The 140,663-nt window shown below is 45.5% G+C and overlaps 4 protein-coding genes and 1 long non-coding RNA gene across 11 annotated transcripts in view; 4 read left to right on the plus strand and 1 right to left on the minus strand.

The window, feature by feature from the left end:
- The first annotated feature begins 671 nt into the window (after nucleotides 1-671).
- LOC138821453 (regulation of nuclear pre-mRNA domain-containing protein 2) lies at nucleotides 672-71,671 on the plus strand. Of its 4 annotated transcripts, XM_070013680.1 has the most exons (13): nucleotides 673-857; nucleotides 1,423-1,939; nucleotides 31,700-31,829; nucleotides 39,988-40,088; nucleotides 41,022-41,099; nucleotides 42,343-42,395; nucleotides 45,007-45,133; nucleotides 47,524-47,699; nucleotides 55,482-55,764; nucleotides 57,499-57,756; nucleotides 60,818-61,018; nucleotides 65,174-66,355; nucleotides 66,496-66,686. In XM_070013680.1, the coding sequence occupies exons 2-13, from the start codon at nucleotides 1,735-1,737 to the stop codon at nucleotides 66,582-66,584; spliced, it is 2,883 nt and encodes a 960-aa protein (XP_069869781.1). In that variant the 5' UTR covers nucleotides 673-857; nucleotides 1,423-1,734; the 3' UTR covers nucleotides 66,585-66,686. The 4 variants fall into 4 exon arrangements, with proteins under 4 accessions (XP_069869782.1, XP_069869781.1, XP_069869780.1 ...); XM_070013681.1 differs by lacking the exon at nucleotides 41,022-41,099 and having other exon boundaries at nucleotides 672-857; XM_070013678.1 differs by having other exon boundaries at nucleotides 675-857; nucleotides 65,174-71,671.
- A 6,986-nt stretch (nucleotides 71,672-78,657) lies between these two features.
- On the plus strand, nucleotides 78,658-95,737 carry LOC138821454 (threonine--tRNA ligase, mitochondrial). 2 transcript variants are annotated; one of them, XM_070013683.1, is made up of 18 exons: nucleotides 78,658-78,763; nucleotides 79,031-79,227; nucleotides 79,576-79,699; nucleotides 81,399-81,523; nucleotides 83,600-83,717; nucleotides 83,824-83,888; nucleotides 84,105-84,183; nucleotides 86,373-86,519; nucleotides 86,697-86,795; nucleotides 87,200-87,417; nucleotides 88,313-88,475; nucleotides 88,709-88,846; nucleotides 88,979-89,056; nucleotides 92,742-92,842; nucleotides 93,036-93,137; nucleotides 93,310-93,382; nucleotides 93,840-93,954; nucleotides 95,306-95,737. In XM_070013683.1, exons 1-18 carry the CDS (start codon nucleotides 78,683-78,685, stop codon nucleotides 95,452-95,454), a joined length of 2,172 nt encoding a protein of 723 aa, XP_069869784.1. In that variant the 5' UTR covers nucleotides 78,658-78,682; the 3' UTR covers nucleotides 95,455-95,737. The 2 variants fall into 2 exon arrangements, with proteins under 2 accessions (XP_069869784.1, XP_069869785.1); XM_070013684.1 differs by having other exon boundaries at nucleotides 78,658-78,754.
- LOC138821455 (uncharacterized) lies at nucleotides 83,712-86,474 on the minus strand. The gene is made up of 3 exons (XR_011370158.1): nucleotides 86,336-86,474; nucleotides 84,018-84,216; nucleotides 83,712-83,896 (listed from the first exon to the last, which is right to left on the minus strand). It is a non-coding gene; the product is annotated as an uncharacterized lncRNA (long non-coding RNA).
- Nucleotides 95,738-96,617: 880 nt separating the features above from the next.
- On the plus strand, nucleotides 96,618-102,503 carry LOC138821612 (extracellular matrix protein 1-like). Its single transcript, XM_070014044.1, has 10 exons — nucleotides 96,618-96,820; nucleotides 98,142-98,204; nucleotides 98,293-98,394; nucleotides 98,531-98,611; nucleotides 98,706-98,786; nucleotides 99,565-99,893; nucleotides 100,077-100,451; nucleotides 101,019-101,239; nucleotides 101,423-101,510; nucleotides 102,178-102,503. Exons 1-10 carry the CDS (start codon nucleotides 96,751-96,753, stop codon nucleotides 102,406-102,408), a joined length of 1,641 nt encoding a protein of 546 aa, XP_069870145.1. The 5' UTR covers nucleotides 96,618-96,750; the 3' UTR covers nucleotides 102,409-102,503.
- A 35,952-nt stretch (nucleotides 102,504-138,455) lies between these two features.
- LOC138821610 (ADAMTS-like protein 4) overlaps nucleotides 138,456-140,663 on the plus strand; it is a 13,232-nt gene continuing 11,024 nt past the window's right edge. The window contains exons 1-2 of one of the 3 annotated variants that reach the window (XM_070014041.1): nucleotides 138,456-138,540; nucleotides 138,971-139,078. The gene's annotated coding sequence lies outside the window, so the exon portion shown is untranslated. Of the gene's footprint in view, nucleotides 138,541-138,616; nucleotides 139,079-140,663 lie in introns of those variants that run through there. The other 2 variants (XM_070014042.1, XM_070014040.1) reach the window with 2 other exon arrangements.

A 140,663-nucleotide genomic window follows, 5' to 3' on the forward strand; every position in this document is an offset into this window, starting at 1 on the left:
CTCATGATGGGAACATGTCCTAATATTTGGAAATATTGTAAATTGAAAATAAATTGAATACACTGCTATCCTCAGATCTGTCTCCTGAGTAGCTAGGATTACTGGCAGGAGAACCAGAGCCTGTCACATTTATTTTTTTGGGGGGGAGGGGGGGTAGTGTTGCTGAATGGAACACAGGGCCTTCTGCTCTTCAAGTATGGTATTTTTTTTTTTCCTTTCCAGTTCTGGGGCCTGAACTCTGGGCCTGGGCACTGTCCCTTAGCTCTTCAGCTCAAGGCTAGCGCTCTACCACTTGAGTCACAGCACCACTTCCGGCTTTTTTCCTTTTTGCTTATGCGGTGCTGAGGAATCGAACCTAGGGCCTCATGCATGCAAGGCAAGCGCTCTACCACGGAGCCACCTTCCCAGCCCCCCCTGAAGTCCAATCTTAAGTGGCAAAAATGGCCACATCCTACTATCCTTTCCTCGCTTGGAAAATTTCACAAGGAAGTTTTTCCGCTTCATTTCCTCATCTGCTTCCCCATCCTATCACCCAGATGGCCGAGTGGCTGGCTGTGAATGCTATCCATCCCAGGATCCTGCGGTACCGCTTAGGGCTCGGCTTAGCGCATGCGCACTTTCTGCGACGCGGCAAGATGGCTGCCGACCATTTTGTACTCTGTCGGTACTCGAGTCGGCGTCGGCAGCGGATGCAGCCACTGGAACTAGCAGGACCCTCTGAGCCAGTGGACAACTGCTGGTGGTAATTTCTTGGCTCAGCTGTGTGAACTGGACCGCTCCCAGACCAGCGACACCCTTGGGAAGCAAAAAGCGGGCGAAACGCTGGAGCCCCACCCGCTAACTCTGCTAACCTGCCTGTACGCCCTCCCATTCCCTGTTGAGTGGTTTTTTTTTTGGGGGGGGGGGGGAGGATCTGCTGCGCAGGCGCATAAATAAAACGCAGTGCCTCCTGGGCCCTCGGGGCTAGAGGACTGCTGCGCGCGCTTCCCAGATCCTCCCGATTGGTCGAACGGCCCGCAATCACGCCTCCTCGGCTCCCAAGGTTGAGGAGGAAGCGGAGGGGCAGGGCTGGTCCACGCGTGCGCAGAATCCTGCTGCTCCTCTTCTATTGCGTTGCAAAAAAATCTTGCTTAGGTCGCCTTGGGCCTGTTCTGTGTTGGGGAATCTAAAAAGGCGAGGGAACGATTCCTGCCACGGAAGGGGCAGTCGGGGGAGTGATAAAAACTTTTTAAGGATATTCACGCCCGCCTTGGCTCCCGCGAGTTGGAGGCTTCGCGGGGGTGAGGAAAGGGCCTTCAGCGTTGAGAGCCGTGTAGAGTATCAAACCCATTTGTTTCGGCGCCAGTAGGTTTTGCAGGTCCTGGGTTGTGTGTGTGTGTGTGTGGTTTTTTTTTTTTTTTTTTAATTTTGTTTTCTGCGCAGATTCTCTCCTGATTACTGACTGGTTTAAACACGACCCCTTCACCATACCGATACACCTCGGGAGCCCGCGCGGCGCCCCTCTTAGGACGTCCGTGCGCCCGCCCGCCCGCGCGCGGAGCCGCCGCCAGCGTGCCGGGCAGCTCGTCTTCCCGAGCGTGCCTCCGGACGAGCCCGGCGCGCGCCCTGTCCCCACCCCCCTGGCCTCCCTCCCCACCGGCGGCTTTCACGCACTCGCACTGATTGTTTTGCCCGCTCCCGCCGCCGCGGCCGCGGCCGCCAGAGGAGCCAGCAGCGCTTGTGCAAACCGGGAAGATGGCGGCCGGCGGTGGCGGAGGCAGCAGTAAGGCCTCCTCCTCGTCGGCCTCTTCGGCTGGGGCTCTGGAGTCCTCGTTGGATCGAAAATTCCAGTCGGTAACCAACACTATGGAATCCATTCAAGGCCTGTCGTCTTGGTGTATCGAAAACAAGAAACACCACAGTACTATCGTCTACCATTGGATGAAGTGGCTCCGGAGATGTGAGTGTGTGTGTGGGGAGGGGGGGGGAGGGTCGGCGGCGGTGTGAGGACTAGAAAGGGGAAACTGAGGAAATGTGGCCCGAAACGTCTGGAGAGGGCCGGGGGCGGGGGGGTTCCCTGACGGATCTCTGTGTTCGGTTGGCGTTGTTCACGTTACCCGAGTGGACCCAAACCCAGGCTCCATTCCTAGCCAGGCTTATTCCCAACTGCAGGGAGCTCATTTCTTGGGTGTTTTTTTTTTTTTAAGCCATTGACTTGGTGTGACCTTGGGCCGTTGGGCCCAGATCCATAGAGCTTTACGGATTTTTTTTTTTTTTCCCAGAGCTTTGTAAGGTTGTGTTGTTGATTTTAATGAATCTCCATGGAAATGGTCGCGTCCGTTTATTTCTTACAGGCCTTGACGTGTTAATGATGTCTGGTTTTTCTGATGGTAGATGAGCCGGAATATGTTGGGCCAGTCTGTGGTTTATTTTTTCCCTGATCTGAAACTTGTGATAATGTAATATAACGAGGGTTTATGTGACTGAATGTCCCTAAAAGTTGTGATGTGTTATTAAAGAGAGACTTAGCTGGATATGAGGTGTGCGTGGATCGGAGGTGACCACCTGCTTTCTCTTTACCTGTGTTTACTACAGTAAAATAGAGGTGTTGATACTAGACATGACTGCAGTAGTGTAGTCAGTATCATGATCAGTACCTTAAAGTGTAAAACGTATGGGACTACGTTTTAGTCCCCTGTAGACACATTTTACAGAACTGAGTTTGAGTTAATAGAGTTTCTTGTGTATCTATCTATCTATCTATCTATCTATCTATCTATCTATCTATCTATCTATCTATCTGTTTTTTGTCTTTATCCTGTGTTAGCCTCCTCCCTGTTAGCCTCCCCTCCCCTTTGCTGCTTTATATGTAGATAAGAAATTCGCTAAAGTATGGTAGTTTGCAAAAGATGTCAAATCGCCGGCCCGGGTGGCTCACACCTGTAATCCTAGCTACTCAGGAGGCTGGGATCTGAGGATGGAGGTTCAAAGTCAGCCTCAGCAGGAAAGTCTGTGAGACTGTTATCTCCAATAAACCACCAGAAAACCGGAAGTGGCGCTGTTATTCAAGTGGTAGAGTGCTAGCCTTGAGCTGTGAAGAGCTGAGGGACAGCGTCCAGGCCTAGAGTTCAAGCCCCATGACCGACAAAAGAAAACCAAAAAAGATGTGAAGTCTAGGAGGAAACATGGAGAAGTCACTGTTGCTTCCTGCTGAGAAGATTCTCTGTGTATTCCCTAACTCCATATATATTATTTGTTTTAGTTTGCTTCCTGTCTGTGGCATGTCATTAGAAAGATCCATCAGCTAGTTATTTCTAGGAAACAGATGGATTAAACTTGCAAAATGATAGGCCCAAATCTTAAAACCATTTGTGTTTAAAGTTAACCTTTGGAGAGTAGTTCTTTGGATCGTTGATTCCTAATGCTAAGAAATACTAAAAAAGACAAGATCTGTATTTGTATTTGCCAGTAAGAGCTCTAATAGTTACTTTCTTATCAAGAGGTAAAATTAGAACTTGTAATATCAAATATGCTAACTAACGGTTATCATTAGACTCTTACATATCATATATCTGTGATGAGCCCAGCCATTACATTATCATAATCTACTAAAAAGTAGAGTTTTAAATCACTGATTAACATTTGGAAACTAGTGCTTAGAAATGACAAGTTGCTAAAGGTAACATAGTAAAATGGTGGGGGAGGGGGACTGTGGCCTGGCTGAAGTGATAGAGCAGCTACTTAGCCCTGAGTCAAAGAAATCCCAGTGTCAAAAAACAAGGTATAGGTAGGATTTGACTTCATCATTAATTTTGTAAGTAATATTGAATGTATACCAGTGGTAGTAAGTAGAGCTAATGCAAGTATAAAAACATATTCTTCATCCTGTTTAAAAAACATTTTTACCAAATTATGCAAGCAGTTTACAATCTCTACCTTTGCACTTGGGTGTTTTAACTCTGTCATTACATAATTTGCAAGAATAAGTTGGTCTCCATATCCTTGCCTACTCATAAGTAACAACCATATATTTTTTTCCACTCAGCCAGAATTTTTATGCCTCTCTTTAGTCAATATATGAAGGTGGTAATATTCCATTTGAAGCTCCTTTTTTTTTTTTTAAGCGTTACTGGGGTATAAATATAAAATAAGGCCTTGCTTGCTAGTCTGCAATTCTACTACTGGGCCACACCCCCAAACCATTGAAATACATTCTATATAGTTTATATAGTTAAATGCTTTTGGCTTTGTAAAACCTGACACCATTTTCCTTGAGGGATGAAATTAAACTTTTGTCATCTAAGGGTAATTTCACTTACATTCAGTGAACACTTGGGGTAAAGTATTTTGAGAAATATCTAGCTGAATGGTGAAGATAGAATAATAGCTCATAGGGGCTGGGAAGATGGTTCAGTGGTAGAGCGCTGGCCTTGCATGCCTGAAGCCCTGGGTTCGATTCCTCAGCACCACATAAGCAAAAAGAAAAAAGCCAGAAGTGGCGCTGTGGCTCAAGTGGTAGAGTTCTAGCCTTGAGCTGAAGAACTGAGGGACAGCACGCAGGCCTAGAGTTCAGGCCCCATGACTGGACCCCCCCCCCAAAAAAAAAGAATAATAGCTCATATATTAGGCTCCTTTTAATTTTATATTTGTATATGATTAGACTTGGTTTGAATTCACTTGCTGAATCTGCTTTAGTTAAAACTGAAGCAGATGTCTTTGACATTACTAACTAGTCTTTCTGTCCATTTATTTTTCTGATTTTGCTTCTTACATTCATTTAGTAATATAGATCTCTATAAATTTAACTAACTGTAGTGGCTATTCTTTTTCTTTCTTTCTTTCTTTTTTTTTTTTTGGTCGGTTGTGGGGCCTGAACTCCGTCTGGGCTCTGTCCCTCAGCTCTTCAGCTCAAAGCTAGCACTCTATCACTTGACCCACAGTGCCACTTCTAGGTTTTTCTTTTTATACTGTACTGAGGAATCGAACCCAGGGCCTCATGCATACAAGGCAACAACTCTACCAGTAAGCTACCTTCATAGCCCTGTGTCTATTCTTTTATCATATGTTGTCTCGGTTGCTTTTTGTTTGTTTGTTTTCTTATTTATCTGTCTGCCCACATGCTTCCTAAGTATTCTCTACTGCTGAGCTGTATTCTTAGTCCTCAGATTTTTTTCATTTTATCATTCAATTTCATAATTGCAATAAAAGGCTCATTCATAGTAAATAATGGAAATGGGTTATAGTTAGTTTATTCAGACTTCTTTTAATTTGCTTGAGTATAGTATTCATTATATTTTGAATTTTTTATTAGCTTCTATTGTGCAAAGGGATTTCATTTTCACATATCCATATATGTGTACAACCTTGATCAAGTTCATTCTCTGTCACTCTCCCTCATCACTCTCCCCTTGATTACTATTGCTTTTTAAAATGATCTTCCTGTAATATAAGCATATCATTTCTTTGCTTTATATCTGATGATACAGTGTTGCAACAGGGTTAATTTGTGAACTTCTTTTACTATGGTTTAGAAAAGCATATGTCATCTGCTTTGCCTCTCTTAGACTTTTTAAAGATCCTGTTGCCTTCTCATCTTTTTTTTTTTGCCAGTCCTGAGGCTTGGACTCAGGGTCTGGGCGCTGTCCCTCAGTTTCTTTTGCTGAAGGCTAGTGCTCTACCACTTGAGCCACAGTGCCACTTCTGGCGTTTACTGTGTGTGGTATTGAGGAATCCCCCAGGGCTTCATGCATGGTAGGCAAGCACTCTACCACTAAGCACATTCCCAGTCCTCATCATTTATTTTTATTTATTTATTTTTTATTTTTATTTTTTTGCTGGTCCTGGGGCTTGAACTATCAGTGTGGGCACTGTCCCTGAGCCTCTTTGTGCTCAGGCTATCAGTCTACCACTTGAGCCACAGTGTTACTTCTGGCTTTTTCTGAGTAGTTTATTAGCGAAAAGAATGTCTCGTACGTTTCTGTCCAGGTTGGCTTTGAACCATGATCCTCAGCTCTGAACCTCCTCTATAGCTAGGATTATAGACATGAGCCACTGGTACCTGGCTCTTCTCATCATTTAGATGTAAGCTCAGATATTACTCCCTCAGAAGGGCTTCCCTCATCACCTTCCAGGCTGTATAATCTTTTTTTTTTTTTTGCTGGATGTGGGGCCTGAACTCTGGGCCTGGGCTCTGTCCCTCAGCTCTTCAGCTAGAGGCTAGCGCTCTACCACTTGAGCCACAGCGCCACTTCCAGCTTTTTCTGCTTATATGGTGCTGAGGAATCGAACCCAGGGCCTCATGCATGCAAAGCATGCACTCTGCCACTGAGCCACCTTCCCAGCCCAAGGCTGTATAATCTTATTTTCATTATGTAAAATTACTTTATTTATTTGCTACATCTTTATTTGATAACAGCAATGTTTTGTTTGCTGTTGTATCCCCAAGCAACTAGAACGGCACTTGCGATATAACAAGCTATTAGTAAATATTTGCCAACACAATGTTGTGAAATAGTTAATCAAAAACCTTAAAAGCCTAGCCCCGGTGGCTCACGCCTGTAATCCTAGCTACTCAGGAGGCTGAGATCTGAGGATCTCTGTTCAAAGCCAGCCTGGGCAGGAAAGTCTGAGAGACTCTTATCTCCAATAAACCACTAGAAAACCAGAAGTGGCACTGAAGCTCAAGCAGTAGAGCGTTCGATTTGAGCTGAAGAGCTGAGGCACAGCTCACAGGCCCAGAGTTCAAGCCCCACAACCAACAAAAACAAAAAACCTTGAGCCCAGTTTAGTCACACATGCCTGTAGCCCTATCACTTAGGAGGCTGAGGTAGGAAGATAGTGAGTTAGAAGCTGGCCTGGGCTACACAGTGAGACATTTTCAAGAAAGCAATGGGCTGGCCAGGCCCAGGTGGCTCATACCTTTAATCCTAGAAACTCAGCAGGCTGAGATCTGAGGATTGCAGTATAAAGCTAGCCCTGGCAGGAAAGCTGGTGAGACACTTATCTCTAATTATCCAGCAAAAAGGTGGAAGTGAAGGGTTAGAGCACTAGCCTTGAGCAAAAGAGCTCAGTGATAGGACCCAGGGATAAGCCCCATGATTGATTTAAAAAACAAAAGAAACCCTGAAGATAATGTTTATATTTTAGCACAGGACCTCAAACAAAACAAAACATTCAAATTATCTACTGTTCGTGTAAAAGATAGTCTTAAGATCCTGAATAGTAACACATAAACAAAAAGTTAATCAAAAATAATTACACCAAAATTTTGTTCCGAGTACAGTGGTGAAAATTACATTCTAGTAAGTGAAAGATGAACTAGACCTGCCTTTGTAGTGTAATTAACAGGTGCTCTATAGAAGGATAAAATAGAAAATGCTGGGGCTAGGAAGGTGGCTCAGTGGTAAAGTGCTTGCCTCGAGTGCATGAGGCCCTAGGTTCAGTTCCTCAGCACCACATAAGCAGAAAAGGCCAGAAGTGGCGCTGTGGCTCAAGTGGTAGAGCGCTCGCCTTGAGCTGAAGAGCTGAGGGACAGCGCCCAGGCCCAGAGTTCAGGTCCCACAACCAACCAAAAAAAAAAAAAATGCTGTGTGTTTGATGTTTCATTCTGGCTTCCTCCTTCCCTCTTTTCCCTCTTCTTTTCTCCCTCACTCTTTCGTTCTACTAGAACTAGAACCCAAGAGCCTTGTGCCTTTGCTTAGCTTTCTTGCTTATACATGGCATTCTACTACTTAAGTTATGCCTTCAATCTGCCACTTAAATTTCTTTAGGAAAGGTAGAAGGGTAACTGACAACCAATTGTAGAGCACAAAAATATATTCATATTTTCCTATTTTTGAAACTAATTTTGTGTTCAAAAATAGAAAAGTAAGGTTGGGTGCCAGTAGCTCACGCTTGTAATCCTAGCAACTCAGGAGGCTGAGATATGAGGATCTTGGTTCAAAGCCAGCCCAGGCAGGAAAGTCCACGAGACTCTTATCTCCAGTAAACCACCAGAAAATCGGAAGTGGCGCAGAGGCTCAAGTGGTAGAGTGTTAGCCTTGAGCTGAAAAGTTGAGACAGCGCCCAGGCCCAGAGTTCAAGCACCACGACCAACAAAAATAAATAAATAAATAAATAAAGTAGTGGGTAAGGAGGCACTTGCCTGTAATTCCAGCAATCAGGATCCTGAGGCAGGAGGATCTAGTTTAAGACTAGTAAGTTTGAGGCCAGCAAAAAACCCAAAACAGCCAGGCATTGGGAAAATAAAGTCCATGGACAGCACCCATATCCTGAGGTTCAAGCCCCAGGACACAAACATACACACATTCACACACACACAAAATGGGTGGGTGCTAGTGGTTTAAGCTTGTAATCCTAGCAACTTGGAAGTCTAAGATCTGTACAATTATAGTTTGAAACCAGACTGGGCTTACCAGACCCCATTTCAATCAATAGTTGGTTCTGATGGTGCACTTTTGTCATCCCAGCTACATGGGAAGCTGAGATTGAGGAAGATTATGGTTCCAGGCTAACTTGTATAGAAGAGCCTCTGGGACTCCATCCAACTCGATATAGAGTTTAATGGTGTGTATCTGTCATCTTGGTTATGATGTAAAATAGTTGGATCTCAGTACAGGCATGAGCCAGGGCAAAAAGTGAGACTACCTCAAAAATAACCTGGGGGTGGGGGCATGGCCTAACTAGCAGGAGAGCTTTTAGTTCAAACTCCCGGTATTGGGGGGCTGGGAATGTGGCTTAGTGGTAGAGTGCTTGCGTAGTATTCATGAAGCCCTGGGTTCAGTTCCTCATACCACATAAACAAAAAGCTGGAAGTGGTGCTGTGGATCAAGTGGTAGAGTGCTAGCCTTGAGCAAAAGAAGCTTAGATTCAGTGCCCAGGCCCAGAGTTCAAGCCCCAGGACTAGCAAAAGAAAGAAACAAACAAACAAAAACAGTACTGGGGGGGGGATTATGTAAAAGTAAAAGTAATGATATTACCTTCTACTTTTCCTTTCTACTCATCACACTTTTTCTTCTCTCTCTCTCTCTTTTTTTTTGGTCGGTTGTGCGGACTTGAACTCTGGGCACTGTCCCTCAGCTCTTCAGCTCAAGACTAGCATTCTACCACTTGAGCCACAGCACCGCTTCTGGCTTTTTCTGTTTATGTGGTGCTGAGGAATTGAACCCAGGGCCTCATTCATGCTAGGCAAGCGCTCTACCACCGAGCCACCTTCTCAGCCCCTCTCTCCCTCCCCTCGCTTTTTCTTGGGTGCTAGTCCATCCTGGAGCTTGACTACAGGGTGTAGGCGCTGTCCCTGAGCTTCCTTTTTTCTGGGCTAATGTTCTGCCCCTTGGCTGGTGGTGGTGGTGGTGGTGGTGGTGGTGGTGGTGGTGGTGGTGGTGGTGGTGGTGGTGGTGGTGGTGTGTGTGTGTGTGTGCACGCACATGCTTAATTGGAGATAAGAGTCTCACAGATTTTCTTCTCTGGCTGGCTTTGAACTGTGATCCTAGATTCAACTTCCTGAATAGCTAAAGTTACAAGAAAAGCCTCAGTGCTTGCCTACTCTTTCCTTTTTTTTTTTTTTGGTCAGTCGTGGGGCTTGCACCCTGGGTCTGGGCGCTGTCCCTGAGCTCTTCAGCTCAAGGCAAGCTCTCTACCACTTGAGCTACAGTACCACTTCTGGTTTTCTGGAGGTTTATTGGAGATAAGAGTCTCCTGGAGTTTCCTGCCCAGGCTGGCTTTGAGCGGTGATCCTCAGATCCCAGCCTCCTGAGTAGCCAGTATTATAGGTGTGAGCCACCAGCGCCCCGCTCTTTCCTTTTCTTTTTCATTCTTTTCTTTCTTTTTTGGTGCCAGTACTGGGGCTTGAACTTTGCACCTCATACTTTTACTTGGCTGCTTTGTTCAGGGCTGGTTCTTTGTCACTTTAGACACATCTCTACTTGCAGTTTTTTGCTGGTTAATTAAAGATGAGTCTCTCACAGACTTTACTCCTGGGACTGGCTTTGAACCATGATCTTCAGATCTCAGCGTCCTAAGTAACTAGGATTACAGGCTAAGTCACTAGCACCTGACTCCTCATCATTCTTCTTCAGCAGTTATCAACTCAGTTTTTCCATTTATCCTCCCTATTTCTTCTCTTATTAGTTTGAAGTTAAGTTGTACTTTTTTGATCAATAGTAATGGTTTTGCAGTTTGGATCTCAAGATCCTTAAGTAGATCATAAAATGTATATATATATTTTTTTAGTCGCTTGTGGGGCTTGAACTCTGGGCCTGGGCATTGCCCCTCTTGAGCCATAGCACCACTTCTAGTTTTCTGGTGGTTTATTGGATATAAGCGTCTCACGGACTTTCCTGCCCAGGTTGGCTTTGAACCTCGATCCTCGGATCTCAGCCTCTTTAGTAGCTAGGATTACAGGCATGAGCCACGGGTGCCCAGCAAAACAGTATTTTATAGCTAATTTATTTTCAGTGCTTATTTTGGGCCAAATACTATCCTAAGCAAATTTATACATATTAATTAAATCCTCAGAATGACTCTTTAAATCAGAATTATTGACTTCCATTTTACATATGAGAACATAGAAGCACCCAGAAGTTAAATAACTTATGGTTAAAAAAATAACATAGTTATAATGCCAACAAATAGTGTAGCCAGGATGCCAAGGTTTTTTTTTTTTTTTTTTTTTTTTTCCAGTTGTGGGGCACTGTAACAGTTGAGCCACAGCTCCATTTGGTTTTTGGGTAGTTAATTGGAGATAAGAGTTTCACAGGGACTTTTCTGCCTGGGCTGGCTTCTAACCACAATCCTCAGATCTCAGCTTCCTGAGTAACTAGGTGTGAGGCACCTGGTTAGGATGCCAAGATTTAAACCCAGTTATTGCTTTTTTTTTTTTTTTTTTTTTTTTTTTTTTTTTTGGTGCTAGACAGGGCCCGGGCACTGTCCCTGAGCTTCTTTTGCTCAAAGCTAGCACTCTACTGCTTGAGCCACAGGGCTACTTCCAGCGTTTTATGTATATGCAGTATGAAGAATCAAACCCAGGGCTTTGTGCATGCTGGGCAAGCACTCTACCACTAAGCCACATTCCCAGCCCATGGACTTTTTTTTTTTTTTTTTTTTGGTCAAGGGGCTTGAACTCATAGCCTGGGTGTTGCCCTTGAGCTCTTTGGCTCAAGGTGGTTTAAGCCATAATGTCACTTCCCATTTTCTGGTGGTTAACTGAAGATAAGAATCTCCCAGACTTTCCTATCTGGGCCAGCTTTGAACTGGGATATTCAGATCTCAGCCTCCTGAGTAGCTAGGATTGATTACAGGTGTGAACCACCAGTACCTGGCTTACAATGCAGAAACTTTTAATAACTTGCATATTTAGTCATGCTAAAGCTACACAGAGGGCTGGGAAAGTGGCTCAATGGTAGAGTGCTTGCCTTGCATGCATGAGGCCCTGGGTTCAATTCCTCAGCACAAGCCAGAAGTGGCGCTGTGGCTCAAGTGGTAGAGAGCTAACCTTGAACTGAAGAGCTGAGGGACAGTGCTCAGGCCCAGAGTTCATGCCCACAACCGACAAAAAAAAAAAAAAAAAAAAAGTTCATTTAAAAAACAAAAGCTACACAGAGTAACTAGAATGTTGATTTAAATATTTCCAGTGTTTTTTTTTGGGGGGGGTCCGGTTGTGGGGCCTGAACTCTGGGCCTGGGTGCTGTCCCTCAGCTCTTCAGCTCAAGGCTAGCACTCTACCACTTGAGCCACAGTGCCACTTCCAGCTTTTTCCTTTTGGGTTATGTGGTGCTGAGGAATCGAACCCAGGGCCTCATGCATGCAAGGCAAGCGCTCTACCACTGAGCCACCTTCCCAGCCCTATTTCTAGTGTTTTAAATTGGCATATAAAATTATACATATTTATGGTATGTTGTGTGTGTGTGTATGTGTATACGTATGTGTGGTGGTGGGGTGCCCATGCACCAGTACTGGTACTTAATACTGGTACTTGCACTAAGGTTCGCACTTGGCTTTTTTGCTCAAAGTCTGTGCTCTTATAATTTCACCCACACCTCTGCATAGGCCTGAGCTTCCAGGCCCTCAGCCTATGCGATTTTTTGTTGTTGTTGTTGTTGATCAGTGGGGCCTGAACTCTGGGCCTGGGCGCTGTCCCTCAGCTCTTCAGCTCAAGGCTAGCGCTCTACCACTTGAGCCACAGCGCCACTTCTGGCCTTTTCTGCTTATGTGGTGTTGAGGAATCAAACCCAGGGTTTCATGCATGTAAGGCAAGCACTCTACCACTGAGCCATCTTCCCAGCCCCGTGTGATGTTTTGATACATACATACATTGTATAAAGTTTAAATCAAATATTTAACCTTTCTCTATAGGGAGTAATGAAATTTAAAATCTTTTGTGGCTTTTATATTTTTCCCCCAGTGTGCTAATTTGATATTCTGATAGGCATTTGTTTGGTTTTGCTTAATAAAAGAGAAAGCAATTTGAGAAAATTTAAGCTGACTACTAGAAGAAAACTCTAAATGTGAAGCTAACTTAGGCTAAAAATATACAATTTTGGCCGGGTGCTGGCATGAGCCACTAGCGCTCAGCTCTTTTAACGGTTTCTTTGTAATCTATCCTGTTTAGTAGATCTGTTGGGTTAGACTTGGAGTATATGAATACTACCATAGACACAAACTATTTGATGGAACTAGGATTTGAACCCATTCCAGTCTTGGTTGGCTTACTTGGCTCTAGCCCTACTTTTGGCTCTTTATTTTGGAGATGAAATGCATGGACTTTTCTACCCTAGCTGGCTTCAGACTGCAATCCTATGTACTTCAGCCTCCTGAATAGCTAGAATTATAGGAATGAACCACCAGGGCCTATCTTTTGGCATAAAGCTTTCCAACAAAGCTTTCATATAACATCTGTACAAATGAGCCACAGATATGCTAGAGTCAGATAATGACTTTTGAGTGTTGATGATTGTGCTGTAGTTTGGAGATGGGATTTTGCTATGCTGCCCATGCTGACTTTACACCACTCCTGAACTATATTTCGGCCTCTCCAGTAGCTGGGATTATGAGCATATACCATTGTGCTAATTCCCAAGATGAATTGCACTTTTAAGTACTTAGTTTGCGTTTAGTTGTTTCAGCAAATATTTGTTTTCAATTTTTAAGATGTTTATAAAGCTTATATTGGTAAAAGCAACACATAGTTTGTTTGTTTTTTTTTTTTTTCCTGGTTATGGGTCTTGAACTCTGGGCCTGGGCATTGCCCCTCAGCTCCTCAGCTCGCATTCTACTACTTTGAGCTACAGCTCCACTTTCAATTTTCTGGTGGCTATTTGGAGATAAGAGTCTCACAGACTTTCCTGCCCAGGCTGATTTTGAACCACAATCCTCAGATCTCAGCCTCCTTAGGAGTAAAGATTATAGGTGTGAGCCACCAGCACTCAGCTTTAACTGCAGGCTTTTTTGTTTGTTTTTTTTTTTTATTTTTATTTTAAACATTAGTTTTGTTGTTATTGTTGCTGTTGGTCATGGGGCTCGAACTCTGGGCTTGGGCGCTGTCCCTGCGCTCTTCAGCTCAAGGCGGAGTGCTCTACCGCTTGAGCCACAGTGCCACTTCTGGTTTTCTGGTGGTAGTTAATTGGAAATGAGAGTCGCATGGACTTTCCTGCCCGGGCTGGGTTTGATGATCCTCAGATCTCAGCCTCCTGAGTAGCTAGGATTATAGGTGTGAGCCACAGCGCCCGGCTTAACATTAGTTGTTTTTAAAATTTCAGGTATCTGCCAGGTGCTGGTGCTTCAAGACTATAATCCTAGCAGCTACTCAGGAGGTTGAGACCTGAGGATTGTGGTTTGAAGGTAGCCAGGACAGAAAAGTCTGTTAGACTTTAATCTCCAATTAATCACCAAAAAAAGCTTAAGTGGAACTTTAGCTCAAGTAATAGAGTGCTAGTCTTGACCAAAAAAGTACAGGGACAGGGCTGGGAAAGTAGCTCAGTGGTAGAGCACTTGCCTTGCATGCCAGAGGCCCTGGGTTCGATTCCTCAGCACCACATAAGCAAAAAGAAAAAAGCCGGAAGTCGTGCTGTGGCTCAAGTGGTAGAGTGCTAGCCTTGAGCTGAAGAGCTGAGGGACAGCGCCCAGGCCCAGAGTTCAGGCCCTGCAAGCGGACCCAAAAAAAAAAAAAAAAAAAAAAAGTACAGGGACAGCACTGAGACCTTGAGTTCAAACTTGACAACTGGCTGAAAAAAAAAAAAATCAAGTGTAAATCTGGCTCTAGCGGCTCACGCCTGTAATCCTAGCTGCTCAGGAAGCTGAGATCTGAGGATTGCAGTTCAAAGCCAGCCCAGGCAGGAAAGGCCATGAAACGCTTATCTCTAATAAACCACGAGAAAACAGGAAGTGGTGCTGTGGCTCAAGTGGTAAGGGCTAGCCTTGAGCTGAAGAGCTGAGGTTAGTGCCCAAGCCCAGAGTTCAAGCCCTGCAACCGACCAAAAAAAAAAAAAAATCATGTCTCAGAACTAAGGGTATATGAAATTTTTAATTCATAGGAGCTCAAAGACCCTAGTAGCCCAAGAACTTAATACTGTGCGCAAACTAGCTGCACTTTCACATCTCTTAAGGAAACAAAAAGTGGTTGTTTGGAATAATGTTTTCACCCTACAGATTTTAATGATAGTGCAGTTAGGAAATGCACATCTTGTACAGAACGTAGTAGAATTTAGCTATTCCTTTTGTGAGAAAGGCAACAATTCCATCTTTTGTTTTAAACATTAAAGCTTTTCTAGATAAGATAAACACAGGTTTTAAAAATATCTCATTTTGCTGAGTGCTGGGTTTATGCCTGTAATCCAAGCTGTTCAGAAGATTGATATCTGGGGTTCTGACTCAAATGTTAAAGTACCATCCTTGAGTGAAAAAGCTAAGGGATATTGCCCAGGCCCCTGTATTGGCACAAAACAAACAATGTTCTGTTTTTTGGAGAAGGTTTAATTCTGGGGTGTAAACTCGGGATGTCATACTTGCTAGACTGGAATTATACCACTGAGCTTCTTCTGGCTTGAACTCAGGGCTTCATGCTCTTGCTTGGCTTTTTTCTGCTCCTTCCTTCCTTCCTTTTTTTTTGCAAGGTCTCCTAGATGGCTTTGCTTTTTTTTTTTTTTTTTTGTCATGGGGCTTGAACTCAGGGCCTGGGTGCTGTTTCAGACTCTTCAGCTCAAGGCAAGCATTCTACCACTTGAGCCTCAGTGCCACTTCTGGTTTTCTGGTGGTTTATTGGAGATAAGAGTCTCACAGACTTGCCGGGTGCTGGTGGCTCACACCTGTAATCCTAGCTACTCAGGAGGCTGAAATCTGAGGATCGCAGTTCAAAGCCAGCCCGGGCAGGAGAGACCGTGAGACTTCTATCTCCAATAAACCACCAGAAAACCGGAAGTGGCGCTGTAGCTCAAGTGGTAGAGCACTCGCTTTGAGCTGAAGAGCTGAGGGACAGCGCCCAGGCCCAGAGTTCAAGCCCCACGACCGACCAAAAAAAAAAAAAAAGAGTCTCACAGACTTTCCTACCTGGGCTGGCTTTGAATCGTGATCTCAGCCTCTTGAGTAGCTAGGATTACAAGTGTGAGCCACCAGCCCCTGGTACCTTTGCTTGATAATATAGAATTATTAAGTTTCTATCCTGCACATATCCAGTTGTTACTTAACAGTGCATATTGTTCAGAGGTTTCTGTGCAATTTTTTTTTTTTGGCTAGCCCTGAGGCTTGACCTCAGGGCCTGAGCACCATCCCTGAGCTTCTTTTTGCTCAAGACTAGCACTCTACCACTTGAGCCACAGGGCCACTTTCAGCTTTTTCTGTTTATGTGGAGCTGAGGAATTGAGCCCAGGGCTTTGTATATGCTAGGCAAGCACTCTACAACTAAGCCATATTCCCAGCTTCCATGCAATTTTATTAACCAATCTTGACTATGTAGACCAGGCTGAGCTTGAACTCATAATCTTCCTGCCTTAACTGCTTGAGTGCTGTGCTATGATTGTAGGTGTGAACCACCATACGCAATATAACCATTAGATGTTTCTTATTTGTGAAGTCATAAGCCTACAAGTTGTGTTTTTTCAAAATACTGCCGTTAATATAATCACAATCATTTTATAAACTACATGTTATAAAGCTTAGATTTTGTTAAGATAGTATCTCAATGAAGATGAACCTTCAAACTATATGAATCTAGTTATGTGAAAACTTTCCCTGATATCTCTCTCTTTAACATCTTGTCATCTCCTAAAATGCTGTTCCCCTCTCTGATAATCCTTACTAAGAATCAACTCTTCCCCCCCCCCCCCCTTCCCATATCATTCTTTTTTTTTTTTTCTTTTGGTCTGGGCTGGAACTGGGGCTTGAACTTGGCTTGGGCCCTGTCCCTGAGCTCTTCAGCTCAAGGCGAGCACTCTGCCACTTGAGCCACAGCGCCACTTCTGGTTTTCTGGTAGCTTATTGGAGATAAGAGTCTCATGGACTTTCCTGCCTAACTGGCTTTGAACCATGATCCTCAGATCTCAGCCTCCTCCTCCTCCTCCTCTTCCTCTTCTTCCTTTTCTTCCTCTTCTTCCTCTTCTTCCTCCTCCTCTTTCTCCTCCTCCTCCTCCTCCTCCAAGCCTCCTAGGATTGCAGGCGTGAGCCACTGGGACCTGGCTCATTCTTTTATTATATACCCTATTCTATTCTATTCTATCTTATTTTGTTTATTTTATTTTATTTATTTATTTTTATTTTTTGCCAGTCCTGGGGTTTGAACTCAGGGCCTGGGCACTGTCCTTGAGCCTCTTTGTGCTCAAGGCTAGCATTCTACCACTTGAGCCGCAGCGCCACTTCTGGCCTTTTCTGATTATGTGGTACTGGGGAATCGAACCCAGAGATTCATGCATGCTAGCCAAGCACTAGTGCTACCACTAAGCCACATTCCCAGCCCCTATTTTGTTTATTTTAATTTAATTTTATGTATACTAGGATTTGAACTCAGGGCTTAATGTTTGCTAGGCAGAAGCTCTACTACTTGAGCCATGCCTCAGCCCTTTTTTGTTTTAATTATTTTTCTGGATAGGAATTCTTGCATTTCACCTGAGATGAGGCCTAACTCTGTGCCTCTGACTGCACCTTATCTATGCTTTCTGTGTGGCTGGGATTCAGGCATGGGTAACCACACTTGGTTACTGTTATATCATTTTAAATGCAACGTCAATATAAATTTTATACTATTTCATGTAGGTCTGTTTGCTTAAACTTTAAATTCTTCTGATTAGTCCTGCATATCCTCCATAAAAAGCACAAGTGGTTCACACTTGTAATTCTAGCTGAGATCTGAGGATCACAGTTTGAAGCTAGCCCAGGCAAGAAAGTCCATGACAGCTCGGTGACACTCTTATCTCCAGTTAACCACCAACAAAAAAGCTGGAAGTGGAGCTGTGGAAGTGACAGAGCTCTTATCTTAGCAAAAAAGTTCAGAGACAGGACCCAGGCCCCTGAGTTGAAGCCCCAGGACGGCCCCCCCAAAAAAAAGGTTAATTCAAAACAGTGAATATGAATTTCGTTTAGCCTTATTAAACAGAGACCATAATTTGGAAACTATTTTGACATTTCCAGTACCTGTTGATATAGCAACATCTTATGGTTTCAGAAATTCTGAAATTTAAAAATCTCTTATGGTGAGGCTGGGAAGGTGGCTCAGTGGTAGAGTGCTTGCCTTATATGCATGAGGCCCTGGGTTTGATTCCTTTGTACTACATAAGCAGAAAAAGTCGGAAGTAGTGCTGTGGCACAAGTGGTAGAGCACTAGGCTTGAGCTGAAGAGCTGAGGGACAGCGCCCAGGCCCAGAGTTCAAGCCCCACAACTGACACAACAAACAAACAAACAAACCTCTTATGGTTGGGTTATTGTGCTAATATGAAAATGCATCTCAAGGGATTTAAAAGAGATAGCAATATCTGTGTTACTGTATTAAAAAAAAAAAGGAAACAAATTTTTGAAATTTGAAATTGTAAGTTCTGCACGGGGACACCTCCTCCCTTTTGCCTAAGTTTCCACCGGTATCTGTTACCTAGGTAACTCGCTGCCCTGGAAGCAGTCACCTTCCCCTCCTACTAGGTCACTCCCTGGGCCACCTCTGGTCACATGCCTCCCATCTGACCTTAGGAGGGTCCCTGACCCTGAGGTCACATCCAGATCTAGTGTGGCCACACCTTTCCCCCCCACCTGCCCACACCTCTTCCTGTCCCTGGCCTAGAGAAGTTCTGGCCCAGAGGTGGGTCACCCCTCTTCCTCCCCCCTGCCTTTCCTTTTTCAGCCATGCTTCTCCACCATGCATGGCAGGGGCAGCAGTTCGGTAAATTAACTTCTTTTCCTGCCTGAATAGCTGGTGGTGTTCTCTTCATCGGCTACCTAATGAAACAGACCTACCAATTTAATATACCTTACAGAAATTGGATCAATACCAAATTATCTTGTTGGGGGGAGGGGAGGAGAAAATTGTGAGTTTGAGAACATCCTAGGTTACATAGTGAGACTTATGTCTCCAAAGAAAACAGTTTTATTTAAATTCCTAATAACTTGTTTCAGTCTTTTTTGTATATGTGTGTGTGTGTGTGTGTGTGTAGGCGTGTGCTCGCGCACACGAGTGCACACATACATGTGCATTTGGGTACTGGGGCTTGAACTCAGGGCCTAGGGGTTGTCCCTGAGTATTTTATTTTTTATTGTGAAAATACTGTACTGAGGGGTTACAATTACATGGGTAAGATAATGAGTATATTTTTATCAAGCATTGTAGCCTCTTCCTTTGTTTCCCCTACCCATCCCTTCCCATCCTCTTCCCCCCCCTCCCCCACCCTGAGTATTTTTGCTTAAGGCTAGTACTCTACCTCTGAACCACAGCTTCATTTCTGGATTAATTGGAGATAAGAAGCTAACAGACTTTACTGCTGAAGCTGCCTTTGAATGTGGATTCTCAGATTAGCCACCTGATGAGATAGTTTTGTGCTGGTTCTGGGGCTTGAACTCAGAGCCTCTGTTCTTGCTTGGCTTTTTGCCTTATGGCTGGTATTCTACCACTTGAGCCATATCTTTCCTTTTGGCTTTATGCTGATTTAATTGGAGATAAGAGTCTTCATAACTTTTCTGCCCAGGTTGACTTACAACCTCCATTCTCAGACCTTTGGTTCCCAAGTAGCTAAGATTACAGGCCTGAGCCACCAGCAAAATTTAAAGAAATTTTTTGTATTTCATATTGGAAGATCATTTTCAATGTTTAAAAATATTCAAAGGGATGGGAATGTGGCTTAGTGTTAGAGTGCTTGCCTCGCATGCATGAAGCCCTGGGTTTGATTCCTTTGTAACACATACACAGAAAAAGCCAAAAGTGATGCTGTGGCTTAAGTGGTAGAGTGCTAACCTTGTGCAAAAACAAGCTCAGGGACAGTGCCTGGGCCCAGAGTTCAAGCCGAGAACTGGAAAACAAACAAACAAACAAACAAACTTGATAATAAATGAACAGCTACTTGGGAGGTTGAAATGGAAAGATCATTTGAGCCCAGGAGTTTGAATGCAATCTAGCAATATGCTGAGATCTTACAAAAAAACTAAACTGTGCATGGTAGCACACATATCTCTAATTCTAGCACTTGGAAGCTGAGGCAGGAGAATTTCAAGTTTGAGGCCAACTTGAACTGCAAAAGGAATTCCAGGCCAGGAACTGAGTGCATCATAGCTCAAGTGGTAGATCAAAAAAGTAAAGTGATTTAACAAAATGAATAATAGGATGCTGAAATATGTTGGGGCTGGGGGGGAGGGGGATGGGCAGTGAGAAAAGGAGCACACAAATGGAAGGAAGAAAACAAATATATGATATTCAATGTACATTATATTCAGGGTACATTATAAAAATAGAGCTATGTAACTTGAGGGTAAGGATGGGATGGGGAAAGAACGGGGAGAAAGATGGAAGGGGTGACATTGACCAAGAAGCATTGCATCAAATAAAAACAAATACTACACATAAATATTATTTCAGTATAAATCATTAGCTGCCACTGGCTTGGCTGCTTCTTTGGCTTTGGTCCTTATGCACCAGACATCCTTACAGTTGTGTGTAATGTAGCTAGTTGGGTTGGATTTGGATTTAATATCTTTTTGCTGTTTTTAACCATCTCAAGGGCTGGGAAGGTGGCTTTGTGGTAGAGTGTTTGCTTTACATGCATGAGACCCTGGGCTCAATTGCTTAGTACCACATAAACAGAAAAGGCTGGGAGTGGTACTGTGGCTCAAGTGGTAGAGCACTAGTCTTGAGCTGATGAGTCAGGGACAGCGCCCAGGCCCAGAGTTCAAGCCTCATGACCTACCAAAAAAAATTTTTTTTTCAAGTGCTTTTTTTTTTTTTTTTCCTCCAAGACTGGGACTCAAACTCAGTATCTGACACTTTTGCTCATTGCTGGTTCTCTACCACTTGAGCCACACCTCCAACCCCTTCAAATGCTTTTCTGTTCAATTCAAGATTGTATTCTTTTCTTGGCTAATTTAGGAAAGATGTTCCTAATTGGAGGCTTAGTCTTCTGTTTCCCCCAGGGGTTCTAAAATGTTTGTTCCTGGAGTGCATATTCTTGTCATTTTTTTTCCTTTTTCCCTTTTTCTTTCTCCTCTTTTCCCTTTTTTGTAAGCATGGGGTGGGAGGGCAGTGTATCTTTGAACACCAGGCTTTGTAAGCTATGTCTCCCAGCCCTCTCAGTCTTTTAGCTAAGAGGTGACAGTAGCTTACCTGTAATCCTAGCTGCTCAGGAGGCTGAGACCTGCAAGATTGTACTTTGAAGCCAGCCTGAGCAGAAGAAAGCCTTGCTGGAGGCGTGGCTCAAGTGGTAGAACACAGTGGTCCAAAATAGAAGTAAGTGCCAGACCCCTGAGTTCAAGCCACAGTAGAAACATAAGAAAGGAGAAGTTGGGCTGGGAAGTTGGCTCAGTGGTAGAGCGCTTGCCTTGCATGCATGAGGCCCTGGGTTCGATTCCTCAGCACCACATAAGCAGAAAAAAAAAAAAAAAGCTGGAAGTGGTGCTGTGGCTCAAGTAGTAGAGTACTAGCCTTGAGCTGAGGAAAGTGCCCAGGCCCAGAGTTCAGGCCCCACGACCGGACAAAAAAATAAAAAAAAGAAAGGAGAGGTTATAAAGTGGCACCTGGCATGTGGTAGACACTCATTATCACAGAATGGAATGAAAGACTCATCATTTTAGACTAAATACAGTGTCCACCCCCCCCCCAAAAAAAAAAGAAACAAAAAAGGGAAGAAAGAAAGGAGAGAGGAAAGAATGGGAGGTGTTCCCTGATCTGAGAAACATGTAGAGTAGGAATTTGTATTGAAAAAGTCAGAAATGGTTCAACTAGACTTGAGCATTGAAACTCAGGGACAGCACCCAGGCCCAGGCCTGACAAAAAAAAGAAAAAAAAGAGTTGAGGGTGGGGGAATGCATTAAGATAATCAAGAAAGAAATGTACACACACTTTTAAGAATCCAAACCAGCTGTAGCTACATAGTGAATCGAATTGGTCGTGTGGTCGTTGTGTGGCTTGAACTCTGGGCCTGGGTGCTGTCCCTCAGCTCTTCAGCTCAAGGCAAGCGCTCTACCGCTTGAGCCACAGCACCACTTCCAGTTTTCTAGTGGTTTACTGGAGATAAGAGTCTCAGGAACTTTTCCTGCCTGGGCTGGCTTTGAACTGCAATCCTCAGATCTTAGCCTCCTGAGTAGCTAGGATTACAGGTGTGAGCCACCAGTACCCAGCTTGAATTGCTTTAAAAAGAAATAGAGCTGCTTTTGTATTATACCATCAAGAATACTATGTTTTATTATTTAAAACAACACTGAAAACTGAAGTATCTGAAACTGGTATTGCAAATGCTAGAAACAATAGCAAGTTCAAGCTCAACCTGGGCTACATAGTAATTTCTTATCACTATATAAATAGAGAAACTATAAAGTGTCTGGGGGAAATGTTATAACAGATGGCAAAAGTTTGAAATTTTATTTTTGAAGGTCAAACTGCAGGTACATATGTTCACAGTTGCTTGGTTGATTATCTTTTTGGTCAGTCGTGGGGCTTGAACTCTGGGCTTGGGTGCTGTCCCTGCACTCTTTTTTTTTTGGGGGGGGGTCCATTCATGGGGTCTAAACTCTGGGCCTGGGCACTGTCCCTCAGCTCTTCAGCTAAAGGCTAGCGCTCTACCACTTGAGCCACAGCGCCACTTTCGGCTTCTTTCTTTTTGCTTATGTGGTGCTGAGAAATCGAACCCAGGCCCTCTGGCATGCAAGGCAAGTGCTCTACCACTGACCCACCTTCCCAGCCCCAAGGTTGATTATCTTTTATCTTTATCTTTTTTTTTTCTTTTTCTTTTTTTGCCCTAGGCCTCATGCTCTCAACCTTTTTACTCAAAGCTGCTGCTCTATCACTTGGGTCATATTTCTGCTTCTAGCTTTCTGCTAGTTAGAGATGAGAGTTACACAGACTGGTCAGCTCTGGCTGGCTTTGGATCTCAATCTTTAGAACTCAAGACTCCTGAGTAGCTAGGGTTACAAGCATGAGCCAACCAGTATCTGGCTGGGTGTCCACTTTAAAATGTTGTGTTAAATGAGAAGAGAGGGCTCAGAAGGTGGCTCAGTGGTAGAGCGCTTGCCTTGCATGCATGAGGCCCTGGGTTCAATTCCTCAGCACCACATAAACAGAAAAGGCTGAAAGTGGCACTGTGGCCAAATGGTAGAGCGCTAGCCTTGAGCTGAAGAGCTGAGGGACAGCACCCAGGCCCAGAGTTCAGGCCCCACAACTGACAAAAATGAATGAATGGATGAATGAATGAATGAATGAATGAATGAATGAATGAATGAGAAGAGAATGAGCCCAATGAAAGAACTCTGGAAACATCAGAGTTTGGAAGGTTGGTAACAAGGAAAGATGTTTTAGGGAAAAGAGAAGATAAAAGAACCAGGTGGCTTCTCAGAAGCTAAGTAAAGTCAAAGCTTGCTATAGGGAAAGGAATTTGATAGTATAGTGCTGAATGGAAGAACTTCTAGTGAAGAAATAGACTGAGTACTTTGCAGCATCTTTCCCCTGAAAATACAACTAAATTCTGCCCAACAAGAATAATTATAAAATAGACCTTTTATGTTAGTATAGATTTAGACATAGAAAAGTTACAAAGATAGTTTAAAGAGTTCCTGTATACTCTGTACCAGTTCTCCTTAGTAGTTTTTGCCTAATTACTTTTTTTCTCCCAGAATCCCATTTGGAATTACACTCTCTATATAACTGTCTTGTATCTTTAGGCGCTTGTAGACTCTGTTGACAGGTTTTTCTTTTGTTTTGCTTTGTGCCGATCTTGGGGCTTGAACCCAGGGCCTGGCCACTGTCCCCGAGCTTTGGTGCTCAAAGCTAGTGCTCTACCACTTGAGCCACAGCTCAACTTCCAGCTTTTTGCCTGGCAAAAAGGTCTTTGAAATGACAAAAATTCAGAAAAAATTTTCAGACTGGGGACATGGCTCAAGTAGTGGAACATTTGTCTAACAATTACAAGATCCTGAGATCAATCCCCAGTTTCAAAAAAATAAAACATGAAATGTTGAATAATTCATGGTTTATTGTAATAGAAACAAAAACATAAATATAGCACTGAACAGTAGTAAGACTGCTGTCTGCCAAAACTAATATGACTTATTGAATGCCTTTTATGTGCCACTTAAGATCCATCATCCTTAAGAGTTTTTATCTAATGAGGCTAATGTTTGATAGAGAAATGATAGACAATTTAAAAAATGAAAAAGTAAGTATTGTATGAAAAGGTGATACAATGAATGGAAAAAACAAGTAAAAATAGGCCAGGTGCCAGTGGCTCATGCCTGTAATCATAGCTACTCAGGAGGCTGAGATCTGAGGATTGTGGTTTGAAGCCAGCCTGGGCAGGAAAGTCTATGAGACTCTTATTTCCAATTAAACACCAGCAAAAGTGGGGGGGGCGCGGAAGGGGGGGAGATAGCAGAGAGATTGTTGGATAAGTTGATCACCTCATCTGAAAATTCAAAATATAAAATGGTTCTGAAAGTAAAAGCACTCTGGTCTCAAGCAGTCTCAAGGAAGCAGTCAAGATAGACTTTGAGAGAATGAAAATTGAATATAGCTCTGAGTTAATTGGGTAGATATAGAGATATGGAAAGTATCGTTAGAATTAAAATCCTAAGGTATAAACATGTCTTGTATGTTCAAGGAGCAGTGTAGCTAGAATAGAATGAGATGAAAATTAGATGATGGTAGATGAGATGGCAGAACATGCAGAGCAAGGTCTTTGTCTTTTATTTATTTTTATTTTTTTGGATGGTCCTGGTGTTTGAAGTCAGGGCATGGGTAGTGCTCTACCACTTGAGCCACAGTGCCACTTCCAGCTTTCTAGTGGTTTATTGGAGGTAAGAGTCTCATGGACTTTATTGTCTGGGCTGGCTTTGAACTTCGATCCTCAGATCTCAGCCTCCTAAGTATCTAGGATTATAGGCATGAGCCACCAATGTCGGGCCATTTGGTAGTAATTGAAAGGAAAAAGCAGATTTGGACATTTGGGTGGGTTACGTTAGAAGAGTGTCTTTGGTTAGTATTAATTTATCCAATAGAATTAGTAATTATAGACCTGCAAAATACTTGTTTAATGTTAACTGTGAAGTTACTGTGCTCATGGAGTTCATGGTGTGGTGGGAAGATGTTTAACAATAATAGATATTTTCAGCTGCAAGTGAAAAGTGTGGTATCTAGCTGTGTATGAATTGAATGGTTTTTGTTTTGTTTCCTGTCTTTTGGTTTTGAGGATCCAACCGAGGGTCTTGTACTTCCTAGTAGGACTCTACTATAGAGCCACATTCTAGTTCTCTATACAGTGTCCATTAAACTACTGATGAAGAGCATAGAATGTAATAATATGAGGATATAAGAATGTAATAATATGAGGATATATATAATTAAATTTTTTTTGGGGGGGGGTCTGATTGTAGGGCCTGAACTCTGGGCCTGGGCGCTGTCCCTCAGCTCTTCAGCTCAAGGCTAGCACTCTACCACTTGAGCCATAGCGCCACTTCCGGCTTTTTTCTTTTTGCGTATGTGGTGCTGAGGAATTGAACCCAGGGCCTCATGTATTCAAGGCAAACGCTCTACCATTGAGCGACCTTCCCAGCCCCTAAAAAAAATTTTTTGATTGTGTTGAGGTCTGAAGGCCCTGTACCACTTGAACTACGCTATCAACTTTTTTTTTTTTTTGCAAGTCCTGGGGCTTGAACTCAGGGCCTGGGCACTGTCCCTGAGTTTCTTTTGCTCAAGGCTAGCACTATACCATTTGAGTCACAGTGCCTCTTCTGGCTTTTTCTGTTATGTGGTACGGAGAAATCGAACCCATGGCTTCATACATGCTAGGCAAGCATTCTACCACTAAGCCACATTCTCAGCCCTCAGCTTTTTTCTTTTGTTGGTCATGGGGCTTGAACTTAGGGCCTGGGCCCTGTCCTTCAGCTCTTCAGCTAGCACTCTACCACTTGAACCACAATGCCACTTCCAGTTTTCTGTTGGTTAATTGGAGATATAAGAGTCTCAAGGACTTTCCTGCCCAGGTTGGCTTTGAACCTCAATCTTCAAATCTCAGCCTCTTGAGTACCTAGGATTACAGGCATGAGCCATGGGCTTTCAACAGCTTTTAAAAAATATTATTATTATTATTTTTTTTGGGTCTGGTTGTGGGGCCTGAACTCGGGGCCTGGGCGCTGTCCCTCAGCTCTTCAGCTCAAGGCTAGCACTCTACCACTTGAGCCACAGCGCCACTTCCGGCTTTTTTTTCTGCTTATGTGGTGCTGAGGAATTGAATCCAGGGCCTCATGCATGCAAGGCAAGTGTTCTACCACTGAGCCACCTTCCCAGCCCCTATAATTAATTTTTTTTTTTGTTGGAAAAATGTTGTACAGAGGGCTTACAGTTACATGAGTAGGGTAAGGAGTACATTTCATAGTGAGCATTGTTACCTCCTCCTTTATCCCCCCCCCCCTTTTTTTTTTTAACTCAGCCTGACTGGCTTTTTGCACAAAGCTCTATCACTTGAGCCACAGCTTCACTTAGGCTTTTATGGCTGTTAATTGGAGATAATAGTCTCATGGACTTTCCTGCCCAGGCTGGCTTCAAATGGTGATCCTGAGATCTCAGCCTCCAGAATAGCTGGCATCACAGGTGTGCACCAGTGGTTCTGGCTTATCAGCTCTTTTTGTATTGGTTATTTTCCAGAGAGCCTTACTTCAAATCCAGCCCTTTTCCTGGTTAGAGATAAAGGTCTTAGGTGGTCTTTAGGCTTTTTCTGCTCAGATTTTTCTTCAGATCATCCTTACTAGGTATGCTTCACAGGCACTCAGCTCTGTTGGGTTTCAGTTTCTGATGAAAATTCAGGGCTTATTCCCTGGTTTATAAACAGATGGTGTGGCTATGTCTTCACTTTGCAAGTGTTGGGGAGGCATTAGTGCTTCTGTCTAAGGCCCTACATTATGACCTCTGACATCTTTTAATGATCAACTTTCTAAGTCCTGTCTCCAAATAAAGTCACTTGGAGAGTTGGGGCATTAATATATTAATTGGTAAAGGGTATATACATACTAGCAGCAAATTTGTAACTTCAATCAAACTCTCAACATCAGGAAATGAACTGTTATCTAATATAATGTCTAAATAATGGTACTGATTGATTGTTGATACTGGTGCTTGAACTCAGGGTCTGGGCATGTTCTTTTTGTTGTGTTGTTGGTTGTAGAGCTTGAACTCAGGGCCTGAGTATGGTCCCTGAGCTCTTTTGCTCAAGGCTGACACTCTACCACTTTGAGCCACAGCACTGCTCCCTGGCCTGGCTCAAACTATGATCCTCAGATTTTGCCTCCTGAGTAGCCAGGATTACAGGTGTGAGCTACCGGCACCCCGACCTCTCTTAACTTTTTTGCTCCACTTCTAGCTTTTTGGTAGTTAATTGGAGGTAATAGGTCTGAGAACCTTGATCCTCAGATCTCTGCTCCCTGAGTAGCTAGGATTACAGGCTTGAGCCATCAGTTCTATCTGTGTTTATCAGTGTTTGATCTCTCAGTTTCACATGCTGAAAGTTTCAACTTAGTGATATTAAGAAATGGTAGAGGCTGGGAAGGTGGATCAGTGGAAGAGTGCTTGCCTTGTATACATGAAGCCTTGGTTTCGATTCCTCAGCACTACATAAGCAGAAAAATGCCAGAAGTGGCACAGTGGCTCAAGTGGTAGAGGGCTAGCCTTGAGCTGAAGAGCTGAGGGACAGTGCCCAGGCCCTGAGTTCAAGCCCCATGACCCGACAAAAAAAAAAAAAGAAAGAAAAAGAAAAGAAATGAAATGACAGGTCCTTTTAAAAGGTAGGACCTCCTAGAATAGTTATTAGGTTATTGAGGTGGTCCCACTTAGGAGTATTATTTGTCTCATGGAGTGAGTTTTCTTTTCCTTTTTTTTTTGTGGGTCCTGGGGCTTGAACTCTGGGCCTGGGCACTGTCCTTGTGCTCTTTAGCTCAAGGCAAGTGCTCTATCACTTGAGCCACATGGCCACTTCTAGTTTTCTAGTGGCTTATTGGAGATAAGTGTCTCATGGACTTTCCTGCGTGGGCTGGCTTTGAACAGAGATCCTCATATCTCTGAGTAGCTAGGATTACAGGCATGAGCCACAGGTTCCCAGCTGTTTTTGTTTTTGGTTTTGTTTTTTGGTTTGTTTTTAAATTGGTCCTGTAGATTTTATGCCATTTACTTGTTGATGTAACTGGGCCAGTTATCCTGTAATATATCTCTTTTTCTAGATTTGTCTAGTTGGTTCCTTATGATGTAACTACTTTTTATTATTTCTACTACTGAAATTATTTACCACCTTTTCTAAAACTCTCCTGGAGAGAAGCTTTTTATGACAAGCACTAAAACTTTTTATATAGTAGGCCTGGAACTCATTATGTAGATCAAGCTGGCCTCAAGCTTGTGATCTATCTTTCTTTTCCTTCTTTTCTTCTTTCTTTCCTTCCCTCCCTCCCTCTCTCTCTCTCTCTCTCTCTCTCTCTCTCTCTCTCTCTCTCTCTCTCTCTCTCTCTCTCTCTCTCTCTCTTTCTTTTTTTTTGGGGGGGGTCTGGTTGTGGGGCCTGAACTCTGGGCCTGGGCGCTGTCCCTCAGTTCTTCAGCTCAAGGCTAGCGCTCTACCACTTGAGCCACAGCGCCACTCCGGCTTTTTTCTTTTTGCTTATGTGGTGCTGAGGAATCGAACCCAGGACCTCATGCATGCAAAGCAAGCGCTCTACCACTGAGCCACCTTCCCAGCCCCTCTCTCTCTCTCTCTCTCTCTCTCTCTCTCTCTCTCTCTCTCTCTCTCTCTCTCTCTCTCTCTCTCTCTCTCTCTCTCTCTCTCTCTCTCTCTCTCTCTCTCTCTCTCTCTCTCTCTCTCTCTCTCTCTCTCTCTCTCTCTTTCTTTCTTTTCTTTCCTCATGGGGCTTGGCCTCTGGGCCTGGGCACTGTCCCTCAGATTTTCAGCTCAAGGCTAGTACTTTACCATTTGAGCCACAGTGCCACTTCTGGTTTTCTGAGTACTTTATTGGAGATAAAAGTCTCTTGGACTTTCCTGCCTGGGCTGGCTTTGAACCGTGATCCTCAGATCTCAGTCTCCTGATTAGCTAGGATTACAGCCGTGAGCCACTGGTGCCAGGCCTGGTGATCTTCTTTCTTAAGCCTTTGGAATGCTCTGATTATAGGCCCATACCTGGCTGAATTTTGAATTTCCATCTCTTTTTGGGCCAGCACTATTTTCTGTGTGGTGTTCTTATAATAGATGGCAGCCATGAGCCACAGTTCTCAAAGGGTCATGTACTCATGAGAGTAAACACTACTCTTGGGAAGCCATGATATTCATCCAATAACATTGGTATATTGAATTCATTTTCACCTTAGAATAATGATTTGATCTGGGTGTAACCCAACTGTAAGCTCAAAGAGCCCCTTTATATAGGAGTTTTTACTATCAGTGGTTTCAGGCCCCCACTGGGGGTCCTGGAACTCCTGCACATAATTGAAGACTACAACACTTCTGTGTGGAGGTGGAGTTGGGGGTATTGGTACCCATCTTGAGCTTGAATTCAAGGCCTGAGCACTGTCCCTGAGCCCTTTTGCTCAAATCTAGCACTCTACCATTTGAGTACTCTACTTCTGGCTTTTTTTGTTGATTAATTGTAGAGAAGAGTTTCTCAGACTTTCCTGCCTTGGCTGCCCCAAACCATGATCCTTATATCTCTCAGCCTCCTGAGTAGCCAGGATTACAGGGGTGAGCCACTGGCACCCAGCTCTACTTTACTTGGTTGTTTGGTTTTTTTTTTTTGTTTTTGTTTTTTTTGCTTGTTTTTGTTTTTAGAGAAGATAATTTCCATCTAAGTATTTCTGCTTTTTCTGCAAACATAGCTATTCACTTATCTTCTGACAGTAAGAGAGAATGTGGATAGAAGGCTTAAGAATAGAATATAGGGCTGGGAAGGTGGCTCAGTGGTAGAGTGCTTGCCTCACATGCATGAGGCCCTGGGTTCCATTCCTCAGCACCACATAAGCAGAAGAAGTTGGAAATGGTTCTGTGGCTCAATTGGTAGAGGGCTAGCCTTGAATTGAAGAGATGAGGGACAGTGCCCAGGCCCAGAGTTCAGGCCCCACAACCACCACCACCACCAACAACAAAAACTATAAAAAAAAAGAGTGGAATATGTTGGGCTGGGAAGGTGGCTCAGTGGTAGAGTGCTTGCCTTGCATGCATGAGCCCCTGGGTTCAATTCCTCAGTACCACATAAGCAGAAAAAGCCAGAAGTGGCACTGTGGCTCAAGTGGTAGAGTGCTAGCCTTGAGCTGAAGAGTTGAGGGACAGCGCCCAGGCCCTGAGTTCCAGCCCTACAACAACAACAACAACAACAACAACAACAACAACACACACACACACACACACACACACACACACACAAAAGAATGCGCACACACACACACACACACACACACACACAAAAGAATGGAATGTATTTGAAATACCTTTATGATAATTGAGAAGATGTTAATTAAGAACATATGGAAAGGGCCGGGAAAGTGGCTCAGTGGTAGAGTGCTTGCCTTGCATGCCTGAGGCCCTGGGTTCAATTCCTCAGCACCACATAAGCAAAAAGAAAAAAGCCGGAAGTGGCGCTGTGGCTCAAGTGGTAAAGTGCTAGCCTTGAGCTGAAGAGCTGAGGGACAGCGCCCAGACCCAGAGTTCATGCCCCACGACCGGACCAAAAAAAAAAAAAAGAACATATGGGACTGTAACAATTAGGTTCCAGTTCAAGAGGGAAACCAAGTTTATGCCGTCTCTAGCAGACTCCAACAGCAGAAACAAAGATATAATAAAGGCGTTTAGATCAGTCCAAATTTAGAATGTGAATGAGTACACCTGATCAAAGGCTAAATTAGGGGAAGAAAGAAAAGAGAATGAGAGTTTTGAAAAGAGTGATTTAAATAATGTGTCAAATACTATGGAATTGATAGACAAATAATTGAATACTAGAAGAGACTGATGAGAGAAAATAAAGATCTGAGATTGTGCTAGGCATTATGGCTCATGACTATAACTCTGGCTACTTGGTAGGCAGAAATTGGCAGGATTGGTATTTTGAGGCTGGCCCAGGTAAAGAGTTTGTAAGACCCCCCTCCTTGGACCAATGAAAACCTGGACTGGTGATAGGCACTTGTCACCCCATCTGAAGGCAACCTAAGAAGGAGGATCACAGATCCTGCCAAATAACACATAAATACAAGATCCTATCTTAAATAGCTAAAGTAAAATGAGCTAAGAGCATGACCCAAGTAGTAGAGCACTTGCCTAGCAGGCAGAAGACCCTGAGTTCAAACCCCAGTACTGCCACCACAGTGAGATCTTAACGAAATTGATGAACAAATATAATGAAAATCTGAGTGCGTATGCGGTCTAGTGAAGGGGTTAAGGAGTGATTCTTACCAAATTTGAGATCAGGGAACTTGACTGACTTAGCAAAACATGATGGATCATCCATTGGATATTAAGAGTTCTCCAGCACAATAATGAAACTTGGGAACTCAGATTCTAGATAATAAAGGTATAGTTGTGGGCCTTTGGAAAGTTTAGCCTAGGTATGTATACAGATCAAATTATTTGCAGAACACTCAACCTAGCAAATGAAAGTAGCCACAGAATCAGTAAATAGGTCTGAGTAATATCTAGATTAGCTAATGAAAAGGTCTGATTAGAATCTTTCTACCAATCTTGGTCTGTTTCTGCCTCCATTGGAGTTTATTCAACTCAGTTTTCTTTGACTTCCCAAATAATTGAGAGAACAGTTGTGTTTTATTTTAGCTTCTCTGGAATTAATGGTTTTTGTTTGTTTGATTGTTTTTCTTAGTATCTAAGTGATCTACTTAACGAAACAGAAACTTTAAACAGAAATCAATTTCTAATAGTTTTTGTAAACTGATCCATTTTTTTAGTCATTCTTCCATCCATGTAATTACATTTATCCTTTTTATATCCATATAATAAAAGGAGTTAACAGCTTGAAAACAATTTATTTGTAATAAGTTGAACTAATTTCAAAATGACCCATTTTGTTCCCTTTGTTTTTTGTCACCTCTAGCTGCATACCCCCATCGTTTGAATCTCTTTTACCTTGCCAATGATGTCATACAGAATTGTAAAAGGAAAAATGCAATCATATTCCGTGAATCGTTTGCTGATGTACTTCCTGAAGCAGCTGCTCTAGTGAAGTAAGTAAATTATTGCTCTTTGGGATCTAAGATTTAGAGTTTTAGTTTGCCCACTCACCTGTTAGCAGAACAGTAATTGCACATAGTTGAAAATAAAAGGAAATTTTGCCTAAGTTAGCAAGAACAGTAATTGCACATAGTTGAAAATAAAAAGGAAATTTTGCCTAAGTTGTTCAGGATAACTTTCATGCTTATTCACAGTTACCTTTGTTCTGTTTTTTTTTTTGTTTGTTTGTTTTTTTTGGGTCCGGTCATGGGGCCTGAACTCTGGGCCTGGGCGCTGTCCCTCAGCTCTTCAGCTCAAGGCTAGCACTCTACCACTTGAGCCACAGCACCATTTCCGGCTTTTTTCTTTTTGCTTATGTGGTGCTGAGGAATCGAACCCAGGGCCTTGGGCATGCAAGGCAAGCGCTCTACCACTGAGCCACCTTCCCAGCCCTGAGGGTTTTTTTTTTTGTTTCTGTTTTGTTTTTTCTTTGCTGCTGGTTATTGAACCCAAGGCCAGGTATATACGAGGCTAAAGCTTTACTTTGAGCTATGCCCTCCAGTTTCCACTTTTTTATTTATTTTTATTTTGTTTTTGTTTTTTTGTTGGTCATAGGGCTTGAACTCTGGGCATGGGCACTGTCCTTGCGCTCTTCAGCTCAAGGTGAGCACTCTACCCTTGAGCCACAGCACCACTTCCAGTTTTCTAGTGGTTTATTGGAGATAAGAGTCGCACCGACTTTCCTGCCCAGGCTGGCTTTGAACCGTGATAATCAGATCTCAGCCTCCTGAGTAGCTAGGATTACAGGTGTGAGCCACTGGTGCCTGGCTCCACTTTTTTTTTTAGTGTGCGTGCGTGCGTGCGTGCGTGCGTGCGTGCGTGCGTGCGTGCGTGCGTGCGTGCGTGCGTGTGTGTGTGTGTTGGGGGATGGTGTCCTGTGGCTTGAACTCATGGCCTGGGTTCTATCCTTGAGATTTTTTTTTTTTTTTTTTGGTCATTATGTGGAGCTTGAACTCTGGGCCTGGGCACTGTCCCTGAGCTCTTTAGCTTAAGATAAGCACTCTACCACTTGAGCCACAGCACTACTTCTGTTTTTTTGGTGGTTAATTGGAAATAAGAGTCTCATTTCCAGACTTTCCTGCCTGGGCAGGCTTTGAACTGCGATCCTCAGATCTCAGCCTCCTAAGTAGCTAGGATTACAGGCATGAGCCACCAGTACTGGCTTCCTTGAGAGTTTTTGCTCAAGGCTACAATCTACCACTTGAGCCAAAGCTCCGCTTCTGGTTTTTTAGTGGTTAATTGGGAATAAGAGTCACATGGATTTTCCTACTTGGGCTGGCTTCAATCTATCATCCTCTAATCTCAGTCTCCTGAGTAGCTAGGATTAAAGATATGAGCCACAAGCACCCAGTTCACTTTTTCTTTATCATTTATCATCCCAGCTGTGGTCAGAAGCATAAATGGAAGAATCATGGTCTAGGCCACCCCAGGCAAGAAAGTAAGACACTACCTCAAAATAATCAGCGATGAGTGCCAGTGGCTCACGCCTGTCATCCTAGCTACTCAGAAGTCTGAGATCTGAGGATTGCGGTTCAAAGCCAGCCCAGGCAGGAAAGTCCATGAGACTCTTATCTCCAATAAACCACTAGAAAACCAGAAGTGGCACTGTGGCTCAAGTGGTAGAACAGTAGCCTTGAGCACAAAGAGGCTCAGGGACAATGCCCAGGCCAACAAAAATGAAGAAGAAAAAAATAATCAGGGGGCTGGGAAGGTGGCTCAGTGATAGAGTGTTTGCCTTGCATGCATGAGGCCCTGGGTTCGATTCCTCAGCACCACACAAATAGAAAAAGCCAGAAGTTGCACTGTGGCTCAAGTTGTAGAGTGCTAGCCTTGAGCAAAAGAAGCTCAGTGACAGTGCCCAGGCCTTGAGTTCAAGCCTCAGGATTGGCCAAAAAAAAAAAAAAAAGATTAAAAAGAAAAATAATCAGAACTGGGTGCCTGTGGCTCACGCCTGTAATCCCAACTACTCAGGAAGCTGAGATCTGAGGATTCAAAGCCAGCCCAGGCAGGAAAGTCCGTGAGACTCTTATCTCCAATAAACCACCAGAAAACTGGAAGTGGCACTGTGGCTTACATGGTAGACCACTAGCCTTGAGCTGAAGAGCTGAGGCACAGCGTCCAGGCCCAGAGTTTAAGCCCTACAACTGACAAAAAAATAAATGAATAAATAAAAATAGAAATACTCTGCCACTAGCCATGACTTCAATAAGTTACAGATTACAATTTTTTTTAATTTTTATTTTTTTGGTGGGGCTTGAACTCTGAGCCTGGGGGCTATCCTTCAGCTCTTCAGTTCAAGGCCAGCACTCTACCACTTGAGCCACAGCACCACTTGCAGTTTTTTAGTGGTTTATTGAAGATGAGTCTCACAGACTTTCTTGCCTGGGCTGGCTTTGAACCACGATCCTCAGATCTCAGCCTCCTGAGTAGCTAGGATTACAGGCGTGAGCCACTGACACCCAGCACAAAATAATAATTATTATTATTTTGCCAGTCTTGGGTCTGAACTCAGGGCCTAGGCACTGTCCCTGAGCTTCTTTTTGCTTGAGGCTAGCAGTGTACTACTTGAGCCACAGCACCACTTCCAGCTTTTTCTATGTATGTGGTACTGAGGAATCAAACCCAAAGCTTAATGAATGCTAGGAAAGCAATCTACCACTAAGCCACATCCTAGCCCTTATTTTTTTAATTTTTGAGATAGGGTGTCCTTATAGGTCCTATCTTAACCTCCAACTAGCAAGCCTCCTGGCCTCAGCTCCCCTAATTCTGGAACTACAGACATGTACCACCAAACCTAGCTAAGAAGAATACCTTTAGGGAATGGAAAGTTTGTTTGATGTGTGTATGTGTATGTGTGTGTGTTAGAGATATAACTTAGGGCCTAGGTGCTCTCTTAGCTTTTTCATACAGAACTGGGGCTCTGCCACTTGAATTACCCCTCTACTTCTGGCTTTTTGGATTTATTGGAGATAAGAGTTGCATAGACTTTCCTGCTAGGTTGGCTTCAAACCATGATCCACAGATCTTGAGTAGCTAGAACTATAAGCATAAGCTACTGGCCACCCAGTTTAAGAACTAAAAATTTACTGAAGAGGGCTGGGAAGGTGGCTCAATGGTAGAGCACTTGCCTTGCATGCATGAGGCCCTGGGTTTGATTCCTCAGCACCACATAAGCAGAAAAAGCTGGAAGTGGTGCTGTGGCTCAAATGGTAGAATGTGGTAGAATGTGGCTCAGGTGGTAGAAGTGGCAGAGTTCAAGTCTCATGACCGACCAACAACAACAACAACAAAAAGAAATGAAAAACAAATATATATACATTTGATTATAACAAGATTAAATTTCTGGGCTGGATAAGTGGCTTGCTGATAAGACTGCTTGCCTAGCTTACCCAAGGTACTGTGTTCAGTCCTCAGCCCTGAGAGTAGTGGGGGAAGGAGGAAGATGTTTAAGGGATGTTGGCAATTGAATCAAATCAGAATATGGAGAAGTTAATGTCAGCTACAGGGTGGGTAGCACAAGAACCATACCTAATAGGGATTAAACTGGCAAGGAGTGGTAGGTTTTATATGTTTGTGGCTCACTGAAAACATGAGGATTTCCTTTATATCCCTGGTCACAAGTTTAGTAACCTTACTTGCTTATATAATGTAACCATTTGGGGGATCTGCTTTTAATTTGAACTAGGGTTACTAATTCATTAAATAAATTAAAAAGAACCATGAGAAAAATAGAGGGCAGGGATGGGGTGTGTGTAACTCATGTTCTAGAGCCCTTACTTACCTAGGAAGTCTTAGGTTGAATCCTCATTACTAGAGATGGAGAGAGGGATATTTGTATACCCATTATTCACAGTAGCTAACCACAATAGATGAAAGAAAGAAAGCAGTCCAAATGTGTATTTAATGACTAAAATGTGATACATATATATGATAGAATTTTACTGGATCTTAAAAGAAAGTAAATTCTGATACATGTTAAACAAGTATTGTAAGATTCCACTTACATGACTTAACTTAAATAGTTAAATCCAGAGACAGAATATAGAGTGGTTATTGTTAGAGGAAAAGGAGAATGGGGGCTGGGAATGTGGCTCAGTAGTAGAGTACTTGCCTCATATGCATGGGGCCCTGGGTTTAATTCCTCAGTATCACATGAACAGAAAAAGCAAGCCAGAAGCGGTGCTGTGGCTCAAGTGGTAGAGTGCTAGCCTTGAACACACAGAGGCTCAGGGACAGAGCCTAGGCACTGAGTTCAAGCTCCAGGACCGGCCAAAAAAGGGAGAATGGGAGTTATTGGTAAATAGGTATAGTTTGTTTTGCAATGAGAAAAGAGTTTGGCTGCCTAGCACATTAATGTACTTTACTGAACTATATATTAAAAATGGTTAAGATGAGCTGAGTGCTGGTGGCTGAATTGCAGAGGATCTAGGATTGAGACCAGTTTGGGCAGAAAAGTTTGTGAAACTTCATCTCCAAAATAACCAACAAAAAGCCTGGCTGGAGTATGGCTGAAGTGGAACTCGCTAGGCAGATGAACAAGCTGACAAGCTTGAAGCCTTGAGTTCAAACCCTGGTACAGGCAAAATGGAATAAGATAAAGGTGGTAAAGATGGTAAATTTATGTGTGTGCTTTTACCATTACTTTTTAAAAAACAACAAAATTTGGAAACATGCTACAAAATGACATGAGCTTTGAAAACATCATGCTGAAATAAACCAAGAATAGCACAAATACTGTAGAATTGCATTTGTATCTAGCCCAGCAGCTGTGGCTCATGCCTATAATCTTAGCTACTCAGAGATCTGAAGGTTGTCATTCTAAGCCGCCCTGGTAGGAAAGGCCATGAGACTCTTAGCTCCAATTAACTCAGAAAAAGTTGGGCCTGTAGCTCATATAGTAGAACATCAGCCCTGAGTAAAAAAAAAAAAAAAATTAAGGAAGCTGGGTGCCTGTGGCTCACGCCTGTAATCCTAGCTACTCAGGAGGCTGAGATCTGAGGATAGCTTGTTCAAAGCCAGCCCGGGGAGGAAAGTCCGTGAGACTCTTATCTTCAATATCTTCGAAAACTGGAAGTGGCGCTGTGGCTCAAGTGGTAGAGCGCTCGCTTTGAGCTGAGCGCAGGTACAGCGCCCAAGCCCAGAGTTCAAGCCCCATGACTGACCAAAAAAAAAAAAAAAAAAAAGCAAAAAAAACCCCCTAAGGAACAGCACCCAGGCCCTGAATTCAAGCTTCAGTACTAGCATACTAAAAAATAATAATAATAAATAAGCAAAATATCTAGCCAGTGGCACACAGTTATAATCGTAGCTTCTCAGGAATCTGAGGATTGAGGTTTGAGGCCAGGTTGGGCAGAAAGTATGCATGAGATTCTTACCTCTAATTAAATTCACCAGCAAAAAAATGTGGGATGGAGGCATGGCCTCCTGTAGAGCTCTAGCAGTGAGGGGGGAAAACAAAGCAAAAAACCCCCAGCAAGAGCATGAAGCCTTGAATTCATGCCCATCCCTCCTCCCCAGCAAAATGTAGAATAGGTAAATCCATAAACATAGAAAGTAGATCAAGGCTACCAGGAGCTGGTCAGAGAGAGGAAGGGCAATGAGAAGTTAGTGCTCTAGCAGTGAGGGGGAAAAACAAAGCAAAAAACCCCCAGCAAGAGCATGAAGCCTTGAATTCATGCCCACCCCTCCTCCCCAGCAAAATGTAGAATAGGTAAATCCATAAAGATAGAAAGTAGATCAGAGGCTACCAGGAGCTGGTCAGAGAGAGGAAGGGCAATGAGAAGTTAGTGTTCAATGGACAGAGTGATATGCCTAAATGTGGCTCTTCTTTTCCCTACATAATATTGAAACCTTACTACCCCATTTTGGTACTATTAAGAGTAGAGCTGTTGAGGGGTGATTAGGTCATGATGGCTCTACCCCCACGTTTGGAATTAGTGTTTGTTTGTTTTTAAAGGGGTCTGAGAAAGTTAATGAAAAGTTTTGGCAACATTGGCAGTGGTGATTACATACATTGTGAGTATAATTGGTGCCACTGAATTACGCATTTAAGAGATGTAGCTCTGTGACAGAGTGCTCACCTAAGTGGTCATCCAAGTTCATTTATAGGGGAAAACAGAGGAAGGAGGAAGGAAGAAAAGTGTGTGTGTGTGTGTGTGTCTGTATCTGTGTGTGTGTCTGTGTGTGTGTCTGTGTGTGTGTGTGTTGTAAGATATATATGATAATTCTACCTAGTTTTTATTTTTTTCCCTGTCATGAGCCTGAACTCAGGGCCTGGGTACTGTCTTTTGCTCAAGGCAAAAAAAAAAAAAAAATGGAGCCAGAGCTCCATTTCTGGCTTTTTTGGTAGTTTTAGTCTGACAATCTTGTCTTGCCTACCCCAGCTGGCTTTGAACCTTGATCCTCAGACCTCAGCCTGCTGAGTAGGTAGGATTACAGGCTTGAGCCACTGGTGCCTGGCAAATTATGGCAGATTTTATGCTACATATATTTACTTAAAGTTTTATAAAAGGAAAAAGCCAGGTATGTGGCTACTCAGCAGGTAGAGGTACTAGAGGGTTGCAGTAGGAGGCAAAAACGTAAGACCCACTCTGGGAGAATGGGGGAGGCAAAAGGACTGAGGTGGGTTTCAGGTGGTAGCGTGCTTGCTTAGCAAGCTGGGGGTTCTGAATCAAATCAAAGCAGCTAATGATTTAAAAAAGAAAAAAAAAAGCCGGTGCCAATGGGCTCATGCTGTGATCCTAGCTACTCAGGGGCTGATATCTGAGGATCACTGTTCAAAACCAGCCTTGGCAGGAAAGTCAGTGAGACTCTTACTGCCAATTAGCCAATAAACCACCAGAAAACCAGAAGTGACACTGTGGCTCAAGTGGTAGCCATGAGCTGAGGGACAGCGCTCAGGCTCAAAGTTTAAGCCCCATGACTAACCCCCCCCCCCAAAAAAAAAGTGGTACTTAAACTGACAGACTTGTCAACAGCAACAGTGAAAGATAGAAAATGTTTTGTGTCATTGATAGTAGCTTATATGAAACCAAATCAAGCCCATTTTTGCCATTCTCTCTTCTAACATGTGAGAATGCTACAAGAAGGCCTTTACTAGACACTGAGGCTGCCTAGTATCTTGATCCTAGACTTTTCAGCCTCTGTAAGAAATAGTTTTTTTGATGCCAGGTGTTGGTGGCTCACGCCTGTAATCCTAGCTAATCAGGAGGCTGAGATCTAAGGATCACGGTTCAAAGCCAGCCCAGCTGGAAAGTCCATGAGACTCTTATCTCCAATAAACCACTCAGAAAACCAGAAGTGGTGCTGTGGATCTAGTGGTAGAGCTGAAGAGCTCAGAGACAATGCCCAGAGTTCAACCCCCACAATAACAAAAAGATAGACAGACAGAGAGACAGAGAATGGAAAAGGAAAGAAAGAAATCATTCTTTTGGTTTTTTGGTTTTTTGGTTTGTTTTGTTTTTTGGTTGGTCCTGGGGCTTGAGCTCTGGGCTTGGGCGCTGTCCCTCAGCTCTTCAGCTCAAGGCGAGTGCTCTACTGCTTGAGCCACAGCGCCACTTCTGGTTTGCTAGTGGTTTATTGGAGACTAGAGTCTTACAGACTTTCCTGCCTAGGCTGGCTTTGAACCGTGATCCTCAGATCTCAGCCTCCTGAGTAGCCCGGCCATTCTTTTTGTTTTTTTGTGCAGAAGCTGGGTGCTGTCTCTGAGATCCCACACCCACCGTCCTCCCCAAGGCTAGTGCTCTGTTTGAGCCACAGCTCCACTTCTTGGAGATACGAGTCTCATGGACTTTTTTCTTTTCTTTTTTTCTTCTTTTTTCTTTTGTTGGCCGTGGGGCCTGAACTCTGGGCCTGGGCCCTATCCCTCAGCTCTTCAGCTCAAAGCTGGCGCTAGTCTACTACTTGTGCCACAGCACCACTTCTGGCATGCAAGGCAAGCACTCTGCCACTGAGCCACCTTCTCAGCCTTTTTTTTTTTTTTTTAAGAGTCCTAGAGAACATTATCAACTACCTCTTTGCTTCCCTTTTTGCTCATTATTTTGGCAAATTACTGAAAGATGATGGTTCCAATGAAAAGGACTAAGTCAATATTTTTATACTGTTTTTCTTTAGGGATCCATCTGTCTCTAAATCTATAGAACGAATCTTTAAAATCTGGGAAGATAGAAATGTATACCCAGAAGAAATGATTGTGGCACTTAGAGAAGCTTTGAGTAAGTATCTTTTTTTCCTCCTTAAAAATTTTTTTCATCAGTGTCTACAATTCTGTATACATAGGAGATAGAGGATTCTATTATGTAATAAAAATTTTAATCTGGCTTTAAAACTAAATTCTTGTGAAAATCTAGATCTGTTTGAATGAAAAATTTAAGTAGAATTAGTTTTGGGCTGAGAGATTGGATTTTATTTCTATTGACTGAAAACATCAAGCACATTGATAATGGCTATCTGATTATTTTCATGCATTTGCTTTAATTGAACATTTTAAAACTGTTCCTTAATCGTATTTAATAAACATTACTCTTGTCTTCGTGTTTGGAAAGTTTTGGACAGTTTTTGTACTCACCAAGCTATTTGGTAGTAAGTATATATGAAGTCTTTTTTTTTTTTTTAAAGCATACATTAGCTATGCAAGGGGAAGGATTTTACCGTGACATTTCCATGCATGTATATAATATATTCTAAGTAATTCCCCCATCATTTATCCCCCTTCCCTTCCTAATAAAATTTCAGTCAGTGTTTTCTTTTTCTAAAGTTAATCTAGTTCTTAGATATTTGACGCATATAATTAATCAAATAGAAGTTGGTGATAATCTACTACCATGACCATTGTTTGACTAGAAATTTGTTTTTAAAATAACCATTTTCTAAGAAGCTGTTAAATTCTTACTTGAGTGTGTTAACTGGAATCTTTAAGCCTCCTACCCTATTCTTTGCACAATGAGGAATTTCATTGATTATAAACATTGTTTGACAGCTTCTTAGATCTAGTGGGTGTTTCTATTTTTTTATAAAAATGAAAGAAAAGGAAAGAGAAAAACTACAGTCTCGGATTGCCTTTTTTCATGCTGCAACTTTGGCACTGAAGTGGACAAACAGAACAGCTTCCCATAATGCCAGATTGCAAAAACTGAAATGTTTTCCAGGTACCTCTTTCAAAACTCAGAAGCAGCTGAAAGAAAATCTGAACAAACAACCGAATAAGCAGTGGAAGAAATCACAAAGTAAGGAACAAAATCTCAACTAATATAAAATTATCTCCTCTTTTGGAGCAGAAGAAAATGTAGACCATTTGACATCGTACCTGGCATAAACCATGGGCAAGCCTGTGTTTTCCAGGCCTGGGAGGCTCCCAGTTACTTACATTAAACAAGCCATGATGAAGTTACTTCCTAAAAATTCTCTTACACAAAGGAAAAGCAGAAAAAGGGTTTTACTGAGTGAAGATTCACAAGTAGTTGGGGGATTAAAAGAAGAAGAAAATACTTGATAGTGCCCAGGCAAATTCTTAGGTTCAAAGATATATGAAGTTAGAGGCAGCTGACATTAAACAACAGAGCTGAAGAGGAGACTAGGCATTAAGAAGCATGTCTGTGGTAGCCATGAAATCCTTCTGATTTGGGGATACGCTCTGCCCAGTTAGACTTGAGCCTCATATCTCATATCCTGGCAAGAAGCTCATTTTCTCACAGGAGCTCCTATTATATTGACCGTATTTACCCAGCATGTGATCAAGGGAGTGAAATACTGCATGTGATAGGCTGCTATGGGAAAACTGAGGAATACTGAGAGACTTGAAGGTGTGGAGGGAACAAGGTAGAAGACAGAATTGGGAGGTGAAACAAGACAGTTGGGAAGGTTTTGCTCCATCAAGCATATGATGTTCATCGTGATTAAGAGTGTTGTCTGACTTTTTTTTTGTTCATGAGTTGCATGCTTAGAAACAACGAGTCATCATTTCAGCCAAAGTTCAACCACAGTGATACTTTACTTAAGATGTCCCTTGCCTTTTTGTTGTGGTTGTTGTTATGAATTGAGTCAGCAGAAAAATCCAAAACTAAATATGTGGGAATAGAGTTGGTATTTTTTTCAGCCAGTGGTCAGGATTAATTGGATATCCTGTTCCTAAACACTTACTTTGAGGTATTCAGATCTTCTTATACTCAGTGAGATTAGGAAAAGAAGGTACTTTATGTATCTCACGTCTCCAAATCAGCAATTCTAGGACTCCCAAGAGTCTGCTGGAGGTAAGTTGGTTAGACTTAATCTAAATAGTGTATTTTTTTATTACCATACTTAAGAGTATTTAAATTTCATAGTCCATTACTCTAGGAATTATGATTTAACTGTGCATGTTTGCTATGTACTTGAAGAATATTCCCTTAACCTAATATATCTAAATTTTTCCTGGATTTAGTAAATTCTATGCATTGGTATTCTCAGTTACCTTTTCTTTAATTCCAACAGCATCCGCGAATCCAAAAGCTGCTCTCAAGTCTAAAATAGTCGCTGAATTCCGAGTAAGTTACAAAATGTTTAACTACAAGAAAGTATTATTTACCCATTTTTAGTTACAATTTCATCTATAGGCCAATAGTACTTAGATTTACTCTGTTGTACTATTACATTCTAAACAAGCTTAAACTGTTCTAAAGAAGCCATATTGGGATTATTAGATAGTTTTATCTGTTTCCCTAATGGGAGAAATAACCTTCCAAATACTTGTTATGAGCTGAGTTCTGTGTTTCATGCCAGAAGGAAGCTCATCTTTCTTTCTTTCTTTCTTTCTTTCTTTTTTTTTTTTTTTTTTAACTTACCTGGGACTTGAACTCAGGGCCTGAGCACTGTCCCTGAGTTTCTTTTGCTCAAAGCTAACCCTTTACCACTTGAGCCATAGTGCCACTTCTGGCTTTTTCTGTTTATGTGGTACTGAGGAATCAAACCCAGTGTTTCATGCACGCTAGGCAAACACTCTACCACTAAGTCACATTCCCAGCGCGCTCATCTTTCTTTGAAGCTCAGTTAAATTAGCAATCTCAAATAACAAAGATTGTGTTTACCTAATTGGAATTGTTTTTTCTGTCTGTTCTGGGGCTTTGAATTTGGCCTGGGTACTGTCCCCAAGCTTTTTCCTCTCAAAGCTAGCATTCCATCACTTTGAGCCATATATTACCATTTCCCGTTTTTTTTGGTGGTTAATTGGAGAGAAGTCTCACAGACTTTCCTGTCTGAGCTAGCTTCAAACTGTAATCCTTAGATCTCAGCCTCCTAAGTAGCTATAATTATAGGCATGAGCCACTAGCACCTGGCTAATTGGATTTTTTTTTTTTTGGCCGGTCATGGGGCTTGAACTCTGGGCCTGGGCATTGTTACTCAGCTCTTCAGCTCAAGCTCTACCACCTAAGCCACAGCACCACCTCTGCCTTTTTCTGTTTATGTGGTGCTGAGGAATCGAACCCAGGGCCTCATGCATTCAAGGCAAGCACTCTATCACTGAGCCACCTTCCCAGCCCCCTAATTGGAAATTTTAAAGCATGTTAGTGGGCCTTTGTCTCTCTCTACATCCCATCCTCTCCTCCTCTCTCTTCTCTCTTTCTTCTCTCTTCTGCCCTGCCTCTTTTTTTTTTTTGCCTTTGTCTTGCGTTTCTCTCTTGAGCCTGCCTGCCCTCCCTCCCCCTTCCCCTTTTCTCCCCCTCCGTCCCTTCCTCCTTTCCCTCCCTCCCTCGTTCGTTTCTTCCTTCCTTCCTTCCTTCTCCCTCCCCTCCCCTCTCCTCCCCTCTCTTTTCACTTCCCTGGTTGGTCATGGGGCTTGAACTCTGGGCCTGGGCGTTGTCCCTCAGCTCTTCAGCTCTACCATTTGAGGCACAGCACCACTTCCAGGTTTCTGGTGGTTTATTGGAGTCTTGTGTCATGGACTTTCCTGCCTGGGCTGGCTTTGAACAGTGATCTTCAGAGCTCAGCCTCCTGAGTAGTTAAGATTACAGGCATGAGCCACCAGCGCCCAGCTCTCTTCCTTTTCCTCTTGGTCTTCTTTTGCCAGTCCTGGGACTTGAACTCAGGGCCTGGGTGCTCTCCCTGAGCTTCTTTTGCTCAAGGCTAGCACTCTACCACTCTAGCAGCTATGCCACTTCCAGCCTTTTCTGTGTATGTGGTACTGAGGAATCGAACCCAGGGCTTCATGCATGCTAGGCAAGCACTCTACCACTAAGCTACCTTCCCAGCCCCTTGCCTGCCTTTCTTGCCTATCCTGGGGCTTAAACTCAGATCATGGACACTGTCCTTTAGCTTTGTTTGCTCAAGGCTCGCACTCTGCCACTTAAGACACAGCACAACTTCCTTTTTTTTTTTTTTAAAGTGCTTTATTGAAGATAGAGTCTCATGGGCTTTCCTGTCCAGGCTGGCTTTGAACCATGATCCTTGCTCACTTCGGCAGCACATATACTAAAATTGAACCATGATCCTTAGACCTCAGGCTCCTGAGTAGCTGGGATCACAAGCATGAGCTACTGGCACCTGGCCACCTTTGTCCATTTCATTCCTGATTCTGTATTCATAAATTAGCTATAAGTAACTAAGGAAATAGAACTTATGTAAAATAGTTTTTTTTGGGGGGGGGGGTTGTTTATGATGGTACTGCGTTGAACATAGGACCTCCTGCTTCCTAGCAGAGTTTCTCCACATCTTCAGACTTTTATTTCACTGATTATTTTTTAGATAAGGTTTCAGTTTTACTATAGGTCCACACTTGTACCATGATCCACCTCCTTTATACTCCCATTTTAGCTAAGATGATGGGTGTATGTCACTGTGCTCAGTTATTGGTGAGAAAGGTTTTATGCCCAGACTGGCTGTGAATCTTGATTCTTCCAATCTCACCTTTCAAATAGCTTGCATTGTAGGCATGAGCTACTGCGGTGCTCAGCAAAAAAATATGATTTGACATGAGAATTGATCATGACATCCTTGACTTTAAGAAAAAGTAGGTGTTGTGGGGTTTTTTTGTTTCGTTTGTTTCCTCTTGGAATTTCATTAGGCTTTAGTGGTGTTTTGTTTGTTTTTTATTTATGGGAGAAGTAAAATAAAAACAATTAAATGATCTGTAAGTGAAATATGACTCTGGTCTGCATTCAGTCTCAGGCCCTCATTGAAGAGCTATTGCTGTATAAGCGCTCAGAAGATCAGATAGAATTGAAAGAGAAACAGTTATCAACAATGAGGGTGGATGTATGCAGCACAGAAACTCTAAAGTGCTTAAAAGGTAAGATATCCTTTTAAATAGAATATTTCTGGCTTTGCTTTCCAGATCTGCCATTTTTAGGCACTCAAACTGGTTGACCCCAATAAAGTTTAATCCCCAGCAAAGAGAGGGAGAGAGAGTCATAAGTAAAATCATAGGTAAACTCTTTTTTTTTTTTTTTCTGCCAGCTCCGGGACTTGAACTCAGGACCTGGGCACTATCCCTGAGCTTCTTTTTGCTCACGGCTAGTACTCTACCACTTGGGCCACAGTTCCACTTCTATCTTTTTGGTAGTTATATATATGGGCTTTGAACTAGGATTCTCAGATCTCAGTCACTTCTTCTGAGTCACTAGAATTATAATTGTAAGCCATTAACATCTGGCTTGCTGGCTTTTTTTTTTTTTTTTTTTTTTTTGCTGGTTGTGGGGCTTGAACTCTGGTTCTGGGCGCTGTCCCTGAGCTCTTCAGCTGAAGGCTAGCGCTCTACTACTTGTACCACAGTGCTACTTCTGGCTTTTTCTGCTTATGTGCTGAGGAATCGAACCCAGGGCCTCATGCATGCAAGGCAAGCATTCTACCACTGAGCCACCTTCCCAGCCCCTTGCTGGCTTTTTTTAGATAGGGGATCTCTTGGACTTTTCTACTAAAACTGGCTTTTGAACTATAATCCTCCAGACCTCAGCTTTCTGAGTAGCTAGGATTTTAAGCATGAGCCGCTGGCACCCAACTAAAATAATTATATTTCGTAACTGGTTAACTGGTTTGTGTTTGCACTTATATAAGGTCACTGTAATATCTTGTCATATCCATATTCTCTGGAAAGTATGTCAAGTTATTAAGGCTGAGTGCTGGTGGCTTATGTCTGTAATCTTAGCTACTCAGGAGGCTGAGATCAGAGGATCACAGTTCAAAGCCAACCTGGGCAGGAAAGTTCGTGAGACTCTTATTGCCAGTTAGCCACCCAAAAAGCCAGAAGTAGAAGAAGCATGGCTCAAGTGGTAGAGTGCTAGCTTTAAGCAGATAAAGGTCAGGGACAGCGCCAGGCCCTGAGTTTTAAGTCCCACAACAGGCAAACTGACACTCCCCCCTCCCCAACCCCTACTCCCCCAAGTCTTTTTCAGATAGGAGTCAGGATTTGTTGTTGTTGGTGGTGGTCGTGGGACTTGAACTCTGGGCTTGGGCACTGTCCCTGAGCTCTTTAGCTCAAGACTAGTGTTCTACCACTTGAGCCACAGTACCACTTCCAGTTTGTCAGGTGGTTAATTGGAGATAAGAGTCTCAAGGATTTTCCTGTCTAGACTGGCCATCAACCACAGTCCTCAGATCTCAGTCTCCTGAGTAGCTGGGATTGCAGGTGTGAGCCAACAGCACCGGGCTTCAAGAATATTTAGTGTGTGGGGCTGCAAAAGTGGCTCAGTGGTAAAGTGCTTGTCGTCCATGCATGAGGCCCTGTGTTCCATTCCTCAGCACCACATAAGCAGAAAAAGCTGGATGTGGCGCTGTGGCTCAAGTGGTATGCTAGCCTTGAGCTGAAGAGCTGAGGGACAGAGCCCAGGCCCAGAGTTCAGGCCCTGTGACTGGCAAAAAAAAAAAAAAAAGAATAGTACGATAAACACAGAGATCACTTCTTTTTTTTTTTTTTATTGTGAAAATACTGTACAGAGGAGTTATAATTACATGAGCAGATCACTTCTGTTTTTACTTTTTGTGAACCTTCATTTTCTCATCTAAGAAATATATCTTACCAGCTTTGACACAGACAGTATAATGTAGGTAAACAGAATTGTGCCTCATTATTATTCCTCAATAAGAGATTTATGAAGAAAAGATATAATCAACAAACTGTTTTAGTTGGACTTTGTTTTCTTTGTTTTAATCACAAGTACTTTCACTATTACTTTATCAGGTTTAAATTAATCTGTGTCAAGCTTTATTAATCTTTTTGTGACTGTGATTTATAGGTACTTCTTTAAGGTAAAACTATATCTAGAAATATTTTTTGTACGTTTTTTATTTTAAAAATGTTGTACAGAGGGGTTACAGTTACATTAGCGAGGTAATGAGTACATTTCCTATTGAGCATTGTTGTCTCCTCCTTTGTTTTCCCCCTACCATCCCTTCCCTCCCACCTCCACAACTATCCCCCACCCCCAGTCTAGAAATATTATACACCTAAGAACCTAGTTTGATGGTAGATGCCTGTAAACCTAACACTTGGTAGGAAAAACAGGATCATCACAAGTTTGAGGGAAACATGGGCTACATAGCTACACCCTGTCTCTTAAAAAAAAAAAAAAAACAAGTTACATACTGAGGTAACAAGGTTCATAGAGAGGAGTTTTCTTCAAAAGTTAAATTTTTTACTTTTTTTAAAAAAATCTAGAAATAAATACTTTTTCATTACTTTAGATAAAACAGGAGGAAAGAAGTTCTCTAAAGAATTTGAGGAAGCAAGCTCGAAACTGGAGGAATTTGTGAATGGATTAGATAAGCAGGTGAAAAATGGACCCTCACTCACAGAAGCACTGGAAAATGCTGGAATTTTCTATGAAGCACAATACAAAGAAGTAAAAGTGGTAGCAAATGTAAGTAATTATAACACTCTTACATTGAATGCTATATGTCAAAGCATTATATATTATATGTGGTAACTATGAGAATAAGCATTATCTTTATTTTACAGATGAAGAACTGACTTTATAAGAGAGTCAGTGATCTTGTACACAGATTAAGATGTAGGAGGTTTTTATATTTTTTTAAAATATAATTTTGTTATTAACATATTATACAAAGGGGTTACCATTTCATAAGTCAGGTAATGTGTACTTTTTTCTTTTCCTTTTTTTTTTTTTGTCAGTTATGGGGCTTGAACTCAGAGCCTTTTTTTGCTCAAGGCTAGCCCTATACTATACTTTGAGCCATAGCACCACTTATGATTTTCTGGTAATAAACTGGAAATAAGAGTCTCATGGAAGCCAGGTGCTGGTGGCTTACACCTATAATCCTAGCTACTCAGGAGGCTGAGATCTGAAGATCACGGTTCAAAGCCAGCCCAGGCAGGAAAGTCCTTGACGCTTATCTCTAATAAACCACTAGAAAACTGAAAGTGACACTGTGGCTTAAATGGTAGAGCCCTCGCCTTGAGCTGAAGGAAGCAGGGACAGCATCCAAGCCCAGAGTTCAAGCCCCACAACTGACCAAAAAAAAAAAAAAAGCCTAGCCTGGGCAAGAAAATCAGTTAACCACCTGAAAACCAGAAGTGGTGCTGTGGTTCAAGTGGTAGAGAGCTTAACCTTGAGCTAAAGAGCTGAAGGACAGTGCCCAGGCCCAGAATTCAAGACCCACGACTGACCCCCCCCCCAAAAAAAAAAAAAAAGTACATTTCCCCACTCCTCACATAATTATTAGGTAATTGTTTTAGGCCTTTTAATTAGCTAGATGTGATGGCATACACATCTAATCCCACCCAATACTGATGAGGCCCAGGCAGGAGCATCCTGGGTTTGAGGCCAACTATACAAAAGTACTATGCTTACTAATTTTTTACTTCTTCATAGATTTTGGATATTCACATCCACATTCTTTCTGTCAGTTTCCCAACGTTACGTGTATGGGTATGAATAGGTTAGTATGGTCATGGTGTTATAGATTGAGCCAAGGGCCTTACACATGCTGATATACACACTGCATTACCACCAAGGTGAAAAATAAATGGAAGGATGGATGGTGAACCAAAGGATCAAATTATTGGGTTAATCCTTATCTGATGTAACTGGTTTATGGATTGATTGATTGGTTGATTGATTGATTGTGCCAGTTCTGAGGCTTGAACTTAGGGCTTGGGCTTTGTGCTCAAAGCTAACACTCTACCATTTAAGTCAGAGCCTCAGTTCCAGCTTTTTTGTGTGGTTAATTGGAGATAAGAGTCTCACGAACTTAACTGCCTGGTCTGGCTTCAAACCATGATTCTCAGATCTCAGCCTCCTAAGTACCTAGGATTATAGGCATGAACCCTTGGTACCAGGCTTGGTGCCCTGGAAAATTGGATAAAGGTAATAGTGATACTTCAGTAAGCCAAGGAACATCAAGTACTAATACAGCTAGTACTAATACACCAGAAACAAGGAAAAAGCAAGCATGAATTCTGCCCAATCTCAAAGGGTGCATATATCTATTGGCTAGAATCTTTTTTTTTTTGGGGGGGGGGGGAGGGTCCAGTCGTGGGGCCTGAACTCTGGGCCTGGGCGCTGTCCCTCAGCTCTTCAGCTCAAGGCTAACACTCTACCACTTGTGGCTAGAATCTTGATATTTGAACTTCTACCCTCCAAACTTATGAGATAATAAGCTTTTCTTTGTTTTGTTTTTGTTATATACATATGTGAGAGTGCATGTGAGCTCATGCACATGCGCCAACAGTGGAGCTTGAACTTAGAACCATGTACTTTCATTTGACTTTTTCACTCAAAACCAGTGCTCTGTCACTTAAACCATGCCTCCAGTTCCAACTTTTCATTGGTTAATGGAAGATAAGAATTTCACAGATTTGTATTCCTAGACTGGCTTTGAAACATGGTCCTCAGTTTCACCTACCTCCTCCTCCTTTCCTAAAACTATTTTAACAGCTTTCATTGTTCTGTTTCCTATATATGCAAGCAAACTACTTCAATCATATTTGTCCTCATTCACTCTCCTCATCGGCCTAAAACCCTACCAATACTACCCACCTGCCAACAGAGCCTATTTTCTGTTAACAGCTTTGTTGTTGTTGTTTCATTTTGTTTTTGTGCTAGTCCTGGGGCTTGAACATGGGACCTGGGTTCTGTCCCTGTGAGGGCCCCCCCCGCCCCCCCCCCCCCCCCCGGCTTTTAGGTAGTTTATTGAAGGTAAGAGTCTTCATGGCCTTTATTTCCTGGTTTGGCTTTGAACTGCGATCTTCAAATCTCAGCCTCCAGAGTAATTAGGATTACAGGCATGAGCCACTGGAACCTGGCTTTTTACTAATACGTTTTAGAATTATTCACCCTCTATCTTTTTCCCTTCTCACTTCCCCTTTTCCTCCTATTTAGTCCCATAAGTCCCATAGCTAAATTCATTCTCTGTGTATGTGTGTTTCTGTCTGCGAATATGTATGCCTTGGGTCAGACTTCCACATATGAGCAAAAACATACAATATTTGGCTTTTGGGTTTTTTTTGTGTGTGTATGTTTGTTTCTGGTCAGTCTTGGGGCTTGAACTCAGGGTCTGGGCACTATCCCTGAGCATCTATTGCTCAAAGGCTAGTCCTTTACCACTTTGAGCACTTTACTTCCGGTTTTCTGGTAGTTACTTAGAGATAAGAGTCTCACAGACTTTCCTGCTCCTGTGGGCTTCAAGTCATGATCCTTAGATCTCAGTTTCCTGAGTAGCTAGGATTACAGGCATGAGCCACCAGCACCCAGCTGATACTTGACTTTTTTTTTGGTCAGGTTGTGGGCCTGAACTCTAGGCCTGGGTGCTGTCCCTGAGCTCTTCAGCTCAAGGCTAGCGCTCTAGCACTTGAGCCACAGCACCACTTCCGGGTTTTTTCTTTTTGATTATGTGGTACTGAGGAATCAAACCCAGGGCCTCATGCATGCAAGGCAAGCGCTCTACCACTGAGCCACCTTCCCAGCCCCGATACTTGACTTTTTGAGCTTGGTTTATCTCACTCAAGATTATGTCCTCCAGTTTTATTTTCCTGCAGATAACATGATTCTTTTTTTTTTTTTTTTGGTCAGTTGTGGGGCTTGAACTCTGAGCCTGGGCACTGTCCCTGAGCTCTTCAGCTCAAGGTGAGCACTCTACCACTTGAGCTACAGCACCATTTCCGATTTTCTTTTTTTTTTTTTTTTTTTGTCAGTCATGGGGCTTGAACTCTGGGCCTGGGCACTGTCCCTCAGCTCTTCAGCTCAAGGCGAGCGCTCTACCACTTGAGCTACAGCGCCACTTCCGGTTTTCTAGTGGTTTATTGGAGATAGGAGTCTCACGGTCTTTCCTGCCCAGGCTGGCTTTGAACCTCACTCCTCAGATCTCAGCCTCCTGAGTAGCTAGGATTACAGGCATGAGCCACTGACGCTTGGCTAAAAATGTGTTTGTTTTTGTCAGTTGTGGGGCTTGAACTCTGGGCCTAGGTGCTGTCCCTGAGCTCTTGACATCAAAGTGAGCGCTCTACCACTTGAGCCACAGTGCCACTTCATTTTTCCTATGATTGTAATATTCTGTGTAAATGTGTGTGTGTGTGTGTGTGTGTGTGTGTGTGTGTGTGTGTGTGTGTGTGTGTGTGTACACATCTCACATCTTTATTCATTCATCTGTTGGGTACCTCAACTGATTGTACCATTTAACTTGAGACAGTAAGTTTTTGTTGATGTTGTTTTTTAATTGTCTTTAGGTAGTTGTACAAAGGAGTTGCCATTTAAGAAAGTAGTTTATTTATTTGGTTGGTCGTGGGACTTAACTTTGGGCCTAAGCCCTGTCCCTGAGCTCTTCACCTCAAAGCGAGGGCTCTACCACTTGAGCCACAGCACCACTTCTGATTTTCTGGTGGCTAATTGGAGGTAAGAGTCTCATAGACTTTCCTGCCTGAACTGGCTTTGAATCGCCATCCTCAGATCTCAGCTCCTGAGTAGCTAGGATCCAGGCATGAGCCACTAGTACCTGACCAAAAAAAAAAAAGGTTAAAATTTATTAATAAAATATATCTTGATAAATTTTTATTGTTTTAAGCCTTGTATGTTATAGTAGTTTATTATCACAGACTGAGAAAACTAGCGATGTAATTATTATGTTTTTTGGGGGTATTTGGAAACTGTATAAATATCCTGTTTCTCGTCAGAATTTGTTTGCTCATATATATCCATATAAATTAATGGTTTGGGGTTGTTTGTGGTACTAGGAATTGAACCCTGAATCTTGTTTAGGCTAGGCCATTTTCTGGAATCTTTTATTTCTTCTTCCGCATCCCTATTCCCACTTAATACCTCCCCTTCTCTCTTCATTTTTTTGGGGGGGCGGGGAAGGGGGTAAGGTTCATGAAGCTTGAATTCTGGGTCTGGGCACTGTCCCTGAGCCTCTTTTGCTCAAGGCTAGTGCTTTGCTACTTGTGCCACGGCGCCACTTCTGGCTTTTTATGAGTAGTTTATTTGAGATAAGAGTCTCATGGACTTTGCAGCCTGGGCTGGCTTTGAACCTCAATCTTCAGATCTCAGCCTCTTGAGGAATTAGGATTACAGCCTGGCTTCTTCATTTGTTTTTGAGACAAGGTCTGACTACTACCTTTGCCCAGGCTAGCCTTGAACTGTCCATTTTCCTGCTTCTACCTTCTGCCAGGATTCATTATGACAAGTATTTTGATGCTCAAATTGACCAAATTTTGTCCAATGGACCTTCTTTACAAATCCCTTTTTGTGCTCTTTTGACCTGACCCTATCTTTCATTAGATGATCTTGCTGTAAGCCCAGACTGGCCTCAAAATTCTCCTCTACTGCCTCAGCCTTCCAAATGTTGGACTTACAAGCATATATATACCACAATACCTACCTACCTTCCTGTCTCCCTCCCTCCCTTCATCCTTCCCTCCCTCCCCTCCCTCCCTCTCCCTCTCTGTCTCTCTCCCTCTCTGTCTCTCTCTTTGTGCTAGTTTTGGGACTTGAACTCACAGTCTGGGTACTGTCCCACTTGAGGCACAGCTCTACTTAAGTTTTTTTTGGTGGCTAACTGGAGATAAGAGGCTTATAGACTTTCCTGTCCAGGTCCCCATCATTTTTTTTTTTTTAACCAGTCCTGGGGCTTAGACTCTGGGCCTGGGCACTGTCCCTGGCTTCTTTTGCTCAAGGCTAGCATTCTACCACTTGAGCCACAGCACCACTTCTGACTTTGTCTGTGTCTGTGGTACTGAGGAATCGAGCCCAGGGCTTTATGCATGCTAGGCAAGCACTTCACCACTAATTCGTATTCCTAGCCCTCCCCATCATTTTTAAACACTTCCTCACTTTCAGAACAAGATGTTCCAGGCTCACCTCTTTACCTAGCCCTGGAATCAGTTATTTCTCTAAATGACATAGTACATTTTGCTGAAACAATGTTTAGAAACCAAGATCTAAGCAATAAATGTCCTCATTAGATATCACTGCAGCTAGGTGGTACCATTTAGAAAGCCAGAAAATATGTGTCTATATATACATATTTAACCTCTGTACACATTTATGTGTATATATGTGTGTGTGTGTGTGTGTGTGTATATATATATATATATATACTTGTGTATACATACATGTTTCAAACAATGAGGTCACAGTGTTATTTCAGTCCAGCAAAACAAATTTTGTTTCTAGTTTTCTCCCTTACTTGTGATTCTGAGTGTTCTAACACTTTAACAAAATCTTGATCAGACATGTATCCCTGTCAACCACCTCTGTGAGCTTTCTCATCTTTAGACTCTGAAATCCCTTGAAATGCCTCTCACCTGTGCAGACTTCCTTTCAGCTCCAACTGATGGGTTTGGGATTTAATAATTGAAGAAAGAAGGGGAAAAGGTTTTCCTAGGCTGTGAACATATTAACTATAGCTATTTGGGTTTTGTCAGATAATTCCAATATTAGCTTTATTTGTTGTCGGTGTATTGTGAATGTATTTTTTTTCTTTTTTAATTATTTGGACCTATTAACTTGCTAATTTGTTTTTGAATGCTGAACATCGTATGTGAAAGATCGTATGGTGTCTAGATGTATATATGGTCCACGCACATACGATAGGTGCTAGGGATCTGTCTTATTGCCTTCTAGGCAAATATTTTACCATTGATGTACAATATTAGAATTTCTATTTGTTCTTGATAGGAGCATTGATCCTTTGGAGTGAGGCACTCACTGTTGGTTTACACCTGTAATCCTAACTACTCAGGAGGCTGAGATCTGAGGATGTCAACTTAAACCCAGCACAGGCAGGAAAGTCCAGGAGACTCTTTTTTTTGGGGGTCCGGTTGTAGGGCCTGAACTCTGGGCCTGGGCACTGTCCCTCAGCTCTTCAGCTCAAGGCTTGCGCTCTACCACTTGAGCCACAGTGCCACTTCCAGCTTTTTGCTTATGTGGTGCTGAGGGCCTCAGGCATGCAAGGCAAGCTCTCTACCACTGAGCCACCTTCCTAGCCCCAAGACTTTTTTTTTTTTTTTTCTTTTTTTGTTTGTCATGGGGCTTGAACTCTGGGCCTGGGCGCTGTCCCTGAGCTCTTCTGCTCAAGGCTAGCTCCCTACCACTTGAGCCAACAGCACCACTTCCAGTTTTCTGAGTGGCTTATTGGAGATAAGAGTCTCATGGACTTTACTGCCCAGACTGGCTTTGAACCACGATCCTCAGGTCTCAGCCTCCTGAGTAGCTAGGATTACCAGGGAGACTCTTATCTCCCAAATTAACCACCAGAAAACCAGAAGTGGAGGAGTGGCTCAAAAGTGAAAGAGCTCAGGACGTCACCCAGGCCGGTGACTGACAGTAAAATGGGAAAGGAAAAGAAAAATAGCACACAGACTTAAGATACTGACAGTTAAGATAATCGGAGATGAATAGAATTTAATCATATAAAATACTAATATTCAATTTTGATGCTAATATTGAAAAGTGATCAAATGCAGGTCATTGTGTTTGTGTTAAGTACCTCCAATTCAATGTGTTGACTATAGCACTTAAATCATATCTCCCCAAACTGATAAATCCCAGCCAGACTTGAGGAAATTATCAGACAGATCTCAATCAACAGACAGACCTTCAAAATTGTCGAGGTCTTTAAAAACAAACAATTACAGGAAATTGGACCTTAAGAAAGTATAACTACTGGGCTGGGAAGGTGGCTCAGTGGTAGAGCGCTTGCCTTGCATGCATGAGGCCCTGGGTTTGATTCTTCAACACCACATAAGCAGAAAAAAAGCCAGAAGTGGTGCTGTGGCTCAAGTGGTAGAGCGCTAGCCTTGAGCTGAAGAGCTGAGGGACAGTGCCTAGACCCAGAGTTCAGACCACACTGATGATCAAAAAACAAACAACAACAACAAAAATCCCAAGCCAGGTGCTGATGGCTCACACCTATAATCCTAGCTACTCAGGGGTCTGAGATCTGAGCATCTTGGTTCAAAGCCAACCCAGGCAGGAAAGTCCATGAGACTCATTATCTCCAATTAATGGAAGTGATGCTGTGGTTCAAGTGGCAGAGCACTCACCTTGAGCTGAAGACCTCAGGGACAGTGCCCAGGCCCAGAGTTCAAGCCCCACGATCGACAAAAAAAAAAAAGCAGAACATTGCTTAATGTATCATCCTCGTTTGGCTCTTATGCCAGAGAAATAAGATATCTTTTTCTCTTTTAGGCATATAAAACATTTGCTAATCGGGTAAACAATTTAAAGAAGAAGTTAGATCAATTGAAGTCAACTCTTCCTGATCCTGAAGAATCACCAGTCCCTTCTCCAAGCATGGATGCTCCCTCTCCAACTGGTTCTGAGTCTCCATTTCAGGGAATGGGAGGTGAAGAATCACAGTCACCAACCATGGAGAGTGAGAAATCTGCCACCCCAGAACCTGTGACTGATAATCGTGATGTGGAAGACATGGAGCTCTCAGATGTGGAAGATGATGGGTCAAAAATTATTGGTATGTCCTTATGTGCTTAATAGATAGCTTATTTCTATATTATTAATATTCTGTATTTCTAATTTCTATAAGTATTCTAAATATTTCAAATTCTATATTAATTCTATATTCTAGCAATTAATCAACCACAGATAGACACATAGTTTAATATATATATAATTAGTACATCAACTTAAAACTCCCCAAAAGGAGTTGGGCACCATGGCTTATCTTCTAATCCTAGCTACTTATGGTAGGCAGAGATCTGAGGTTTGCAGTTCAAAGCCAGCTGAGCAGAAAAGTCTGTGAGATTCTTAACCTCTAATAAATTACTCAGAAAAAGTTGGAATTTTTTTTGTCAATCATGGGGCCTGAACTCGGCCTGGGAGCTGTCCCTCAGCTTTATAGCTCAAGGTTAGCACTTTACCACTTGAGCCACATCGCCGCTTTTGGCTTTTTCTGCTTATGTGGTGCTGAGGAATCGAACCCAGGGCCTAATGCATGCAAGGCAAGCACTCTACCATTAAGCCACCTTCCCAGCCCTGTTCCAGAAAATTCTTTTAAAATTTTAAATTAAACCGGGCGCTGCTGGCTCACGCCTGTAATCCTACTTAGAAGGCTGAGATCTGAGGATCACAGTTCAAAGCCTGCAGGGGCAAGAATGTCTTTGAGACTCTTATCTCCAATTAACCACCAGAAAACCGGAAGTGGCCCTTGGCTCAAGTGACAGCCTTGAGCTGAAGAGCTGAAGGACAGCACCAAGGCCCTGAGTCCAAGCCCCATGACCAACAAAAAATAAACAAATACACTAATACTGAAAGTATGTAAAGGGTCATTAAAGGTAGACGCTGGTGGCTCATGCCTGTAATCCTAGCTACTTAGAAGACTGAGATCTGAGAATTGTGGTTCGGAGCCAACCTGGGCAGAAAAGTCTCCATGAGACTCTTACTTACAATTAACCAGTGAAAAACCAGAAGGAGAACTGTGACTCAGAGTGGTAGAGTGCTAGCCTTGAACTAAAAGAGCTCAGGGAGAGTGCCCAGGCCCTGAGTTCAAGCTTTACAACTTAAAAAAAAAAATCATTAACAAGATGTAAAGTGATTGGGAAATTTTTTAAAGCACATATCGATGGTGTAAATGATCATAAATTGTAAAGAATGTGACTTTAAGAAGTAAAAAGAGCTCATGTTACTCAGGAGACTAGGGTTACGGTTCAAACAGAGCCAGGGAGGGGCTGGGAAGGTGGCTCAGTGGTAGAGCGCTTGCCTTGCATGCTGGAGGCCCTGAGTTCGATTCCTCAGCACCACATAAGCAAAAAGTAAAAAGCTGGAAATGGTGCTGTGGCTCAAGTGGTAGAGCGCTAGCCTTGAGCTGAAGAGCTGAGGGACAACGCCCAGGCCCAGAGTTCAGGCCCCATGACTGGACGCAAAAAAAAAAAAAAAAAAAAAAAAAAACAGAGCCAGGGCTGGAAAGTCCATGAGACTCTTTAATCACCAAAGACAAAAGTGGAGCTTTGGCTCAAGTGTAGAGCATTACCCTTGAGCAAAAAAGGCTCACAGACAGTGCCCAGGCCCTGAGATGAAGCCCCAGGACCAGCACCAAAAAAACAAAAACAAAACAAACTATATATATATATATATATATATAGTGGTTTTTTTATTCTCTGGTCAGAAAATATTAGGACATACTACTTAATGTTAGAAGTAAAGTCTAGAAAAGAGTGAATATAATATTGTCTCTTGTTGATTGAAACAGTGGAGGACAGGAAGGAAAAACCTATGGAGAAGTCAGTCTCTACTTCTGTACCTACAAAGCCAACAGAAAGTACCTCAAAGGCCTCTTCGTGTGCCCCTGTTCCTGTGACCATGACAGCAACTCCACCTCTTGCAAAGCCTGTGAATACTACTCTTCTGCCCTCTTCCCCAGCTTTGGCTTTGCCAAACCTGGCTAATGTGGATCTGGCAAAGATCAGTTCCATCCTTAGCAGCCTGACATCAGTCATGAAAAATACTGGTAAGTAACCCAGTGAAGAGGATACAAAAACTGATGGCCATCATTTTTTTTTTTTTGCCATTATTTGTTTTTTTGTTGGTGGTAAATATTGAAATTTTTTGTTAAAAATACAATAAAACCAAATGCTTTAGAAAATAAACAGATGCCTACAATTCTATGCTAAAGGAAGCCACTTATATTTACCCATAAAATTATATCTATGTTAGTGTTTGAGGATTAAATCTTTGTAATAATTTTTCTTTAATAATAGAAACATATTGTCTATATTGTCTTAAAAATAGCTACCTAAAAGTGAAGTACATAGGAACATTTTATGTCATTGAATATTAAATACATTTTAATAGCTATCTAGTGTTTGATAATTTATCTTTCATTATTAGACGTTTATGTTTTTATCTTTCCACTGTTAAAAAGGCATACTGTAATAAACAATCTGGATGATAAAATGTTATGAAGTCTTCCTAGATGAGTTGATGAATAGGGCCAGGTTTGATGGTATGGGTCTGTAATCCACTCAGAAGACTGTGGCAGAAGGATTGAGTTCAAGGCCAGTATGGACTACATAATGAGACCTTGCCTCTAAAAGAAACTAAAGAATTGATCAGTAGATACATATTTTGGGAAAGTTTTTGGTTGGTTTTATTAAAACTAAATGAAAATACACAAGAGTAGCTGGACATAGGTGGCTCACACCTGTAAGCCCACTCAGGAAGCTAAGATCTGAGGATTGTGGTGCAAGGCCAGCCCAGGCAGGAAGGTCCATGAGACTCTTACCAAAAAGCTGGAAGTAGCATTGTGGCTTAAGTAGTAGAGTGCTAGCTTGAGCACAAAAGCTCAGGAACAGTGTCCAGGCCCCAAGATCAAGCCCCAATACCAGCACAAAAAAAGAAAATACAAAACTGGGCACCTGTGGCTCACACTTGTAATCCTAGCTACTCAGGAGGCTGACATCTGAGGATCAGGGTTCAAAGCCAGCCTGGGCAGGAAAGTTGGTGAGACTCACCTCCAATTAACCACCAGAAAACTGGAAGTGGCGCTGTGGCTCAACTGGTAGAGGGCATGCCTTGAGCTGAAGAGCTCAGAGACAACACCCAGGCCCAGAGTTCAAGCCCTACAACTGACCCCCCTCCCCCCAAAAAGACAAAATACACACGAGTATGTCACTCTCATGTACTCGCCACTTCGCTACAATGTGCTAACCACACCAAATCTTAGTTTATCTGTTCCTTACCCAGTCTGGATTCTTTTGAAAGGAAATCACATCATTTAATCAAATCATAAATACTTAGATATATTCCTAAAAGATAGAGACACTCAAAGACGGTCATGTAGTGCTGGTACCAGTGGCTTACAGCTATAATCCTAGCTACTCCAGAGGCTGAGATCTCATGATTGTGGTTCAAAGCCAGCCTGAGTAGGAAAGTCTCTCCAGTTAACTCTAGTTAACTACCAAAAAGCCAGAAACAGAGCCAGGGTTCAAGTGGTAGAGAACTAACCTTGAGCATAAGAGCTCAAGGACAGTACCTAGCCCAAGTTCAAGCTCCCAGGAATGTCACCCAATAAAGGGGGAGGGAGTATGTAGATTTTTGGGTTTTTTTAAATGTTATAACTAAATTGGTATCTAAGAGCGTACTAATTTATGGACCTAATGTATGGACATTTCCATTGTTCCTCACATTCTCAGTTTCATTTTAATTGATGTCCTATTCAAACCTTTTAAAGTTGTTTGTTTTAAGACATTCTTTGGATTAAAAATGTTAACTTTTTTCATTTTATTTCTTGTAAAATCTTTGCTCATAGTTTCATCATTTTTAACAAATCAAATGTTTGTTTTTGTTATCTTTATATACCTTTTTTACTATGTTAATAATCTACCCAATATTTTAAAATGTAAACATATAGAGGTTGCTTATATAAATCCTGTTTTAAAGGCCATTTCAGAAGCAAATTACTAACCTAGCACATGCAAGAGTTCTGCAGTTGGAGTGACTGATCATTTAGCCATCTGTTTGGGGGATTTTTTTGGTTTTTTTTTTTTGATCGGTCATGGGCTTGACCTCTGGGCCTGGGCTCTTCAGCCCAAGGCTAGCACTCTACCACTTGAGCCACAGCGCCACTTCTAGATTCCTGGTGGTTTATTGGAAATAAGAGTCTCATGGACTTTGCTGCCCGGGCTGGCTTTGAACCGTGATCCTCAGATCTTAGCCTCCTGAGTAGGATTACAGGCATTAGCCACCAGTGCCCAGAGCCATCTGTCTTTACTGGGCACCAGCAGGGCTCTGAGGCAGGATTCTCAAATATCTGATAGAGGAAAAAGACCCAGTATTGATGGCTCACGCCTGTAATCCTCGCTACTCCGGAGGCTGAGATTTGAGGATCAAGGTTTGAAGCCAGCCTTGGCAGGAAAAGTCTGTAAGACTCTTAACTCCAGATAACCATCAAACCCAGAAGTGGAGCTGTGGTTTAAGTGGTAGAATGACAGCCTTGAATGAAAAAGCAGAAAGAGACAGTGCCAAGGCCTTCCCTAAGTAAAAGCCTCAATACTGGCACACACACAAAACAATGTTAAGCCAGGTGCTGGTGGCTCACACCTGTAATCCTAGCTACTCAGGAAGCTGAGGATCACAGTTCAAAGCCAGCCTGGGCAGAAAAGTCCATGAGACTCTATCTCCAATAAACCACCAGAAAATTGGAAGTGGTGATGTGGCTCAAATGGTAGAGAGATAGGCTTGAGCTAAAGAGCTGAGGGACAGCGCCCAGGCCCAGAGTTCAAGCCCCACAACTGACCAAAAAAAAGAAAAAAAATGTTAAGTATATTTCCCTAGTTTATTTTTATTTGGGTTCTGAAAACTAATAGGTATTTATGAAAATAGCCGAATACTTGTTTGTTTTAAGGATGTTCCAAGTAAAAGGAGCAAATCTTGAATTTAATCTTCAGATTTTTTTTCTTTGTATATGTTATAATAAGGAATCTTTTGTGGATCATTGGCGGATTAGACAAGTGTCGAATTAAAAGTGCAGTTTGAATTGCATTTTCTTGAGTTCATCTTTCTGCCACCAGGGGTCAGTCCTGCATCGAGACCTTCTCCAGCAACTCCCACCAGTCCCAGCAACATCACCAGTGGCCCGAAACCACCTGCACCTGCCACAACAACTTCTCACAACCCTCTGGCAAATATCCTCTCGAAGGTGGAGATCACCCCAGAGAGTATTCTATCTGCTCTTTCCAAAACCCAGACTCAGTCAGCCCCTGCACTACAAGGTAAACTGGCATGTGCCAGAGGGACTTGAATTTTGAATGTTACGTCTCTGGCCTAATACTGAATTCCAGTTCTAGGAATACAAAGCCAAGAAATGTATACCATTAGTCCATTATTACCTTATATTTATCATTTATGATCTAGCATTTATAGAATGTGAGCACTGAAAGAGACTTTAAATACTCTCTAGTCTGATACCATCCCTTTCATTTAAGGGGCAATATGACCTGATTAAAGTCACATATGTATTTATCCAATTAGGATTAGTGCCCAGTATTCTTTTACCTACTCCATGACATCTCTAGGGACTACATTAATTCCAGGTGTTAGTACAGGTTAGTAAATGTTGAGCTTCATATACTTTTTTTTTTTTTTTTTTTTTGGTCCAGTTGTAAGGCCTGAGCTCTGGGCCTGGGCGCTGTCCCTCAGCTTTTCAGCTCAAGGCTAGCGCTCTACCACTTGAGCCACAGCGCCACTTCCAGCTTTTTTCTTTTTGCTTATGTGGTACTGAGGAATCGAACCCAGGGCCTCATGCATTCAAGGCAAGCGCTCTACCACTGAGCCACCTTCCCAGCCCTATCTATCAGTTCTTTATTGAACTATTCTGTAAATACTGGATCAGCCAATTACTGTTTTTTGTTTTTTTTTTTGTCGGTCATGGGGCCTGAACTCTGGACCTTGGCTCTTCAGCTCAAGACTAGCGCTCTACCATTTGAGCCACAGCGCCACTTCTGGCTTTTTCTGCTTATGTGGTGCTGAGGAATTGAACCCAGGGCCTATGTATGCAAGGCAAGCACTCTACCACTGAGCCACCTTCCTAGTCCCTGTTTATTTTATCTTAAAAGATATAGATGAACTTTATTATACAGAACAGTTTCCATTTTGGGATACCAAAGAATTGATGATACAGTAACTTCAACACTTAGAGTGTAAGTCAAGAGAATCTTGAGTTTGAGAACAGCCTGGGCTACATAGCAAGACTCTGTCTAGAAAAACTAAAAGGGGCTGGGAAGGTGGCTCAGTGGTAGAGCGCTTACCTTGTATGCCAGTTTCTTAAGTACCTTGTATGCCCTGGGTTCGATTCCTCAGCACCACATAAGCAAAAAAAAAAAAAGAAAAAAACCGGAAGTGGTGCTGTGGCTCAAGTGGTGGAGCGCTAGCCTTGAGCTGAAGAGCTGAGGGACAGCGCCCAGGCCCAGAGTTCAGGCCTCACGACCCAAAAAAAAAAAAAAAGAAAAGAAAAACTAAAAGGAAAAACGAAGGACATACTACAGCATATCTAGTACTACTAGTTCTTGGGCCAGTTCATTTAAGAAATTAACAGCCAGGGCTGGGAATATGGCTTAATGGTAGACTACTTGCCTAGCATGCATGAAGCCCTGGGTTTGAATCCTCAGTACCACATAAACAGAAAAGACCAGAAGTGGTATTGTGGCGTAAGTGCTAGAGCACTAGTCTTGAGGAAATAAGAAGCTCAAGGACAGTGGCCAGGCCCTGAATTCAAGCCCCACGACTGAGGGGGGGGATTTTTTTTTAACGTTCTCCTCACTCTTATCCCCCTTTTCTTTCCTCAGTCTGGGGTTTGAGTTTGCTTGGCAAGTGCTCTACCACTTGAGCCACACATCTAGTTCTGATTCTTTTAGTTCTTCTTAATTTTTTAAAAATTATCTTTAAGCAGTTGTACAAAGGGGTTTCAATGCCACAAATCAGTTTCTTAAGTATAGTGCATCTTTATCAATGCAGTTCCTCTTTTACTATCATTCCAAAGTTAAAAAAATCTTAAACTCGTTTTGTGTTTAAGCTATTCCTATAGATACAATTCTTTTTTTTTTTTTTTTTTTTTTTTTTTGGGTCCAGTAGTGGGGCCTGAACTCTGGGCCTGGGCGCTGTCCCTCAGCTCTTCAGCTCAAGGCTAGCACTCTACCACTTGAGCCATAGGGCCACTTCCGGCTTTTTTTCCTTTTGCTTATGTGGTGCTGAGGAATCGAACCCAGGGCCTCAGGCATGCAAGGCAAGCGCTCTACCACTGAGCCACCTTCCCAGCCCCTAGATACAATTCTTAAAGAGAGGCTTTTCAGCCAGACACCAGTAGCTTATGCCACTACTCAAGAAATTTAAGATCTGAAGATTGCAATTCAAAGCCAGCTCAGGTAGACAAATTTGTGAGACTCTTCAGTTAGTTAGCAAATAGAGGTACAGTTGTGTTGGGCTGGGTCCAGTGGCTCATGCCTGTATCCTAGCTACTCAGTGGGTTCTAAGCCCAGCCCAAGCATGAAGTATGTGAGACTCTTAGCCCTAATAAACTCCTCAAAAAAAAAAAAAAAAAAAAGCCAGAAGTGACACTGTGGCTTAAGTGGTACAGCACCATCCTTTAGCACAAAGAGGCTCAAACACAGCACCCAGGCCCTGAGTTCAAGCCCCAGGTCTGGCAAAAAAAAAAAAAAGTAGAGGTGTGGTTCAAGTGGTAAATCTCTAGCCTTGTCCAAGAAAGTCGAGTGAGAGGCAAAACAAGCCCCAGTACCAGCACTAAAGAGGAAGAAGGAAGAGTCTGCTGTGCTCCAGTAGACAAAGCCTATCATCCTAGCTACTCAAGAAGCTGAGATCTGAGACTCAAAGGCAGCCAGGCAGGTCTGAGAGATTCGTATTGCCCATTAGTCAGCAAAAAGCTAGAAGTGAAGGTATAGCTCAAGTGATAGAGGGCTAGACTTGTGAGAGAAAGTCCTGTTAGAACACATGGCCCCAGGGGCTGGGAAGGTGGCTCAGTGGTAGAGCGCTTGCCTTGCATGCTCGAGGCCCTGGGTTCGATTCCTCAGCACCACATAAGCAAAAAGAAAAAAGCCGGAAGTGGCACTGTGGCTCAAGTGGTAGAGTGCTAGCCTTGAGCTGAAGAGCTGAGGGACAGCGCCCAGGCCCAGAGTTCAGGCCCCACGACTGGACCCAAAAAAAAAAAAAAGAACACATGGCCCCAGAGTTCAAGCCTTAGTACAGGTACCTACCCCTCCACACACAAAACCAAAAAAAAAAAAAAACCCTTTTCAGATTACTACAACAGTATCATAGCATGATATGAACTCATCAGGCAAAATCTTGAATAGAACTAAATGTATTCTGACAAAATGAGAACTCTAGAACATAACCTTTGTGGATAGTAATACGGTTGTTTGTTAACAGGAAGTAGATTTCTCCTTAACTTTTAAGAGAATTATATCTAGCAATGTAAAGAAATATATTTACTCAAAACCTGTAAAGCAAATCTCTTATAATTTTGTTCTTATTTTGTCATCCACAGCTCTATTTGATAAGATTTTTCTACAGCTTGTTAGTGGTGAAAGATAGTTTTACCTAGGTAGCGAGATCTGAAAATCACAGTTCAAAGCCAGCCCATAAAGTCCATGAGACTCTTCTTCAATTAATCACCAGAAAACCAGAAGTGGCACTAAGCTCAGAGTAGTAGCTAGTCTTGAGCAGAAGAGCTCAGAGACAGCACCCAGGCCCCAAGTTCAAGCTCCATGACCAACCACAAAAAAAGAAAAGAAAGAAAATCTGAGTAGGATCCAGGCACCAAAAGCTGGAAATGGAGCTGAGGCTCAAGTGGTAGAGTGCTAGCCTTGAGCATAAAAGCTCAGACAGTACTTAGGCCCGGAGTTCAAGCCCCAGGACTAGCACCAAAAAATAAAATAATGAAAAATAAAATACTGGCTTAAAGCTGGAAGCATGGCTCAGTGGCACCTGTCTAACAAGCAAGAAACCCTGAGTTCACATCCCTGCACTTTGAGAAATGAAAGAAAAAAGAAATACTGGCTTAAAGTGTTGTTTTAAGAATAATTTTGCTTCCATTCTCTTCCTACACAGCTTTATTTAATCTGTGAATGATTCTGACATTAAAATCCTCCCCTTCCTGTTGCCTTTTATTGTTGGCCTTGTTCTGGACTGTAGTGGAAACATTTCAATGATTTGCTATCTTAGATTGATAAATAGGACCCATTTCTGTGACATTTTGGCATTGCTTGCTTGATGTGAATTCCCTTTCGCTTCATATTTTGAAGTCTTATCTGGTTCCCACCAGAATGAAAAGATAATATCTAAAAAACTGACATTGTTTTTATTATACAGTAGAGGGGTGTTTTCTTTAATTCCTCTAATCTTTGTTTCTACAGGCCTGTCATCTTTACTTCAGAGTGTTACTGGGAATCCAGTTCCAGCTACCGAAGCTGCATCCCAGAACATTTCATCCTCCCCAGCCAACACAACAGTGTCTACCATAAAGGGAAGAAATCTGCCCTCCAATGCCCAGTCATTTATTCCCAAAAGCTTCAGCTATTCTCCTAATTCATCAACTTCTGAAGTCTCTTCAACTTCTGCCAATAAGGCATCAATTGGGCACAACCCAGGGCTCCCAAGCACTACTTTTAAACTACCTGCTAATTCTCTAGGGTTTACAGGTACCCATAACAGTAGCCCTGCTGCCCCACCTACTGAAGTTGCCATATGCCAATCTTCAGAGGTTTCCAAGCCAAAGCTAGAGTCAGAGTCCACCTCCCCAAGCCTGGAAATGAAGATCCACAACTTCTTAAAAGGTAATCCTGGTTTCAGTGGCTTAAACCTAAACATCCCAATCCTGAGCAGTTTGGGGTCCAGTGCCTCAACAGAGAGTCATCCATCAGACTTGCAGCGTGGCCCTACTAGCACCTCAATGGACAACATCGATGGAACCCCGGTAAGGGATGAGCGGAGTGGAACACCTACCCAGGATGAGATGATGGACAAGCCCACGTCCAGCAGTGTAGATACTATGTCCTTGCTTTCTAAGATCATTAGCCCTGGTTCCTCAACACCGAGCAGTACAAGGTCACCACCCCCTGGGAGAGAGGAAAGCTACTCCCGGGAGCTCTCCAATTCTTCGTCTACATATCGACCCTTTGGCCTGGGCAGCGAGTCTCCCTATAAGCAGTCTTCTGATGGAATGGAGAGACCATCTTCCCTGATGGACTCTTCCCAGGAAAAGTTCTTTCCAGATACTTCTTTCCAAGAAGATGAGGATTACCGAGATTTTGAGTATTCAGGGCCTCCACCTTCTGCTATGATGAACCTAGAGAAGAAACCAGCCAAATCGATCCTGAAGTCAAGCAAGCTTGCTGATGCCACCGAGTACCAGCCAATCCTGTCCAGTTACAGCCACAGGGCTCAAGAATTTGGGGTAAAGTCTGCCTTCCCTCCATCTGTGAGAGCTCTCCTGGATGCTAGTGAGAACTGTGACCCTCTCTCGTCTTCCCCTGGTCTGTTTGGTGCCTTCAACATGAGAGGGAATGAACCTGGGTCTGACCGGTCGCCATCGCCGAGTAAGAATGATTCATTTTTCACCCCTGACTCCAACCACAATAGCTTGTCTCAGCCTACCACTGGGCATCTCACTTTGCCACAGAAGCAGTACCCAGACTCTCCTCACCCAGTTCCACATCGTTCCCTTTTCTCTCCGCAGAGTACCCTTGCGGCTCCCACGGGCCACCCACCCGCATCAGGCATGGAGAAAGTCCTGGCCTCCACCATTTCTACCACCTCGACGATTGAGTTTAAGAATATGCTTAAAAATGCCTCGCGCAAGCCCTCCGATGATAAGCATTTTGGCCAGACCCCCAACAAGGGCACTTCCAGTGATGGTGTCAGCCTGTCCAACCTCACCCAGCCCAGTTTGACAGCCACTGAGCAGCAACAAGAAGAGCACTATCGCATAGAAACCCGTGTCTCCTCCTCCTGCTTAGACTTGCCTGATAGCACAGAAGAAAAGGGGGCCCCTATAGAAACTCTGGGTTACCATAATGCAGCCAATAGGAGGATGTCAGGGGAGCCAATACAGACGGTAGAGTCCATCCGAGTTCCTGGGAAGGGAAATAGAGGACATGGGCGTGAGGCTTCAAGGGTGGGTTGGTTTGATCTGAGCACATCAGGCAGCTCTTTTGACAATGGTCCCTCAAGTGCCTCTGAGCTGGCGTCCCTTGGGGGTGGGGGCAGCGGAGGCCTCACTGGTTTTAAAACAACACCATACAAGGAACGGGCACCCCAATTTCAGGAGAGTGTCGGCAGCTTTCGTTCCAACAGTTTCAACTCAACATTTGAGCATCATCTCCCCCCATCCCCCCTGGAACATGGGGCACCCTTCCAGAGAGAGCCAGTGGGGCCGTCACCTGCCCCGCCCGCCCCGTCTAAGGATCATGGTGGTATCTTCTCTCGAGATGCGCCCACTCATCTGCCCTCTGTGGATCTTTCGAACCCCTTCACAAAAGAGGCGGCCCTGGCTCACGCGGCCCCACCGCCGCCTCCTGGCGAGCACAGCGGAGTTTCTTTCCCAACCCCACCCCCTCCACCCCCTGGGGAACATAGCAGTGGCGCCAGTGCTGTCCCCTTTGCTACTCCACCCCCTCCGCCCCCGGTTGACCACTCCGGGGTTATTCCCTTCCCAACCCCACCACTGGCAGAACACGGAGTGGCAGGGGCTGTGGCAGTATTTCCCAAGGACCATAGTTCTCTCCTTCAAGGGGCCCTGGCTGAGCATTTTGGGGTGCTCACAGGACCCAGGGACCATGTGGGCCCCACCCAACGGGACCTCAACGGCCCTGGCCTTAGCCGTGTACGCGAGAGCCTGAGCCTGCCCTCCCATTCTCTGGAGCACCTGGGTCCAGCCCATGGAGGAGGAGGAGGTGGGGGACTCGGCAACAGCAGCAGTGGCCCCCTCCTGGGTCCCTCACACAGAGACACCATCAGCCGGAGTGGTATGATTTTACGGAGTCCCAGGCCAGATTTTAGGCCCCGGGAACCTTTTCTTGGCAGAGACCCATTCCACAGTTTAAAAAGACCCAGGCCACCTTTTGCTAGGGGCCCTCCGTTCTTTGCACCAAAACGCCCATTCTTCCCTCCCAGGTACTGATTTGGAACCATGGGAAAGACAATTTGAACAGTTCAGAGAGCATTGGAAGTAGGAGTTTGGTTAATTGTTGTTTTTATTTGTTTTCCCTCCCTTGATTTACTTTTTTTTTTTTTTAAATGAAGGGCCTCTTTTCAAAATTAAAAAGCTCCACATATTTTACTATTCCATCTATCCTCTCTCCCACTGCACTTACTACCTTCCTTCCCCAAGTTGTTTGTATTTTTAAAAAGAAGAAATAAACACAACCAAAGCCACTGCATTTGGCCAGGGTTCTGGGGAGTGGAGAGGAAAACTAAGTTCTGTCCCATCAAATATTACTACATTGAAATAAAACTTCCCTCAGTACAGGTGATGACGTGCAATGTTGGGGTGTTACTTTGGGCTTGACCTGTTTAGTACTCCAGGGTTCCTGTCCCCTTCCTTTCTTGTACTTGCTGTCCTGCTGATAGCCAAGAGCTGATACTTTTGAGGAAGGAAATATGGGAGACCTTGGGCCTGTCCAGTTTTGTTTTGTTTTTAAAGGTACTGAAATTGAGTTCTTTGCCCTGCTAAAAAATTAATTTTTTAATAACTTCTTCCTTTAAAGTACTATCAGGCTGTCATGTTACTTTGAGGTACTCTAAATCTCACTGTTCAAGTGGAAAGTTTTCCTTTTGTCCGTTGAATGGAATTCAGGAAGCTGAATAGAATTTCAAAGTTGAAAGTGTGACTACAGTATAAAAAGCTAAGAAAGGAACCGTGTTTTGTTTTTGTTTTTTTCGTGTGATGTGATCTGATCTTTGTAAAAGAAAGATTAGCAAATGTTCCAGTAGTTCCCACACATCTTGTATAAGCCCTTGCCTACTGCTTCTTTCTTTTTCTTACTCAGTTACCATTTCTGTTTTGGCTACAAAGTTCCCATGGTTGACAGTTGACACAAAGGTGCAATTGAAATATCCCTGCATTTTTAAACAATAAGTAGACCTTAATTTTACCATTGGTCTCCCTAATGTGATGCTCAGCGGTGGTTTTCAGTAAACTTTACCTGTTAGAGAAAGGAAAATATTTTGTCTTTGTATTCCTTTTCCCTTTCCCCAGTCCTCAATTCACCCTTGTTCTTGGTATTTCAAAGGCGATTTGGTAGTATCTTTGTATTATACCTCTTCAAGTGTGTCTTAGAAACAGGTGGGCATTACTCTACAGGTTTTCACAGAGAAATAGAAGGACTTGATAAGTCCAGATTGACACCTCTCTGCAGCTAGCAGCTTGATATATTTCAAGGCTCAAGCTTAGCTAAGTCTCCACCTCCCTCCCCCCAATAAGAAGTAAAGAACATTTGTGCCCTTAGTCATTTTACATGAGAAGTGTTTCCTTCTCCCTGATTTAAAAGATTTGTTTGTATTCCACAACCAATACTTGGGAAAAGAGACAATCACTGTACTTTGAGCGTTTATATCTTTGTATGTAGGGACACTAAAAGGCAAATACTGCTTATTACAATTTTTTAATTTAGTATTTTACACCAAGATATACACTGATAATCTCCAGCTAACAGTACTAACAGTTTTTAAATGAATCCTAGCAAGATTCATGTATTCTCTCTGAAGTTAGTATAGAACTAACCCATAGGGTACTACAGGAATTTTTTGGATTTCTCTGTGAAATAAAAGATGGAAGAAAGTGAGCAATGTAGTAGAAGACCATTCTTTATCTCAAATCTGCTTTTAAAAGAAGGAGCAGCCTAAACCAGGTGTGCATTATAGCTTGGGAGTTTGTGTTATGTATTTCATGTTATTTATTTTAGTTCACCTTGTGTTCTATGGTTAGGATGTGGCAGATCATTCATCTCCTTAATGCCTATCTGGTCTTAAGCCAGCTGTTCTTAACTTTAACCCTCTCAAGCCTCTGCCCTGTCTGTAGCTCTCCCCACAAAAATGCATGATATCATGACCTTGTGTGTGGGATGGGGTACATAGTATAGCAAAGCAAAAGAAGTAGAGTTATATTGAGTATTAAGACATTTGTATAGCAAAAAAAAAAAAGCATAAAAGAAAGTGGGGGTGGGAGTAAGGTATTCTATTTTACTTGCAAAGTTGACTTTTTTTGTAGAAATTAAGTGGGATGATTTTCATTCTAGAATAAAAGAATGTGAATTCTTTCTGCTGCTCTTGTTTAAGCTAAATGTAGTGTTTACTTGAAAAGGCTCACTGACCGTTTGATTTTATCAGAAAATGTGGGGATATCAGGAAAGTAGCTTCCTGGATGTTGGGACAGGGTAATTGTCCTCAAAAGTGTGATGGCTGATACATGAAAGGAAGACACTGTACAGGTCAAAGATGGACTTTTAAGAGGTGTGTGTTTGTTTTGTGTGTGTGATAATTCAGTTTTACCACAAGATCCTCAGTACATTTGTTTCAGGATGGAAGTGAGGATTTGTATGAGACTGCTGGCTATTAAGGAAGTCTGTCTACAACAGTAAAAGAAGACGACAATGTATATATGTGATATAGTGAAACAAAAAGAATTCTGGTATTCATAAAACATGAAACAAAAGGGTTTTATTCTTTCTGTGTCTGTGATTTAAACTCTGTGACCATGCTCTGACTTTTGTATTTCATCCAACTTAAAAAAAAATAAACATATTTTTTAAAGAATGTATTAATATAGCGTGTCTTAGCAAGGACATGATTCCATATGAAAGCATATGTGAAGTTGCCTAAGGTCCTTGGTGCTCACTATAAAATCACAGACAAAGAATTCTAGTGAAAATACTAGTACTGCTTAAAATTTAGTGATACGGTATCAGAAATAAGGTCCCTGAAGTATTTTGTAAGAGATTTCTCTTAGATTAAGTAAGAGAGAGCTTTCTCCCTGCTCCCTTATGTTCTCCCTAGAGTCCAGGTAAATCATAAGTTGGTTTAATTAGAGAGGGTAAAATGAACAGAATAGGACTCATCCTCCTATCACCAGGAATATAATGTGATACATAGTACAGCAAACCTTTCTCTGTCTAGACCTTGTGAATATGCTAAATTTCCACAATTGCAGAATAATCACTATCAGTCCTGAAGTTACCTGTTCATGCAGAATTAAGCTTCAGCTGTTACAATTTTGAAGCTGCTGTAAATTACTGCTTCCTCCCTTTTTTTAAAAAATTGGTGGAGTGCCTGTTAATAAATTAGATAAGTTGGATTGATATTTCTCACGTGTTTAGTTTGGAAAACAAAAACAACTACATGCTTTAGAGGCAACAACAAGATCCTTTTGAAATGTGTATTAATATCATTTAATAAAATAACTAGTTCTAAAGGTTTGACATTTTTCTTTGAGGTTGGGGCTTTGACCAAGGGCCCCTGGCTGCTCTACCGAATCAAATAGGAGACAGCTCTCCAGGAGTGGAAACTGCTGCTTTGTGGTTCAGACCTGTGGTTGGAAAGTCTAAAATTTCTCCAACGAAGATCCAACATGACTGCCCAGGGCTGAGAGTGAAATCAAGAAAAGCCCGGATATGTCTCTGGAGATGCAATTGTATTGGCTTTTGGTGTAAGGGTATGTGGGGAAGGGAAGTGAGAATAGTGTGTACTGAGCAATTATCGGGCACACAGAAAGATGTCATAGAGCACTCATCCCCTTCCTCATGACCGCTTGCACTTACTTCTTGCCATTCCTTTTTTTAAAAAAAACTCTTTGTCCTCAATGTTTTGTTTTCCAGATTAATAAAGTATAGTTTTCTTTGTTGTGTGGTTGACTTTCACCTCTGACCTTGATCTTATCCAGCTGCCCCTTTGACTTTTAATGGCATTGAAGGCCATCTGAGCCAGTAAGATCTTCAGGACTTGTGGGTTTTGTTTGATCTTTTGTATAATTGTGTAGTGGGTGGGGTTGAGGCCAAGATGCTCAGGGAGTGGTTGGTAATGGGATATATTGTATGAATAATTATTTCTGTGTCTTCCAAAAGTTGTATAATTGTGAGCCAAGTAGTATTATAAAAACAGAATTGAAGCATAGGATTGAAGAAGGGTGTGGTGTGGTAAGGGTCCTACCCCCACATCTAACCTTCTCACTGCACTTTGGCAATCAGGAGTGACACTTTACCCTTCTTTCTCACCCCATTGTGTGTGTGTGTGTGTGTGCGCGCGCGCGCACGCATGCACGTGGGCACCAGTACTGGGACTTGAAATTAAGGCCTGGGTATTCTACCTTAACTTTTGCTCAAGGTAGGCATTCTACCAGTTGAACCACAGCTACACTTCTGGCTTTTTGGTGGTAATTGGACATGAGAGTCTCATGGACTTTGCTGCCCAGGCTGGCTTTGAACCATGATACTCAGATCTCAGCATCCTGAATGGCTAAGATTAAAGTCATGAGTCACCAGTGCCTGGCTCCCTTTTTTCATAATCCAGTGAGGCTTAATATATGGAATGTTGGCATTAAGGGTTAAAAGATATTCACAACATAGCGCAGGCCAGGTCACTGGCAGGGTAGAAGGCTCAAAATAGCATTCTTGATTACGTGAATATGTGTGTCACAGGACACTTTAGAAATAGCAGCCTAGGGACACACCCAGCAGGTGAGGGCGCACAGGAACTGGCTGCCTTTGGAATCTGGCTCACCCTTGTCCCTTGGGACTTTAGTTTTGTCACCTGGTTCCTATTTCTACTAAGGAAGCAACAGCTTCAGACTTCCTCTTTGGCCTTTGTGGATGTGTTATTGAAAATGGCTAACTTCCTCCTCCTAAATTGTTTAAGCTAATGTCTAACTGGTATGAGTTAGCTCCTCCTGTGTGTAGACCTAGTAACACCATGAGAATGAGTTCGGGGTATTGGGGCATTTCTAATTCTTATGAGTAACTATAGACAAGTCTGGTCAGTGGCTGTTCACAATTGCTGAGTAGTAAGTCATGAAGGCTGCATAGAAAAAGATACTAAAGGCCACCACGTAAGAGAGAGCTCTTAATAACCTGTTCTCCCATGTAGAAGCACATGTGCATTATAGGAAGAAACAAATGGAACATAGAACCAGATATCCAAATTACCTCTCATGCAAACAGCTTTGCTTAACTGCAAGTTTAAGAAGGGGATATAATGCTGGGATGTATTCAGACACATATTCTATGATTGGGAGAGGGGGTGCTAGGAATTGAACTGAGTTTGCTCTACCACTGAACCTCATGAGAACCCTTTTTTTGTTTTTTTGTTTTTTTGTTTTTTTTTTTTTTTAAGATGATTGGGTCTTCCCTTTGTTCTCACCTAGGCAACAGTCAAAAGTAAAAAGTACAAAGTGGGTGGAGAGGTTAGTGAGCCCTGCAGGACCAACAGAAACAAATAGAGACTGTACCTGTTTTTACTCAAAAGGGTGTTGGCTAAACCAGTCTACCCTGTACCTGTTCAGGTTTGTAGCAAAGGTTCCAGCAAATTTACTACTTTATCCCCATTGTATCCCCTTGTGGTTTTGTTTTGTTTTTTGGTCTGTTTTGGGGCCTTAACTCTGGGCCTGGGCGCTGTCCCTCAGCTCTTCAGCTTAAGGTTAGTGCTCTTACTACTTGAGTCACAGCGCCACTTCCAGCCTTTTCTGCTTATGTGGTCCTGAGGAATCAAACCCAGGGCCTCATGCATGCAAGGCAAGCACTCTACCACTGAGCCTCCTTCCCAACCCCATCTGCTTGTTTTTTAATCCTTTGCTGATTATGGTAAAGAGAGGACTTCCAACTTCCTACATTTGGTTGGGTGCATGTGGCATTTCAGTTGAAAAGAGATTGTCAGCATCCAGTATCCCCCTCTAGATTACAACTGGAGTAGTCAGCCATTGCTGAGCACTGTAGAAGTTAATTAAAAGCTGGGTCCCATCCAACAAACTTCCACTGACACTATGAAGCCCAACTTCTATACTCTCCCCTGTGCCTTTAGCAAGTGACCACTACTTTGGGCCTGAAAAGCACTTGCTAGAGGTACAGTTCATTGATAAAACACTTGCCTACACCCTAGGTATTATGTCTAGCACTACACACAAAAAAGATAATAAAAGCATGAATCTTTTTATATTGTACCTCACCCATTAGTTTCTTAATATCATTTTGGTACAGAAAAATGGTATTTGCTTCTAAGAGTTAATATAGGTTTGGGGGTATGTGCTGATTCCACTAAGTAGAAAATTTATCTTCAACAAAAAAAGTATTCTTAACAAATATTTTATTTATTTTTTATTTTTTGGGTCCAGTCGTGGGGCCTGAACTCTGGGCCTGGGTGCTGTCCCTCAGCTCTTCAGCTCAATGCTAGCGCTCTACCACTTGAGCCACAGCGCCACTTCTGGCTTTTTCTTTTTGCTTATGTGGTGCTGAGGAATCGAACCCAGGGCCTCATGCATGCAAGGCAAGCGCTCTACCACTGAGCCACCTTCCCAGCCTCCTTAACAAATATTTTAATACTACAAAGACTCACCAGGTACTGTAGCCCAGTACTTAAGAGGCTGAGACAGAAGGATCTTGAGTTCCAAGCCAAAACTTGTCTCAAAAAAAAAAAAAAAAGTTCTTTAACCAAACTTTTTAATCCTTTATAAACTAACTTGGAATATCTCTGCTAAGAATGAAGTAAAGCTGAGAAGTTACTAAAATTTGACTTATGCTTGTAGGACAGCCTTTACTGAGGATTCCTCTGTCCTGAACTTCTGTGGAAATCTTTTGGTGTTTTTCCTTCATACCTTTCTTTGATCTGGTAGAAAAAAGTTGGAAGACACCTTTTTTTTCTTGGCTTTGTATAGGAAACACCTCTTCACTCTATATATTAAAGTCCTCTTTGGCAGCAAGAATCTGAGTTGCTACTCAAGAGGAAAAGGAAGCCACATTGCCAAATGTGATACATTATGACTAATCTGGTTCCAGAGAAGCAACAAGGCATAACAAAAACAACTCAGATAGACCAGGCATGACTTTCAGGATCATTTCTCTGTTTAGCAGGGAGCTTAAGCCAGTGGCTCACATCCCTAATCCTAGCTATTTAGGAAGCTGAAACCTGAGGGTCATAGTTCAAAGCCAGCTTGAGCAGGAAAGCCCATGAGACTTTTATTTGCAATTAACAGCAAAAAGCTGTGGAGCTGTGGGGTAGAGCACTAGCTTTGAGGGGGCAAAAATAGCAGTACAGTGCCTAGGCCCTGAGTTCAAGCCCCAAGACTGGCAGAAAGGAAGAAAGAAAAGGAGGGAAGGAAATAGAGTATAAGAGTTGACAGTTCTAGGAACTAGAGAGTCAAACATCACATAGTAGGTATAATGTTTTCTGGAAGGGGTGAAGTGGAATGAGCAAGAAGAAAACTTACAGGAAGACTTAATTGTTGAAATTCCCTGAGGTCAAAGCATATACTAGTCAAAAGTTGTAGAAGAAGAATAAACCATTAATTAAAGCCATTGGATTTAATTGGTTGACTTGTTATAAGAGGTGGCATGAATACCTCTTGGCATTGCTTCCTTCCTCCACTGCAACACAGTATACAGAGGGGATGATGTAGTAACTGATCGACATCACTCCATCATCCAACTCAGACACTGTATACAGTAAGCAGTAAATGTTCCAGGGGGTGAATAAAGGGAGCTGCCATCTAAGGGCAGCTACTTATTTATTCTGCCATCTCTACAGTCTGGATAAAAGAGGGCCAGTGGAATGATTAGCATCAGTGTCTGTATTCTGTAAAGCTTCACCTAATAATTATTGAGCACCTACCATTTTATTGTCTACAGTGTAACATTCCCCAGCCCCTTTTGGTACAGACCACAAGAAAAATTTGGCCTGCCATTATGACCCTTCTGAATGCTATTTTAAAATTCTGCTACTTTCAATTGTATATACAGCTAACTTTTCTCTCTCACAGTCTTGTCTCTTTCTCTTTGTATTTCAGGATGTCTAACATACCAGAAGATGGAGCCAAGACTCATAGTGAAGCTTATGACTCACATCAACTACCCTCCCCAGAGAGAACTTCCTACCTCTCTGCAAACATAATTAAAGAGCTTTCTCTGACAACTCTGCTACCACAACCCTTGATTCCATCACCAGTGAAACTTAAGAACCAACTCCAACCATCCCTAGCCCCAGGTGAGGGGACTAATTGGGTATTACTGTGGGCCTCATAGCTGCCCTCAAGTTCATTTCCCTTCCTTACTGTAAATCTAGACATTTCTGTGTTTACTGTGTAAAATTAGTTAAATAGAACTAGTCCTGTATCCTAGATAGAACAAGATGGGAGAGAGAATAAAGGAAGTTGAAAGCTGGGATAAGAATGAAAGAAGGGAGGCTGGGAAGGTGGCTCAGTGGTAGAGCGCTTGCCTTGCATGCATGAGTCCCTGGGTTCGATTCCTCAGCACCACATAAACAGAAAAAGCCAGATGTGGTGCTGTGGCTCAAGTGATAGAGCGCTAGCCTTGAGCTGAAGAGCTGAGGGACAGTGCCCAGGCCCGGAGTTCAAGCCCCATGACTGACCAAAAAAAAAAAAGAAAGATGGCTCATGTACAGGAGTAGCAAATTTGTTGTGAACCTCTCACAGGTGACTGTGGAGTAAGTGAGGAGCAAACTCAATGACTAGAGGTAGTATGGTGTGCTGGAAGAGTGAATGCCTAGGACTCAGAAGCCAGAATTGGCACTTACTGGTTGGCTTTATTTTATTATACCAGTACCGGGGCTTGAATTCAGGGTCTGGATATTGTCCCTTAGCTTTGTTCCTCAAAGTTGGTGCTCTCCTACTTGAACCACATCTCCACTTACAGCTTTTTGGTGGATAATTGGAGATAAGAATTGCATGGATGGGGCTGGGAAGGTGGCTCAGTGGTAGAGCACTTGCCTTGCATGCTCGAGGCCCTGGGTTCGATTCCTCAGCACCACATAAGAAAAAAGGCAGAAGTGGCACTGTGGCTCAAGTGGTAGAGTGCTAGCCTTGAGCTTAAGAGCTGAGGGACAGCGCCCAGGCCCAGAGTTCAGGCCCACGACCGGACCCCCCCCCCAAAAAAAAAAAAAAAAAAAAAGAATTGCATGGACTTTTCCTGCTGGGTTGATATTGAACTGTGATTGTCAGATCTCAGTCTCCTTAGTAGGATTACAGGCATGAGTCAACAGTGCCCTGTGCTGGTAAGCTTTAAGTCATTTGTCATCTCTGACCTTAAATTCCACATCGGTAAGATTAAGAGGTCTTGGGGCTGGAAAGGTGACTCAGTGGTAGATTGCTTGCCTTGCATGCATGAGGCCCTGGGTTTTATTCCTCAGCACCACATAAACAGAAAAGACCAGAAGTGGCACTGTGGCCCAAGTGGTAGAGTGCTGCCTTGAGCTGAAGATCTGAAGGACAGCACCCAGGCCCAGAGTTCAAGCCCCACCATGGACAAAAAAAAAAAAAGAGATTAATAGGTCTGCAGGACTATGACTCAAGCCTGTAATCCTAGCTATCTCATCCCCAACAGAAAAAGGCGGAAGTGGCTCTGTGACTCAAGTGGTAGAATGCTAGCCTTGAGCAAAAGGAGCTCAGAGACAGAGCCCAGGTTCAGAGTTTAAGCCTCAGAACTGGCAAAAAAAAAAAATCTTTAAGCACCAAGAGTAGGAAGGGATTCTAAGAAATGACCTGTTCACCCCCAGGCTGGTGGATCACACTTGTAATCCTTGCTGCTGGGTAGGCTGAGATCTGAAGATTGAAGCCAGCCCAGGCAGGAAGTGAGACTCTTATCTCCAATTCCTCATTAACACCAGAACACCGGAAATGGTACTGTGGCTCAAAGTGGTAGAGCACCTCCACTCTTAAGAAGAAGAGTTCAGGGGCAGGCCCTGAGGTCAAGCCGCACACAACGGACAAAACAGACAAAAAAAACCCAAAACAGTTTAGGTTCTTTGTTCCAGCCTTAAAATTGTTATATCCATTTATTACAATGGCTTCTTGTTGATGATGTCTATTATCTTATACCAAGCACTATGCTAGACGATTTACATAAATTTTACTTAGACAATTGAATTACTTTATTTATTTATTTATTTTATTTATTGCCAGTCCTGGGGCTTGAACTCAGGGCCTGGGCACTGTCCCTGAGTTTTTTGTTGTTGTTGTTGTTGTTTAATTCAAGGCTAGTACTCCTCCTCTTGAACCACAGCACCACTTCCAGCTTTTTCTGTTTATGTGGTACTGAGGATTCTAACCCAGGGTTTCATGCATGCTAAGCAAGCACTCTATCACTAAACCACATTCCAAGCATCCATTTATACTTGTTTTGTAGATGGGAAAACAAAATTCAGGTAAATTAAATTATTTACAAAAATTACTTCTTGACAGGTTCAGGGTTTGTTTATATTTGTTTATAAGTCTGGTTCAAAAATCTCTGCTCTTGTTGCCTGCCTGCCCCTGCCTGTCTGCCTGCTTGTCCTAAGGATCATATATTAAAAACATTACGACTAAAGGGAAATTACTATCATTTCTGGTCTGTTTCCTCTCCCTTTATTAAGAATTCTACTTACTCAGCGGCAGGACATCTTACTGCTACTTGGAGCTGTCAGCTGAAATGTGGCGGGTTGGGGGAATTGCAGGTGTGTGTAACAATTTCCATCTTCCGGGCAGCCGGAACTATTCTCGAGGCTGCTTGTGTTGTGTAGGGTGTGCCTTTTGGAGTTCCTCGGAGGGCGTGCCAGACTCGAGTGGCATCTCTGTGGCCAATAGGCGGGGATGTTGTTGATGTGGGAGCCAATTAGGAATCTAGCTGAGGAGAAGCCCCGCTAATCTAAGGGCGCCGGCACCGGTTTGAAGGAACATGGGGTTGTATCGGAGGTGGCGGCCTATCTGGCTCCGGCTCCCGCGATCGCAAGCCTGCGAGTTACACACGGTGCGTGAGGTACCTGAAAGTTCCAAATCGAACCCAACCAAAGCCCAGCGTGTAGGCCCTGGTCCCAATGTCATACTCCTCGCGCCTGCGGTCTCAGATCACGGGAGGAGGCCACCCTAGCCCTCTCCTAGGGCCCTCCCAGGCCTAAGACCCTGTATCACCCAGTCCTCCTAAAAGTCCTGGGATTAGTGGCTCAGGGCACTTAACCATAAATCCACCCCCAATCCGGAGGAGCCGTAGGATGTGTTAAACTTCCTAACGTGTCTTTCCCTTCAGGCATCTGTGCCTTCCCCTCCACATTGGTTGAGCGAGCGATTTGGCCTTTTTGAGGAGCTATGGGCTGCTCAAGTAAAGAGGTTGGCAAATATGGCACAGAACGAGCCCCGGACGATTAAGATTTCACTTCCTGGAGGCCAGAAAGTGGATGCTGTGGCCTGGAATACAACCCCGTATCAACTAGCCCAGCAGATCAGGTATCGGGCCCCCTGTCCCTTGAGTTCCACTGCACCTGACTAGGGAAAGAAAATTTGGTCTGCTTGATTGTATTTTGTCCCCATCAAGGCGTGTATGTGTTGTGTGTGTTTCCCCCTTGAGATATGTATGTATATTAAATTATTTAAATTTTCAGCTTCAGAGTAGTATTGTACATTAAGGGAAAAAATAAGTTTTAATACTCTACCACTGAGCCACCTTCCCAGCCCAAGTTTTAATACTCTAGAAACTCATTTTCCTTTTGAAGATTTAGACTCGCTGGGATACTGGTCTCTCCCCTGTGGGTTGTAACCTTGACTTTTCTTCATTTCCACCCCCTGCTGCGGAAGTTCAACACTGGCTGATACTGCAGTGGCTGCTCAAGTGAACGGTGAACCTTATGATCTGGAGCGGCCCTTGGAGACAGATTCTGATCTCAGATTTCTGACATTTGACTCCCCAGAAGGGAAAGCGGTAAGCTTCTCTGTACAGAGAGTACAAGGGCTAGAAACTAAGATATTTAATCAGGAAATTCTAACATTTATTACTTCCTCCATTTGCAGACTGTATTGACCATCTGACTCTTCCTGGCTAAGCTGTAAACATGATAAAAGTTTCTACTTAGCCTTAGTCTATTAAGCAAACATTATTTGTACTAGTGAAATGGAGTGATACGAAGTTGAAAAAAGTAGAATAATATACCAATTCATCCTTTTCAATTCTTGAACACATACAATATAAGTCATCCATGGCTTATTTATATTCAGTTTTAACATAGTTTCCACACCTGAGCACACAGTGTGCTCTCTACTCTTTGTCCTTTTCTTATTAGCTTGAGTAACTTATTCCTTGTCTGTTAGCATCTTAGAAAAATAGAGTTCTTTTGTCATCTATTGGTAGTAGCCAATCTTAGAAGATTAGCTCTGTCACACTAGATTCCTCCGCTATGAAAAAAGTTCAAACATGGGCTGGGAAGGTGGCTCAGTGGTAGAATGCTTGCCTCGTATGCATAAGACCCTGGGTTCGATTCCTCAGCACCACATAAACAGAAAAAGCCAGAAGTGATGCTGTGGCTCAAGTGGTAGAGTGCTAGCCTTGAGCTAAAGAGCTGAGGAACAGCGCCCAGGCCCAGAGTTCAAGCCTCATGACTGACCAGAAAAAAAAAAAAGTTCAAACAACACTAGAGGATAGCTCATTGTTAAGAGTGCTTGTCTGCCATGTGCAAGGCCTTGGGTTCAGTCCCTAGCACCATAAAAAGAACAAATAAAGCTGACCATTAATGGCTCTCTTCTGTAATCCTGGATTCCCAGGAGGTTGAGATCCAGAGAATCACATTTCAAAGCTAGTCTGGGCAGAGAGGTCCACTAGGCTCCACCTCCAGAAATAGCCAACAGAAAGCAGAGCTGGAGGCATAATTTATTTGGTAGAGCACCAGTTGAGCAAGTAAACCAAGCATGTTTAGGCCCTGACTTTAAACCCCAGTACAAAAAGGGACCAAACATATTTCTAAAGATCTGTTGTTTGAGACAGCATCTCACTATGTAGCCCAAGCTGCCCTCAAACTCAAAATCCTTCTGCTCAGGTACATACCACCATGCCTTGGCTAGGAACCACTAGTAGTATCCTAAGAAACCCTAAAATGTTATAGGAGAACCAAAGAAGACTAGCTAGTCCCCTGCTTCTGTGCTCAAAAGTAGGAAGCAACAAGGACTGATACTAGTGTTCTCCTTCCTTGCTTTTGTTGTTGTTCGTGGGGCTTGAACTCATGGCCTGGCACTGTCCCTGATCTTTTTCACTCAAGGCTAGCACTCAATACATTGAGTTATAGTGCCACTTCCAGTTTTCTGGTGGTTAATAGGAGATAAGAGTTTCACAAGGACTTTTCTGCCCAGGCTGGCTTTGAACTACAATCCTCAGATCTCAGCCTCCTGAGTAGCTAGGATTCTAGGCATAAGCCACTGGTATCTGGCTTCTGTTTGCTTTTCTATCCTCTTCCCTCTGCCTAAGATAAACAAACAAACAAAAAACTTAGTGGTCACCCTTGAAATCTAGGCTTTCCATTTAATCTTAGAACTGGCTCATTAGATTCTTGTGGTTTCCTCAGATTCTCTGAGTGGAGATTCAGGGCTTAAAGGAGAAGTTCCTGAACTCACAAACTCTTCTGTGAACCCAGGTGTTCTGGCACTCTAGCAGCCATGTTCTGGGAGCAGCAGCTGAGCAGTTCCTGGGTGCTATTCTCTGCCGAGGTCCAAGTACAGAGTATGGTTTTTACCATGATTTCTTCCTAGGAAAAGATCGGTGAGTAGTACAGGGAAGAAGGAGAGTGATCCTGGGGTGTCTTCAGAAGCCCTTTTCTGGGCCTTGGGCATATTCAGTTTGGAGGAGAAAGCTACAGAGGGTTTTTCTCTGTGTGTGTGTGTGTGTGTGTGTGCGCGCGCGCGTGCGCGTATGTGTGTGCATGGTGGGCCTAGGACTTGAACTCAGGGCCTGGGTTCTATCCCTGAGCTTTTACTGTTCAAGGCTAGCACTCTATCACTTGAGCCACATCTCTACTTCTGGATCTTTTTTTTTTTTTTTGGTCAGTCATGGGGCTTGAACTCTGGGCCTGGGCGCTGTCCCTTAGCTCTTCAGCTCAAGGCAAGTGCTCTGCCCCTTGAGCCACAGCACCACTTCCAGTTTTCTGGTGCTTTTTTGGAGATAAGAGTCTCACGGACTTTTTTGCCTGGGCTGGCTTTGAACCGTGATCCTCAGATCTCAGCCTCCTGAGTAGCTAGGATTACAGCTGTGAGCCACGGGCACCCAGCTCTACTTCTGGCTTTTTTGGTGGCTAATTGGAGATAAGAGGCTCGTGGACTTTCTTGCCCAAACTAGCTTTGAACTGCAACCCTTTAATCTCTGTCTCTTGATTAGGATTACAGGCATGAGCCATTGGTACCCAGTAAGACCTCTTTAAGGCCCAACTGTAACATTGGTACCAATTTCTTTACTAGGTCATGTTCCTCTTCTAACTCTGCTTGAAATTTATTTAGTCATCATGCATTCTTCTAATATTATTTATTTATTTATTTTTGGTCAGTCATGGGGCTTGAACTCTAGGCCTGGGTACTGTCCCTGAGCTCTTCAGCTCAAGGCTAGCACACTACCACTTGAGCCATAGTGCCACTTCCGGCCTTTTTTTCTGTTTATGTGGTGCTGAGGAATCGAATCCAGGGCCTCATGCATGGGAGGCAAGCACTCTCCTACTCAGCCCTAGATGGCTTCAAACTTTTAATTCTCTCACCTTAAGTCCCAAGTGCAAAATACTGGAATGAAAGGTGTGGGCCATGCACTCAGTTTACGTTGTGTGTGTGTGTTGGTCCTGGGGCTTGAAATCAGGGCCAGGGCTGAACTTTGAGTGCACGTGTGTGTCTATGTGAGTTCTGACACTTGAACTTAGGGCCTGGACACTGTACCTGAGCTTTTTCACTCAAGGCAGTGTTCTACAATTTGAGTCACAGCTTTACTTTTGGCCTTTTGGTCATTAATTGTAGACGAGCATCTGATAGACTTCCCTACCCAATTGGGCTTCAAACCATAATCTTTAGATCTCAGCCTCCTGAGTAGTCAGTATAACAGGCATGAGCCATTAGTCCCAGATCCTGAAATTTTTTTTTTTTTTTGGTCTGGTCGTAGGGCCTGAACTCTGGACCTGGGCGCTGTCCCTCAGCTCTTCAGCTCAAGGCTAGCGCTCTACCACTTGAGCCACAGTGCCACTTCCGGCTTTTTTCTTTTTGCTTATGGGGTGCTGAGGAATTGAACCCAGGGCCTCAGGCATGCAAGGCAAGTGCTCTACCACTGAGCCACTTTCCCAGCCCAGATCCTGAAATTTTTTGCTAAAGGTTAGCACTCTAAGATTAGCACTTATGGCGGTTAAGTGGAGACAAGAATCCCATGGATGAGGCTAGGAAGGTGGCTCAGTGGTAGAGCGCTTGCCTTGCATGCATGAGGCCCTGGGTTCGATTCCTCAGCACTACATAAGAAAAAAGCCGGAAGTGGTGCTGTGGCTCAAGTAGTAGAGTGCTAGTCTTGAGCTGAAGAGCTGAGGGACAGCGCCCAGGCCCAGAGTTCAGGCTCCATGACCGGACCCAAAAAAAAATTAAAAAAAAAAAAAAAATATATATATATATATATATACCCTGTGTTTCATCTCCAGCACTATACCAAAAAGAGAGAGAGAAAGGAAAGGAAGGAAAAACTAAAACTGATTGCCAATTTATCTTTTTTCTCTGGGTTTGTCTGTCTTTACCAGTAGTTCTAGTCTTTTTTTCTTGGAGGGCAGGACTTTACTCTTGTGTTGCCTCTTAGCAGAAATCAAGCACATTCTCCCTTTTCCAGGACAGTCCAGGGCTCAGAGTTGTCTGTTCTGGAGCAGATTTGCCGGGAGATTGCAGCTGCTTCGCAACCCTTCCGGAGGCTGGAGGTATCTCGGGATCAGCTTCAGCAGCTCTTCAAGGTGTGCTGACAGTATCAATTTAGGAGGAAGATGGAGGTGTTAGGGAAAGGATAACTTTCTCTAGAACATCTTTGTAGCTTCACTCTTCTGTTCTGTTTTCTTCCAGGATAACCCCTTTAAGCTCCGCCTGATCCAGGAGAAAGTAGCAGGTCCGACAGCAACAGTGTATGGGTGAGCAACTGTCAAGATTAAGGAAAACAGAATCAGAGACACAGAGAAAAAAAAGCCAGGGAAAAAAAAGGAATTGATTTTGATTAGCTATTTCTCCCTCTGCCTGTAGGACAGTTTCTTCATCTTTACCTGTTTCTGTTAGTTAAATACCCGTGAAGGGGAAAGCTAGACAGTCAAGAATCTGGACATCGCTGACTGACTTCCTCTTTCTCCCAGGTGTGGCATGTTGGTTGATCTTTGCCGGGGCCCCCACCTTCGGCACACTGGACAGATCGGAGGGCTGAAGCTTCTAACGGTCAGTTGTGAGAGTGAAGTTAGATGGATGCTGCTGTTTTCATAGGAGAAAGCAAGAGAGTATGAAGCTGATTCTTTCTCCTAGCTCTTCTCTGCTCTCATGGCTAAGGAGAGAATCCAGAAGGATAGAGACTTATCCCCACATTCTAAAGTCTCCTAGTATGATAGCAGATAATGGACACCCTGCCAAAGCCCTGAAGTCATTTTTTTTTTTGTTGTTGGTCATGGGACTTGAACTCTGGGCATGGGCACTGTCCTTCAGCTCTTCAGCTCAAGGCTAGCACTCTACCACTTGAGCCACAGCACCACTTCAGGCCTTCTCTGCTTATGTGGTGCTAAGGAATCGAACCCAGGGCCTCATGCATATGAGGCAAGCACTCTACCACTGAGCCTCCTTCCCAGCCCCCCTGAAGTCCATTTGAATTCCCTAGTCTTACATCTTTATTAAGGGAGATGATCAGAGTAGATAGAGTCTTGGAAGAAAGATGGAGCAGACTAATTAGGATCATACAGGAAATGACATAGAACAGGCTAGATAGGATCATATAGGGACGGCATCTGTAGAGAGGGAATATGGTCCAAGAAGATAGATAAATACCATCTTGACCAGCACCAGAAGAATACTCTAAAACACAGTCATGCCTTCAGTGAAAATACATCATGAAAACAAAGGAGGAGGCTGCAATGCTTGGTAAGAAATGTATGCATTATCCTGCCCATGTAATTGTAGCCCCTCTGTACAGTATGTTCTCAAATAAAATAAAATAATATTAAAATATAAAAAAAAAAAAGAAAATACATCATGAAGCTGTGTGCTGCTGGCTCAGGCCTGTAATCCTAGCTACTCAGGAGGCTGACATCTGAGGATTGTGGTCCGAAGCTAGCCAGGGCAAAAAAGTCCATGAGATGTCTCCAATTAACCACCAGAAGACCAGAAATGGCACTGTAGCTCGAAGTGGTAGAGTGCTAGCTGTGAGTGAAAAAGCTCAAGGACAATGTCCAGGCCCTGAGTTCAAGCTACACATGGACAAAAAGAAAAGAAAAGAAGGAAGGAAGCTTGAAGGAAGGAAGGAACAGAAGAAGGAAGAAAGAGACTAGGAATGTGGCTTAGTGGGAGAGTGCTTGCCTAGCATGCATGAAGTCCTGGCTTCAATTCCTCACCACCACCTAAACAGAAAAGGCTGGGAATGGTGCTGTGGCTCAAGTGGTAGAGTGCTAGCCTTGAGCAAGAAGAATCTCAGGGACAATGCCCAGGCCCTGAGTTCAAGCCCCAGGACTAGCAAAAAAAAATAGCAGTAGACAATGGCTTATGTACAGCATAAAGCCCTCCATGGAAAACCTGGCCATCTACTTAACCCACTCTGCCACTAATGTGCTACATGGCTTTGGGTAAATCTTGACTATTTTTCTTTTTCTTTCTTTTTTTTTTTTTTGGTCGGTTGTGGGGCTTGAACTCTGGGCCTGGGCGCTGTCCCTCAGCTCTTCAGCTCAAGGCGAGCGCTCTACCACTTGAGCTATAGCGCCACTTCCGGTTTTCTGGTGGTTTATTGGAGATAGGAGTCTCACAGCCTTTCCTGCCCGGGCTGGCTTTGAACTGTGATCCTCAGATCTCAGCCTCCTGAGTAGCTAGGATTATAGGTGTGAGCCACCAGCGCCCGGCTTTGACTATTTTTCCACCTATAAAGTGAAACCAACTAATGTAGTAGCAATATTTAAGGAATAGGACTAAAAAATACAGTACTAGTATTGTTGTTTTAAAAAAGCATAACAGCTTTTGTGTTTCATGTGGCTATGAACAGAATGTGGTGTGGAAAGGTGTCCTTACTGAAGTTCTATGGGACCTTGGTAAGGGATAGATATATAGACTGCCATTTGACCAGAATTGAGTTACCCCTCTAAGCAGTCATTGATTAGACAGTAATAGAAGAAAGTATAGGGATGCTGATACGACAGTGAGACTGGGGAGAAAAAAAGATCACTGGTTAAGATTAGGCCTGAGTCAGATAAAACTAAGGCTAAATGTGGCCAGGACAATCCAGAAGACGCAGCTGCCAGCCTCGGGTAGGCGATAGGATGGGATTGTCATCAAGGAACATTCTTGTGATGGCTTCCATCAAGAAAGACCTACAAGGCTAGAGAGAAAGGTCACCTACTTTCAGTCCTCCTCATGTTCCCTCTGTCCTGTCACAGAACTCAGCCTCCTTGTGGAGATCCTCAGGGGCTTCTGAGATACTGCAGAGAGTGTCAGGCATTTCCTTTCCCACAGCAGAGCTGCTAAGGGACTGGGAAACACAAAAGGAAGAAGCATTGTTGCGGGACCACAGGCGCATTAGCAAGGTACAGAACTTGGGAACCATGGCGGGTATGGAGAAAAGAGAGGTGGTGGAGGGAGGAAGGAATCTGATTGTGAAGTTAGAGCCAATCTAGTCAAACAGATTGAACAACCCTGTCATTCATTTCTTCTGCTTTTAAAGCCTTTTCCTCCTTGAGTGATAGTTGGCATTCTGTTCCCAGGAGCAGGAGCTCTTCTTCTTCCATGAACTGAGCCCTGGGAGCTGCTTCTTCCTGCCAAGAGGAACAAGGGTGTATAATGCTCTAGTGGCTTTTATTAGGGTAAGAGGCACCTAAGTCCGTGGGGGAAGACTAGGGGTACGCTAAACCAAGGAGTTTGAGGTAAAAAGAGGATTGAGCCAGACATAGTGATTCATGCCTGCAATCCTAGCCTTGTGTGAGCTAGGGCAGGAAGAGTGTGAATTTGAGGCCAGCCTGAGCTACAACAATGAAACCCTGTTTTAGTATTAAGAGTATAACCATAAACATTGTAAAATGCTGTTGACTTTGGTAAGGCAGTACAGTTGTGTGTTCTGTAGTTAGGGGAGACTATAGAGAATGGGACTTGCTACATAATAGCTTGTTGGTTATCAGTATAGTCTGAGACCCCAGGAAAATTACCCAGCTGCTTCCCTGCTTCATCTCCTTGCGTTTCACTGACCTCCCTTCTATATCCTCCTCACCAGGCTGAATATGCCCGCCGTGGGTTCTCAGAAGTGAGAACTCCTACACTGTTCTCTACAAAACTCTGGCAACTATCAGGCCACTGGGAGCATTACAAGGAAGACATGTTCACCCTGCAGCCCCCAAGCACAAACAAGGCTGCCAGTGCCCAGAGTGGCCACTCTGCCAGGCCTCCCATAGACACACTTGCACTCAAGCCCATGAACTGCCCTGCACACTGGTGAGCTGGGAGCGAAGAGGCCTGGATGAGTCTTCCTGGGACTTGGGTTGCTAAACGTAAAATAACAGAAAGAGGGCTGGGAAGGTGGCTCAGTGGTAGAGCACTTGCCTTGCATGCTCGAGGCCCTGGGTTCTATTCCTCAGCACCACATAAGCAAAAAGAAAAACTGGAAGTGGCGCTGTGGCTCAAGTGGTATAGCGCTAGCCTTGAGCTGAAGAGCTGAGGGACAGCGCCCAGGCCCAGAGTTCAGGCCCCACGACCGGATTAAAAATAAATAAATAAATAACAGAAAGAATAGGACATCTAATGTGAGCCTTGAATCTGCCTTGACGCTAACGTTGGTAAAATCATGCCACCTCTTGGCTCTCTGTCCCCTTTTAAGTAACATCAAGGCTCAGTGTCCATCATAAAACAGAGGCCAGTAAATGATAATTAGTTTTTTTTGTTTTTTTGTTTTTTTTTATCGATTATGGGGCTTGAACTCTGGGCCTAGGGGCTGTCCCTCAGCTCTTCAGCTCATGGTGAGCACTCTACCCCTTGAACCACAGCACTTCCAGTTTTCTGGTGGTTATTTGGAGATAAGACTCTCAAGGACTTTCTGTCTGAGCTGGCTTTGAACCGGGATCCGCAGATCTCAGCCTCCTGAGTAGCTAGGATTACAGGTGTGAGCCACTGGCACCCTGCAGTGATAATTATTTCTGGATAACTAAGAGATTGACTTTTGGACCAGACACCAATCAGTCTGTGATGGGTGAGCATGACAAGACATATATGTGTATGTTAAGATGGAAAGGGTGCTAGCTGACAGTGCAGAGAAATAGCCAGACTTGGGGGAGAAGCATTTTTTAGGGCTAGTTCTCCCTGTAGCCCTAACCCTTCCCCACCCCAACCTCAGCCTGATGTTCGCCCACCGGCCCAGATCTTGGCGGGAGCTGCCCATTCGCCTGGCTGACTTTGGAGTCCTGCATCGAGCAGAAGCCTCTGGCAGCCTGGGAGGGCTGACCCGGCTGTGGCGCTTCCAGCAGGATGATGCGCATATCTTCTGTGCACCAGATCAGGTTGCCCTTCCCCAGCTCCCCCAAAACATGTCTTGAACACTTGTCATGCTCTCTGCGTACCTTGGACTACCCTGATACTCATTTTCTTTCTGTCTACTACCAAATGTGTCCACTCTCTGCTCCCAACTTTCTTCTGCTTCCTCTCTAATTTTGCCCTGTCTTGCTCAAACTACCATTACCTCAGGTGTCTGGCTAGCTCATAACCTACCTCTACCCCTATTTCCTGCCTCTAGCTGGAAGCAGAAATCCAAGGCTGCCTTGATTTCCTCCGTTCTGTGTATCAAGTCCTTGGCTTCTCCTTCCGCCTGGCGTTATCCACCCGGCCATCTGGCTTCCTAGGGGAGCCCAGCCTTTGGGAGCAGGCTGAACAGGTGAGCAGGAGTCAGGAAGCAGAGGCACATAAACTACTCTCCAGTGGAAGGTGAGGGGGGGGCGGGCCTATGGGATTGGAGGGGTGTCTTACTGGTGAATTTTCGGGTGCTGAGAGTTCATTTCCTCTACAGATCCTTCAGCGGGCCTTGGAGGAATTTGGAGAACCCTGGGACCTGAACCCTGGAGATGGTGCCTTCTATGGGCCTAAGGTAAACTTCTAGGGATCTTGCTTAGAGGGTTTTTAGTTGTTGTTGTTTTGTTGTTGTTTTTTTTTGTCGGTTGTGGGGCTTGAACTTTGGGCCTGGGCACTGTCCCTCAGCTCTTCAGTTCAAGGTTAGCGCTCTACTACTTGAGCCACAAGGCCACTTCTGGCTTTTTCTGTTTATGTGGTGCTGAGGAATCAAACCCAGGGCCTCATGCATGTGAGGCAAGCACTCTACCACTGAGCTACCTTCCCAGCCCCTTGCTTAGAGTTGTATTTTGTTTTGCCAGTCCAGGGGTGTGGGTACTGTCCCTGGGCTTCTTTTGCTCAAGGCTAGCAGTCTACCACTTGAGCCACAGTGTCACTTCCAGCTTTTTCTGTTATGTGGTACTGAGAAATTGAACCCAGGCCTTCATGTATGCTAGGTAGGCACTCTACCCCTAAGCCACATTCCCAGCCTCTTTGCTTAGAGTTTTGTTGATACAGATTTTGTTTTGTTTTCTTAAACATTTAGTGACATCAAGAAATTTTCATGCCAGGAGCCAATGGCTCATGCCTGTAATCTTGGATACTCAGGAAGCTGATTTCTGAGGATCGCAATTCAAAGGCAGCTAGGGTAGGAAAAATATAACACTCTTGTTTCCAGTTAACCAGCAAAAACCTAGAAGTAGAAGCTGTGACAGTGCCCAGGCCAGGCACAAACAAAGGAGGACTTGGGACAGAGCTTAGTGATAGAGTGTATGATAGCATGTGCAAGGCCCTAGGTGTGAGCCCCAGCCTGAGTGTATATACTGGGATGTAGCCCAGGGGTAGAGCACTTGCTTAGCATAATTAGGGCCTTGGGCTTAATACCCTAATAACAAGATGGTAGAGGGGGAAAGTAAGGAAAATGTATCTTATTGACTTCATCAATAGTACAAGGCAAATATTTTTATGTTACTAAGACAAAAAAATTCAGAAAGGCTAAACAATGTGTTCAAGTCAGTGTTCAAGTATGTATTACATTAAATCAATCTTAGGGGCTGGAAAGGTGGCTCAGTGGTAGAATGCTTGCCTTGCATGCATGAGGCCCTCGGTTCGATTCCTCAGCACCACATAAGCAGAAAAAGCCGGAAGTGGCACTGTGGCTCAAGTGGTAGAGTGCTAGCCTTGCTTGAGATGAAGAGCTTAGGAACAGTGCCCAGGCCCAGAGTTCAAGCCCATGACCCACAAAAAAACAAACAAACAAAAAAAACAAATCAATCTAATAAATAGTTTGCTGATAGCACTAATGGCTAATGGCTCACACCTACAATTCTAGCTACTTAGGAGTCTGAGATCTAAGGCTTGCAACTCAAAGCCAGTTTGGGCAGACAAATCTGAGACTCTTATTTCCAAATATCCAGCAAATGAACCTACTGTAGAGGTGGTAGAACATAAGTCATTAAGCAGAAATAACGTTGAGTGAGAACATGAGGCCCAGAGTTCAAGCCCCAGTATCTACTACCATACAAATACAAAAAAAAAAAAAAAGTTTACTAAGATACCGTGTTTTTGTTTGTGTTTTTTTTTTTTTTTTGCCAGTCCTGGGGCTTGAACTCAGGGCCTGGGCACTGTCCCTGAGCTTCTTTTGCCCAGGGCTAACACTCTACCACTTGAGCCACAGCACCACTCTGGCCTTTTCTGTTTATGTGGTGCTGAAGAATCAAACTCAGGGTTTCATGGATGTTAAGCAGGCACTCCTAACCCTAAGCTACATTCCCAGCCCTGAGGTATGGTTTTTTAGAAAGCAAAATAGAATCAGGTGCCAGTGTCTGACACCTGTAATCCTGGCTACTCAGGAGGCTGAGATCTGAGGATCATGATTTGAAGCCAGCCCAGGTAGGAAAGTCTATGAGACTTTTATCTCCAGTTAACTGCCAAAATACCAGAAGTGGAGATGTGGCCCTGGTAGTAGTGAGATAACTGTGAGCAAAAAAAAACTCAGTGATGCCGGGCGCTGGTGGCTCACGCCTGTAATCCTAGCTACTTAGGAGGCTGAGATCTGAGGATCATGGTTCAAAGCCAGCCCGGGCAGGAGAGACCGTGAGACTCCTATCTCCAATAAAACCACCAGAAAACCGGAAGTGGCGCTGTAGCTCAAGTGGTAGAGCGCTCGCCTTGAGCTGAAGAGCTGAGGGACAGCGCCCAGGCCCAGAGTTCAAGCCCCACGACCGACAAAAAAAAACAAAAAAAAACAAAAAAAAAACTCAGTGATGACACTCAGTTCAAGCCCTAGGACCAGAAAAAAAAAAAGCAAGATAGAGGGAAAAGCTTGGAAATTCTTGAGGAGTATGTCAGAGAGCTGACTAGGACAAAGGATGGCTGGCAGCAGCAAAGGATCAATTGAATCTTGAAACCGTGACTTCCATGGTGACATCAGTCTCTGATTTTGCATCCATGTGGTATGTGACATGTTGGGCAGCTCTGAGCAGTTCTTCTACAGGGCAAGGAGATAGTAGGATGTGGTACCTACAGGGTGGGGCTAAGCCTTAAGACAGTGACAGACAAACAATAGAAAATGTTACAACTGAGTAGGAAAGATACAAGGCAAAGGTTCCTATGGGTCACAAGGAAAAAGAAGGAAACTGAGTTGAAGAACCAGTAATAGGAGTCAGTCACTGGGGCTTGAACTGGCTTGAACTCAGGGTCTGGGTGCTATCCCTGAGCTCTTTTGCTCAAGGCTAGAACTCTACCACTTTGAGCCACAGTTCTACTTCTGCTTTTTTGTTTTTGTTTTTTGCTGGTTGTGGGGCCTGAACTCTGGGCCTGGGCACTGTCCCTCAGCTCTTCAGCTCAAGGCTACCGCTCTACCTCTTGAGCCATAGCGCTACTTCCAGTTTTCTGAGTGGTTTATTGGAGATAAGAATCTCATGGACTTTGCTGCCCTGGTTGGCTTTGAATGGTGATCCTCAGATCTTAGCTTCCTGAGTAGCCAGGATTACAGGCATGAGTCTTGGTGCCCAGCTTTTAGTGTTTTATTGGAGATATGAGTCTCATGGACTTTTCTGCCCAAGCTATCTTCAAACCATGATACTCATATCTCAGCCTCCTGAGTAGCTAGGATTACAGGCATGAGCCATCAGTGCCTAGCAGGAGTCATTGTCAGCTGGAAGAACAAGAGACAACAATCACATTAGGTGTTTGATGACTGTGTCAGAGGTGGAACTGATGGATAAGATGACAGTACAAGGGGCTGGGAAGGTAGCTCAGTGGTAGAGCGCTTGCCTTGCATGCATGAGGCCCTGGGTTCAATTCCTCAGCACCACATAAGCAGAAGAAGCTGGAAGTGGCACTGTGGCTCAAGTGGTAGAGCGCTAGCCTAGAGCTGAAGAGCTGAGCGACAGTGCCCAGGCCCAGCGTTTAGGCCCCACGACTGACCAAAAAAAAAGAAAAAAAGATATGGCCATATTGTGAGTAGGAGTGAAGATATCTGAGATGAGGAGCTCAGGGAATTGAGGCAAGGATGCCATCCCCTAACATCCTGATCTAACATGGTTGTTAGGTGGAGAGAGCCACTGAGACCCCGTGCCAGAGTGAATGAATCAGATTGGAGTAGAAAGGTGAATGACTGCACGTAGCGTGGCGCACACGTGGGTAGAAGCGTTTGCTGAGGGAGCTGATGGAACTGCTGGTTCTTGGTTTCTCTCATTGCCCCCATCTCTACCCTCCAGATTGATGTGCGCCTCCACGATGCCCTCGGTCGCCCCCATCAGTGTGGGACCATCCAGCTCGACTTCCAACTACCCCTGAGATTCGGCCTCCAGTACAAGGGGTACCAAACCATGCCCTACGCTGGCCCCCTTTCCCTTGACAGCCCATGAATAGGAGGACTCCCCTTCCTTTGATCCTAAAACCAGAGCCACATCCTCCACACGCATACCCTGCTTACAATGAGTATTTCCTCAAAACTGGAAGATGATTTGGGTTTGTGACGCTTCCATTCCATCCACCTGTTTCCTCCCAAGGCAGGCAGGGGCCCCAGAGCGTCCAGTCCTCATCCACCGGGCAGTGCTTGGTTCTGTGGAAAGGCTGTTGGGAGTGCTGGCAGAAAGCTGTGGGGGGAGATGGTGAGTCCTCTTACACTGGATTTCTGTTCTGGCCCTGGAACTAAGTAGTTCACGCTCCAGGTCCAGTCCCTCTTCATATCCCAGCTTGTTTTCTTCCCAGTTCTGCTTCCTCTAGGCACATATCTGGCGAGAGCCAGCACGAATAATTTGCCACACTGTTCACTCTCACCAGGCCACTGTGGCTGTCCCCGTTCCAAGTGGTGGTCATCCCTGTGGGGCCAGAGCAAGAGGCGTATGCCAGACAGGTGAGGAGCTGGGGACAGATGGGCTTCCTGTTGTTCCACAGTGGGAAGTGTGGAGCCCAGCTCTGCGTAGGAAGAGGCTGTACAGGGCAGTGGGAAGAGCATTGCCCTTGGAGCCTCAAGACTGAGCTTGAGCTTAAAAATCTGCGACTGCTCTCTGCCTGATAGAGCTGTGTGACACGGTGAATACTGCCAACAGAGCCCTTGGTAAAAAGTGGGCTTGACTGAATGTTAGTTTATTTTTCTGGAGCAGCTGGTTGGGTGGAGTTGTGCAGGCAATGTCCAGCGAAAGAAGAATGGAGGCAGGCAAAGTCGATGTGGTGTGGAGGTGGCCGCAGTGTATAGATGAGGAGGAGAGTGTGTGAGAGCCTGAGAGCACTGGGGGGGGGCGCTGAGGATGAGTGCTATTGATCCCGATTCCTCCATGAGTCACTTCCTAGTCACCCAACCCGTGTCCCAGGTACAGCAGAGTCTTCAGGCCGCAGGACTAGCCGGTGATCTGGACGCAGACTGTGGAATGACCCTTAGCCGGCGGGTCCGCCGGGCCCAGCTTACTCACTACAATTTTCAGTTTGGTAAGAGAGTGGGTTAACTCAGGACTTCAGAGCCCTGGGATCTAGTGTTTTTGTTTGTTTGGGTTTTTTTTTTCTTTCTATTAAGTTTATTAAGTTTGCTTATGTGTTTATGTAGATTAATTGGGGCTCATTTCCTGAGCTGGGTAGGAGCCTGACTTAGTTGCCCTCTTAAGTTCCTTTAAACTGCTCCTCACACAACCACTAGGTCCCTCAGAACAGTTTTATTCTAATTAACCCCACTCTAAGGTGGTTCTGATAGGGTGATTACCCAAGCAAGCATTGGAGAGAAAGGGACAAGAAGGGTTAACAGGCATTAACCGAACTCAGGTAGCTCCTGTAGCTCATATCTCTAATCCTAGCACTCAGGAGGTAGAAGCAGGAGAAGCACAGGTTCTAAGCCAGCCTGAGCTTTATAGTGCAGCCCTGTCTCAGAAAACTAAGGGCTAGGGATGTGTATAGCTCAGTAGTAGATGCTCGACTAGTGTGTGCAAGGCCCTGGGTTAGCCTATAGCTCCAAACAAAACAAAAGTGGAAAAAATAACAAGGCCTTCCTAATTTTAGCCTTGTTTATTTCATCCCTAGAGATGAGGAGAAAGACCACAAGGAAAATAGTCTAGCACTGCCTTTTTTTTGTCGGTCTTGGGGCTTGAACTTGGCCTGGGCGCTATTCCTCAGCTAGTGCTCTACCACTTGAGCCACAGCACCACTTCCGGTTTTCTGCTAGTTTATTGGAGAGAAGAGTCTCACAGACATTCCTGCCCAGGCTGGCTTTGGACCGTGATCCTTAGATCTCAGCCTCCTGAGTAGCTAGGATTACAGGCACTAGCACTGCCTTTCTTCTGCTTTTTTCACCCTCCAGAGTTGAGTGTTCTTGAAGGCTAGGAGCAGAAACACCCCAAGCAAATTACCTGCTTCTGTAGTAGTGCATATCCCCCATACTGCCAGGATTCTAGCAAGCTACCCCTCGGTGCCATGGCTGGCACTACTTTCTTCCCTTTCCTCCAACATCCCACCCACCCCTCCACCCCATTCATGTGTACAAGTTATCGTTGTGTCTTCCAAATGTGTTTGTTTTTCTCCAAATGACCCTAGTGTCTGACCCCTGGGCTTGTGACCAGAAGTGATAAGGCCGGAGATGGGAGCCTGGGCCAATTCCTTATCTCCTCAGGATGGGCAGTGAACTGAACTGCAAAGCAGGCACAGCTAAATATATACTTCGTTAAACCATATCATGTTCTCTCCCACCCTTCCTAGGGATTTAAGTCCCCTAAGGTCCTGCAAAGCAAAAGAAATATCCCCAGTGGATGAACTTGTCTTGACATTCCCAAACCTTCCTTCCTCTTTCTTGCAGTAGTTGGCCAGAAAGAGCAGAGTAAAAGAACAGTGAACATACGGACTCGCGATAATAGGCGACTCGGGGAGCGGGACTTGACTGAGGCTGTGCAGAGGTTGCTGGAGCTGCAGAACACAAGGGTCCCTAATGCTGAAGACCTTTTTTGAGCCTTTGTATGCAGATGAAGCAGAAACCCATTAGCTTCCCTCCCACAGGAGATCCTGATTCCTTACAACTGCCAATCTCTGCTCCCTTGAATAATGGACTTGGTTAGGGGCTCCACAGAGGGAGGGAAGCCATACTACTTGGATGTGGGGAGAATGAAATGAAGGCAAAAAATAAACTTGAAGTTGGAGTTGTGTCTCAGAGTAGATCACCTGCTTAACAAGTGTGAAGTCCTGAGTTCAAACCCCAGTACTGCTGTAAATAAACACAACTCGAGCTCCTGGATATGAGTCTTCATTTCTGACTTCTAGAGAAGGGTAAAAGAGGGGCTGGGAAGGTGGCTCAGTGGTAGAGCGCTTGCCTTGCATGCATGAGGCCCTGGGTTCAATTCCTCAGCACCACATAAGCAAAAAGAAAAAAGCCGGAAGTGGCGCTGTGGCTCAAGTGGTAAAGCGCTAGCCTGGAGCTGAAGAGCTGAGGGATAGCGCCCAGGCCCAGAGATCAGGCCCCACAATCAGACCCAAAAAAAAAAAAAAAAAAAAGGGTGAAAGAAAGTTCCACTTTGTCTTCCTCTTTTTTTTTTTTTTTTTTGCCGGCCATGGGGCCTGAACTCTGGGTCTGGGCGCTGTCCCTCAGCTCTTCAGCTCAAGGCGAGCGCTCTACCACTGGAGCCACAGCGCCACTTCCAGCTTTTTCTGTTTATGTGGTGCTGAGGAATCAAACCCAGGGCCTCATGCTTGCAAGGCATGCACTCTACCGCTGAGCCACCTTCCCAGCCCCTTGTCTTCCTCTTTTGTCCCAGAGTTGGGGGAAAGGGACAGCAGTCCTTTTACTAGTTGGGGGGGGGCACTTCAGGCAGCTGTCCTTTTTCTCCACCCCCAATTCAGTTGCTTCTAAGATCCCTTCTCCACAAAGGCAGCATGTAAGTCGAGAAACTAAGGCCAAACTTAGGGCTCAAGTGTCCCATGCTCCATGAATCTCTGAATCAGTTTCCCCTGGGTTATGTGAGTGCTCCCCTCCCATCACCTCCATTCTTCTCAAGCCTCTGAGCAGGCTTCAGGATGAGTTTGGGAGGAGTGGCTGCCAGAGGAGGAGCAGCTGGGACTGAGTCACGGCAGGAAGCTGAGGAGGGCGGGAGATAACACCAGACAGCTTATAAAGGGAGACAGCTGCCCAGAAAATTCCAACAGCAGTAGCAGTAACCAGAGGAACAGGCTTCCAGCAGCCCAGACCTTCAAATCCAGATCTGCCTGAGACAACCCGGCTTCTGGGTGGCGGCGACCAGTTCCTACCCCAGGATGGGGACCATATCCAGAGCAGCCTTGGTTTTTGCCTGCTTGGCTCTTTCTTCTGCCACCTCTGAAGGAGGTGAGTAGGGGTGGGGTCGGCCCTGGGGAAGGGACCTGGCTCTGGACAGCTCATCCGCAGCAGGGTGGTTTGCCCTTCCTTTTCTGAGCAGTCCATGGTATGCTTGGGGCACTGCTGCCTTTAACCAGGGAGGCAGAAGCAGGAGAGGGGCTCCTGGAGATTGCTAGTAAAGGAACACAACGTCAGAGTCAGGTAGACAACAGAGGGTAGGTGAAATCAGAGTAAGGGTCAGTGCCTGAGCAAATCTATATGGCGGGGGCTATGAAGCAGGTAAGAAGGGAGAAAGGATCTACACAGGACACTAAACTGAGCTGCTGACCCAGGGATCCGTAACTGACTCCTTGGTTAGAGGAAGAGTCAGGGTAAATCCACCCGCAGACTTTTCTACCTGGCACTTACATACTACCTGCTTTGATCCCTAACCAAATGGAATTCCAGCAGAGAGGATTGTTAAAAGATGTAAATAGATCAAATCCATTTCTGGTGGAATTCTGTCGTTGTCCCTCCCAGTTCTTAGTCTTGGGCCTGTGGATCAGCTGTAATTGATTCCTGTCTGACTCAGTCCCTCAAGTCCTAAGTTGAGACCCAAACCAAGGAAGAGCTAAGACTACAGGGAAGTGCTTAAGCTGCCTGGGCCCCTCCCCAGAAGATCTAATGATGTATAAAGGCCTAGAAGGCTAGGTAGGGAAGAGGATGTGCATAGGTGAGCTCCCCACTACCTGTTCCAAGTCAGACTTCCTCCAAAAGATAGACAAGCACCACAGTGAGCCCTAGGTGGAGCACAGCCATAAGCCCTGAGGGAGAGACACTGAAAGAGAAAATTAGGGACTCCCTTCTCAAGTCTTACTTGTCATATTCCTTTTAGGCTCAACCTCTGAGCCAGGTAGAGGTGAGGCCATCAAAATATCACAGATTTTCTCAGGACCCAGTCAGTGTAGGTGTGTTTGTGGAGGAGATTATTGGATGCAGGGAAGGTGCCATACTTAAGTGGCTTGCATGTCTTAATCTTCTTTCCACACTTAGTCCCTTGTTCAAAATTGCCCCTGACAGCTAGGAGTCTCAAGCCTGTAATCCTAGCTATACAGGAAGCTGAGATCTGAGGATCCCAGTTCAAAGTCAGCCTGGGCAGGAAAGTCTATGAAACTCTTATCTCCAATTAACCATCAAAAAGCTGGAAGTGGAACTGTGGCTCAAGACCACTTGAATGCCAACCTTGAGTGAAACACCTAAAGGACACCACCCAGGCCCTGAGTTCAAGTCCTAGAACTGGGACCAAACCACAACAAAAACCCTGCCTCTCACCTGCGTGTCTTCCCTCCAGGCCTTAGGACTCCAGAAAAGCAGGAGGTGAGACCAGAGCGCCTCACTCACAACCTTCAAGAAGGTAAGAGTTTGGGGGAGCAATCAAGGAATAGGGAGTCAAAGAGGAGGAGCTGTGGGCTCTGACTCTACCCCCCCCCACTTGCTTCTAGTTGGCTATGCAGCACCCCCTTCCCCACCCCGGACCCGAAGCTTCTCTGTGTATCAACCTGACACCATTGAGTATGACCTTCCCTTTGAGGAACAGCATGAAGGTAAGGCCCCCACCAGCCCTGCTCAGCCCCCCCTCCAGGTCTCTAACCACTCTGCTTCCTGCTCTTCTCCTAGAGAGGAGAGAGGAAGCCTCACCTCTCCTATAGCCTGGCTGCTCACACTCTCCTCCTTCTATAGTACAGCCCCTTCTCTCGCCAAAAGCCATCCCTGTGCAGAAGGAAGTGCTGGCCCCGCCCCAAATCCCTGTTGAAAAGAAAGGTGAGCTTGAGCCACTCCCGGCCTCCATCCCTCGGGGCCGTGTTGATGCCGGTCTTGATCTTCACTCCTGTGTGTGCTCACGTCTGTCTTGCAGCAGGCTCCCGTTTCTCTCAGGAAGCAATTTCCCCCCAAGAAGAGCTGCCCCCTCCCCAAAGCTCTACTGAACAGAAGGAAAGTAAGTAACTACCCCCCTACCCCCGGCCCCTTACTCCACAGACTCACCCCAGAGCTGGCTTTGGAAGCAAACAAGATGGTAGGTTCGGTCACTTAGTCGTGTAAGAGTAAAGGAGTTGTTTACTCTCTTCATGCATACAACTGAGAAAACAGAGCCTGCTGGATAAATGATGTGATTGAATGACATATAATAACCCCCTGCTGAGTTCCTCTTTGTGGATGGCAACCAGTCAGGTTCCTGTTTCCTTTGTCTTGTTTTGCTTTGTTTTTGACACCAGACATAGCCCAGGCTGCTCTCAAACTTTTGATCCTCCTGCCTCAGCCTCCCTGGGGCTGAGATCATAGGCTTGCACAACCACGCCTGGCTGATTCCTATTTTCTAGAGATGCCAATCCTAAAGTGAGTTTTGCTCACACATTTCTACCCCAGTAGACCCACCTCCCCCACCTCAGGAGATCTCCCAATCCAAACAGAGACACGGTGAGTGGCACATTGATGTCCCTCCCCCTGCATGAGCATCTAGGACCCTGAAGGCAGGAGCCTTGGGACGTAGCTCAGGGAGCAAAGATTTGAGAGGAAGGATGGTTGTAGGGGTAAAACCTTTCAGGCTTCCATTTTCTTCCTTTTAGTCAGTTATTCCAAAAATAAGCACAGATTCCTTTCTTCCCCAATTCCCTGATGTCCTCCCAATCCTTTCGCCTCAAATTCTTCCAATCATGCCCGCTCTCTTGGCTAGCCTTTGTCTGTCCCTCCCTCCCATTCTGTGTTCCTCATTCTAGAAAGGCCAGCTCCCCTCATGAGCCAGAGCCCTCCGGAAGAATCTCCATCCTGGAATCCGGCGGAGCACTGCCCGCCGCCGGCTCGCTCTCGGGGCGGCTGGGCCCACCGGCTGGACGGCTTCCCGCCGGGGCGGCCTTCCTCCGACAATCTGAAGCAGATCTGCCTTCCCGAGCGCCAGCACGTGGTGTACGGGCCCTGGAACCTGCCGCAGACCGGCTTCTCCCACCTCAGTCGCCAGGGCCAGGCCCTCAACCTGCTGGAGACCGGCTATGCCCGCTGCTGCCGCTGCCGCAGCCGCGGAAACCGCCTGGACTGTGCGCAGCTCGTGGTAAGGGTTAGGCGTGAGGCCGGCGGGGCCTTGAACCCCGGGCCTACCGCCAGCCTCCCCAGGCTGCCCAAAGCGTAGAGAACAGCACTGGCGTTTGCTCCCTGCCATCCAAGCGACCCTGGGGGGTGGGGGGAGCGGGGACCCCGGGGCTTGCTGGCTGACCCGCACCCCCTCTCGCTCTAGTGGGAGGACACAATGACCCGATTCTGTGAGGCCGAGTTCTCGGTCAAGACGCGACCCCACGGGTGCTGCAAAAAGCAGGGGGAGGCGCGCTTCTCCTGCTTCCAGGAGGAGGCGCCTCGGCCGCACTACCAGCCCCGGGCCTGCCCCAGCCAGCAGCCCGGCATGGCCTCGGGCCCCGAGGTGCCGTTCCCCCCCGCGATGCCCACCCTGGATAACCTCAAGAACATCTGCCACCTGAGACGCTTCCGCGCCCTGCCCCGCCACCTGCCGGCCACCGACCGCCTCCACAGACAGCTGCAGGCGCTGCTGCGGCTCGAGGGCGACTTCCAGCGCTGCTGCCGCCGGGGCAGCAACCACACCTGTGTGTGGAAGGCTGTAAGTGGCCACGCCGCCCACCCCACCGGCCCGCCCGCCTGCTGCCCGGCTCCAGCCCACCGTGCCAGCCCGGCCACCCGTGCGCTTCCCACCCGGAGCATGTTCGTCTGCTTGTGATTGTCCGTCCACCCGTTGTGTCCATCTGTCATCCGAATCTGTTCCGTCTCGAGCCTTCATGCTACAGTCCTGGCTTCGTCCACCTGTGACCCCCACACGCGCACCCCCGGCTACCAGCCAGCCAGCTCTGGCCCCTCATCTCCGCCTCTCCTCCTGCTGGGCCAGCTCCTCTCCCATGAGCGACAGGGCGCCTCCTCTGTGCTCCCTCCCCTGAGGCTTCCCACGTGTCCATTGCTGCCTCCCTGCCCTCTAGGTCTTCTTCCTCCCATATGAGCCCCTGGGGCTTAAGACCCTCATTTCATAGCTGGGGGTGATAAGAAAGTAGATGGTGAGGAGAGAAGGAGACAAGTAGCTAGGTTTCTGACTCTCTCTCTCTCTCTCTCTCTCTCTCTCTCTCTCTCTCTCTCTCCCTCTGTCTGTCTGTCTGTCTGTCTCCCTGCTCCCCCACAGTGGGAAGACACTCTGGATAAGTACTGTGACCAGGAGCAGGCTATAAAGACCCATCCCCACTCGTGTTGCCACTACCCTCCTAGCCCTGCCCGTGATGAGTGTTTTGCCCGTCGGGCTCCCTACCCCAACTATGACCGGGACATCTTGACCCTTGACCTTAGCCGAGTTACCCCCAACCTCATGGGCCATCTCTGTGGAAACCAAAGAGCTATCAGCAAACAGTGAGTCTTGCCCCGATCTTCCCGCCCTCTTGCCCCGATCTTCCCGCCCTCTTGCCTCCCAGAAGTGTCCCTCCTGGGTGCCCTTGGACAGAGCGCATACAGACCATAAGTGGGTCTTGCAGTACCAGTTAAATGCCATGGCTGTAAAGACCCTGACCTCTACCTTTCTCTCATCAACCATAGCAAACAGATTCCTGGGCTGATCCAGAACATGACTGCCCGCTGCTGTGACCTGCCGTTTCCAGAACAGGCCTGCTGTGCTGAGGAAGAGGTGTGTGGGGAAGGGGGATGCAAGGAAGCAGAGAGAGAAAGCTAGAAGTGAAGGCTATCAGTGTGTGTGTGTGTGTGTGTGTGTGTGTGTGAGAGAGAGAGAGAGAGAGAGTCCTGGAGCTTGAACCCAGGGTGCTGTCCCTGAACTTTTTTGCTCAAGGCTAACACTCTACCTTTTGACCATTTGAGCCAGAGCTCTACTTCCAGCAGTTGGATGGTTAATTGGAGATAAGAGTCTCACAGACTTTCCTGCCTGGGTTTGCTTTGAACTGCGATCCTCAGCTCTCAGCCTCAAGTAGCTAGGATTACAGACATGCGCTGCCAATACCCAGCCTGCCTCTTCTCTTTACTATCTCAAAGCAGCCCACTAGTAAGGAGGACTAGTGGGAGAGATCTTCTTCTTGGTTCCTGAAGTCTTGCTTCCTGACCTGGCCTGTTCCCCATTCCTAAGCTCCTATTATAGCTTCTCTAGGCCTCAGACATCTGGCATCTCCAGATGTGCACATCTGTCAGTCACAAGGAATCTAGCTATGTGAAGCAGCCTTGCACTATCTCTGGGCCCCAGGAAGAGATCCCAGAGGAGAGCAGTAGCTGACAGAAGAATGACTCTGAGCATCCCACCTCCCCTGTACCTTATCATCATTCCTGATCCTTACTCTTCTCTTCAGAAATTTGCCTTTGTCGATGATCTGTGTGGTCCCCGACGGAACTTCTGGAAAGATACTGCCCTTTGCTGTGACCTGACTCCTGGGGATGAACAGACCAACTGCTTCAACATCAATTATCTGAGGAATGTGGCTCTAGTGGCTGGGGACAGTGGGGATGCCGCACACCAGGGGGAGCAGAGCCCAACTCGGGGAACAAATAGCAGCCCCACCCCTGGGTCCAAGGAAGAATGAGTCAGCTCAGAGCCTTGGAGGATCAGATGGGGGGGAACCCCACCCCGCTCCACCCTCCCTGAACACTCATTACAATAAACACCTCTTGGATTTGGCGTCTTCATTGTCTGTAACATACAAACACACCCTCCTAAGCCTGCTTGGATTTCCTTCAATGACTGATCCACTACCTTGCCCCTACTGACTGAGCAGAAGACGTTCCACAGGCTGGGGTAGGACCAATGCTAACTGGCTTATCTTTACCACTTGTCATCTTGACCTTATGTATTTGAAAAGGATACCACTTTGTTAACCAGCTGTCAAAGATATAGTTCATGTCCCTGATAATTCCCAGTGCCACATCCCAACATGATATTTTTATTTTATTTTTTATGTTCTTTTGTTCCAGCACTGGGGCTAGAACTCAGACTCTAGCACTCACTTAGCCCTTTTTTTTTTCTCTTCTCAATGGTAGTGCTTTATACCTTGAGCTCTAGCTCCACCTCTGGCTTTTTATACTAGCTAATTGGATAAGAGTCTCACAGAGGAGGGGGAGGGTAGTTGTGGAGGTGGGAGGGAAGGGATGGTAGGGGGAAAACAAAACAGGAGGCAACAATGCTCAATAGGAAATGTACTCATTACCTTGCTCATGTAACTGTAACCCCTCTGTACAACATTTTTACAATAAAAAAAAAAAATACAAAAAAAAAAGAGTCTCACAGACTTTTCTGCCCAGGCTGGCTTTAATCTGTGATCCTCAGATCTCAGCCTCCTGAATAGCTGGGATTTCAGGTATGAGCCATTGGCACCTGGCCCAGCCTGGTATTTTCTTTTGCAATGCTGGGGTTCAAATCTGGGGCTTTGGGAATGATAAGTACATGCCCCTACCACTGAATAACATCCCAGCCCAGCCTAACATTTTAAAATCTTCACTTTGACCCTTGGAGGATCATGTGTTGACTCTAGTATTCATTTTATAGGTGTGTGTGTGTGTGCGTGCGTGCGTGCGTGCGTGCGTGTGTGTGTGTGTGTGTACTGGGGCTTTAATTAAGAGCCTCAAAGTTCCCCCTTAGCTTTTTTACTCAAGACAGCATTCTACCACATAAGCCACAGCTCTACTTGTATAGCATTTTACTGGTTAGTTGGAGATAGGTATCTCATGGACTTTTCTGACCAAACCAGCTTCAAACTGCAACCCTCAGATCTCAGTTTCCTCAGACAAACAATGTACAACTGTTTTTTCTATTTTTTTGGGGGGGGGGTCCAGTCATGGGGCCTGAACTCTGGGCCTGGGCGCTGTCCCTCAGCTCTTCAGCTCAAGGCTAGCATTCTACCACTTGAGCCACAGCGCCACTTCCGGCTTTTTTCTTTTTGCTTATGTGGTGCTGAGGAATCGAACCCAGGGCCTCGGGCATGCAAGGCAAGCGCTCTACCACTGAGCCACCTTCCCAGCCCATCTATTTTTTTGAGGTCTCACTATCTATTCCAGGTTTAGACAATGTTCCTACCACAGCTTTCTAGTATTCATAGATTGAACTCAATATGTACTGTACAAGATTGGAGAATACATTTTTTAAAAATTCACAGCCAAGGCTGGGAATGTGGCTCAGTGGTAGAGTGCTTACATAGCATGCATGAAGCCCTGGGTTTGATTCCTCAGTACCACATAAGCAGAAAAAGCCAGAAGTGGCACTGTGGCTCAAGTGGTAGAACACTAGCCTTGAGCAGTGATAGGCTTATGGACAGTGCCCAGACCCTGAGTTCAAGCCCCAAGACTGGCAAAACAAAAACAAAAAACCCACAGCCAGCCAGGCACTGGTGGCTCATGCCTGTAATCTTACCTATTCAGGAGGCCGTGATCTGAGGATCATGGTTTGAAGTCAGCCCAGGCAGGAAAATCCCTAAGATACTTATCTCCAATTAACCACCAAAAAGCTGGAAGTGGAGCTGTGGCTCAAGTGGTAGAATGCCAACCTTGAGTGAAACACCTAAAGGACAGCACCCAGGCTGAGTTCAAGTACCAGTACCAGTAAACACACACACACAGCCCCTACCCAGAAGTTATTCAGTCCATGTGATATAAGGCTGTTGAGGATACCAGTGTGCTCTTTTGGGAGCAGCTTCAGTGCATTGAGGATGGCCTTTCTAGGTAGCAAGGTTGGAGGAATAGAAAGTTCCAGGGGCAGTGGCAATAACAGGCAGAAAAGTGGCTTTATAGACCAGCACCAAGGCTGAAAGGACTTTACAGTTGGTGGTCTTCTCAGATGTGTCTGACACAAGTTGTTTCAAGAAGAGAGAAGGATTGATTCCTGCCTCATTCACCCAGATCAAGCAAGACGCCAGGTGCGCATGCATAGGCGTGGCCGTATGTCTGTGCACATGCAGGTTGTTTTCAACCTAGGCTTGGCTGAAAGTCCCCATCATTCCAGGTGGGACATTCCATTCTGGACCTTAACAAAAGTGCCCAGCCCTAGCCCATCCTCCTACCCCCCCACCCCTCACCCCTTCCCACCCCCCCACCCCCTCACACCCGCCTAGGAATTACAGCCTGATTTTTACTTCTTTGTTTCCTTGTTAAGACCCATATAAACCCGGCTCCAAAATCCAGTCCTATGCACCACCTCCAAACCCGCAGGAAGGTCTGTGCCCCTCACTGGCAATACACAGTCCTAGCCTGTTGACAATTGAGTCTGGCCTTCTCTTTTCTATTCTCCTCCTAACACATGTTGCCAAAGATCTGGGAGAGGAGTAACTGGGCCCCCTCCACCTGCCTCCTGGACTCCTCTCACCAGCCTTCTACCTTCTCTTTCTGAGGACTTTCTCCATCAGAGCGCAGAGCCCTCTGAGCTTACTTTGGGCTAAACAGCCACCTGAAAGACCACGTGGCCTTTGCCTACCTAAGCTGAGCATGCCTCGTGGATGGCCACCCCGCATGGCCTGAGGTATTATTGGCCCCCTATGTAAACCCAGAGAAGTCCTGATCTCTCCCTATCTTCTCTCTCCCCTTACCCTATCCTGGGACTCTTGATTTCCAGGTGGGAGGCTCTTTGCCACTTGGTGACCGATTCCACTCACCAGCTAAAGGTCTTCAGGACAAGGTAACCAGCCATGGTCCGTGGTGCAGGCGCCCCGACCCAGACTCTGAATTCAGAACCTTGGATTTTACTTTTACTGATTTAAACCATTCTCCAACAACACGATGAGGAGTCCAAGGTCCCTTACACACAAATCCTCATCCACCTCCACTCCAAGGCCATCCCCTGCTCTACCAAGGCCTTCTCTGTCATAAGCCCCCCCCCCCCCCGCCATCTCCTCTAGAAAGGTAACTTTCCTTGTCTTTTTTTTTTTTTGCGGGGGGGGGTGGGCAGTCATGGGGCCTGAAGTCTGGGCCTAGGCGCTGTCCCTCAGCTCTTCAGCTCAAGGCTAGCACTCTACCACTTGAGCCACAGTGCCACTTCCGGCTTTTTTCTTTTTGCTTATGTGGTGCTGAGGAATCGAACCCAGGGCCTCATGCATGCAAGGCAAGCACTCTACCACTCTACCACCTTCCCAGCCCCAACTTTCCTTGTCTTGTAGCAAGCTCTGTTCCCCTCCTTTCTCTCTGTCTCTGTCTTTCTGTCTCTCTCTCTATCTGTCTGTCTGTCTCTCTCTCTTGGTCTCTTTTTCTCTCTTACAACTTCAGACTAGAGATCATTTGCATTGCCTCCATTCCCACTGACAGTACTTTGACATGTGCCCTTGAACGTGAGATGCAGGCAGGGTCCCAGGCCCCCCTTCTAGGTTTCCTCTTAAAGGCTAGCTGTCCTGGATCAGTGGTTCCATAAGTGTAAGTCTTTTCCCCATCCTTGCCATTATAACTACATTCTTCCTCTCTGCAGCTGGTCTAGATCCTCTACGTGAAAATTGTCTGCTCCAAGCATGGAAGTGGTTAGACAGATAACATATCCACAACAAACCTGATCTTTTTCCCTTCAGGACTCAGGACACTAATCCATTACTTTTCTCTTTCCTGAGTCTACTCACTTCAAAATCTAGATTCTTAATTTCTTCCTTAAGGCAAAACACCTCTGTGACGTTGCTGTCGGCCCCTGGAAGAACCCCTCCTTCCCCAGTTCTCAGCAGGCTCTGGAGATGGACCCCACCTAGGAAGAGATTTCCTGTGATCTCCACTCTCCTTCCAAGGTTTACCAAAATTGTCTTAAAGGCTTTTCTATTCTGGTTATTTTATTTGGTGTTTCTAGCATTGACCATGTGGTTCTAAACTTATAGCCGGATTTTCATTTTTTTAAAAACCTAAGCATGCCTGAAAACTTTTATGCACAAGTGCGTATGTGTGAACATGTTCAAAGTAATCTCATTATAATACATAAAAATTGTCACCATGGTGTAAACATTATTTGCTGGGGCTGGGAATGTTTCTTGGTGGTAGAGTGCTTGCCTCATGTACATGAAGCCCTGGGTTCAACTCCTCAGTACCATAAACACTCAGTACCATAAAAAGCTGGAAGTGGTACTGTCTCAAGTGGTAGAGTCCTAGCCTTGTGCAAAAGAAGCTCAGGGACAGTGCCTAGGCCCAGAATTGAAGCCTCAGGCCTGGCAAAACATAAAATAAAATTATTTACTTTTTTTTTTTTTTTTTTGTCGGTTGTGGGCCTGAACTCTGGGCACTGTCCCTCAGCTCTTCAGCTCAAGGCTAGCCTTCTACCACTTGAGCCACAGCGCCACTTCCAGCTTTTTCTGCTTATCTGATGCTGAAGAATCGAACCCAGGGCCTCATGCATGCAAGGCAAGCACTATACCACTGAGCCACCTTCCCAGCCCAAATTATTTACTTTCTTACTGCAATTGTAACTAATGTAACCCTTGTGTTAAAGAAGTTAACTATCAACTATGATACTTGTTAAAAGGAAAGATCTTTAAGTAGGGCAAAGAAGTTCATTAGATTTGGGTGCAAATAAATGTGTCTAAGAATATTGACATTATACTAAAAATGTTATTTAACTTCAAAAGTTTTGTTTAAGAGTTAATCCAAGCTGGGTACCAGTGGCTCACACCTGGAATCCTAGCTACTCAAGAGGCTGAGATCTGGGGATCACGGTTTAAAACCAGCCCAGGCAGGAAAGGCGATGAGACTCTTTTTCTTTTCTTTTCTTTTCTTTTTTTTTGTCGGTTGTGGGGCTTGAACTCTGAGCCTGGCTGCTGTCCCTCAGCTCTTCAGCTCAAGGCTAGCACTCTACCACTAAGCCACCTTCCCAGCCCAAGGCCATGAGGCTCTTATCTCCAATTAACCACCAGAAAACCAGAAGTGGTGCTGTGGCTCAAGTGGTAGAGTGCTAGTTTCTTCTTAACAAGATAAGAGCCCTCACTCAGAATACCACCTGGGAGCATGTCAAGGCCATGCTATTACTGCAGGCTTTGCTTACACCACACTGCCCTGCCCAGTGACTCTTCAACAGCCTCATGCCAGGAGGAAGTAGCCAGAAAAGACCACAATGTTCCTCCACCTTTCATACTTCAAGAGTTCAAATGATGGGAATCTGCTTTGTTCTCATAACTCAATGTTGCTCCCCTCTCAGCCCAATCTTTTTGTGTGTCTAAAGATGGAATATGGGCTGGGCACCAGTAGCTCACGCGTGGAATCCAAGCTACTCAGGAGGCTGAGATCTGAGGATTGCAGTTCGAAGCCAGCCCGGGCAGGAAAGTCTGTGAGACTCTTATCTCCAATTAACCACCAGAAAACTAGAAGTAGTACTGTGGCTCAAGTGGTAGAGCACTCGCTTTGAGCTAAACTGCTGAGGGACAGCACCCAGGCCCAGAGTTCAAACCCCATAACCAAAAAAAAAAGATGGAATATGGGCTGGGGATGGAGCTAAGTAGTGGAGCACTTGCCTTGCATGCATGAGGCCCTGGGTTTGATTCCTCAGCACCACATAAGCAGAAAAGACACTGTAGCTCAAGTGGTAGAGTGCTAGCCTTGAGCAAAAGAAGCTCAGGGACAGCGCCCAATCCCTGAGTTCAAGCACCAGGACTGTCAAGAAAAGATGGAATATGAAGGGTTGATTCCTGCCTTATTCCCCCAGGTCAAGCAAGACACCAGGCGCAGGAACAGGCTTGGCCACTCCTGTCTGCAGGCAGGTTATTGCAACCTAGGCCTGACTGAAAGTCCCCGTCATCCCAAGCGGGACATTCCATTCTTGACCTAACTGCAAGTGCCCATCCCTGACCCCCCAGTAATTACAGCCTGATTTTTTTTATTTTTGGATAGGTTGTGGGGCCTGAACTCTGGGCCTGGGCGCTGTCCCTCAGCTCTTCAGCTCAAGGCTAGCGCTCTACCACTAGAGCCACAGTGCCACGTCTGGCCTTTTCTGTTTATGTGGTGCTGAGGAATTGAACCCAGAGTTCACCTTCCCAGCCCCTACAGCCTGATTTTTCTTCTTTGTTAACATGTTAAGACCTATGTAAACCTGGTCCCCAAATCCAATCCCTTGTACAACCTTCAAACCCATGGGAAGGTCCATGCCCCTTGCTGGCAATAAACAGTCCTAGCCTGTTGGCGAGAGCCAGGCCTAGTCCTTTTTCATTCTCCATTTTCCTAACAGGCTCAAAATAAACGAATTAGTTAAGTTTAGGAGCGGTAGATATGAGACTCTAAACTCCTACTTGGAAGTCAAGCTTGAGTTAAAATTTTTGTTGGAAAGGAAAGGATATACAAAGCATTAGATACATGCAAAGTTTAACCAACGTACACAAACAGCCCTTTTTGTTCACGTGCTAAGTATTCTGGAAATAAAGAAGCCTAAGCCAGGCACCAGTAGCTCACACTTGTAATCCTAGCTACTCAGGAGGTTAAGATACAAGGGTTATGGCTTGAAGCCAGGTGGGCTAGGAAAGCCCAGGAGACTCTTTATCTCCAATGCACCAGCATTAAGTACAGAAGTGGAGCTCTGGCTAGTGCCGTGGTAGAGCACTAGGCTTGTGCAAAAAAAGCTTAGGGACAGTGTCCAAGCCCTGGGTTCAAGCTCCTGAACTAGCAAAAACAAAAAACAAAAAAACAAAAAAACCCACAAGCATTAAAACAACATCTCAAGGATATTAGCAGCAGTGGAGACTTGAATGTTCATTGATTGAAGAAAAATTTTCTGGAGGAGGTAATAATACAGAAGGTGTGATATGTCTGAAAAACATAGCACAGGGTCTGGGAAGGTGGCTCAGTGGTAGAGCACTTGCCTTGCATGCTCCAGGCCCTGGGTTCGATTCCTCAGCACCACATAAGCAAAAAGCTGGAAGTGGCGCTGTGGCTCAAGTGGTAGAGCACTAGCCTTGAGCTGAAGAGCTGAGGGACAGCGCCCAGACCCAGAGTTCAGGCCCCACGACCGGACCCCCAAAAAAACAAAAACAAAAACATAGCACAGCTGTAATCCTAGCTACTTAGAAGGCTGAAATCTAGAGGCTTTCCATTCAAGGCCAACTAGGGCAGAAAAGTTCAATAGACTCCATCTCCAGAAAAACCAGCAAAATGCTGGGCTAGAGGTGTGGCCTAAGTGGTAGTGCACCAGCTTAGCGGGGATAAACGTAGGTGATTGCTTCATTTCTGAAGCAATACCTGAAGATACCTGAATGTCAAATACCTCCACACATGGGCCAGAAAATATTTATGCCTGTTTCATTGTGCACAGTTCTTTGGGAATTTCTGTAGGTTCCCTTCATATAATTCTGTCTGTCAGAGGTGATAGTGTGTACTCAGGAAGTGACCTGTGTACACAGGTCTAGTGACCATTAACCAATGCTGATGACCTCCAGAGCCCCCCTGGAGAACTTATACCAAGACCTCTGTGTGCACTGAAGAAGTCAGCTAACATATTCTCCATTTGCCTGTGCTCAGGAAAACTCCACAGCAGTGGTTCAGGGCTGCCACTCTGCTGCTTCATTGCTGAAGCACCGACGTACTTACAACTCTTATTTGTCTGCCTTGGCCCGCCATACTGCTTCAGACCTGAGAAAACAGGTGTGAGACATCAAATTTATAGTCAACCATTTTCCCTGATGTTTTTTTCTCATAATGTGGCAGAGTCCAAGGGTTCCTGAGGCACAGATTTCTGGCATCATGAAAATCCTGCCCTATGAAAAAGCATAACAGGGCTGGGAATGTGGCTTAGTGATAGAGTGTTTCCTAGCAGGCATGAAGCCCTGGGTTTGGTTCCTCAGTACCATACAAATATAAACAGAAAAAGCTGCACGTGGCCCTGTGGCTCAGGTGGTAGAGTACTAGTGTTGAGCAAAAGAAGCTCAGAGACAGAGTGCAGGCCCTGAGTTCAAGCCCCAGGACTGGCAAAAAAAAAAAAAAAAAGAAGAAAAGAAAGAAAAGTGCAGCAATGGAGCTTACTGGACATTGATCAAAGTGAACTATGCAGGGCTGGGAAGGTGGCTCAGTGGTAGAGCGCTTGCCTTGCATGCATGAGGCCCTGGGTTCGATTCCCCAGCACCACATAAGCAAAAAAGAAAAAAAGCCAGAAGTGGCACTGTGGCTCAAGTGGTAGAGTGTTAGCCTTGAGCTGAAGAGCTGAGGGACAGCGCCCAGGCCCAGAGTTCAGGCCCCACAACCGGACCCAAAAAAAAAAAAAAAAAAAAAAAAGTGAACTATACAACTCCTGAGGGGAGACAGGAAGGAGGGACTGAGAGAGAATGAGGGAACAGAAGACGCTGTAAGAAAGGAAATGTAGGGCTGGGAAGGTGGCTCAGTGGTAGAGCACTTGCCTTGCATGCCTGAGGTCTGGGTTCGATTCCTTAGCACCACATAAGCATAAAAAAAAAAAAAAAAAAAAAGCCAGAAGTGGCACTGTGGCTCAAGTGGTAGTGTGCTAGCCTTGAGCTGAAGAGCTGAGGGACAGCGCCCAGGCCCAGAGGTCAGGCCCCATGCAGACAAAAAAAAAAAAGGAAATCCCTCTGTACATCACCTCTATAACAACAATACATTTTTTAAATCCTGCCCTCGTTCTAATCTTGGCCTTATTCTTTCAATATAATAGTTATAATTATTTAGTAATCCCTGCTGATCACTTCAATATCTGGAGACCTTGTAAGTATTTCTATGGTCTTTCGTACTTGCCATTTTTCCTTTCTTCCTTTTTTTTTCATTTTTTTAAATTGTGAAAATACTGTACAGAGGGGTTACAATTACATGGGCAAGATAATTAGTACATTTCTCATCAAGCATTGTTGCCTCCTCCTTTGTTTCCCCTTCGCATCCCTTCCCATCTCCCACGCCCTTCCTTTCTCCTTTATTTTTATTTTTAGCATGTATTAGTCATACGAAAGGGTTTTTTCTTTTTCTTGGGCTTGAATTCGGGTCCTTTTACTCTCTCTTGGCTTTTTCTGCTCAAGACTGGCACTCTGCTAGTTTGAACCAGCTCCATGTTCAGCTTTTTGGTGGTTAATTGGAGATAAGAGTCTCATGGACTTTTCCTGGGCTGGTTTCAAACCGTGATTCTCAGATCTCAGTCTCCTGAGTAGCTAGGATTACAGGCAGGAGCCACCAGAACCAGCAAAAGAGTTTTCATTGTAACCTTTCCACACATCTATCCCATCAAAGTCACCCCTCACCCCCTCCCTCATCCCAACCCCCCTTCTGAAAGAATTTCAACTGCTGTTATTGTTCTAGTTTTATACATGTAAACAGAGTAGACCATGTTGAGCCTCATCCAAGCTCCTCCTTAACCCTGCATCCTCCCACTCATACCTCCCCAACCGTCAAGCTCTAAAAGTTTATGTCATTTATTCTCTTTCCCTGACCTTCCAAGCCCCTGTTGAGCCACAGCTTTTATTATGATTCCTTATGCCATCTTCTTACATAATTGTCATATATTTCACAACTACTTGTCCTCCATCTTTCTTTTTCCTCTTCTCTCTGCCCCCTCATCTTCCTACTAGTTCCATAATTAGAATTGTTATATGTATGTGTGTAAATTTATGGGTAGATATGGGTATACGTATATGTGTATATTCACATATGTACATGTTCATGATTCTTTGAGACAGAGATATTGCTAAATAGCTCAGGTTGCTATCCTCCAGTCTCAACCCTCCAAGTGTTGAGATTATAGTCTGGCTTTCCTCTGCTGCCTTTTTTCCCCCCTGCTCCTAGAGCTTGAACTCAGAACTTGGGCGCTGTCCCTGAGTTCCCTTTGCTCAAGGCTAGCACTCTAACACTTAAGCCATAGCACCACTTCTGGCTTTTTCTGTGTTTAATTGGAGATAAGAGTCTCATGGACTTTCCTGCTTGGGCTGTCTTTGAACTGCAATCCTCAGATCGTATCCTCCTGAGCAGCTAGAATTACAGGCATGAGCCACCAACTCCCAGCTCTCTGCTGCTTTTAAGGTCAGTTTGCAAGTTGTTGGGGTTTTTTTTGGGGGGGTAGTTGGTGGTAGTAGGGTTAGAACTCAGGGTCTTGTACTTGCTAAGCAGGTACTCTACACTTGAGCCATGCCTTCAGATTCTTAGAAAGTGTTTATGCCAGGTGCTGGTGGCTCACTCCTGTAATCCTAGCTACTCAGGAGGCTGAGATCTGAGGATCCATGTTTGAAGCCAGCCTGGACACCAAAGTTCATGAGACTCTTATCTCCAATTAACCCACTAAAAGAACAGAAAGTGAAGCTGTAGCTCTAGTGGTAGAATGCTAGCCTGAGCAAAAGAAGAATTTTTTTTAAAAAAGCTCAGGGACAGTGCTTAGGCCTTCTTTTTTTTGGCCTGTTTTGGGACTTGAATTCAGGCCTGGGCACTATCCCTAAGCCTCTTTGTGCTCAAGGTTAGCTCTCTACTACTTAAGTCACAGGGCCACTTGCAGCTTTTTCTGAGTAGTTCATTAAAGAGTCTCATGGACTTTTCTGCCCAGGCTGGCTTTGAACTATAATCCTTAGATCTCAGCCTCCTGAGTAGGATTGTACATGTGAGCCACTGGTGCCCGGCTGAAGTCACACTTTTAATAGAAAAAGCTAAGAATATTATATTTGTCAGACTGTAGCACTGCGTGTTGTTGAACCATTTGAAGACCTTGGAACCCTTTGCTTCTTGGCTTTGAGAGGAACAATGAGCAATCATTTTTTGTGTATGTGCCAGTCCTGGGGCTTGAACTAAAGGCCTGGACATTGTCCCTGAGCTTTTTTTACACAAGGCTAGCACTCTACCACTTAAGCCACAGCTCCACTTCTGTTTTTTTTTTGTCTTTTGGTAGTTGATTTGAATCTCACAGACTTTCCTGCTTGGGCTAGACAGAACCTCCATCCTTATATCTCAGCCTTTTGAATAGCTAGGATTACAGATGTGCGTCATTAGAGATGCCCAGCTCTAAATAACATGTTTTTTGTTTTGTTTTGGTTCTTTTGGTGTTTGTTTGTTTGTTTTTTGCCAGTCCTGGGGCTTGAACTCAGGGCCTTGGCACTGTCCCTGAGCTTCTTTTGCTCAAGGCTAGCGCTCTACCACTTGAACCAGAGTGCCACTTCCAGCTTTTTCTGTTCATGTGGTACTAAGGAATCGAAACCAAAATTTCATGCATGCTAAGCAAGCATTCTACCACTAAGACACATAAATAATCCTTTTATTATCACTGTAACTTGGGTTTTTTGTTGGTTTTTTTTTTGGGGGGGGGTCCGGTCGTGGGGCCTGAACTCTGGGCCTGGGCGCTGTCCCTCAGCTCTTCAGCTCAAGGCTAGCGCTCTACCACTTGAGCCACAGTGCCACTTCCGGCTTTTTTCTTTTTGCTTATATGGTGCTGAGGAATCGAACCCAGGGCCTCATGCATGCAAGGCAAGCGCTCTACCACTGAGCTACCTTCCCAGTGGGTTTTTTGTTATGTGTAGCTCAAAATATTTCTAAGTGACATATTGTCCCTCAAATGTCATTTCCTCTGGAAGACATTCTTGAAACCCCAGATCAATACATTCTATAACTCTCTCTACCTTCCCTTAGGTGCCCCTCATCATAAGGGTAATTATTTATTGAATAATTATAATTTTTATGAGAGAGAAGACAGTATCAAATCCTAGAGTTTAGCCAACCCAGTACCAGGTATGGTAACTTCTAAATAAATATTCAAAAGAGATGGAAGACGGATGTGGTGGTGCATGCCTGTAATCCAGGATTCAGGAGGCTGAGGCAGGTTGATCTCCAGGTTGAGGGTGATATGGAATAAAAATCATGGAAGCTGCTGGGCACTAGTGGCTCAGGCCTGTAATCGTAGCTACTAGGGAGGCTGAGATCTGAGGATTGCGGTTCAAAGCCAGCCCAGGCAAAGTCTGTGAGACTCTTATCTCCAATTAATGACCGGAAGTGGTGCTGTGGCTCAAGTGGTAGAGCGCTCACCTTGAGCTGAAGATCTGAGGGACAGTGCCCAGGCCCAGAGTTTAAGCCCACAACCAAAAAAAAAAAAAAAAATCATGGAAGGTAGGAATTAAAATTCATGTAATTGTGTTCCTTCTATCACATGAAAACTGTTCAAACTTAATGAATCATTAAAGAAGGATTTGGAGTGGCCACTGTGGGAACTGGGTGTGCGCATTTATGTAGCTCAAGTCCGATTGCCAAGTAGTGTTAAAGACCCTGCTGGGATTAGAAACCATAAATGTGCATTGGCATAAGTCGGCAGAATTACGAGATTTTTCTCTACAATACTCACTTGTCTGGGTGTGGGAGAGAACTTGGATAATAAGATTAATCCAAAGATGGGGGCTTGCTGGACAGGCTGCTTTTTGTTCTTTCTCAGATAAAGTAAATGTGGAATTTTGTTTCCATTGCCTCAAGAAAGGAAACCTTTTAGAACTGCTAGCCTGTGGGATCCAGACTGGAGAATACAGTAGGCCGAGGTACGCACCTTAAGGTCTTCCCAAGTGGAATGCAAGGAAAGGCCCGAGGGAATGAGGGTGGGTGTACACATGCGTACTTGTGCACAAACCACAAACTCTAACCACTCTCTCAGATCTGCTACTTACTGTGTGATTGTGGACAAGTTCCTTAATCACTCTGAAACCCAGCACCAGTGGTCTAACCCATAATCTTAGCTACTCTGGAGGCTAAGATCTGAGGATCTTGGTTTGAAGGCAGCCCAGTAAAACAAATCCTATCTCCAATTAACCAGCAGAGTCAGAAGTGGTAGTGTGTATGGTTCAAGTGGTAGAGCACCAAGCTTGAATGAAACAGCTAAGCAAGACGGTTAAGTCTTGAGTTTAAGTCCAGTACACACACAGAAACACACACGCACACACTCTGTGTGTGTACATGCGTGTGCACACATGTGTACATTCTCTAGGTGAGTGTCTGTGGCTTCCATCAGTTCTCACAGGGAAGTTGACATCCAGAAAGGATGCTGGTGCCTAGTCAGCAGCCACTTCATGGTTCCACTTCTGTGGATCAGGTCTGATCCCTGCTTGCTTTCTGGTCACATCCCTGCTTGCTTACTGACCAGGTATGTGACACAGAAGGGAGATGCAAACTCAGACACAAAGGCCATCGTGCAGAAGTTACTTAGTTCCTCAGTTTTTCTTTCGTAAAATGGGAATGATCATCAATTATTTCAGGAGCTGCTGGAAATCTCTGTGGATGCTTAGGCCAGTTCTAAGCATATTATTATGATTAATAGGAATGTATCAGGACACATATTCAAGGACAAAGACACTTACTTTAGAAGAGACAGGGTCTCACTATGTGGTCCAGCTGGCTCCAAGCTCTAAATTCAAGTGAGTTCCGAGCCCGAGCCTCCTGGAGCTAGAACTACAGATGTGCCCAGCTAAGTCTCAGTCAGTGGACCCTGGCACGTGGTTAGACAGTGCTCAACCACTTAGCTGCCACTCAGCCCAGGGCAAAGACTCTGAATGGGGAGACAGCATTGGGGAGGACAGCAACAGCTAATTTGGGGCAAACACAAAAATCTAACCATTCTCTCCTCTCTAATACTTACTATAGGATCCTTCATCAGTCTCTGCCCCAGTTTCCTCCTTTTAAAATACAGAGTCATAGCCACCGCGTTATGGGATTGTCGTGGGGGTCTGTCAGGCTCAGGCAGTGACTCATGTACACTAAATGCTGCTGTGTTTCTGTCACTGCCTGTGGCTGATATTCAGGCTCATCTTAATGAACTGGCCTGTTCTTTTGGGTTCCCACGGCCTCCCTAGCCTCGGAAGCTTCCCAATGCACAAAGCCCCTTCACTTCCTGTCTGTTTCACAGCAGCTTCGACGAAGACCTGAGACCCAGGGCAGATGTGACTAACCCAGGATCCCGCCGGCATCCTCTGCCTAGTATTTATTCCTCAGAAATATGCTCTCATCCTCCAGGTTCACACGGATCCTCCAAATGAGAATTCCCATTGCAGCACCAGGACTGTGGCTCTGTGAACCAATTAGCGCAGCCCAAGGGCCAGCTCTTCACCATTCCAAATTTTAGCACAAGTGCTTTTGAAGAGAGCATGCAGAGAATGCCTTTGACAGAGCTGCTGGAGGAAGGAAAGGAAATACTCAGTGAATCTGCTATTCCAAGGCCTTCAATGTAGAAGGGAAGAAGAATACCTATAGGGCTGAGGATGCGGCTCAGAAATACAACACTGGCCTAGCAGTTGTGAGACCCTGGGTTCAATCCTCAGCACTAAAAAGAAAAAGAGGGGCTGGGAAGGTGGCTCAGTGGTAGAGTGCTTGCCTTGCATGCATGAAGCCCTGGGTTCAATTCCTCAGCACCACATAAGCAGAAAAAGCTGGAAGTGGTGCTGTAGCTCAGGTGGTAGAGTGCTATGCTTGAGCTGAAGAGCTGAGGGACAGCGCCCAGGCCCAGAGTTCAGGCCCATGACTGACAAAAAAAGAAAGAAAGAAAGAAAGAAAGAAAGAAAGAAAGAAAGAAAGAAAGAAAGAAAGAAAGAAAGAAAGAAAGAAAGAAAGAAAGTTGGGTACCAGTGACTCACACTCGTAGTCATAGATACTCAAGAGGCTGAGATCTGAAGATTCTAGCTGAAAGTCTGGGCAGGAAAGTCCATGAGTCTCTTACGATAACTAACCATGAAATAGCCAGAAGTGGAGCTATGACTCAACTAGAGTACTAGCTTTGAGTAAAAGTAAGCTCAAGGACAAGCCCCAGGCCCTAAGTTTTTGTGCAGGAGCAGCACACACGTGCACACCTATGTGCACGCACGTACACACACACACACATACACACACACACGGAAAAAAGAAGGAGGCAGGACTGGTGGCTCATACCTATAACCTTAACAACTCAGTAGGTTGAGATCTAAGTTCTGAAATTCAAAGCCAGTCTAGGCAGGAAAATCCATGAGACTTGTATCTCTCCTAGAGACATTTACCTCTAATAAACTACGAAAGAGCCAGAAGTTGAGCTGTGACTCAAGTGATAGAGTATTAGCTTTTGGTAATAAAGTTAAGGGACAATGCCCAGACTCTCGAAGTTTAAGGCCCCAGTATGGGGTTGGGGAGGGGAGAAAGAGAGAGAGAGAGAAAAAAAAAAAGAACAAATGGACAATGGCTAGATCATATATAAAAATCAAAGTCTCAGGCCTGATGACTCACATTATAATTCTAGCCACGCAGATGAAGGAGAGCAGGAGGATCTCACTTTAAGTTGCTCTGAACAAAATACATGAGACACTGTCTGAAAAATAACTAAAGCAAAAAGAGCTGAAGACAAGGCTCCGGTGGTAGAGGTAGAGCATCTGCCTAACAAGGGCAAGACTCTGAATTCAAACTCCAGTACTGCCATTAACAAGGCACTGCAGGCTCACACCCATCATCCTGGCTATTCAGCAGGCTGAGAATCATGGTTCAGAGCTGGTTTGGGCAGACAAATCCTTATCTCCAGCTCACCACTGAAAAGCTAGGACTAGAGGCATACCTCAAGTGATAGAGTGCCAGTTGTGAGGAAAAAAATACCTAAAACTAAGTGAGAGCACAAGGCACTGAGTTCAAGTACTAGTACAACCCCCCCCCAACACACACACAGAGTAGGGTGTAGCTCAGTACTACACCACCAAAACTATGTCCAGCACCCAAAACAATGAAACATGACACCGAACTCCCAACCTGTCGCATCTCTTGGGACAAGCCAGGATCATAAACAATAACTCCTAGAGCAATGGGCTCCAAATAGCCGGAACTCGGTCACTGATGGACAGCCTCTCTTAACTTGGCTCCTTAGTTGCAATATTGAGCCCACCAGAGAAAGACAGATGTGCAATCCTTAGCTAATCAGACAAGATGCCCAGCTTTAGGCGGGTCACCTACAATCCTAGCAGGGGGCAGCCTTGGGGCTTGAACTCAGGGCTTGGGCACTGTCCCTGAACTTCTTTTGCTCAACTAGTGCTCTACCACTTGAGCCACAACACCACTTCCAGCCTTTTCTGTTTATGTGGCACTGAGGAATCGAACCTGGGGCTTCATGCACTGTATTACTAAGCCATATACCCAGCCTGACCACTTTTGCTTTTCTCTTTCGTTTGTCTCCCTTTATTTGCAGCTAGAACCGGCTGGAGCAGAAGCTGGAGGCCTTGGTCAGTACCCTCACTTCCCCTGGGTGGAGCTCTGAGCCCTCAGACCACAGGAGTGTTGGCTGTGGGACTGGAAACGCTGAGCAGACCTTTGGACTCAGCCAGGCTGGAGCTGCAAAAGCCAGTTGACTCAGATGAAATCCCCCAGGCATAAAATCACAAAAGAGTTTTTGTTAGATGCTGATTGGGAGGGAGTGACTCCAGAAGATGAGGGAAAAAGGCTGCCAGGCGGCCATCCTGAAATGAGGACAAGGCCAGACCTCTGCCTAACTGCAGCCTAGAACTGCTGCGTGTGCCTGGAGGGTGGAAGAATTGGGATTGTGGGTAACCATCTCTTGCGTCCTGTATCTGTGCAACCGGGCCGTGGGTCTCTGCTGGTCATCCTGTGCACCACACCAGCTTCAGGTGTTAAGAGGTACCAAAGGCAAGGTCTCTGGCTGCACACAAGCCTAACAATAACTGACTAAAACAAAACAGAAAGAAAGAAAAAGAGATGATTTTAGAAGTAAGTACCCTGAGAGAGAAAGGGGAAACAGCACATTTAAATGAGAAGCTATGCGGGAAGCTTGGAGTGCTGGGGTGGACACCAGCCTTACAGAGGGTGGGTGGGGACTGCTCCCAGAGGAATGGTCAGGAGATTGCACGTGACTGACTCTGGAGGAAACTGCTTCTCCTGTAATCCTGGCTACTCATCAGGCTGAGATCTGAGAATGGAGGTTTGAAGGCAGCCCAGGCAGGAAAGTCTGTGAGACTCTTATCTCCAATTAACCACCCAAAAGCAGAATTAGAGATGTGGCTCAAGTGGTAGAGTCAAAAAACTAAAGAACAGTGTCCAGGCTCTGAGTTGGCAATAGTATTGTGTAGTTGTTGGTAGTAGTATTGTGCCCCAATATTAGCTCACACACACACACACACACACACACACACACACACACACACACACACACACACACACACACACACACACACACACACACACACACACACACACACACACACACACCCTTCAGTGTAAAAGACTGGCTGGGGAAGGGTGTATGGGTGGAAGAGGGTGCTAGAGTCCTGGCATGGAAGGTTTTGGGGATGGGGAATCCTTGCCTAATTTGAATCCTCCTTTTTTTTTCTTGTCAGTTGTGGGGCTTGAACTCAGGGCCTGGGTGCTGTCCTTGAGCTCTTTTGCTCAAGGCTAGTGTTCTATCACTTTGAACCATAGCTCAATTTCCCATTTTCTGATGGTTAATTGGAAATAAGACTCTTACACAGACTTTCCTGCCCGGGCTGGCTTGGAACCGAAGTCCTCAGATCTCAGCCTCCTGAGTAGCTAGGATTACAGACATGAGACACCAGAGCGTGCTTACCCAACTTTCTTTTTCTTTCTCTCTCTCTTTCTGTCTTTCCTTCCTTCCTTCTTTCTTTCTTTCTTTCCTTCCTTCTTTCTTTCTTTCTTTTTTTTTTTTTGGGTCCGGTCGTGGGGCCTGAACTGTGGGCCTGGGCGCTGTCCCTCAGCTCTTCAGCTCAAGGCTAGCGCTCTACCACTTGAGCCACAGCGCCACTTCCGGCTTTTTTCTTTTTGCTTATGTGGTGCTGAGGAATGGAACCCAGGGCCTCATGCATGCAAGGCAAGCGCTCTACCACTGAGCCACCTTCCCAGCCCCTCTACCTTCTTTCTTTCTTTCTTTCTTTCTTTCTTTCTTTCTTTCTTTCTTTCTTTCTTTCTTTCTTTCTTTCTTCCTTTCTTGCCAGTCATGGGGCCTGAACTCTGGGCCTGGGTGCTGTCCCTCAGCTCTTCAGCTCAAGGCTAGCACTCTACCACTTGAGCCACAGAAGCACTTCCAGCTTTTTCTGCTTATGTGGTGCTGAGGAATCGAACCCAGGGCCTCATGCATGCAAGACAAGCACTCTACCACTGAGCCACCTTCCCAGCACCTAGGCCCATTCTTTCTATGTATCCAAAGATGGAATGTTTACAGCTCAGATCGATGCCCTGCTGGAGTCGGGCAGTCTGCCCTCATTTTGGGTGGGCTGCCTGGTACCTTTTCACATCTGGGCAAACACGGAGGGTGTCAATCCTTCATATTCCATCTTTGGATACATAGAAAGAATGGGCCTAGAGGCAAGTCCTTCAATAAGAGTCTCACAGACTTCCTGTCCGGACTGGCTTTGAACCACGATCCTCAGATCTCAGCCTCCTGAGTAGGTAGGTTTACATTGAGCCACTGGCACCCGGCCTTCCTTACTTTGTTGATCAGGGAAGGGACAGTGGTACACCCCCCCCCAGGTCCTAACTTGGGTGACCCCTCCTCTAGTCTGTGCTCCTTCACTTCAACTCCAAGGCACTTGCAGAACTCCGCACTTCAGCCTCAGCTTCCAGAGAACCTGGCTGCCCACGCCCAGGTGCGCATTGCCCGCTGATTGCTCAGGTCACTGCAGCCACCGTCCTCCTCTGCCCCGCCCCTCCTCTGAGGCCAGCACCTTCATGGAGAGAAGTGCGGCCTCCCCAGCCCAGCTTCCTATGGGCCCTGCCAGCAACTCTTGGCTCCGATCTGCACACATCTCAGCTGCTTTTCTGAAGGGTCACATCGCACTTTGTTTTCAGCAAAGGCTCTGCCTGGTATCCACACCCAGCCCTCTCCAGCAGATGGAGGCTGGGATGGAACCTTCTCCCTAATCTCTCCAGAATCTTGGCATGGATTTGCTTGGCCTCCTCACAAATACGCTCTGGTCCAGCCCAAGGACCCACCTGTTCTCAGCCATCAGCCAGACAGCAACCCCCCCCCCCCGCACCCCTATCCCCCGCCCAGTGTACAGATCCCTAATAATCTGGGCTGCAATCCAGGGAATAGAGTCAGCCACTCTATGACAGGTCTCTGGCAAGACGCAAAGCAGATGATGGTTTGGCCCCATATTTGGGAACTAGACCAAGGTGGTTCAAGGTCAATTAAACCAAAGAGCTGCTTTCTCTGGCTTCTACCTGAGGTCTTCAGAGTGGCCTCCTGCAAGGGCTGGCACATAGCCCCTCATATTTGTGTAGACAATGTTGGGTGTTTTGTTTTGCTTTGCTTTGGTGTTTTTTGGTTTGTTTTTGGTGGTACGGGGGTTCAAACTCAAGGTTCTAGGCTTGCTTGGCAGGGTCTCTACCATTTGAGCCACACTCTCAGCTAAACAACAAATTTTGAGGGTTTTCCTTGATTTTGGGTTTTTCTTTATTTGTGGTTGCTTGTTTGTTTTTCTTTTTTGAGCTGAAAGTGACCTTCCAACTTTGCTTAGCTTTTTCCTACTCCAGGCTGATGTTCTACCACTTGAGCCACAACTCCACTTCTGGCCTTTTGCTTTTATTGAAGAATCATGGTTTGAAGCCAGCCCAGGCAGAAAAGTCTCTGTGAGACTCTTAACTCCAATTAACCACTCAAAAACCAGACGTGGTGCTATGGCTCAAGTGGTAGAGCACTAGCCTTAAACAAAAGTGCTCAGGGACAGCACCTAGGCCCTGAGTTCAAGCCCTATGACCAACAAAAAGAAAAAAAAAGAATCTCTCAGATTTGTCTGCCCAGGTTGGCTTTGAACCAATATCCTCAGATCTCAGCCTTTGGGTAGCTCAGATTACTGGTGTGAGCCACTGTCACCTGTCCAATACATTTTAATGCCAAACATTTAAACTCTGAGTTAAATAACATCAGCCACTATTTGTTGGGAAGTGGCTGTTGATGTGAGAGCATCAGGGCGTCCTCTCATTTAAGCCCCATAGAACTCTGGTACCTCTCCCTTCGCACAGTTGACTGGGAGCTGAGCAGTGTGTAAGCCGTGCCTGAGGCTGCTCACAAATAAAGACAAAGTGGCTCACACCAGGTCCCAGCCTTGCTGAATGGATCCAATCTGTGCCTAGCAACTGAAGCACAAAGACCTCCACGCTGACCATTTGTTCTGCACACAGACAACAGAGAAGTAGAAGCCAGAAGGCTTGGGTCCTCCTCATGATCACTCACTGCTCCTGTGGGCCGGGGCAGCTCCAGGCCCCCTGGGCGTGGCCTGCACTCCCCCCTTCCCTTACTGGCAATCTGCAGATCATAAACAACCAAAAGTGAACTCTCTCCTGCTGGCATCCCAGGCTGAGCCTCTAGGCCTCTCCCACTTCAGCCAGGTACACTGCTGGAGAGTCCAGGCACTCAGGCTCTGGATCCAGTTCTGCTTCCCAAAGTTCAAGCATTGACCTTTCCAGCCCCAATTTCCCTGGTTTCCCACACACACCACACACACACACACACACACACACACACACACACACACACACACACACACACACACACACACACACATCATTTCATAGAGCTTTCGGGATAATCAAATGACATGAGGAATCTAAAAAGCCTTTCTTTGGAGGTCTTGGCGGGACAAATGCAAGGCCCTTATTTCCATCCAAACAACAAAACCAAAAAGAAAAGGGCATGAGGTGCTGTGCTCCTAAGAGATTCGGGTTATGGCCTTTCTTGGACTCTCCACTGACAGGAGTTTCATATAGCTGGTCCTGAAGTGAGGGTCTAAGTGTTCCTCAAGCTTCCAAGACAATAATCAATTTCTGTCCACACCCCCTGTTCTGTGGAATTGGTGCTGACTCTCCCAGAAGTGGGAGGGGAGAGGCCTGAAACCCTGGGGGGAAGGTGGGTGGGGGGAGAGGAAGGGGAAGGGCTGGGTTGGAACATGCAGACAGGGAGGGCAGGAGGGCAGAAGAAGGGCTTTATCTTCCCACAGTGGCCAGAGCTGGCTCATCCGGACATCAAAGAAACCAAAGAAGCCTTGGGAACAGGCATGGTTGAACACAGACTGAGAACCTGCTATATGCCCGATGCGGGGCCCAGGCGGCAGAGCTGCGGTTCCCTGGAGCAAGGCAGAGCCGTCAGGCCCCTGGGAACTGTGGCTTCGAAGAAAATCAAATGCACAAGGTGGCTAGGCTGGAAAGGCAAGCTGGAGAGAGAGCCCGGCGGAAGCCAGCCCGAGCCTGAGGTGACCGGGGCCAGCAAAGGAAGCTGGGCAGGGACCACTTCTCAGCCCCAGAAAAGCAGGGGCGACCTTATCATTCTGTTTAAGGGCAATGTCAGCAGCCACCGCCCAGCTGCCCACGAACAGAAGAGCCCAGGCGGCTCCCCTCTGGTATCACCCCGCTCCTTTCTGACCTCAGGGCCTTGCATCTTCCCTCTTGTTCTGGACTTGCTCGGCACCAGCTCTTTCTCTTACCTTTGGCTCCTCCAGGAACTTCCTTGCACTTTGGGATTTTTTTGGGGGGGGGGTATCTTTCTTTCTTTCCTTTTTTTTTTTTTTTGTCCGTCATGGGGTTTGAACTCTGGGCCTGGCGCTGTCCCTCATCTCTTCAGCTCAAAGCAAGCGCTCTACCACTTGAGCCACAGCACCACTTCCAGTTTTCTGGCCATTCATTGAAGATAAGAGTCTCACAGATTTTCCTTGTCCAGGCTGGCTTTGAATCGCTATCCTCAGATCTCAGCCTCCTGAGTAGCTAGGATTACAGGCGTGAGCCACTGTCACCCAGCCCCTTTTGTGTTTTCCTTGTTGTTTGTTTGTTTGTGCTGGCACTTTTGAACAGCCTGGATGCTGTCCCTTAGCTTTTTCCACTCAATGCTACCACCCTACCCCTTGTGTCACACCTCCACTTCTGGCATTTTGGTGGTTAAGAGGACACGAGAGTCTCATGAACTTTCCTGTTGGGTCTGGCTTTGAACCTCGATCCTCAGATCTCAGCCTCCTGAGTCACTAGGATTGCAGGCGTGAACCACCAGCACTCAACCTTCCTGACCTTTTAAATTAGATGTTTTGGTTTCAGCTGATGTCCAGTATCCCTGAGGATGTTTCTGATCATTTTTCGAAGATTTCTTAGCATTGCCTCATAAACAGTGACTCAGATTTGATCACTTTCTCTTGAATGTCAGGCCCTGCCAGGGAAAACCAAGACACGTGAAGCAAGGCCCTTACTCTTTGGAATTTATAATCCAGCTATTGGAAAGCTGAGAAGGTGAGGCTCGTCTGTCTGCAGTCACACCACGGCCCACGCAGTGTGGATTCGCGCAGCCGCAGACACCGGAGAGGAGAGCTCATTCCTGGCCAGCGATGGCTTCTCCGAAAAAGTGGCAACAAAGAATGAGCAGGCTGGGCACAGCTGCTCACGCCTGTAATCCTAGCTGCTCAGGAGGCTGAGATCTGAGGATCCCAGTTGAAAGTCAGCCTGGGTAGACCATGGCCAATTAACCACCAAAAACCTGGAAGTGGAGCTGTGGCGCTGTGGCTCAAGTGGTAGAATACTAGCCTTGTACACAAAAGCTCAGGGACAATCTCCAGGCCCTGAGTTCAAGCCCTGGGAAAGGAACACACACACACACACAGAGCAGGAAGTAAGGGAATTGGAAGGGCAGGGTATCCATTGCTGTCACAGCAACCGGTTGCTTTTGCAAGATTGCTGTTGTCACCGTCGTTCACGCTGTCACCGTCGTTCACACAGGAAGTAAGGAGAGCTCAGCCAGGTGGAGCCACAAGATGGGGGGAACACATAAACATATGGGAGAAAGTGGGGGTCAAGGGCCAGGCCTTCACATCCATGGTGGTCTAGAGTCTATGTTTACCTTTCAACCCGCGGTGAGCCCCAGTCCTTCCTGAGCCTCGATTCCTTGCTGTAAAGTGAAGGGACTGGTCAAGAGGACATCTAAAGTTCCTTATGCTCAAGAAAAATCCTGGGAAGGAGCAAAGATGATTTGAGGATTTGAGGAACACTCCTGACCAAGCAAAATGAGAAGCCCAGAAATGATAGCAGGTTTGAGGAGACTGGTTTTAGTATGGCGCTGGTGGCTCATTCCTGTAATCCTAGCTACTCAGGAGGCTGAGATCTGAGGACTGCTGTTCAAAGTCAGCCCGGGGAAGAAAAGTCCATGAGACTCTCACCTCTAATAAACTACTTAGAAAAAGCCAGAAGTGGTATTGTGGCTCAACTGGTAGAGCACTAGCCTTAAATACAAAAAAAAAAAAAAAGTCGGGCTGGGAAGGTGGCTCAGTGGTAGAGCGCTTGCCTTGCATGCATGAGGCCCTGGGTTTGATTACCAGGACCACATAAGCAGAAAGAAAAAAAGCCAGAAGTGGCGCTGTGGCTCAAGTGGTAGAGCGCTAGCCTTGAGCTGAGGAGCTGAGGGACAGCGCCCAGGCCCAGAGTTCAGGCCCCATGACTGGACCCCCCCCCAAAAAAAAAAAAGTCAGGGACCACGCCCAGGCCCTGAGTTCAAGTCTCAGGACCAGCAAAAAAAGAAAGGAGGGAGGCGGGGAGACTTTGGTTTTAGATGAACCACATGGACCTCTCCATGCCCTTCCCTACCTGCGTTCTGGTTGCCACCATCACACACAGATGCATCTAGGCGCTCTCCTGAGCCTTTCCACTCCGAGCTAGTGCTCTACCACTCCCAGTTTTCTGGTGGCTAATTGGAGACAGATTTTCTTGCCCAGGCTGGCTTCCAACTGAGATCCTCAGATCTTAATCTCCTGACTAGCCAGGATTACAGGTGTGAGCTACTGGTGCCTGGCTCATACAGATACATTCTTAGCCCAGGGCCCCTTGCTGTTTCTAGTATCCCCAAGATCTTCACCTTGCCTATGTCAAGGTTGAAGTAATGGAGCCCCTTCTGCAGCTGGAGGGTTGTATGCTTTTCCCTCCCAAGGAACCCCCCCCCCTTCCCCGCCTCTGACAGGGCACTGAGTGCGGCAGGGGCTTGCAGGGAATTTAGGTTACTGAGAAGCTGAATTTCTTGGTCACAGCAAACTTGGTCAGAGTAGGGAGACTCCCTGTTGGAGGCGTGAAGGGCACCGGTGGTGCTCATGGGCAAGAAGACCTGGAGGTGAGGGCTGGCCCCTTTACTTGGCAATCACTTGGCAGGCTAGTCGAGGTGAAGGACTCCGTGGGATGGTGGCCATCCCAGGAGGCCACTGCTCCCTCCAAAACTGCCTCCAGCACCCCGCCCTGCATGAGGGGGCGAGGAGACACCCAGGTCCTGGCTGGGGGTGGGCAGCTTGTTTGGGGGTGGCAAGAGCTGGAGATACAGGCGGGAGGCCAGAGGGCAGAGTCTGCATGCTGAGCTAAGCGCTGGGCTGGGTCCAGAGGGCGTGAGGGTGAAGAAGCTGCATGAAGGAGGATCTTTGGAGCACTAGGAACAGACATGTCCACCCTTCGTCCACCGGGACGGGCCTGGGCCTGTGGTCAGAGGCTGAGCGCATTCCCTCCTGCCTCGACTTGTGTTTCCCTCACAGCGGGCCCTGACTCTCCTGCTGCTGACTTCAAGAGCTTGGTATGTGTGAAATCCCTGCCTCTCCTCCGGCCGCCCTGCCCGCCTCTCCGGCTTCAGTCTCCAGCTCTGTACCCTCGTTCCTACCCTTTTATGTCTGCCTTTCTCAGGCCTTCAGCACAATGTGTCGAGATGAATTTGACACCAAACTGGCTTGCTCTGCAAATGCGAGGAAGCACTTGGCATGTGGGCAAAATCACCAGTGGCCACGCCAGCCAGGAGAGGCCCTGAGCATGTTTTCAGCTCAGGTGGTGGGGGAAATCTTGCTTACTTTTTTTCCCCTCCGGATCTCTCTGCTCTGCTCCCTAGCTCAGAAAGAGATGTCCACAAGCTAGGGCCGTGTCTCCTCCGCAGGGAACTGGGAACTCCCCAGTCACTTCTAGAATGAGCTCCCAGGCGGGACGTCAGTTATCACAGAATTCATTCTAATCATTTCGGGGAGGGAAGATGAGCGTCTGTTACCTTTTTCCCTGAAGACAAAATGCACTCTTTCTTGCCCTGAGCACAGCATCTGCAACTGATCTGGGAATTGGTCACAGTGCTGTGTCGTGGCCAGTATATGAAGTGTAATTCCAAGTTGGAGAAGCAAACAAAAGGTTTGCTGGGTTTTCTCAACATGTGTGGCGATCTCAGGCCTGGCTTACTCTTCTCTGTGATCGCCCCTCAGGGAAGCGGCCACTGTAGCCCTCCCGAAGAGCCTGCCACATGATGAAGAGATCACAGAGCTCAGCCCCCCGTGCCACATCTGCTGCCAGGCTTCTTAGCAAAGAGGATGGCTCTGCCCAGATCGCCAGCCAGCCACATCAGTTTCCCCCCAGTCTCTGGCACAGAGGCTTGGCCAGGATCACTACCTTCTGTGAAAGCATGTGAAGAGTATGGCTGTCTCTGGCATCTCTTGCTCAAAGTCCTGCTGGACTCAGAGTATCCTCATCAAGGAAGTCTGGGCAGTGGAATAGACAGTGTTAAGTTTTCACTAAATCCAGAGTCTTGATCTGTGCAGCACATCAACTAAAATAAACTCTGTGTGTGTGTGTTGGGGGGGGGGGCTAGCACTCTACCAGTTTGAACCATAGCTCCACTTCTGGTTTTTGAGTGGTACTTTGGAGAGTCTCACAAGGACTTTTCTGCCCAAGCTGACTTTGAACCATGATCCTCAGATCTCAGCCTTCTGAGTAGCTAGTATTACAGGTGTGAGCCACTGGCACCTGGCTAAAATAAACTTTTTTTTTTTTGTCAGTTATGGGTCTTGAACTCTGGGCCTGGGCGCTGTCCTGAAGGACAAAGCTAGTGCTCTAACACTTGAGCCACAGCATCACTTTCAGTTTTCTGGTGGTCAATTGAAGAGTCTCACTGAGTTTCCTGCCTGGGCTGGCTTTGAACTGCTGTCCTCAGATCTCAGCCTCCTGAGTAGCTAGGATTACAGGTGTGAGCCACCAGTGCCCGGCTGCTAAAATAAACTTTATCATCATCATTAAACATCATCAACAACACTGTTGCTAAGTAAGTGGAGGGGAGGGGAGACGTGCCTATAGTCCCAGTTTCTCAGGAAGTGTAGGCAGGAGGATGAAGATCTGAGGCCAGCCCAGACAAAAGTTCAGCTTAGTCAGAAAAGTTCACTAGACTTTATTTCTAAAATAACTAGCCAAACCAAATGTAGAGGTGGGGGAGGGTTCAAGTGGTAGAGTGCCAGCCTAGCAAACACAAAGCCCTGAGTTCAATCCCCAGCACTGCCAAAAATAGAACTATTATTTTTGTACATGACTACAGCTTTATACACAGTCTGTTCCTTTTATTTTGTTTTACATAGCTATGAAGTAGATAAGCTGGGAACCACTATTAGTCCAACTTTACTGATGGAAAAGCCAAAGCTTAGTGTGCTCCAGAGCACATAGCTCCCAGAAGGCACTGGGGTCTGCAAATGGCTCAGCGCTGTTCTCCCTCACTGTCTGTTCAGGCCCAGCACTAAGTGTGGCAATCTGTGTGTGTGTGTGTGTGTGCATGCGAGCGTGCACCAGTCCTAGGATTTGAACTGAGAAGCTGGGTGCTGTCCCTGAGCTTTTGTGCTCAAGGCTAGTGCTCTCCTCCTTGAGCCACAACTCCATTTCCAGCTTTTTGGGGCAGTTAATTGGAGATAAGAGTCTCAGGAACTTTCCTGCCTGGGCTGGCTTTGAACTGTGATCTTCAGATCTCAGCCTCCTGAGTAGCTACAGATTATAGACCTGAGCCACCAGAGCCCAGCTAGTATAGCCATCTTAATAGGGCTGAGTGGTGGTTTATGTGAGAGGGAGGGATCCTGGTTAACTGTTCCCAGGTTCCATTTTATCAAATCTATAAAACAAGCTGGGCACTGGTGGCACACGCCTGTAATCCTAGCTACTCAGGAGACTGAGATCTGAGGACTGTGGATGAAAGCCAGCCTTGGCAGGAAAGCCTGTGAGACTTTTATCTCCAATAAACCACCAGAAAACCCTGAGTGGTCTGTGGCTCAAAGTGGTAGAGCACTAGCCTTGAGCAAAAGAGCTCCAGGACAGCACCCAGGCCCTGAGTTCAAGCCCCACAACTGACGAAAGAAAGAAATCTATAAAACAGTTATGGGAAGACGATATCCAACCAAAGCTGTCATCTGAGAAACCTTCCCAATCAGCAGGTGAGCAATATTTTCCAAATATTTGGAGGCCGGAGGCCTAATCCAGGAACTCTACTTTGTGTCCCAAGCACAAACAGAGGACAGGGGCTCCAAGCACTTACCATGGCTGTTGAAGTACTGATCGTTTTGTAAGCCTAATGACCGGCAAGGTCACGTCCAGTCAATTCATTCAATTCCGTAAACATTTACCCAGCACTTCCCGTTCTGAGAACACCTATCCACAGGCAGACACACAGCTCGGGGTGGCACAGAGGCCAAGTGTATCTCAGGGACCCTGGGCCTGTCTGAGAGGTACTAGTTAGCTGAACTATAGTAAGCAAAGCAAGGAGAATTCTAGCTCTGAGATTTCCCGACGGGATTCCCAGTCTGCAGAGCAGTGACTAGAGGACCGGAGTGCGCAGCCATGTCGCAGGCGTCAGACCCAATGGGCCACATCCTGTTTCTTCGTTGTTTCATCACCTAAATGCCAGCTCAGCCATGACGGGGTGAGACAGCACGCAGCAAGGGCTGGAACGTGGCCAGCACTAAGGCAGGGCTCACCAACTCACTCCAGTGCTCACGCCACAGGCACTTATTAAATACCTACTGTATACAAGGGGAGGTGACGGATGAGAAGGTAAATATGGGGGGGGTCCTCGCCCTCAGATTCCTGAAGAAAATGGTGGTGACAGGTCAAGTCGCTCCTGTGACAGCTGTGGGGAAAGACAACCCTTTCATGTCCGTTTCTGGGCCCATCTGTGTATATTGGCACGAACAGTGACCTAGGGGTGGGGTGAGCGTTTCACAGGAATATTTAATTTACCATGTTGCTTACTTCAATACAAGTAGCAGTGTGTGTGTGTGTGTGTGTGTGTGTGTGTCAGTACTGGCGCTTGAACTCAGGGTCGTTGGTTCTCTCCCTTAGCTTTTTCTCTCAAGACTAGTACTCCACTGCTTGAAGCCCAGCTCTGCGTCTATGTCTGGGCCTGGGCGCTGTCCCTCAGCTCTTCAGCTCAAGGCTAGCGCTCTACCACTTGAGCCAGGCATTGACCAACAGTCATCAAGTACATTCTGATGACCTTTCCCCTAAATTTGTACTTTACACAACTTATTCAATTAATAGTGCCTGATTAGCAAACTGGCCCTTCCCTTTCTGGCCATGAAGCTTGGGGTAAATGGTCAGGGTTTTGGGGTTTGTTTTTTAGGCTAGAGGTGTGTCTCAAGGGGCAGACTGCCTGCTCAGCATACGCCTCTGACTTAAAGCCTCCCCCACCCCACCCGCACCAAAAAAACAACAACTGATTTTTCTGGTCTGTCTCTTGTTGTGTTTTTGTTGTTGTTGTTTTTGGGTTTTTTTGGGTCCAGTCATAGGGCCTGAACTCTGGGCCTGGGCGCTGTCCCTCAGCTCTTCAGCTCAAGGCTAGCGCTCTACCACTTGAGCTATAGCGCCACTTCCGGCTTTTTTTTTTCTGCTTATGTGGTGCTGAGGAATCAAACCCAGGGCCTCAGGCATGCAAGGCAAGCGCTCTACCACTGAGCCACCTTCCCAGCTTGTGAAAAGTTCTTATACACATCTTATATGTATTCCGTGCACAGAGTAAGTGCTATGTAAATGCTATATTATATTAATATTAGCCATATTGTTGTTGTTGTTATAGTACTATTATTATTTTGTTGCTGAGGATAAACCTAGGACTTCATAAAGGCTAAACATATACTCTTCCACTGAGGAATACCTCCAAGTAGCTATGTTATTATTATTTTTTATTTTTTAAGTTTTTTGCCCGTCTTGAGGCCTGAGCTCAGGGCCTGGGCACTGCCCTTAAGCCTCTTTGTACTCAAGGCTAGCGAGCTACTACTTGAGTCACAGTGCCACTTCTGGCTTTTTCTAAGTAGTTTGAGATAAGAATCTCATGGATTTTCTTGCTTGGGCTGGCCTCAAATTGAGATCCTCAGATCTCAGCCTCCTGAATTGCTAGGATTATAAACATGAGTCACCAGCACCTACCTTGGATGCTTCTACTTTAAGAAATAGATGTGGGCTAGGAATGTAACTTAGTGGTAGAGTGCTTGCCTCACATGCAAGAAGTCCTGGGTTCAGCTCCTCAGTACCACATACACAGAAAAAGCCAGAAGTAGAGCTGTGGCTCAAGTAGTAGAGTGCTAGCCTTGAGCAAAAGAAGTTCAGGGACAGTGCCAAGGCCCTGAGTTCCAGGAGTAGATATTTAGTAACTTATGTAAGCTAATTAAAACAATAAACAAACAAACAGAAGTAGATGCTTTCAAAAACTTCTTAGCCAGGTGCTGGTGGCTCACATCTGTAATCCTAGCTACTGAGGAGGCTGAGATCTGAGGATCTTGGTTCAAAGTCAGCCCAGGCAGAAAAGTCCATGAGACTCTTATCTTCAATAAACCACTCAGAAAACCAGAAGTAGTGCTGTGACTCAAGTGTTAGAGCACTTGCCTTGAGCTGAAGAGCTCAGGGATAGCACCCAGGCCCAGAGTTCAAGCCCCATGACCAACAAAACAACAACAAAAACAAAACAAAACAAAACAAAAAAACATTGAGCTAGGAAGGTGGCTTAGTGGTAGAGTACTTGCCTAACATGCATGATGGCCCTGGGTTTGACTCCTCAGCACCACATAAGCAGAAAAAGCCAGAAGTGATGCTGTGGCTCAAGTGGTAGAATGCCAGTCTTGAGCTGAAGAGCTGAGGGACAGCGCCCAGGCCCAGAATTCAGGCCCCATGATCAACCAAAAAAACAAAAAACAAAAAACTTCTTGTTATACTTGAGATAGGGGTCACAAGTTTAACTTGGTATTTTACAAGTGGCTGAGACACAGAAAGTTGTTGGTGTTTTGTTTCGTTGTGTTTTTTTTTAGTCTTTAACTTGGATTTATTTTTAATTTTGTTTCTAGGTGAAATTTATTTATTTTTTAATGCAACATGTTCAGACCACACAAAGCCAGGGGAGGTAGCAGCTGTGGTGAATCTCCTGAGCTCTTTGGTCCATAGCCATTTCTTAATGGAAAGGACTATTTTTGACCTTCAGTTCTCTGCAATTACAAACTTCCAGAGACTCTTTCCCTCCTCCCGGACTCCCTTCCCTGTCTCGGGTCTGTCTTCCTGTCCTGCATCAGCTTGTCTCCTGGTGGATAAGTGGATGCTGACGGGGTGTGAGTTACCTGGCCCAAAATATCTTGCCGGCCCTTCCTCCACCGGCCCTTCCTCCACCCGCCCTTCCTCCTGTGCGCTGTGCTCTAGGGCTGAGCAAAGGCCCTTCCCTCCAGTCCAGCACTATAAATATGCTTGTAGTTAGGAGAGTGTCGCCAACCATCTCCAGATAAACCAGCTCTCCTGAGAGGGGGCATGGACCTATGGCTTTCCAAGCTCTGTAGGCACTCGGGATCCAGGGTTACCAGATAAATCTGACCCTCAGCTGTGTTTTGTGCTCTGTTCTTCTTTTTTCTTCTTTTCTTTCTGTGGTAGTCCTAGGACTTGATCTCTGGGCCTGGGTGTTGTCCCTGAATTTTTGGGGTTTTTGTTGTTGTTGTTGTTGTTGTTGTTGTTTGGTTTGGTTTGGTTTTTTGGTCGTGGGGCTTGAACTCTGGGCCTGGGCGTTGTCCCTTAGCTCTTTAGCTCAAGGCTAGTGCTTTATCCCTTGAGCCACAGCACCACTTCCTGCTCTTTTTTTTTTTTTTTTTTTTTTGTCGGTTGTGGGGCCTGAACTCTGGGCCTGGGCGCTGTCCCTCAGCTCTTCAGCTCAAGGCTAGCGCTCTACCACTTGAGCCACAGTGCCACTTCCAGCTTTTTCTGCTTATGTGGTGCTAAGGAATCGAACCCAGGGCCTCATGCATGCAAGGCAAGCACTCTACCCCTGAGCCACCTTCCCAGACCTACTTCTGATTTTCTGATGGTTGATTGGAGACGAGTCTCACCATCTTTCGTGCCAGGGCTGACCTCAAACTACAATACTCAGATTTCAGCCTCCCATCCTGGGGAGCCTGGGACACCCAGCTCTGATTTTCTTTTTCTACTGACTTGTTAATATGTTAAAATTAGCTTTAATAATTGTGACATCAGGGTATTTCCCAACTTTTCTTGAGAAAGAAAACCACAGAAGCCTCTCAGTAAAAAAGCAAAGAGAAGGCCTGGGCACCTGGGGCTCATTTGCCTGTTTATTTTTTGTTGTTGTTGTTGTTTATTTGTTTGTTTGTTGTCATCATGGGGTTGAACTCCAGGCCTGGGCGCTGTTCCTGAGCTTTCAGCTCAAGGTGAGTGCTCTAACACTTAAGCCAGAGCACCACTTCCGGTTTTTCTGGTGGTTAATTGGAGATAAGAGTCTCAAGGACTTTCCATGCCCAGGCTGGCTTTGAATGGCAATCCTCAGATCTTTGCCTCCTAAGTAGCTAGGGTCACAGGTGTAAGCAACCAGCACCTGGCCATTTACCTGTTTTATAACATCACAATTCAAACCTCCCTCCCTACCTCCCTCCTCTTCCCTCCCTTCCCCCACTTCCCATCTTAAAAAAAAAAAAAAGAAGAAGAAGAAGAAGAAGAAAGAGAAAAGAAGGAAAAAGAAAAACACTGTGTAGCTCAGCTTGGCCTAACCCATCAGCTGCTTCAATCTCCTGAATACTAGGATTCCACTGTGAAGCACCATGCCCACTTCTAACTTAAATACTTCCTGCAACCCTACGAATACAAAAACCAAAGCACAACTACAGCCATGAAAAGAAAACCAATATACAAAGAAGTATATGGGGTGCGGTGGGGGGGAGGCTGGGAATGTGGCTTAGTGTAGAGTGCTTGCCTAGCATACATGAAGCCCTAGGTTCGATTCCTTAGTACCACATAAACAGAAAAAACCGGAAGTGGCCCTGTGGTTCAAAGTGGTAGAGCGCTAGCCTTGAGCTGAAGAGCTCAGGGACAGTGCCCAGGCCCAGAGTTCAGGTCCCACGACTGGACCCCCCCAAAAAAAAGGGGGGGACTGGGAAGAGGAAAGGAAGAGGAGGAGAAGAAGAACCACTAAAAGGGGAAGGAAACAAATTTCTTCTCCCTCCCCTCCCCTTCCCTTCCAGAACCAAACCTAGGGCAAAAGCTCTAGTTCTACCACTAAGCATCATCTCCAGCTCAAAAACTTTATAGTCTCGTATTCATCATCTTCTTAGTGGTATCACCTGCTTCTCTGAACCCAGTATTAATGAACCTTCCAATGCCTTTATTCCTGGGGAAATATTTCAGCTAAGCTGGGTGCTGGTGTTTCACACCTGTAATCCTAGCTACTCAGGAGGCTGAGCTCTGAGGAACACAGTTCAAAGCCAGCCTGAGAGACTCTTATCTCTAATTAATCACCAGAAAACAGGAAGTGGTGTTGTAGTGCAGCGTGCTAGCCTTGAATGGAAAAGCTGAGAGACAGCATCTAGGTCCTGAGTTCAAGTCCCAAGACCAACAAAACAAACAAAAAAATGTATAGGGGGGCTGGGGAGGTGGCTCAGTGGTAGAGCGCATGAGGCCCTGGATTCGATTCCTCAGCACCACATAAGCAAAAAGAAAAAAGCCAGAGGTGGCGCTGTGGCTCAAGTGGTAGAGCGCTAGCCTTGAGCTGAAGAGCTGAGGGACAGCACCCAGGCTGAGTTCAGGCCCCATAACCAGACCTCTCCCCACCCCCAAAAAATGTATAGGGCACCAAGGACCTTTGTTATTTTGTAGAGCTGCACAATAAATATACCTAGAGCTTTTATTTTTTGTTTTTGTTTGTTAATAGGAGTTATAGCAGAGCACCAGTGGCTCATACCTGTAATCCTAGCAACTCAGGAGGCTGAGGCATGGAGGATTATGGTTCAATGCTAATTTAAGCAGGAAAGGCTACAATATTCCATCGCAAAACAACCAGTATAAAGAACAGGACTAGAGTGTGACTCAAGTGGTAGAGTACTAGCTGAAAGCTGTACAGGGCCAAGTTCATACCCAAGTACCAGAAAGAAATAAAAGAAAGAAAAATAAATTTTTTAAAAGCTGGGTGCTGGTGGCTCACCCCTGTAATCCTACCTACTCAGGAGGCAGTGATTTGAGGATTGTGGTTTGCAGCCAGCCTGGGCAAACAAATCTGAGAGACTGTTATCTCCAATTATCCAGCAAAAAGCCAGAAACAGAGGTGTAGTTCAAGTGGCAGAGCACCAAACTTAGGGTAAAAAAAGCTAAGTAAGAACACGAGGCTGTGAATTCAAGTCCTAAAACAAGCACAAGAAAAGGAAAGAAAGCTGGGTGCCTGTGGCTCATGCCTGTAATCCTACCTACTCAGGAGGCTGAGATCTAGGATCACAGTTCAAAGCCAGCCTGGGCAAGGAAGTCTCCAATAAACCACCAGAAAATGGGAAATGACCCTGTAGCTCAAGTGGTAGAGCACTAGCCTTGAACTGAAGAGCTCAAGGACTGTGCCCAGTCCCAGAGTTCAAGCCCCAAGACCGACCAAAAAGAAAGAAAGAGAGGAGGGTGGGAATCAAAGACCCTAAACCAAAAGTCAGTTAAAACACTAATTATGGTCTGGGAATGTGGCTTAGTGGTAGAGTGCTTGCTAGCATTCCTGAAGCCCTGGGTTCGATTTCTCAGTATCACATACACCGAAAAAGCCAGAAGTGGCGCTGTAGCTCAAGTGATAGAGTGCTAGCCTTGAGCAAAGGAAGCTCAGGAATAGTGTCTAGGTCCTGAGTTCAAGCCCCAGAACTGGTAAAAAAAAAAACAAACAACAACAACAACAAAAAACACTAATTATATGCCAGATGCCACAAGCTCATGCTTGTAATCCTAGCTACTTAGGAAGCTAAGATCATGGTTAAAGCCAGCCGGGGCAGGAAAGCAAGTGAGACTCTTATCTCCAACTAACCACCAGAAAATCAGAAATGGCACTGTGGCTCAAAGTGGTAGAGTGCTAGCCTTGAACAAAAAGAGCTCAGGAACAGTGCCCACAAGCAACAAAACAAAAAACGCTAATTACACCCAACAGTGGTCACTATCGTGACCATTTATTGTCTCCTCTATGCCAGCCATATATTGTTATATTTTATCATGTATCAGTTTTACAAAGGGTTTATTTTGAACATACCATACATGAATTTAATGCACTTTGGTCAAATTCACCTCATGTATTTATTTTTAACATAGCTAGTACACTGATCATGCTTTGTGGTTTAAAAATTCAAACAACAGGTACTGGGGGCATGGTTCAAGTGGTAGAGCACCTTTGAGGCCCTGAGTTCAATTCTCTAAATAATAACAATAATAACTCTACAACAGCTGAAGCTGAGGCTGTGGGGATGATCCCTTGGATCCTGTGGTTATGGAGTAGCAGACAACCCCAGTCAGACAAGTCAAACAATGTATAAACATAACAAATGAAAAGAAAAAAAACTTTAAAATCCTTCTTTCAGCCTTCACTACAGAGTATGGGGGTGTATTCTTCCAAATATAAATGGCTAGACATAGCTAACTGTGTCATCCACATAAGATTACATCCCACCTCTTTGGGTTTTTTGGTGCTGTTTTTGTTTTTTGTTTTGGCCAGTCCTGGCGCTTGAACTCAGGGCCTGGGCACTGTCCCTGAGCTTCTTTTTACTCAAGGCTAGCACTCTACCAGGCGAGCCACAGCACCACTTCCAGCTTTTTCTGTGTCTGTGGTACTGAGCAATCGAACTCAGAGCTTCATGCCTGCGAGGCAAGTACTCTACCACTAAGCCACCTTCCCAGCCACCTTGCAGGTAGGGTCTTGCTTTATTCCTGGCCGGACTGGGCTGTGATCCTCCTATTCTTGCTTCCTGTAGTCGCTTAGAACGACAGGGCTCCCCACTGCGCGCAGCCATGGGCTGTGATGGAGTGGCTAGTATTACAGGCGGGAGCCACGGCGCCCAGCTCTCACTTCACCCCCAGGGGCCACTGCAGCCCACAGAGATGGAGGGGATCCTACTGCAAGACCACAGAGCCGAGCCACTGCTGGAGCTGAAATTCAGATCGGCGCGCGTTCCTTCCGCCACCTCACATTACCTTATATTTACGAATTTTACACCATTTACATTCCTCATCCGCCGCGCGCTCGGTCCACAGCCTTCCGAGAGTGCCGCCGTACGATGCACAGCCCGAGGCGCACGGAGGTCCGCGGCTCGCCGCCCGACCTAGGAGAAGCAGAGGTGAACCGGGGAGCAGGGGAGGCTGCGTGGAGGACCGGGATCTGCGGTCACCTGGGGTCAACTCCATCCAGAGAGGCGAACCCCGCTCTGGGGTCCAGGGATCGCCCAGGTCCCTCAGGCGCAGGCGCCGCCAGCTTCAATCCGGAGTCCCAGGCGGCCCAGCCTGGGCGCAGGGACAGTGCCTGGCGCACGACGACTGTCCCAGGCGGTCGGGGCCCGTAGCTGTCGGTTGGGGGGGGGAGGGGATGTCCGCCTCCCGCAGCCCCGGGATGGGTGGCCTGGTGGGCGGGGGCTGTGGAGTCCGGGCCCCGGGGCGCGTGGCGGGCGGCGGGCGGGGCTGGAGGCGGGCGCCGGGGCGGAGCCGCGGCCGGAGGTGGCCGCGTCCCGAGCGGGGCTCCGGGCCCCGAGTGGCCGCCGCCGAGCCAGCCTGCCTGGAGAGAGCGCCCGGGCGCAGACCGGTCCGCGGGCCGCCGGGGGCGCGCACTGCAGGTAGACGACCCCCGCCCCGACCCCCGCCCGCCGCCCCTGCCCGCCCCTGGTCCGCGCGCCCCGCCCGCGCCCCGGATTCGACCCCGGCCCCTGCGCTGATGATCTCCTAAGAACATCCAGCCCCGGGGTTTGAATTCCTGGGAAAGGGGGGGGGTCGGATCCCCTGGAACTCTGGTCCCCTCACCCGGGCGGGGAATGAGCCAGGAATTCCTGCTAAGTCACATAATAAAGTTGGGTAACATAACCAAGACCACCCCGCACGCGCCGGCGCCTCCCGCCCTCCGGCCCCGGCCCCCCTGGAACTGAGAGCGGGGTGGCCGGCAGGGATGCGGGTGAGTGTCCTCGCTACAGCTCGGCCCGATGGCCGGGGGGGGGGGGTGATGGGGGGTAGATTAACGAAAAAGAGAGACACCTGTTAGATGTCCTCCAGGACCCTGAAGCGGAGAGCTCCGTGTACACCAACGAGTCTCCCAGGACGGGGACTCCACCCCCAGCCCTCCCTCCCCTCCCCTGCCCTGCAGCGACCCATTTCCTAGAGGTGAGTCCCTGGGGAAGGGACAGGGCGGGGGGGGGGGGGACTGTGCCCAGGTCCCTCTGGTGATCGGTGATCGCTCTCCGGGCTGGGGAGGTGTGGCCGGGTGCAGCCGATAACGGAGCGATCCTTTCTGACCTCTCTTTTCCTCACCCTGGGCACCAAAAGACACCAGATGAGGGGTACAGGACGGGAGAGAGTACAGATCTGTGTCTGTCTCCACAGAGAGGGGTATCGGCCCCCTGCCCAGCTGTGCAGGGGAGGATAGGGTGGGACTTTTCCAGAGAGGGCGCCAGGCCTGGCCGGGGCCCCGGGAGCTCACGTCACCCCCACCCCTCACTTCTCCAGGGATCTGCCAAAGCCAAACCCAGCTCAGGACAGGATTAGATGTACTGGGTAGACCCCGGGCAGGCCGCAGGACTCGACCTGGGGTGGCAGAGAGAAGCAAGGGGTAGAGACAGAGCCCAATCCGAGAAAGAACAAGCTCTCCTTCCCTCCAGCCTCCAGTCGGGCAGAGGGCTGAAGGCTGGGGTAGAATGTGGGTCCTCCCCTCAGCTTCACCCCCTTCTATCAGGGTGGGGTTGCTGACCTCAATGACCCCTGGAAAGGAGAGGCCATCCGTAACTCCCTTCCCAACCCCAAGCAGCTGAGATGATACTACCCAATTGCTTTGATCCCTCTCTCAAATTCCAAAGTCCTGGGGTCCTGGGGCGCGGGGTGGGCAGTGAGTTGCCACTCGCGTTCCTAGCCTTCCCTCTGCTGCTTCCTGCCCTAGAGCCGCCACCTAGCCAGCACTCCCTGGATTCCTCTCCTGGCCGCGGTACCACTCAGATCCAACAGAAACAGGGCTTTTTTTTTTTTTTCCTGGAAAGCAGAACTAAGCCTGGATGAGGAGTGGGGGTGGGGAGGGCTCAAAGAGAAGGATGAAAGAACTAAGAAGGAGGGGCTGGAGAAGAGGGGCTGCTGAGAGTCAGATGGTGAGCCTGGGTGAGGGTTCCAAGTCCCACCTCCCTAGTGTTCAAAGCTAGACTCCAGGATGGACTTCCCATTATGCTCCAGCACGGGACAAGACAAGGAATGGCCCCAGAAGCTAGGAGTTGCTCTCCTCCTGAGGTTTCTCCAATCAGGGGGAAAGAAAGAAGAGGAAAGAACAGAAGGAAGGAGAGAGAGAAAGAGGGAGGAAAGGAAGAAGGAAAGAAGGAAGGAAGGGAGGGAAGATGGAAGGGAGAAAGGAAAAGAATGAAGCGAAAAAATAGCTGTAAATAGTTGTGCATGAAATAGGCACCCATTGAGCCAGTTCTTGATGGGTGCTGGCACCCAGGGGGACAGTGAATCACCCTTGTCTTTTTTTCCTTGTTGTCGGTCAGGGGGCTTGAACTCTAGGCCTGGGTGCTGTCCCTCAGCTCTTTAGTTCAAGGCTAGCACTCTACCACTTGAGCCACTGAGTGCCACTTATGCCTTTTCTGTTTATGTGGTGCTGAGGAATCGAACCCAGGGCCTCATGCATGTGAGGCAAGCACTCTACCTCTGAGCCACTTTCCCAGCCCCCATCACTCTTGTCCTCTGAGAGATGGAGCCATCAACTTACTCA

This window comes from Dipodomys merriami, unplaced genomic scaffold (assembly GCF_024711535.1).
Source record: "Dipodomys merriami isolate MVZ:Mamm:240054 unplaced genomic scaffold, mDipMer1.0.p SCAF_92, whole genome shotgun sequence".
NCBI classification, from domain to species: Eukaryota; Metazoa; Chordata; class Mammalia; order Rodentia; family Heteromyidae; genus Dipodomys; species Dipodomys merriami.

Bases quoted from the DNA above. Each gene is read 5' to 3' on its own strand.
- LOC138821454 (XM_070013683.1), top strand. From the start codon at position 78,683: ATGGGGTTGTATCGGAGGTGGCGGCCTATCTGGCTCCGGCTCCCGCGA. The intron at 78,764-79,030 runs GTACCTGAAAGT...CTTTCCCTTCAG, and splicing joins AGTTACACACGGTGCGTGAG to GCATCTGTGCCTTCCCCTCC. The intron at 93,138-93,309 runs GTGAGTCCTCTT...CACTCTCACCAG, and splicing joins GAAAGCTGTGGGGGGAGATG to GCCACTGTGGCTGTCCCCGT.
- LOC138821453 (XM_070013678.1), top strand. From the start codon at position 1,735: ATGGCGGCCGGCGGTGGCGGAGGCAGCAGTAAGGCCTCCTCCTCGTCG. The intron at 31,830-39,987 runs GTAAGTAAATTA...GTTTTTCTTTAG, and splicing joins GAAGCAGCTGCTCTAGTGAA to GGATCCATCTGTCTCTAAAT. The intron at 47,700-55,481 runs GTAAGTAATTAT...TTTCTCTTTTAG, and splicing joins AAGTAAAAGTGGTAGCAAAT to GCATATAAAACATTTGCTAA.
- LOC138821612 (XM_070014044.1), top strand. From the start codon at position 96,751: ATGGGGACCATATCCAGAGCAGCCTTGGTTTTTGCCTGCTTGGCTCTT. The intron at 98,205-98,292 runs GTAAGAGTTTGG...ACTTGCTTCTAG, and splicing joins CACTCACAACCTTCAAGAAG to TTGGCTATGCAGCACCCCCT. The intron at 100,452-101,018 runs GTAAGTGGCCAC...GCTCCCCCACAG, and splicing joins ACACCTGTGTGTGGAAGGCT to TGGGAAGACACTCTGGATAA.